This window comes from Ambystoma mexicanum, chromosome 3q (genome assembly GCF_040938575.1).
Source record: "Ambystoma mexicanum isolate Mex_15411 chromosome 3q, UKY_AmexF1_1, whole genome shotgun sequence".
Classification (NCBI taxonomy): Eukaryota; Metazoa; Chordata; class Amphibia; order Caudata; family Ambystomatidae; genus Ambystoma; species Ambystoma mexicanum.
The window spans coordinates 520,510,734-520,654,912 of NC_090926.1; positions in this window are offsets into that span (position 1 = coordinate 520,510,734).

Below are 144,179 nucleotides of genomic sequence, written 5' to 3' on the forward strand. Positions count from 1 at the left end.
TATTTGTAGGGTGAGCTATACATCCTGCGTTTCTTGTGCAGGGGCGCTTGGCATTTGTTCGCGAGCTGCCTGAGTTGCTTCTCTGGTGCAGTACACCTTCCTTGGGCGCAGGCCTCTTGTGACCCCGAATCTGCTGGTAGGCAGCTAGGTTTGAATATTGTAAGTCTTTGTTCTGTTTATGGTGGGAATTCGTTAATGTCTTTATCTCCTTCTACTCAGGTGCGAAGGTCTTGATGCTGGCGAACCGGATGTAGAGGCACGTTTCTATGTAAGAGAAAGCGCAAAGCGCAGCGCCTTCATTGTCTTTTAAACCTAACCTGTGTTTTCTTCTTCTTCTCCTCACAGGCCGCTGTGGTGCTGCGAGTGGATGAGAGCGCGATGAAAAACAGGCTCCTGTAATCCGTTAAGGTAAGTACATAGCTGTGCGGTTGTTTAATATTCAAAGCAAACCTGAATATGTCTCTTTTCCTTTGCAGATGTTGCTGTGGTGCTCCGGATGGAAGCGTGGGGTAGCGCAATGGAATTCAGGTAAGACTGATGGACTTTGATGTTTTGGAAGCACGCTTCTAATATTGTTTGTCCCTTTCTCGTTATTGCAGGTCGCAATGTTCAAACAGCAGCTGTGGTAGCGGTTCACCGGAAGTCCTTAAGCTAGTACTCACAGGTGAGTGATGTTTCTTCTTCTCTCGGTTTCAACAGATTGCAGCCCAGTTGAGATGCTGAGTGCTGGATGGTGTTTTCTCAGGTAAGACAGAATAATCTTGTTCTTGTTCTTGGAGTATTACAGGAAGATGCTGAAGACCAGGAGTTGGACACGGTGAGCGTCACGCTGCTGGTTGCAGAATAACATGAAGCATGTTCTGCAGTCAGGGTGTGGTTTATATAGCCCAGATAAAGTAGTATCAGGGAAAGTAGTTCCAGGCCTGCCACACCCAAAACACTCGACAGCATGACTTGGTTCTTAGAACTAGACTGTGTGGGTGCTTCCATGTTGGATGTAAAGGCCCATGTACATAAATGGGACCTAGTTTGAACAGCCCTTCCTTTCTAGATATGAGCCTGGTGCCAAAGGCAGGACTGGCTCCAGGAGCCCTTTAGCAGTGGTTTTAAGGCCATCAGGGTTCTTGTGGGAGCCTGCTTATGGCACAACTTGTGCCCCCTCAGAGTGGTCATGACAGTTATCTCCCTCCCCTTCACCTGTATTAACCACCTTTTTGCTCTGACTCTCTGACTCACTAGGGTTCAGCCATCCAGACAGCCTACAATTGTGCCTGACCCCAGTGAGCTACACCATAGGAACACCCTGCAGACTATTAATCCACAGGTTTGTCTTACAAGTGTCACCTCTGTTCAAATTTGTCTCATTTTCATCGATGCAGCCATCTGGGTAGAGTCTCCAGAAAGGAGTTTGCCTTTTCCAGGGTTTGAAGGAAGAGCACTCGGCCGTCATATTTCACTTGCAGTTTGGCCAGGAACAACATAGCATACTTCAAGTTCCTTTCTCAAAGTCTCCTCTTGACATCAATAAATGTCTTCTGTGATGATTGTAGTTTGTCGGTGCAATCCGGAAACAGGTGGATGGGGGAATTCTGGTATGAAAGGGGGGCCTTCTCCCTTGCCCTGTGTAGGGCCAGGTCCCTGTCTCCGTAGCTGAGCATGCAGGCTATTAGCAGGTGCGCTGTGGCATCAGCATAGGCTTCCTGATGCTTGTTATACGGTAGGTCCTCCCATTATGAACATAGCCGAGAACTCTTTGCCTCCAAGGATCTCTTTCAGGAGGTTTTCCACAATTTTTTCCATGTCTTTCTGGTCTGCTGATTCTGGAACTTCAATAATGCGTCAGTTGTCTCTCCTTGACCTAGATGTGTCCTTTTTCCCATCTAGTGACTGAATGCTTGCAAGTACCTGCCCCAGCCTTGTTTTGATGGCACCCAGCACTCCCTGGATCCACCATCCCAGAATGTGGGGTCTTTTTCCATGGAGTGCTCCCCTGCTGGAGTTGTCTTGGTTGGGTTTGGGGTTTCAAAGTGCAGTTATGACAGGTGTTTCTCTGTTTTTTGTGATTCAGTCATGTTGCTGTTTAGTGTCCCTGTCCCGCATTGGTCTGCATGTGGCCGCCCCGGGTATAAGCCACAGTTCAATGTGGTGTGTCAATTCCTGATTGCTTTTGTTGCCCATGTGGTAAAGGGCCCGCAAGTTGGCTGTTTTCAGGGTTCCAGCATTCTGTCCACTTCGGCCTGACTCTGCTGTTGAAGGCATAGGCAGGAGCAGTCTCCTTGGACGGTCAGTGCTGTGATGTGCACTCCGGTTTTTACTTTGCGGATCTCCCCATTCCCCTGCCACTTTTTTCACCAGCGGAGCTTCTCTCTCCCCTTTCACTTTCTTATTCTGGTCTCGGTGCCTCATGCTCCTGACCTGCCCCCTGCCTTTGGGTTCCTCTGTTGCTCTGTAGTGATGCCTGGGGCCTTCGGGGTCGAGGCCATCCCCCTGTGGGTGTTGTACAACAAGTCAGGTTTAAGGACGGAGGGGAGGGGAGAGTTGGAATCTGCACCAACCTTATACCTCAGTTCCGGGTGCACCGCTTCTCCGCCTCCCATCTCCTGCTGCTTCTTGCTACATGCGCATTGGTTTCCCCCACCCACCATTCCACGGGTCTCTGTCAGCTGGGCCTCCTCAGACCAATCACTCCCCAGTTCTTGGGGTTTGTGCCTGTTGTGGCCGTCAATTTGGTTCTCGGCTACGGCAGTTGGCATTGGGGTCCCCGCTCTCTTCCTGCTTGGCTTGCCAGATCTGCTCACCTCAGCTCCTCCCGCCGAGCTCCTGCAGGTCACGATATCTTGGGAATGAGAGCTCCTCCTTCCACTGGATTTTCCATGTGCCTCATGTGGGGTTACTTCAAAGATTTGCTACATAAACCAGGGTTGAGACTGCGTGAGGACTGCAGGATTCAACCTGGATGTATGTAGGCTGCTCTGGAGCTCAAGTGCCTGAGGCCATCTTTGATCGGGCTCTCTAGCACTCCCTAAATCACAATTATTTTTTACCCATAATTTTTATGCCTGTTTTGCTTTTTTAATGAACAAACTCTTGGAAAAAAGGCTACGAGTGACATCTGATCTAATGAGTTTGAGCTGATGATGCCAGGCATATTTACGATTGGCCATGTTTAGATCAAAGGAGTGAGGGAGGAAGGATGTGAGGGGAGGGGTTCCAACAAACCACTGTAAAGGGGTATAGGCTGATAAGTAAAGATGTTGAGTACTGGTGATGTAACTAGGGGAGGGAGTACTTCTATAAATCTCCCTTCACATCGGCCTCAAAGGTGCTTTAGTAGATAAGTGCATCGCAGTATATAAAGAAGACAGTTGTCCGCTGACGGTAAAGGTCAAGTATCTATTCTATAAGCTGTGATGCAGCAGGTGAAATCATCTGCCCAACTGAGATGGTCCTAGTATGGGAAGTAGTGGAAGAGTATGGTGATCTGGAAGAGGTCAATCTATGTCCTGATAAAGGCAATGCCTTTCTCAGAGCAGTCAGATGGGGAGTCCGCGTGTAGCAACACATGGAATTGCTGCCAAAGGAGTACTGCCCCTTCTGGCCACAACTGAGTGTGATACCATGGACAGCCAGAAACTGCAGCACTCCCCAATCGTGGCAAAAATTCTCCACACCCAGGATTCTCTGGGACAACTGACATAGAAGGTCCCCTCCCACTGCATCATCATCCTCCTTTTCCTCTTGCAGCTCATCTGCTACACTACCTCTGTTCCCTTCCCCAAGTTTTCCAGGTGGTTGTGGTTGCCCCTGAGGGGAAGGGATGGCCATGGCTGATGCCATTGTAAAATATTCACTAGCTCTCCCAATGTGTTCTACACTTCTGCTCTCCCAGATTAAGAGTGACAGTAAGAATGGGTGGGTGTCTTTGGAAGAAAGGCCTCCAGTTTTTTCTTCTATATGCAGAGTTCAGAGGGGATCAAAAGGCATAAGAATGTGTACAAAGTCAAGAGAACAACAAAGAATATTAGTAGCAGTTGTGTAAGCATAAAGTTTCAACTTGAGAGTGAGTTCAAAATGGATATCAAAATGTCTGCAAAGCCGAGACATCGACCAAGGACCCGTCATTACTCTGCTCATCTGCAACCACATCACAATGTAACGTGCCTTTGTTACATCACTCCATTGTGGTGTGATGACCGCAGACATGCCCGAACATTTGCAAACTAATGAAAAGGATGTCATGATGTCACAAACAAGATGGTTTGTTTGCAAACATCCACGCAGAAAGGTGACATCACTCTGGTGAGCTGTGAGGACCGTTGCGGTGCTCTGAAGCTTGCAAACTAATTATAAGTGTGTCACGGTGCCCTGAACATAGCGGTACATCACTCTGGTACGATGTTGCAAACACAAACATGCATATAGTACACAGATATCAAACAGTTGTGTTAACAAATATTTGTTTATGCATATTTGCATTATAATACATTTTGAAAAGGAGGGATAAGCACTGTGGGAAACAAAACTAGGGGAAATAGTTGGTGAAGTATGTACATGATTAAGAGAAGGAGGGATAGAAACCTCATCAAACCGTTGATCTGTAACGTCCTCTGGGAATGATTTGAGTGATTGATGAGGGAAAGACTCACATGTCCAAGCAGGACAATGAAAATCAACATTTGATATCAAATGATTTTTACGTATATACACATTTTTGCAGTTTTTTTTTTCTTCAAGGTTTTGATTGACTTGTTGTTCTAGATTGTAATGTATGAAAGACATGTGATACATTGCCTGGAATAGTTGATAAATAGGTAACATAATTGTACTATTTTATATCAAATGTAAAATAATTGCCATTAGTAGTTTCTTCTTCTTCAGTTATTTCTTATTCCGGGAAGTATCATCTTAACCATTCCAGAGAAATTGCTATTTCTAATAAAATATGCAATGTTTATGTTTAGTTATATAATATTTTCCCAGACTTATTATAATTATAAAAATGTTAATAAATGAAATGAAAAGGAAGTGTCAACTTACTGAAGTTTTGTAATTGTTTTACTCACTTCAACACATTGATTAATTGAGTGATTGATTTGTTATTTATTATGCTCCTATACACACGTGTTTCAAGGTGCAACACGGCAAGGGAGGGGGAACAAAGGGAGGACAAGACAACAACCTTAGTAGGCGTGTGTCATTGTGTCAATGTCATTGTCATTGTGCAAGTGTGCAACAAGAGGTGCAGGGGGGAGGGTACAGAGAGAAGTACACCCAGAGCAGCAGAGCCCTGGGTGCAGGGAAGTCTGGGACTACAGTGGCCAATCCCAGCCTGGTAGTGCAAGGTTAGCTTGGCGGCAGTGCAAGTTGTGCCAGGTGGCACGTGCAGGGGGATTGGTCAAGCAGGTGAGGGGTTTGGTGCGAGTGTCCTGAAAGACTCAGAGGACACCAAACAGCCAGACAGAAGATGGAGCAGGAGCAAGGGGATTTTAGCAGGGGAGTGGGAGTAAGAAACAAGAGGAGAAAAGGGAGCTATTGATGAGGTATTGATTAGATTCTCTGTTTGGAGAAGCGACTTACCCGGTGAGAGTTAGAAGTAAACGAGGTAAGGCTCTAGGAGGAACTTACTTAGGAAGAGAGAGTTGAATGTAGTGAGGGCCACAGGCCCAGGAAGCCTTGGAGAGGATCCATAGGGTCTTAAACGTGATCCTTGCATCTAATGGGAGGCAGTTGGGGGATTTCAGGTTCGGAGAGATGTGGTCCCTGGGCTTCAGGCCAAAGATAAGTCTTGTGGTCCTGTTCTGGATGAGCTGAAGAGGGTGAAGAGTAGATATAGGCAGACTGAGAAAGAGGCTGTTGCAGCAGTCCAGCCTAGAGAGAACTAGGGATCTGGAGACAGTGAGCTGCTGGGAAAGGTGAGAAATGGGAGAATACCTCGGACGAGGAACAGCTGGAAATGGGCCTTCTTAGCAAGGACTGTGATGTGTGAAGAGAAGGAGAGAGTGGAGTCGAAGATGATCTCCAGATGTTTTGCCTCACAAGAGGGTGAGGACAGAGGGCCCAAAGAGGGCGGACAGAGTGAGAGAGGAAAAGCGGTCTTACAGGCATTAAGGCAGAGATTGGAAGAGGCACGTCATGCATAAATAGTGGATATACTGTCAGGGATGAGTGAGGAGGAGGCCTAGGGTAACCTGAAAGAGAGCTGCATGTCTTCCACAGAAAAGTTAGCGATCAGGAGGGCCAAAAGGGCCAGATAGACATTGAAAAGCCAGGTGGAGAGGATAGACCCCTGGGGAACACCACATATGGAGAGAGAGGTGGTGGAGAGAAAGGACCTAAGCTGAGGGCCTGATCCATGATGCCAGGGGTCTCGCAGAAACGAGTTTTCAGGATGTTGTGATTGGCCATGTCAAATGCAGAGGAAAGGTCGAGGAGAATGAGGACAGATTTAGAGATATAGTCAAGATTAGAGAGCAGATCTTCACGAGTGTTCAGGAGTGCAGATTCTTTGCCTCTGGATGCTCTGAAGCTGGGAGATAGCCAACTTATCCAGGAGATTGCCCAGGAAAAGATTAATAGAGAGGGGGCAGCAGTTTTCCGGAATGCAGGGGTCAGCAGAAGTCGTGTTAGTAGGGAGTGCACAATGGAGTGCTTGAGAAGAGAGGGGAAAAATCCAGTGGCGAAGGAGACATTTCAGAAATTGGCCAAATTCGGAGCAAAAGAAGCAATGTTGTCCTTGATGGTTCTGGTGAAGCAGGGGGTCACCTATTTGGATGAGACTTTCATATACCTGACTTGGCTGGAAACATCTTCAGGTTTTACAGGAGAGAGGGTGGAGGATAGGAGAGGAGGGGGCGGCCATGGAGGGCCTTCGAGAGGTGAAGGGATAGAGAAAATAAGACAAAGAGAGTGCGCTCATGGGGTCCGGGGTTTTAGTGGTGAAATGAGAAGCCAGATCTGCAGAGGGCCTGGCTAGATGTAGAAAAGGTACATAATGCAGTAGGATTGGCCAGCTCCTTGCAGATTTTGAAAAGTTAGGCTGTGTTGAGGTTGCAGAGATACAGGGTTGAATATGGACCCTTTCCTTAGAGAAGATGGAGGGTCTGTATTGCCTTTTGATCAAACAATAGGCTAGTTTATCAGAGGGTGCACGCAAAGCTCCCCACTTCCATTCAGTTACTCTGCAATTGCCTTTCAGGGCGACCAGATCAGAGTCATACCAAGGATTGCACGATGTGGCAGGCTTCAGGCAGATCGTCATAACAGGGGCAAGGATATCCAGAGTGTTAGAGATGGAAAGGTGAAGGTTAGAAAGGGCTGTGTCATGATGGGTGTCAGGCGCAGGAGTAGGTGCATGAGAGAAAGTGGAGGCAAAAGTGGCCACTGACACCCGCTCCATAGGTCAAATGACGGTGATGGAAGGTGGCAGTGCTGGGTGGGCCTTTGTCAAGAGAACAGGAAGCTTCAAGTGAGAAGAAAGAAGAAAGTGATCACCTGTTCATAGGTACTTCCACTGACTTATAATATTGTCCAGAGAGTTGACACCTAATATATGGGGGCGGGAATGATTGTTACGTGCAAACTCTGTAAAGAAAACTTAAATTAGGTTGCTCATAAATTATGCTGCACTAATAAAAACCTATGAAATTCATTGAAAAAACGTTGTTAAATGGACATTATGGTTGCAAGGCAAAATTCAATAAACACAGAAAATGACCAGTTATGGTAAGCTATGCAACTATAACTCATACCACTGCAATACACTGCTCACACTAACACCCATGACATCAACAATAACATCACAAATGGCAAAACAAGCAATAATTTAAACACAATATCGGCGCAAAATGTCTTTTTGCACGCATATCTGCACAAATACATCCATAAAACAAAGGAATCTTACAGTTAATTGGTTTACCTGGTTGTGTGCACAAGCCTAGTGAAACCTCCAGGTCACCCTAATTATAAAGGCCATGGGCAGTCTCCTCGAAACACTGGCGCAGTACTTGGATAAGGCCATGCAACACTTATTCAAAACAGCCCGACTTACAAAGACACTATGGAATTTCTGAACAAATTGAACGAGGCTCAGTTTGTTATGGGTCAATCCATCATGTTTGCCATGGATGTCAAGTTATTATTTAACAATATAGTGCATGAAGCTGGATTAGAAGCTGTGGAATGGCTTTTTCCATCTACTGAGACGTGTAAACAGACATGATATTTCTCTTTATGACTCTTGAAAGTTGTACTTAAAAAAAAAAAATCAAATGTGCGTATACTTTCTATTTGCAATTGTCAGACACCAGCATGGGGGCGGCTATGGCACCGAGCTGCGCCAACACCTTCATGTTATACCTTGCAATGAGAATGTACTGAACTAACCAAGATGGATGCAACATCTGACCATGTACATGCGATATATTGATGACATCTTGGGTATATGGACAGGACAAGAGGTGATCTGCAGGCCACCTGGCCATTTTGAGACAATGGACAACATGAATGCCCATATCAATTTCACTACTGAATTCAGTAGATGTAGTATCCTTTTTTTGTATGTGGAAATGTATCAGGGTAGTACTGGGCTTAGCACCAGGATATTTACTAAGGAAACAGATAGTGTACCAGTGAGTCTGTTTCTAGGGTGGCATAGGAACATCATGAATACGAAGGAGCATCATAGACAAGCATTGGATTTTCAATTGAAGTTCAGTAAAAGGGAGTACGATCTGGAACTTGTTGAGGGTATAGCATAGCAAGTGTTGCACACATCCCCAGATAATCCTTGCTGATACCTAAGCAACCCAAATCCAATCTACATGACATGTGTGACCACTTACTCTACAAAGAGTATGCAGATCAAGAAAATATTTTTTTTTAAAAACATTGGGCTATGTTGGACATGGATCCAGCTTTAGAGAGATTGTTCCCAAATCCTCCCACATTTGCCTACAGAAGCAGAATGGTGAGAGCTAACTCTCAAGAGATCAAAAACTAAATTCACAGGAACACAACCATGCTGTAACTGCCAGCATTGTGATCATCTTATCAAGGAGGACACTGTAACACACCTATACTCAGGCAAAAAAATCAACTTAAAACACTCCTGCACATGTGACGCCTTAAAAGTAATGTATGCACTCAAATGCTTTGTGGATTTTTTTACGTAGAAATGACTACAAGAGAAGCTAAGGTACCTTGAACTGAACATAAGTCGAATATAAGAGCTAAGAACCTTCTTTGTGGCAGTGCGTTTTTTTAGTGGCTAGATACACCATAGCCCAGATGAAGTGTACAATACTGGAACAAGTGGTTTTACAAGGGAGGGTAGTGGGGGGTGACCTAACACAAAGATTGTTGCAACAAGAAATTGGGCCTCATTACGACCATGCCGGTCCCGTAACAATTGTTATCGAACTGGAATAGTACGACTCTGCGGGCGGGTGCTGTTATTAACGGTGCCGGTGCTTCCGTGGCCCCCAGTTCTATGGCACTCAAATGGGAAAGGATATTAACATTTACTGGCGCCGACTTGCCGGAATGCCGGGCTTGTAAACTGCCAGTTTTTCCTGCAAGCCAGGCACCGCTAAATATTGCAAGTCAGGTGGCAACCCACCGGTAGCACTGGCAGAGTTACTGACAGATTTATAATGAGGCCCATTGTATGATTGAACATTTGTATTCAATGACACCTAGGGGCATGAATTGTGATTTAGATTTTACATGTTACCTGCAAGATGTAGACCTAACCTTGATGGACACGAGGGTTACATTAGGCCTCATTACGACCCCGGCGCTAAACCATGGTGCTATTAGCACCATGGTCTGTTGGGTATTTTGTGTAGATTTGGGGCCTGGCGGTATTTTCTTACCGCCAAAAATAATTTAGCAACAATCACTCCTTGTATTCAGATTGGGTTATGCATAATAATATTACATTGTGATCACTTTCCCGGCCAACGCACCATAAATATGTTGGGTATTTTGTGTAGATTTGGGGCCTGGCGCCAAATTTCGGTATTTTCTTACCACCAAAAATAATTTAGCAACAATCACTCCTTGTATTCAGATTGGGTTATGCATAATAATATTACAGTGGATATGAATTATTTGAGTACACAGGTATGCGTTGTTGGTATGCATGGTTGGTATGCGTGGTTGGTGGTATTTTGGTGAGCATAATTCCCTTGTTTTATTTGTGGCCCCAATATCCAGAACCCCTTATTTTTGTTTAGATTTTTCGTGTAATCACCATAGAGACCTCAGGCTTGCATTTCAGGAACATCACATTTTCACTTTTAGTGTGCCACCATGGGCAATTTCTCGCTGTCTTATCTACGGCAGCGAGCTATCATGTGGTATTTTTCACTAACTTATATACGGTAGTGAACTATGTCCCGGGTCTCTATTTTTGCTGACTCATGTACCTTCAGCAAAAAAGACTATAACACACACAGTTATTTATAATTGCTCATACTGAATGACATTTGCTCATACTGAATGGCTGCAGCCAAATCTTATTTTTAGCTACCTTGAAAATGACAATTGCACTGTCTAAACATCTCCCCACATCATCAGCACTGTATTGGTAAATATAAAACACCACCCGTCTGCTTTTAGATATTTTTGTGTATTATAAAAGTTGCATTTAAACACGATCTCACTCTTTACAGAAATAAATGAAATAGCACAGTAACAGCATTATTTGTGATACACTGAAAAGAGAGTGGCGGAGACAAGAATTCAATTTGTAACATTAAACACGTGGGTAAAGCACAGGAATATCCTTTCCTACACTGACTGAATATTTTCGTACACACTCAGCCACCACACCTCAGCGAGATAATTACCAGGCTATTCAGTATGTAACTTCTTTGGCTGGTCGCCTTCTGGAGGGATTCACCCAGCAAGGACAAGCATCTGCTGTCACTCAAACTGGGACTTGTTGACTGGAAAAGCCAGTCTCTGCAACCAAGTTGAATCTGCTTTAGGAATCAGGTATCCCCAGCTGTCAACCCCGTCCTTCTTCGAGCTGTGTCAAGATCGTCTCTCCCTCGCTCCTTCCTCGAGATTAAACAAAAAAAAAACTCTGGATGCCTCCTACCAAAATTCTATCATGCCCTAACCACCCTCTGCACACAATGGGTTGGCTTATACAGTTGCAACTGTAACCAAACTGATTTCCTGTTTATTCGAAGTCTTTGCTTCCTGCAGTTACTGTAGACAGAGCACAGAAAGGCAAAAGAAAAAAAAAAACTTGAATGTGTGTTTAAAACTGATTTTCAGTTTAGGCCTCATTTTGCAGTGAAGACATATTTTTTTATTAATGAGTTCTAATTATTAGTCTTGTTAGTGAGATTAGTTTGTTAATTACCAAATGTGTCTCTTGCAGCATAGGCATTTCAGGTGAGAAATTGTGTGCATTTTGAAGGTACAGATGTGTGCTTCTAACTGTGAAAAATGTATTTGCATTTTATATGTAAAAATCGTTTTTGACTGAATAACCTGCCTTTACTTATATGTCCATGTTACACTGGCAACACATAGCTTGAAACAACTGCATCATAGCAATGCACCAAACCCATGCAGTGGCGCTGCACTTAAAAAAAACAAAACATGCTATACATTGATCCTGTGCAGTGGTGCTGTACTCTGTGCTCCAAAAACACGCTAAACAATCCTACAGGTCCATGCCGGGGTCCGCCATGGTGAATGGCGGAATTACCGCCCCATTCCAAGGTTGGCGGGGCGTTAATTCCCCATTCACCATGGGCCCATCCCCATTCACATTTTTGCCCCATAGGGCTCAATGGGAATGGGGAAGGCGCTAAGTACGGTGCCGCAAATTGCGGCACCGTACTTAGCACCAAGGTCCCTTTGCGGCACCCTACTTTAACGACTGGTGAAACCCCGCAAAGGGCCCTCGTAATCAGGCGATAAGGGTTTAACGGCGCCGACACCCGTTAAACCCTTAACGCCAGGGTCATAATGAGGCCCATTGTGTTGCTTATGGTTTATGTATAACATACAGGCGGGTATTCTCTGTTGCTATGAGTCATTCATGGGAGACACTAGACTTGGTATTTGGTGGCTAACTTGCTAGACTGTGAACAGGTTACCCTGCAGGTTGTTGACTGCTAGTCACCAGGATTGACACACTTCCTCATTCCACATGGCCATGGCTGTTTGTATCATTGTTAGAACTGTTATGGATTGGGATCCATACATTTGTTAGCTGTTTTTTCATACTCCACCAGCTAGCCCGCTCTAGACAGGGATTTGGGGTTTGTACTGCGTTACTCTCCATACATTCAGCATCTGGTTGTGGATACTTTACCAGTTAGCCCACTTTACATAAGGACTTGGGTGTATTCTTAGCCTCCCTCCTACAGCAATGTTATTGGGGATAGGTACCTTAAAGTGCAACACTGTTCCAACATCTATCAGTAACATCTATCATCTATCTTTTTTATAGACATGTGTCTTTCTTCACGTCATGCTTATTGTGATGTGGCAGCCGGTGTTATAGCGGATTGCACACATTTTTTGGATGTACCCTTGAGGACCCTTGAGGACGGTACAATAATTTTTTTCTGATACAAACTCGCTCCAGACATAGGGCCTCATTACGAGGAATGCAGTAGAGGGATAACGGCGCCAGTAGAGCTGCCGGCCCCGTTATCCCTCTACCGCCCCATTACGAGGTGTGCTGGCAGGTGCCGCTAAGGACGTCTGGTAAAACCAGGCGTCCTTAGCGGGACCCGGTAGCAAACCAGGATGCTAACAACAGGCCCGTCATTAATGGGCCCGTTGTTAGCATCCTCCCCATTCCCATTGAGCCTATGGGGGCTCAAATGGGAATGGGGATGTACCGGGTTACTGGAGTGGGGAAATACCGGGCCCTCCAAGGTCGGAATGGCCCAGTGTTTCATATTCCAACAACCCGAACGCAGTACATGGTATGTGGGGATACCATGCCGCTAAAAGTGGCATGGCTACCTCCATACTCTTAATGAGGCCCATAGACTGATTTTTCTTCCACTTTTTCCCATTTGTTATAAATTACTTATACATATTAAATGAGTGATTATTCTCTTTACACTGAAAAATGTGACATCACAAATAGAGACTGTCATGGACTTGTCCCACAGGAGTGCACTCAGGCTCACCGTTTGGTATCAACAGGATTGTGCTTAGTTTGTTCTTTCCGCATTCCGCATAGTGAGGGGACTTCACCTGTCTGCGCCTGAATATTGTTTATTGAGGTAACAAATGTTTTGAGTTGTTGGCTTACCTTTTACAATCAGCACCATAGTTGTACACCTCCCTCTTTTTGTGTTCACGAGTGCTCCACTGACACGAGCTCCATGCTTATCTATTTGTTAGTCATTCACGCACAAAGCATATACACTCAATTTGGACATAGCTGCTCTTTTAACAACCAGGCCTTAAGAGGACCACCGATCCCTAGTTAATGGGTGTTAAATCCATTAGTTAACAAACAAAGAATGTGCTTTACAATCATGAACCAGTCTGATGAAAGCCCTTGCCAAAACATAACCTAGAAAGACAGCGACATCTACAACAGGGAAGACATTTCGGTGTTCTCCTCTCTGAGAATCAGCTTTGCCCTCCTGCCTATACCATGCAAAGTGGCACTTTTGCTGGGGCAACATTTCTGTAATCAGGCCCCAGAAATGTATTTGGCACAACCCATGTCAAACCTTTACCTTAGATGTTACACTATGGGCCAAGTCTATGTGCACACTTTCATTTTGTGATTAGGCCCTAATGAAAAACCTGTTTTTCACACACTTCTTGTCTGAGAACAATGACTGGGTGAGTATTCATCAGTTTATTAAAAGACCTTTAATTAAAATGCTTAGGCGGATAAGTAATCCCACATGAAGCACTATATAAAACAACCAAATTGTGTTAATTATTATTAACATATACATAGTTAAACATATTACATGTTCAAACAATTAAATAGACGCCGGGAATCGAATATTGCACAGGATTCATATTAGTGGATATATAAAAATCAAATGCATTTGCCCCAGCACTAATACCATTGTGGATTTGCATGTCCTTAACTGTGGACGGTGCCCATATGGAAAGTGTATTGAGTTGCACATGATGTCATCATTCGGAGATCCACATGTGCGTGTGTGTGTGTGCTTTTGTCTACGGACATCTTACGGCATATATCACATGCTACGAGAAGATCCTATTGCACAAGCAGAAGTGTAAACATGTTTTTTTGCATATTTTCTAGTGTGTTTGCAGTGAAACTGTGCATTTGCAAACTTTGTGGATGGATGTTCTTTTGCAGTATTTTTCTGATTTGAAAAAAAAACGTCTTTGACAATCAGGCTCTTACTCTGTAATGGACAACACGTTGCATCACGTAGTCTGTGGCTAGATATGCATATATAGGGCAGGATTTACAAAATCAAATTCATTGAGGACAATCCCATTGAAACATGTTTTCTGAATCAGGCGAATAGTGAACATTGTACACATTTAAATAGCTGCTATGTTCTCTACCCAATTGTTTTTTCTTTAAGTTCTCGTTGGCTTTTGCAGACCTGGGCCATTTCCAAAGAGGGATGCTTATAGTTCTACTACAGTGAATGCCCCCCATCATCAAGAAGCTATTCTGGGCGGTTAACTGATGTCTCTCTGCAGAATGACTACCAATAATCAATTTGTCTACTATTAGCCTTGACAGACTTTCCAAGGACTGCCTCTTCCAGCGCAAAAACACTACAAATCTTACTGAGAGAAGACAGTAATTACCCCATAATAATGCTGATTTATCCAGGCACTGTAGAAGAAAACACTACTTGAAGTTAACAGATGGACTGAAAAAAACAAAACAAAGTAATAGGATCGATTCGCCCAAATGTTTCATTCCCTGCAAGAAGCTGGAAACAGCATTTCCTGCATCCTAGTCATTTAACCTCCTTAATCACGCACCATACAAGAGACCTGATTGTAAATCGCTTTAGGTAGAATGTGTTATTCTTTTTTCTCACATAAAATGTAGTCACAATAATCATGTTTTCACCCCTTTCCTTAAAAAGGAAATCATTGCATAGCACCTCTTCAGAAGCTATGCGTTATTGTACCATTAAGATTATGATGCATACAGTCAGTTGCAATCTACAGCCATATCCACATCTACATAATACTAGTGGTACCACCCAGTGTTGGCCGGCTCTGTATCTAACATGCACGTGGGGGTCTACTATAACTTTGTGTATGTTTTATTGTGTCATAACGTCCCATTTTTGAAAAATCGTAAAATCGTCAATCTCCAAAAATCGCCTATTCTGATAGCACAGGGCCAAACCCTGCTCCACCCCTTTGCAGGGTGAATGAGTGGGTTTGGATCACTTTCACTATCACCAGTACACCCCAGACTGGTATGCCAACCTGGTGTTCTACCTTCCTAGTTTGGGAAAATCTGCAAAATCATCAATCTCCCAAGACCACCTATACTGAAAGCACAGGGACGGACCCAGTCCACTGGAGGGTGAATGAGTGGGGTTGGTCAGATTTCGCTATCGTCAGTACACCCAATACTGGTATGCCGACCTCGAGACAACATTTCAGCCCATCCACTTTTATGGGGCTAGAACCACCCCGAACATACAAACACACTTTCACAAATCTATATACATAGATTAATGCACTTGCATCTATGTCAAGAGTCCAAAAGTTGAGTTTGCATTTATATAGTCAAAGGATGCTATGAATTCCAAAACAAGAACAGAAGGGAACATGGTCATGCTTCCAAAACAATGATTATTACACTGCTAGTTGCAACAGCAGTTATCCTTAAAGAATGCTCAATTGGCTGGGCATTTGCTAGCTTCGAAACAGCCATGATGATCCACTCAGTGTGTGCACTACTCAACATCGGGCTGTTATCATTATTTGCATAGGAGTGTGCCCCATGCAAATGAGGCACTCCTCATGAGGCACTCCGTCCTCCACCTCCTTTGCAAGCACAGCTATGTGCATGCCTGAAAAGAGCACAGTGGTGGAAGGGGAAACACCAGTCAAAATAGGACTATGTATTGTCTTGTATGATGTTTGATGATATTCAAATGGACCAAGAGTGGGACTCTTTGACGCCTTAAAGGGAGTTATGTGACATGTAGAGTGTGTGGTGCCCCCTAGTTTACATCTGTATTGATAAAACAACAAGTTAAATCACGAAAATGATGTCACATGGAGTGACATCATTAATTCTTGAAGGTATCTTGGAAAGTTAGATAACAAGAGATTGTGTTGAGTAAAACAAAACACACATAACGTGATGTGCAATATGTGTACTGTCACTGATATTATTGCTCATGGAACAATTCCATAAATGGGGATTTCTAATATTTGTTGTGTTTTAGCATACCGTCAAGTGGTCATCTGCCTCTACCAAACATCCTTTGGGGTAGAGTCATATTCATCCGAGAGAAAGCACAGACCTTGATGGATGATTGAAACATTATTTTTTTTCTGCCTGTGACAGATATGCTCTTTGCCTTGTATGGGAGTGATTGATAAAGTAATATAGCTACTGACCTTCGCTTTACTGTTAATGACAACAATTCATGCTTTAGGAATAGTGATTATAGTAGCATATTTTGAAAGAATGGCATGCTTAGAGTCGAGGACTTCATATTATTTTGTGTACAATCTGAAGAAAATGTGAAGTTAACGCAAGAAATACAACTTTTGTTTGTTTTTGGCAGACAAGCACATATATTGAAACCCAGCCAATCGAGTCGCAATCACTATGCCCAAATATTTGAGACCACTTATCACTTAACTAAGACTTGTGACCATGGTCAGCTAGCCCTTTCTTCTCCCTTTATAGATTAGCATCCTGATGCCCACGGGCAACCCTGTGCTTTATAACCACCCCTCACACCACCAAAGAGCAAACAAAATTAAGTTAGTTGTGGCCTCAGAACCTTACGTGGAGAGGACGTTCTCCTCCATTAAATGAAACCCTACTGCCATCCAATTTCACTGAAAAGTATACTTGATGTGACCTACTAATTAATTAGCCTGGAAGAAGTAAAGACTGCCCATTTGAGAGTTTTCCATTACCAAAAATGAAGTCGATCATGTCTGTTACCTCTCTGCCATAGCACCTTGAAACATCTTTTGTGCCAGATGGAATTACAAATAAAGATCATAGACCAAATAACCGGACAGACTCAAAGAATATGGCAAAACATTCCTTTATTCAAAGTAGCAAGACCAAACAAACATCGGCCTAATGCATGTACTCTCACAGAAGAGCAGCTTGATTACACAGAGGTCTTACTACCTGAATATGAGTCATATATGACCTCATTGTATGTGGCAAATCATGAAACAATTTAGGGAAGGGTTTGGTTAAGGGAACATATCTACTTATATAATATATAAGGATTAGTGCATCATTGGCTAACCCTTATGTGTAGGCTACGCCTTGACCAACCCCTAAATATACGCCATTCATTGTGGTACCAATGAGAAGATTGATGCAAACCAGCTGTCATCTGCAATATCTTCTATTTCATCTTCCATCTTGGTATGCAAGTTTGTCAGCAATGTTATGGCCTCTGTCAAGGTCCCATTCTCATCATCGTGAGCAGGTATGAATGTCCAACATGATTCTACGATTTTGACACAAACTCCTCCATCAATGGCTGTAATCATGTCCAGGATGCAACTCTTCTGGAGTGTCATCAGTCTTATGGCTCTCAGCTCTTCCTTGATAGCGTTGAATCCCTTTATGATTGTGTTCATTGTCTGCAGGAGCTGCCATCTGGTTATCCGTAACCAGTTGGCATTCGCCATTACCTGGATACTTGGCATGAAGATTGTCGTGAAATCGCTGAAGTCTGACTGAACAATCGGTGCTCATATGGAATGCATCAAAAGCCTCTATTGATTTAGCTGAGAAAAAATCTTTGTTCGATTAAAAAATCCAATTGATCTCTTCTTCCTCAGGTGAGCATCAGCTTTTGGGAAGTCTCCCATGTTCTAGTCACTTTTCGGAATCACTAATGCTAGAACGTGAATAATCACTATGGAACACAGTCATCCCCAATCCTTGGGTAGCTTCCTAGAAACTCTGGATCCACAAGCCCAGTAGTGGTCCATTATCCCGACTGTCCCATCGTTCATTCCTGGTACATCAAAGATTCGACCGCACTGCTGGTTCTCTCCAACTTTTCTTGTGCCATTGTTTCGGAAGCATAATCCTGCACTAGCCAGAGACACTATCTGCAACGGATCTCCTCTATCTTCAACGCATGTTAGTAGTTTTCCAAGATTCGTCCAGAGAAGTTTGCATCCCTTTTCCACATGATCTATAGTTGGCTTGTGATGTCATGTGCTGCCACCAGTCTGCATACAACTATGCCTTCTTCTCATCCATCTGGCGAAAGTACTGTTCCCCAGATTTGCATCTGACCTCTCTCCTTGTATCTTCGTATTTCTTCATCATTCTTTTCTTGGCAGTTGGGCTTTTAGTTTATCTCCCATCTGATTCCTCTTCCTTTCATTAAAGGCTGTTTGCATTTTATTGCATGATCTATGGTGTGTGGTCTAGCTCTTTTCCTCAAATCTGGAACATACTCATCTTCTTCTGGTGCTGACTGATCTATCACCCATAGCAAGGATGCTGTTTGACCCTGGAATTGTCTTCTTGTATGGCAGAGTGCAAGGTGTGTCAGGCAATGAGCTGTCTGGAAGTCTATTTGTATAGCTATGAATATCTTAGAATTCCAGAATGCATAGGGTAGGAGAGGACAAAAAAGAAATGTATCTGGCGAAACAAAATGTGTGCAACACGCGCATAGCAAATGCCACATCTAACATGAAATAACTGTTCACCATCCTCAAGGAACTAGAGTCCCCCATCCCCATCCCAGACATATGTTCCAAAGACAAAACTTGGTGCTCGAATATCCAACAAGCACTCTCCAACAAAATAATGACGCTCTGAAACAAAAAATCAAAGAAAAAGGACACCCTTAGCCAACCTTCCCAGTCTAGTAATGGCATTACCGCGCTACCTCCCAACGAACTGGATCCCATTGCTCGCTTCACGTTCTCCAAAACCACTACCCTTGAGGTTGAGAAAGTCATCCTCACCCTTAAGCCTTTCAATTGCCAGGGCAACCCTTGCTCTGCCCAGCTTATAAAATATGCCGCCAGAGATCTCTCCCCATTCATTTCAAAACTTGTCAATTCCTCTTTTGCGACAGGTATTGTTCGAACTAATTTAAAACAATCCTGGGTACTCCCTTTGCTCAAAAAGCAAACCTTAGACCCACTCAAATTGTCCAAGGCCGGAGGAACTAGCTTCAAGGTCCATGCAGCCCAACTCTGGAACTCATTACCACATACCTTACGTGAAGACCAGCCATTTCTGAAATTCAGATCTAAATATATTAATCTCCTGAAAGCCTTTGACATCTAGCTGATCAGCACCCACCCAGCTCCTTCTACTCCCTAGAGTAGACTTGCCACATTTCTGAGCAGTCATGCTAGACACCTCCCGGCCACCACTCTATCCCCTTGATCTGTTCTAGTCAGCCTGATAGTGCCTATTTAAGCTAGTCTCATTCTATCACTAATCAACCTCTCTGGTCTATGTATATTGAGCCTGGTTGTAGCCCGCAACTATTTCACCCTATTCTGCACTCCATTGTTCTAATGCCTAATTTTTACTTGTCAGCATATTACATGAAAAATCCGGTACCTACCCAAATGTCACCTGCATATTATTGTACATATATGCACGCCACTACACACTATTATTTGTAACCTGTACATTACTGTATATTTATGTTCTTCATTATATATTATCTGTAACCTAAGCTGTATTGGTGCGCCCGGTAACCTCCGGATCTGGTGCACATTACAAGTGATTAAAACAAACAAACAAACAAACAAACAAACAAACATAGCAACTCTCTCAGAGGTACTTGTTCCTACGTCTTTCATGTGCTGATACCAAATGTTATTCCCCAAATGTTCTGTACTGTCTAGATAATTATTTAACTCAAAATCATCTTCTCTTGCACTTCTCTTAGGTCTGTTTTTCTTAAAGATAGTGTCTATAAAATGCTCATGTTATATATCAGTGTACATTCTTCCTAGAGGGGAGCTTTAGGAGTACTGGTCATGGAACTTGGTGACTTTGCACTTGTCATTGGTGTAGGTATAATCACATATGATCTTGGCCTTCAGGTGACAAATATATCTGCAAGGGTCACTGATAAGGAAAGGATCAGGGGGACTGTTGCTTTCTTTGGACCAATAAACATTGTGTACCAAAAGAATCATGAAAACAATGATGAATGCTGTGCATTCGTTGTCCTGTATTGCGCAGAGACAAATGTGGCTGTGTTCTTCTTCATTTGGTCCACAAATGGAGAAAGCAAGGCAAAATGCTAATAAGCATGTCTGTGCCTTTTTGAGAGATCTTGGTATGTCCTCTTTTCATAATGAAAACATTATGTTTCATAGTACACACATTTTTCACAGAAATGGAGTACATCGTACTAATGCTGGCAATCAGATTTTTCTGCGAAATATACAAAATGCATTGCAACCTTTTTTGGAATTACAGCAGTCCGGTTTGCAGTAGGTGTTGACCATTTGAAATTTTTGAAACACAAACAAACTCCACAAAAAGGCTCTTTTCAGAGCCACCACTTCCTCCAAGAGAAAAGTGCAATTGACATCACATGTGAGTTTACTTTTCTTGAAAAGTCTGTACAAGGGATTCCTATTGTAAAGTTGATAAAAAAGAGGCAAGGATCATTGGAATAAATGTCATGAGGTATGTTGTGCATTAAGCAATGCATCAATACAAATAGTATTCTATTATGAAGTTCTTTCCAGTATACTAAGCTACTCATGTAGAAACATTGGCATTGTGTGCAGCCTACATGATGGAGGTGCAATATTCATAATCTTGCCATGTTAAATAGTACAATGATAAATGTTTTCTTATTAGAGTTTTGTGTACTATGAAACATTTAATAAGTAGCTAATAAAACCCACTTATTACATAATTGCATTATTGCAAACAAAACACAAACAGATAACAACACATACAAATATGAGCATATACAGGGAAAATTAAGTAAACAAAAAAACAGCAGTATTACCAAACAATCTTCATAACCTAACCTATCTTCATGCACATAAATGATTGTTCTTCCTCAAAGCTACTACTTCCCTATGTATAACTATCACATAATGTGACTAGACCCTAAGGAAAGTAGTGTGAGTGCAATGTATACAAATATGAGCATGTCCTGGGAAAGTACAGTAATAAAGAAAAACAGCAGAACTATAAAAAAGTGTTGATAACCTTACTAATCATCTTCATATATAGAAAGCATATGTATATGTGGCATATGCTGTGAGTGAACCCCAAGTGAATTGCTGTAAGAACATCTTTGACGTATAAGTCTATAAATATAGTACTTTTTGAATTTTTAGTTCCTGGCTGTTACTGGCCTAACTACGTCAGTAAAGGAAACAAGGGCGAGCCAGACATGTGATGTCATCAGTGATTTCATCAATGACAATTATGATGTCCTCCGAGTAAGTCTTAGCAGTGCACGGTGGTGGCGCAAGTTATGATTACTTAGATTGAAATAACTGGTAAATTTTATGGGTTTTTCAGTTTTACTTGGAACCATAACATCCCTTTAACAAAGTTTTTTTCACTGAATTTCATAGGTTTTTAGTAGCACAACTTAACCATAACATCCATTTAACAAAGTTTTTTTACTGAATATATATATATAATATATCATTGTATCAAGCTTCTATATGTTTCCTTTCTACCTTTCATTATTGCATATTTATTGATCAATAAGTAACTTCATCTTTTTTGTAGTTACAATTACTTTGGGTACATGTTTCTCTTAAATATTTTCATATCTTTTTAACATAAGTTCATATATCTTCTTCACAACATCAGTATGATCTCATCAGATTTCACTTAACGCTCCATGATGTCCATAGGTGCGTGTCAAATATACAAACACAACAGTTTACTCCCTACCAGTCGCACTCATATTTGTCCTAATAGTTTATGCTTTCAACCCTATTTTTTTAACAGAGACTTATTGTTAAAAAATATATATCAATGTATTCATCATAGTTATAAAGAAATATGTTTGATTTCGAGCATCACTTTCCATCAACATCAACTAGGGTGTAGGTTCGTGTTTTCAATTCAATTTTTATTTTTTTCCCTAGGTTTGTGAACCAATGTTACTAACATTGAAAGGTTTAACCATTTGTAAAAATAGTATTAAATGAGATCTGTGTTATGTTGAGGTACATGATACAAGAATAAGTAGCTTACAAAGTAGAAGAAATCCTTTTTCAATTTCTGCCCGCCGCCACAATCATCAATATTAAAGTTAGTGGTTTGCTCTTTAGTCAAAAACTGAATACACAGTTGTACAACAGATTCGGTCTACAGTCTGAAGTGGTTATATATTTTGTATTTTAGTGTGTCTGCTGTGCAAAAAGTGGGGGTACATTTTGCTGTTGAAATAGAAAGTATATCGTGCCTCCTATTGTAATAAATATATTAATATTGGCCTACGCCAAGCTGCTCGAAAGTCGCTTGCGAAAGAAATCTGTGTTGCAAGGTCCTGACCTTAAATCCATGTAAGCCGCCATTTTAGGTCAAACCGCCATTTTAGTATTTGTTGTGTAAACGTCACCCTGTGAGCTAAAATGGTGGACAATGTCATTCTAGAATACAACATGGCCATCTTGACCTCTGTAGATAGCTAATGTGTAATTTGCCTGCAGGCCACTTGTTGAGGTCATGAACTGAGACCTTGTCCTTCATTGACCTATGTGTAGAAGGATTACTTGTGCAATGAAACTAATCCACGAGCATATGTTGAGACAATGTATTCAAATACTGAACAAAGAACATCTGTTTAAACTACATTGTATTAATGTTTAAGAAGGCCTGCATGGAAAACTTTAGAATACACAGTTATTGCATATGCTTGTTGATACATGTATTAAATGCAAACCAGTTATATGGGGTAATTTGAGACTTGGCACGAACCCTAGATCGGTGATGAATTAAAAGGAATATTAACCTGAAGTGGGGCTGGACATTGCGCCCACTAAATGTATAAAAAGCAAATGCATTCTAATGTACAGCGTCTCTCACTGAACACACTGAACCACGCTGGAGTTCGTTGTGTTGTACTGAGGGCCGATAGCTATCTTATTTTGCTCTGTTTTTGTAACTGGATTCAGTATAAAATAAAGTACTCTGTATGTTCCTTTGTAACCCGTGTTCAGTGTATTTCCTTTTGGGGTACTCAGCCTCGATATTCTTTTTCTGTTTTCACACTGCTGTTTCTTACATCAAACAAGTCTCATCCTGAAGAAGGCCCAAAAAACAGCAGTCCAAGAACGTTTTGTGAAAAACATATTGTGACATAGAGGCTGAAACACCTTAACAATATTACGGCTCGAATCACCATCTGTCCTTTTTCGCTTTTTTTTAAAAAGAGGTGATGAACATTGTTTCAAGTTTGCTGCTTTAAATGAAACATGTCAAAACTGTGCAAAGAAAAATCATTAAGTGGCATGGCATACGTGTTCCAAGCCACTGCGTACTAATGCTCGGGTACAATATTTTGAGAGTGTCTGAATTGGTTGTGACTGAACTTTGAATAAATGTTGTCTTTATATATTTAGCACTTTCTGCATTTTCCTAACCCATCATTGGTCACCCGAAAAAAAAAAAAAAACAAAACTAGGAAGTACCCATCATTGATACATACGTGCATGCTGACATTGTTCCATGCAACATCCTGCTACTGGCTCAATGTGAGGCTGCAATCTGTACAGCTGTCTGAGTGCATAACGTTTCTCGTACACTCGATGTGGTATGGGAGAGACAAAGGGGGTCCCATTTACTGCTCTTCTCCTACTATGCTCATTTGTTTTATGTTGAATAGATGTAACTTTTTATCGATTCTCTAATATGTGTTAAAAGTACACAAAACACTTCTTTGCCTTTCTACTAGTCAGATATGTGTTTCCTGTACAGTCAAATATGATAATATATATCTTAATAACTGTTGTTAAATTGCCTCTCTCTAGGATTTTACTTTTTTCAATGAACTACCTCATTTCTCAATGTGACTCACCCTATAAAGGTAAGCTGCCCTTATTTGCTTTAGTTAGCATGTAAAAATTCAAGTTTTGGAACATAGCCTGGTTTTTGCTGTTGCTCTACCAGTTTCAGATTCCTCTTCTAAAGAGAAAATCAGAAGTTGCTGAGGTGTGGATGTCATGAGAGGGAGTCAGAAACTGAGATCTGACGAACACTGAACAGAACTCTCTACACATTTTAATCAGTAAATATGAAAACGTATTGCCTTGTGTCAAAAGAGTAAACGGTCAGAAAGGGTATAGGTATATTGTAATGGAATGGGCATACGATATTCACTTATTTGAAAAACTATTAAGCAAGTGCAATGGGTATTATTTAATCCCTTCCACAAGCAATTACTTCTAACGAAGGTATGATTTTGGTTGCATCGCGATGGTGTACTCTTAATTCATTTACTATAAAATCATCAGTGGGGTAGTGTGGTGACCATACCCTTTGGACCTAATGACACACTGTGGCACAAGCAGTTATAGTGATGGGGGAAGGATGCAAGTATTACTAATGTGCTACCTCTGTTCATATTGAAAAGAAGGACATATTCCAGACCCAAAACACCATTTCGCAAAAATACATTGGGAGAAAGTAAAGGGTAGTGACAAAGGCAAGCTGTGCCAACGTCTACTGAGAGGTCATAATGAAGGAAGAATCAGGGCAGATATGTGCAGGGTTTTATCCAAGAGAGGACATGACCCATTGCCTGGCGATTGACTGTTACAACGTGGATGGGATCTTGATTGATTTACACTTAGGGGTTGACAGGGGGTAACCATTGTTAAAATGTTGGGGGGGGGGCAATATTGCCTGAAATACATTTAGGATTGCAGAGTAGGAATGGTTTAGCAGCATTGGTTCACCAAATGACTGCTTAGTCACTGTTGCAAAGCACATCAGCTTTGTAAAGGGACAATAAAGCTGTAGCATGCAGGAAGGAACAAAGGACCTGTCACCTGACAGAAAGATGGTTTCAATGAGCTCTTTCTTACACTTAGAAATAATCTATTTTTAAGATTAGCTGTTACATGTGGAAATCACACGCTAAGGGGATTCATCAAGCCCCATGGACTGTCACCGGAAAGGTTGATGGACTCCATGAGTTTGACCATGGACAGTGAATTTTCACTTGCCCAAGTGACAAAAAACGACGTTCCAAATGTTAGATTCTGGAATTTCTCTCTCTCATAACAAGCAAGGGTAACACACATTTACCTATTGAAAAAATGGGTTCTGAGGAATCCCCTGGAGGATAGATGGCCTTGCACTATCATCGCGGGAAAGAGAATCTGTCCCCTGCGTGAAGGGTGGATACTGGGGATCTGTTCAGGGGCAAAAAAAAACAACCTTTGCATACTTACTAAAATGGGGATTCTGGGTATTCACACAAATACAAAGTGCCTACCAGCTATGGGAAGGAATAGTTTAGGAGAATTGCCCATGAACAAAGACACTGCTGCATGTAGAATGAATTAAAATGTGAAACTGCCTGTACGAGGAATGCAAACACATGTTTATTGTTTTGCTGGAAAAATAGGTTCTTGACTTTCACTTTCCGTTTCTGCTTGTCTCCCATGTTTACACTCTTGATTGCATTGCGTTTTGCACCCACTGCTAACATCTGATTCAGGATTAATTGCAAATCTATCTGTGTTTTTTCATTTAGCTTAATTTCAAATCTATCTGTGTTTTTGCATTTAGCTTCATTTCATATTTAGCTGTGTTTTTCAATGTATCTTAATTTCAAATCTAGTTGTGTTTTGCAAACTTGCTGTGCGCTTTGCTAGCATTATGTGTTTTTTTCTGTAACCTACTGGCCCAGTGACTCAACCATTTGACTCCTACTGGCCCCCTCCCCTCTCTTTCTACCACTCCCATGGGGCTTTCTGTTTTTCCTATCTTCTCCAACTGTTTCTCCATTGACTATCCTTCCATTCTCACTAAGTCTGGTAGGAAGAAGTTCAAAAAGGATATCTTGACCTCCAACCCTGGTCTCCCTATCACTGACACATACTCCAGTACTTCCTCCAGACAGATCCTCACTGACATTTCTCTGCCTTTCCTTCGCCAAATCTATGGACCCTTCATATGATCTCTGCGCTCTGTCCTATCTCCTCCTCTCCCATTAATAGTAGCACCCACTGGGAAGCCCTCATGGCCCGCTTCGACTCCCCTAATGTCATCATTAATATCTACCTAAATGGCACTGTCATGGTCCAAGACCCTGAGGCCAATCTCATACTCTTTCATAGGTGCTTCTCTCACCTCATCAATTTCCTCCTGCAGTCCCCTCTCTCTCCTCTCCTTCTTTCCTGTCTGCCCTCTGTTCCCCCCTTGGCTACCTTGCCCTCTATTCCCTCTCTTCCCTCCTCTTCTGCCCCCTCCAGGCTCTTTCACTTCTTTCCCCTCTGCATGGCGTACCTCTGATTTATAGCACTCCTGGGAAGGCCTTTCAGCCTGGTAACCTTCTTCATCTTGCCACTGTCAACTCTCACTCTGCTGTCAAACACTCCTCTGACACCTGCTGTCTCCTTGAAGCATTTCACCTCAATGTCCTCTGTCTCACTGATACTTGGTTCACGGCCAGCTCTGTCACAAGCTTTGACACTCACCTCCCTGATGGCTACAAGATCCTCTCTGCACCCAGATCCACCCAGTCTGGAGGGGGTGTAGGCCTGTTTTCACTGATTGGATTCATGTCTTTTACATTCCCATGCAGACCTACTGCTTTTGTGAATATCTTGATTGCATGGTTTCACTCTCTCCTGGCCCCTCTCTTACCATGGCTACTATCTATCGGCCTCCTGGTCAGATCACCTCTTTCCTCTCTGAGTGAGTGGACCTCTCCTCCTCCCTCCTGGACTCAATCACTCAACTCCTCCTCCTTGGTGACCTAAATATCCATTGAGATTCTCCCTGTTCCTCGTTTGTATTCTTTCGTGACCTCTGCGATTCCCTCTCCCTTTCTATCCTCCCCTCTGGCCTGACTAACTCTGCAGGGCACACTAGATGCTTTGATCACCTCCAACATCCCCCTCTCCATGCCACTGACCATCTGCTGTCTCCTTGAAGCATTTCACCTCAATGTCCTCTGTCTCACTGATACTTGGTTCACGGCCAGCTCTGTCACAAGCTTTGACACTCACCTCCCTGATGGCTACAAGATCCTCTCCGCACCCAGATCCACCCGGTCTGGAGGGGGTGTAGGCCTGTTTTCCCTGATTGGATTCATGTCTCTTACATTCCCATGCAGACCTACTGCTTTTGTGAATATCTTGATTGCATGGTTTCACTCTCTCCTGGCCCCTCTCTTACCATGGCTACTATCTATCGGCCTCCTGGTCAGATCACCTCTTTCTTCTCTGAGTGAGTGGACCTCTCCTCCTCCCTCCTGACTCAATCACTCAACTCCTCCTCCTTGGTGACCTAAATATCTATTGAGATTCTCCCTGTTCCTCGTTTGTACTCTTTCGTGACCTCTGCGATTCCCTCTCCCTTTCTATCCTCCCCTCTGGCCCGACTAACTCTGCAGGGCACACTAGATGCTTTGATCTCCTCGAACATCCCCCTCTCCATGCTTCTGACCACTCCTCTCTCCTGGAGCAATCACTCCCTCCTCTTCTCCTATCTCACCCTCTCTACTCCCAGGCCATGCCAACCCCAGCATTGCCACTTACCTTCTTGTAAATCCAGCCCAGTCAGTTGAGGCTTTTGTAGCCACCTCCCCCCTCCTCTGCCAGCTAACTCACAACCTTACACAACCCTTTCCGTCAAACTCTTCTCTTTCTGACAATCTTGATGCTATTGCCCCTGTCATGAGGATCTGTGTGAATTCCAAAAGCGTAAGTGCAATTCTTGGTATGACTCTGACCTACCTACCCTTAAATGTAAGTACAGGGTGGCTGAGAGGAATTGGAGGACATCTTGTTCATCCTCTGACAAACTGGCCTACCGCCTGCTCCAAAGGCAATACCGACTCTCTGTCCATACTATGAAGAGAGCCCACATCCAAGCCCATGTCTCTGTGTCATCTAACAACTCGTCGAACTCTTCAAAATCTGCAATGAGCTGGCCAACCCTGCTGCAGTCTCTATTTCTCCTGTCACCTCCCAGGCCCTTTGCACAGCCCTTACCCCTCTCTTCATCTCTTAAACCACGGACATCCTGTCCACCCTCTCGTCCTCTCCCGCTCTTCTCCCTTTTCCATCTGAAAACTCTGGCTCTCCTGCAGCGGCCCCACCCTCTTTCTCTTCCTTTTCTCGTTACTCCCCAGACAAGGTTGCTAGACAAGTCCAATCTATGACAGTCTTGTCAAAGCAGGTTCTTCCCTTTTCCCCCAAAACCATCATGAACCACATTGACACCCTTGCTCCTGCCCTGGCTTATTTCTGCAACCCCTCCTTCACCTTGGGAGCCTTGCCCTCCCCTCTGAAGCACTCTCTTGCGCACCCTCTTCTCAAGAAAGCCACAGCTGACCCTTTTTGCCCGGCAAACTATCACCCGATCTCCATCACACCTTTTCTGGGCAAGCTCTTGGAAAAGCTGGCCATATCGCAGCATAACCTCCACTCTGATTCTGTTGTTTGTCTCAATGACCACCAATCTGGCTTTATAGCTGCCAGAAGTGCAGAAACTGCTCTCCTGAACATCTGTGGAAACCTACTCTCCTCTTACGCTCACCTGGTATCCAGAGGGGCACCACACAATACTGGATGGAGGTCTTAGCGCTATCCCGGATGCCTCTCTGCTTGGTTATGTGCCAGACATGGGTAGCGCCTATAACAGGAGAATGGAGGGTTAAGACACTGGTTCTGTGATGGGTGGACTCCTACCTCCCTCTGCTCCAAATCCCCTCCCTTGGGGTTATTGCTCACCTTTTGTGCATTGAACTCTCCATCCTGCGTCTCTGTGCAGAGGCGCATGGTTGGTGCGGGCGTTCTGTGGACCTAGTTGCTTCACTGGTCCGTGTGCCCTTATGTCAGGTCCAGACCGGCTGTGACTCCGACTCTGCTTGCTGTCTTTCAGGTGAGTTAAAATGTCTTTTCCGTCTTTTTTCTGTCTTTTTCTTCCCCTCCATTTTCTCTGTCTTCTTGGCGTCTTGCTCCACTGCACTGTTCCCTACCAATATCTCTTTTGTTTTCACAGGGATGGTTGCAATCTCGGAGTTGCCGCACCGATAGCGAAGACCACAGTGAGTTATTGATGCGTGGAGCGCTGCACTGTTTATTGGTGTTAATTGCTAACCTGTGTTCTCTTCTCTTCTTTGTACAGGTTGCGGTGATGTTCCAGAGTGATGAGTGATCGAAGCGCTGCTTGCCCAGGTAAGTGCTTTGTTAATGCTGACCTTGTTCCTTCTCCCTTGCAGGTTCGGTGAAACCCAGAGATGGGCGAGGTAAGAGAAGTGTAGGTGCTGCCAGGACTCGCTGCTTGCCCAGGTAAGAATTGTTATTAATGCTGTCCTTGTTTCTTTACCTTTGCAGGTTGCATCGAAATGGATATGGGCGAGGTAAGCAAAGCGCAGGATGGATTCACGGCTGGTTACTTCACAGGTAAGTGTTCTTGCTCACTAATGCTGTTCTTGTTCTTCCAGGTTATTAATGGAATCCGGATCTAGGGCTTCAGGATCGGGCCGCCAGAGAAGCAGATGAGCAGGAGCAGGACACGGTGAGCGTTGCGCTGCAGGAGTGCAGAATAACATGAAGCGTGTTCTGCTGTTTGGATGTGGTTTAAATAGCCCAGGTAAAGTATTTCCAGGCCAAGTAGTTCCAGCCCTGCCACACCCAAAACACTAGACCGCATGGCTTGGTTCTAAAGAACTGAGCTGTGTAATAGGCCTCCATGTTGGATTAAGGTCCAAAACTGGTATTACTTTATCCCTGATAATGAGCTGACGCCAAAGGTGCCAGGACTGACTCCCATGTATGTTTCTGAAGGAGTTTTAAGGTCCTTGGGGCCAGTGTGAAGGGCTTTAGCCCCACTTCTGCCAGGGGGCTGTTATACCTGAGGGGGTCAGGGGCATGGATCGTGACAACACTCCCACCTAAGGCCCCTATCAAGGTATTTCCTCCGTCTGGCCCTGGTTTGGTCAGATGATTCTGATGAAATCGTTTTACCAGGCGTGACGCATGGACGTGCTTGCTAGGCTCCCATGTCCTGTCCTGAGGGCCGTATCCCTTCCAGTCCACTAAGTAATGTAACTTGGACCTGCTGAGTTTAGAATTTAGGGTGTCCTTGACTTCAAATTTGGGTCCTCCATTAACCAATACCAGATTTGGTGGTGTTTTGACCTGAGTTCCACGCTGAACAGGTTTTAAGAGTGACACGTGGAATACGGGATGGACCTGCATATTTGGTGGTAAAGCTAGTTTTGTTGCCATTGGATTTTAAATAGCCTTGATGGTATAGGGCCCTAGATATCTGGGACAAAATGTTCAAGTTCCTCTTATGGGCACGTGCCAAGACGCCAACCAGACTTCATCTCCGACTTGGTAGTCTGGGGCTTTATTTCGGTGTTCATCAGAGAATCTTTTCTCTCTTTCTTTGGCTTGGATCAAGTGTTCTGCTGCATTTTTGAAGGCTTGAGTGATGGTCGCATATAAAGTCTTCAAGGCGGATATTTCCAAGGCCATGGGGGTCTCTAATTCGGAAGTACATGTGTGCCTTCCATATATGGTATAGAATGGACTCTGTCCGGTACTGGTGTGTAGTGAGTTGTTGTAGGCATATTCAGATATCCACAGCACATCCTTCCAGCTTTCTTCCACCTGATGTAACATGCACCGTAGGTATTGCTCTAGTGTTTGATTCGTCCGCTCCGTCTGGCCATCAGTTTGGGGATGGTGAATAGTGGACAGACGAATATTGATTTGGCAATTGCACAACTCTCCCGTAATGTCCTTTTGCCAGGTCGGCCACCAATAATTTCTTTTCACCTTGGTTAGGGTCTTGGCAATTCCTAGATGTCCTTCTATCAGGGGGTCATGATAACCAGAAATTACTTGTTCTTGTAGTGCCTTATTCAGTAGATATAAATGTCCTCTGAAATACAGGAGTTGGTTCTTTGTTGTGTAATGTTCACCTTGAGTGGTGCAGACTTGTTCATTAGGAGCCTAATTTCCTTTTGGAGTTCGTCCAGAGATAACGTTGTTGTAAGTCCTAGTAGTTTGTCACCTGGAATAATGGCCACGGGTCTGGGGTTGAATGTGAGATCTCATCTATACCCATACGGGACAGGGGGTGTCAGCTTTTCCGTTCTGGACTCCAGGTCGGTACGTGATTATGTAATCATATTCTGCGAAGAATAAAGCCCATCGAAGTTGACCGGATGATTGAGGCTTTGCTGTCTCGAGGTATTGTAGGTTGCAATGGTCAGTGATTACTGTGATGGTATGTCTGGCGCCTAGGAGGTAATGCAGCCAAGCCTTCAATCTGAGGGTACATTTGATATGGTTGTCTGAGTGCATAATGTCTTTCATATCTTCAATGCAGTATTGGGCTAATACCTGTTGTCATGCACTGTGCTTTCTTGTTGTTCTTCCAATATGATAAAAGTGAGGTTGTGGAGACTAGATATGACATATATATCTTCTTCTCAACAATAGCGCTTTGAAACTGAAAGTATTCTGCTAGCATGTTTGCACTTAATAAATATTTTACTATGCCTAATACTAGTTCCTACACCTATTAAAGCCATAACGTAAATTGTTATGTTTGTAACAACACACCCAATACCTCAGTCCTCAGAGTATGGGGATGCTAATAACAAGATTGTGCATTTCAGTCACCTCATTCAATATGCTCATGGTGAGAATATGTAAAATGATCACTTGTTGCTGTTGTCTTCAGTTATAAAATCATTGTTTTATGTTTGTTTCATTATAAATGTAAAACAATTGGTTACATGTTTAATTGTTAATGTTTTTAACTTTTATAAGAATACTTCTTTTAGCTTTGTGTTCATTACAAATGTGAGACAGTGTAGCTATTATCCCTAGTGACATTATTATTTTCATATGCCGATTCAACATTATGGGGCCGATTCATGGAACAAACGTGCGCCGAAAATCTTCGCGCAAGCATGCGCAAGCATGTGCAAGCGGAAAAAAACAGGCGCACGCGCACGCGTGCGATTCATGGAAGTCCCTGCGCGTGTTCACCGCGGGATGTGCGCCAAACCCGTGCATGGCGCACAAGTCACTGCAACATCGCGAAAGGCGTGCGCGACGCGCACAGTGAAAGCGCACAACCTCAGCGCACACACCAGAAAGTGGGCGGGACATGGGGCGTAACGCGCGGAATGGGGAACAACACGCGAAAATAAGGGCGTAACTGGGGATGTACTGCAGGGAAGCAGACGGAACGCCCACACGCACTCGAACCACACGTATTCATGGAATCGAATAGGGCAAAGACACGCACAGCCAAAGACACGCACAAGCTGAAACACGGCCGCCACACGAAGGCAGGCGGTAGAGTCCCAGCGCATCAAAAAAGTGGCGCGCGGGAAGTTAAATACACGATTGAGCAGGTTACGTGGATTTCAGGGGTGCGCGAGAAATTCTACACGCAATTGGCCTGGGTACGTGTATTACAGGGGTGCGCGAGAAAATCTACACGCGATTGGCCTGGGTACATGGATTTCAGGGGTGCGCGAGAAATGCTACATGCGATTGGCCTGGGTACGTGTATTACAGGGGTGCGCGAGAAAATCTACACGCGATTGGCCTGGGTACGTGGATTTCAGGGGTGCGCGAGAAAATCTACACGCGATTGGCTGGGTGGCTGGGTACGTGGATTTCAGGGGTGCGCGAGAAATGCTACACGCGATTGGCCTGGGTACGTGTATTCCGGGGGTGCGCGAGAAATTCTACACGCGATTGGCCTGGGTACGTGTATTACAGGGGTGCGCGAGAAATCCTACACGCGATTGGGCCTGTGCGAGTGGGGCAGTGTATTACGTGGGTGTGCGGGAAGTTGAAGAGGTGAATTGCCAGTGTGGGTCCTCCCAGGTCTCCCCTCTACCCCCGTCCACGACCTCTGCAGGCAGCCCACACCACAGGGGACTACCCTGCACCCCTGGTCATGTCCCGCAGGCAGCCCATCCACCATGGGCATGCCCCCCAGCCAAGCCACATGTCCCCTTGCACCCCCACCCCCCAGCACCGTGGGGCACCTGCCAGCAGGCCCCCAACCATGTCCCACTCATGTCCCCTTGCACCCCCACCCCCCAGCACTGTGGGGCACCTGCCAGCAGGCCCCCAACCATGTCCCCTTGCACCCCCACCCCCAGAAGGCCCCCACTCATGTCCCCCTGCACCCCCACCCCCCAGCACTGTGGGGCACCTGCCAGCAGGCCCCCAACCATGTCCCCTTGCACCCCCACCCCCCAGCAGGCCCCCACTCATGTCCCCCTGCACCCCCACCCCCCAGCACTGTGGGGCACCTGCCAGCAGGCCCCCAACCATGTCTCCCACCACCCCCACCCCTCCAGTCACCAGGGGCAGCCTCCACAAGGCCCCCACCCATGTCTCCCACCACCCCCACCCCCCAGTCACCAGGGGCAGCCTCCACAAGGCCCCCACCCATGTCTCCCACCACCCCCACCCCCCAGTCACCAGGGGCAGCCTTCACAAGGCCCCCACCCATGTCTCCCACCACCCCCACCCCTCCAGTCACCAGGGGCAGCCTCCACCAGGCCCCCAACCATGTCTCCCACCACCCCCACCCCCCAGCAGGCCCCCACTCATGTCCCCTTGCACCCCCAGCCCCCAGCACTGTGGGGCACCTGCCAGCAGGCCCCCAACCATGTCCCCTTGCACCCCCACCCCCCAGCACTGTGGGGCACCTGCCAGCAGGCCCCCAACCATGTCCCCTTGCAGCCCCATCCCCCAGCAGGCCCCCACTCATGTCCTCCTGCACCCCCACCCCACAGCACTGTGGGGCACCTACCAGCAGGCCCCCAACCATGTCCCACTCATGTCCCCCTGCACCCCCACCCCCCAGCACTGTGGGGCACCTGCCAGCAGGCCCCCAACCATGTCCCCTTGCACCCCCACCCCCCAGCAGGCCCCCACTCATGTCCCCCTGCACCCCCACCCCCCAGCACTGTGGGGCACCTGCCAGCAGGCCCCCAACCATGTCTCCCACCACCCCCACCCCTCCAGTCACCAGGGGCAGCCTCCACAAGGCCCCCACCCATGTCTCCCACCACCCCCACCCCCCAGTCACCAGGGGCAGCCTCCACAAGGCCCCCACCCATGTCTCCCACCACCCCCACCCCCCAGTCACCAGGGGCAGCCTCCACAAGGCCCCCACCCATGTCTCCCACCACCCCCACCCCCCAGTCACCAGGGGAAGCCTCCACAAGGCCCCCACCCATGTCTCCCACCACCCCCACCCCTCCAGTCACCAGGGGCAGCCTCCACCAGGCCCCCAACCATGTCTCCCACCACCCCCACCCCCCAGCAGGCCCCCACTCATGTCCCCTTGCACCCCCACCCCCCAGCACTGTGGGGCACCTGCCAGCAGGCCCCCAACCATGTCCCCTTGCACCCCCACCCCCCAGCACTGTGGGGCACCTGCCAGCAGGCCCCCAACCATGTCCCCTTGCAGCCCCACCCCCCAGCAGGCCCCCACTCATGTCCCCCTGCACCCCCACCCCCCAACACTGTGGGGCACCTGCCAGCAGGCCCCCAACCATGTCCCACTCATGTCCCCTTGCACCCCCACCCCCCAGCAGGCCCCCACTCATGTCCCCTTGCACCCCCACCCCCCAGCACTGTGGGGCACCTGCCAGCAGGCCCCCAACCATGTCCCCTTGCACCCCCACCCCCCAGCAGGCCCCCACTCATGTCCCCCTGCACCCCCATCCCCCAGTCACCAGGGGCAGCCTCCACAAGGCCCCCACCCATGTCTCACACCACCCCCACCCCCCAGTCACCAGGGGCAGCCTCCACAAGGCCCCCACCCATGTCTCCCACCACCCCCACCCCCCAGTCACCAGGGGCAGCCTCCACAAGGCCCCCACCCATGTCTCCCACCACCCCCACCCCTCCAGTCACCAGGGGCAGCCTCCACCAGGCCCCCAACCATGTCTCCCACCACCCCCACCCCCCAGCAGGCCCTCACTCATGTCCCCTTGCACCCCCACCCCCCAGCACTGTGGGGCACCTGCCAGCAGGCCCCCAACCATGTCCCCTTGCACCCCCACCCCCCAGCAGGCCCCCACTCATGTCCCCCTGCACCCCCACCCCCCAGCACTGTGGGGCACCTGCCAGCAGGCCCCCAACCATGTCCCACTCATGTCCCCTTGCACCCCCACCCCCCAGCAGGCCCCGACTCATGTCCCCTTGCACCCCCACCCCCCAGCACTGTGGGGCACCTGCCAGCAGGCCCCCAACCATGTCCTCTTGCACCCCCACCCCCAAGCAGGCCCCCACTCATGTCCCCCTGCACCCCCACCCCCCCAGCACTGTGGGGCACCTGCCAGCAGGCCCCCAACCATGTCCCCTTGCACCCCCACCCCCCAGCAGGCCCCCACTCATGTCCCCCTGCACCCCCACCCCCCAGCACCGTGGGGCACCTGCCAGCAGGCCCCCAACCATGTCCCACTCATGTCCCCTTGCACCCCCACCAGGCCCCCACTCATGTCCCCTTGCACCCCCACCCCCCAGCACTGTGGGGCACCTGCCAGCAGGCCCCCAACCATGTCCCCTTGCACCCCCACCCCCCAGCAGGCCCCCACTCATGTCCCCCTGCACCACCACCCCCCAGTCACCAGGGGCAGCCTCCACAAGGCCCCCACCCATGTCTCCCACCACCCCCACCCCCCAGTCACCAGTGGCAGCCTCCACCAGGCCCCCAACCATGTCTCCCACCACCCCCACCCCCCAGCAGGCCCCCACTCATGTCCCCTTGCACCCCCACCCCCCAGCACTGTGGGGCACCTGCCAGCAGGCCCCCAACCATGTCCCCTTGCACCCCCACCCCCCAGCAGGCCCCCACTCATGTCCCCCTGCACCCCCACCCCCCAGCACTGTGGGGCACCTGCCAGCAGGCCCCCAACCATGTCCCACTCATGTCCCCTTGCACCCCCACCCCCCAGCAGGCCCCCACTCATGTCCCCTTGCACCCCCACCCCCCTGCAGGCCCCCACTCATGTCCCCCTGCCCCCAGGTCCTGACGAAACGCAATCATGGCAGTAATGGGCAGCATACCCAGCACAAACACCCAGCCAAGGATTGCATCCACCCACATAGTAGATGCAATTACATGATACAACCCCAATGGCAAGTATGTAAATGAACACATGTCCGTCACACACACATACACAATGGGTGCAAGTGAATGTCAAAACCCATATCATGACATGCATGAAACCAATGAGAAAATACCACAAATGTAAGTAATAAATATATGTATTAAAGATGAAAATGAAGTAAAGAAATAAAACACACAACAATGGGGATGACAAAACAAATGGTCCATGTCCGAGAACTAATAGAAAAAATCAAAAAACAAAGGAATCCAAAAACTAATGTAGTCAAAAGCAAAATAATGGGGGAAAAAATAAGGAAAAACCATTGCCTCATGGTGAACACAAATATAAATCCAACAAATGTTTTCCAAACATCAAACTATGTACAAGAATATCCCAGGGTCCATGAGCCCAACACCATAAATGAAACCTACTACTACTAACTAATAATAAAAATATATACAGAAAAGTGGCCATTGTCCGAGCGGTCCAAAAAAAACTTAAAAAATAAAGGAAACCTAACACTAACTAACTAAAGAACTATATACAATGGCAGCGGGCAAGTCCTGCGGCTCACTCTGTGATGTTGCCGGCCAGGGCATCATCGAACTCCATGTCGATGTCCCGGAGGCGGGACTATGTCCTGGCCCCGAGGTTTCGCAGGGACAACCCTGTGTCCACCTCAAACTCCCTGCGAGCTTCCTCGAGGCACTCAGCCCACCTCAACGCCCGACGCATGGAGAACTCCGCCCTGACCATGGTGAGCCGCTCCTCTTCCGCCCGCTGCCGCTCCGCACCTATCCGCTGGACCAACTGCTCCCACACGGAAGACACTGCCATCCCAGGGTTCTCCTGCCCTCCGGCCGATGCCTGCCCCTCTGATCTTGATGGCCCCAAGCCATGATGCCTCCCACGTCGAGCCTGCTGCTGCCTCCGACGCCACTGCCTCTGCCAGCACGACGGCATCCAGGCTGATGGAATCCACCGATGCCGTCGTGCACGTGCCCTGCCAGATGATGCCGGCACATCCTCCATCTGCAGGGGGACAGTTGCTGGTGTGTCCACCCCTGTTGGACCTTCGACTCCCGACTGTGGCAGGGATGGGGTCCCCACCGAGCTGACTGCGTTGGTCGGGGCAGGTCCACAGGGGGCCCTGGTGGCATCTGAGCCGGAAGACGGCATGGAGCACGACTGGCGCATAGCCTCCACAGAGGAGGAGAGGGTCGCCAGAAGGCCACACACATGTAGGAAACCCCCGACCATGGCGGCTCCCAAATGGTTCACGTACGCACGGTGCTCTTCGGGATGATGTGCATGCTCCTCCCGGGAAGCATGCACCTCATCACGAATGCCAGCCGTGCGCAACGCAACACCAATCAGGACCCTCTCCACACGGCCAGGGGTCCCCTCGTCCGCAGGTAGAGGAGTGTCAGATGACATGGACATCTCCCTACCTGCGGACGGGCCTGGGATGGGGCATCCCTGCTGGTGCATGGTGGTGCAGTCACAGTGTCAGGGACAGTGACATGCACAGGCACCTCCACGGCGACCTGTGCTGCCTCCTGCCCCTGGCCCTGGACTGCACCACTTGCACCAGCGGGGATGCCCCCACCAGGCCCCATGTGTGGCTCAGTAGCGGCCTCCTCCCCCTCTGTGGAAACCACCAACCTGGATGTCTCCACGCCGTCTTCCGCCGGTGCAAGCCCCTGTGGGGGCTCAACCACCCCTTCCGCTGCAGCCGTGGTGGCATCCCCGCCGCTCTGCTCCACAGCGCCTTCTCCGCCCTCTTCTTCACTTGCCACTGTGTAGAGGGAGACATAGAACACAAGCATCAGGGTACTGTACAATGGTCCCCTAGACAGGAAGCAACAGCAGATGAGTGGCACTGTCATACATCACTTCCATCATGTCCCTCCACAACACATGGGTCAGTGCAGGCAAAACACATACAGTAACAGGCATGGCGCATGCCATGGACATTGGCATACATGACCAAGGGACTCATGATTCATACAATGTTGGTTTTAAACTCACATGCATCATGGGTCTTGCCATCACATGCACACACCTCACCGTAGTTCCATCCATCTGGCCTCGTACACCACAGACGCAGTGGATACAAGGATGACTAGGCTGCATCAGTGAATCTGAACATTTTCACAGACATGTGTCATGCATCCATGGCAGTTACAAGTCACAGACACGCAGGTCAGACACACACACATGGACACCATACGTGTACATGGGAACAGCACCCATCCCTCACCCCCACCCATGTCCAGGAACAGAGACTGCCATGCTTCCATGTGTCCATTCCGCACAGAGCCCCCCATGTTGCAATAGAACACATGCACCAACCATGTGGTTCACACATCACTGTACTCACATGCCTGACCATGATGTCCCTGCACACACACATACGTACATGGCCTATGTCACACATACAGGCAGGTATCAGACAACCAGCACACTGCAACATGCCCAGTCTCACACAGTAATGCTTGGCCACTTACCGGCCAACTCCAGATGGGTCTGCCTCCGAAGGATCTGGGCGTGGAGCGCTGGGTCTATGCGTTCCAGGACCCTCATCTGAATGTCACTCAGGCATGGCCGGCCCCCTCCGCGAGGCGCCGGGCCTTATTGAGGGTCCTGGACCTCAAGTCCTCCCAGCGCTTCTTGATGTGCTTGATGTCGCGGGTTGCCACCCCCTCCGCATTGATGGCAACCACTACATCGTCCCAGATCCTCTCCCGTCCTTCCTTGTTGGCGCGTGGTCTTCCGAAGAGGGCAACATAATGCCCCAGGACATGCTCCACCAGGACACCAACTTCCTTCTCACTGAAGCTGGTGGCCCTCTGCCTCGCTGGCTGGGGGTCGCCACTGGTCTCAGATGGTGCTTGCCCCGACATGGCGACCCCCGAGGCAGGCGTGGGTGGGCAACTGGGTCCTGGGGCTGGGCTGTGGAGCGATGGTATCCCAGTCGGGAGTCTACTGTTCCAGCAGGGGTGGACACAGCAACTGGACCCCTGCAGATGGCTGATGTGCAGGCACCAAATGGCAGGGCACGGTGGCAGCAGGCAGGCAGGCAGGCAGGCAGGCAGCAGCAGATGGCACGTGGGAGCCTGCTCGGGGCACTGGGGGGCAGTGATTCGGCCTTCTGGGCAGGAGCGTGGTCTTCCGTGTGTATTTGCGTGGCCAGCTTGATACGGAGTGATTTGGCACGTGAAAAATCTGCACGTCAGCGTGTAATTCGAGGAAAGGCCCTTAGCGCGTAAGCGCGTCTGTGACGTGTCGCGCGAGGGTGTATCCCTCATTGCACGTGATGACAGAACACACATGGATTTCAACCAATCGCGTGTGAAAGTTCACGGCACCCCGGAACACACGTACCCAGGCTAATCGCGTGTGGAACTACCCGCGCACCCGGAAACACACGTACCCAGGCTAATCGCGTGTGGAACTACCCGCACACCCGGAAAAACACGTACCCAGGCTAATCGCGTGTGGAACTACCCGCGCACCCGGAAACACACGTACCCAGGCTAATCGCGTGTGGAAATACCCGCGCACCTGGAAACACACGTACCCAGGCTAATCGCGTGTGGAAAACTGCACGTCCGCGTGTAATGCGCGTAATCGCACATGAAAAACTGCACGTCCGCATGTAATGCGCGTAATCGCGCGTGGAAAACTGCACGTCCGCATGTGACGTGACGCGCGCGTGCGTTTCCCTCAGCACGGGTTAAAGGTGAGCGGGCCCAGCAGTTCGCTGTACGTGCCTTCCGTGGAGACCGACGTGTGTTGCTGCTTCCAGTTGTTTCGCGCGCCATCTACTTCACAGCTCTCAAGGACGTATCTCTTCTTTTGGCGGGGGTATTGGCTACGCGTGTTTTTCTGCATCGCGCTAGTCAGACGGTGAGTCACAAACGCTCCTTTTCCCACTGCGGGTGCCCCTGTGTATTGCACCCATTTTCGATGTCATCGTAGCCTGCGTGTCCCACGCGTACGCGTTATTCGTGTTACTGGGTGCCACCGCGTACTGCGGGAGGTCAAATCCACGCACGTAGGCTGCAGGGTTGCGTGCACGGTTTTACTGCAGTTTTGGGGTGCCTGAGCATTGCGTGACCCGTCACCACATCACCGGGGTCACATACAGCCTTGCAGGTGCAGGGGGGCTGTTAACATCTTGCTTCCCACCCCCTTCACCCCAATTGCCCAGGTCAATTGTGGTGTACACCTCCCATTGGCACCACTCCATCTGTGCCAGCACTATTACATCTGTGCCATGGTTGGGAGGCCACCAAAGGTGAGGGGCGCCTCAGCTGGGCGTATTCCTCGTGGCGGGCGTGGTCGGGGACGTGGCCGTGGTGACCAGGGAGTAGGGGGACTCCAGGGTGTCCAGGGCAGCCACAGAGGGGGAAGAGGCAGGGGTGCACCACTTGAGCACAATGTTGTGCCATGTGTTGGTGCAGCCATGCCACCACCCCCTGTGGTTCCGGGGGATGCAGCTCCTGCATCTGACACTGGCACCCGTATGACCCAGCAGTCCGTTCCATCGACTGCCACGGGCCCAAGGGTAGCGGTAGCTGCAGCTGCAGCTGTGGACACCGCCACCCAGGCTCAGGGTCTGCCAGCGCAGGCTGTGTTGGCACTTGAAGAGCCCTTGGTAGATCTCCAACAGGCCAGGGGGGAAACCATAGGGGCACGCCGGGCTGCTCAGACCAAGACACGTGTCCCTGGGGCAGTCATGTCATCTGCTGCCCCGAACAGCCGGGTGTTGGCAAGTGCAGGGGCAGATGCACCCAACAGCACCCCGGTTGTGAGTCTGCCAACCAGGACCGTTGAGGTCAATGACCATGCCACAGCTGATGTTGCTGCGCAGGGTCCATTAGTGGGCACCCAGCTGCCACTGACACAAGTCAGGCCTTTGGTCATTCCTCCACCTGCCACTCCCTCGGCTCAATCCACCGAACCCACTGGCCATACTGGTCAGGGCGGCATTAGCCAGCCAGGGTCTGCGCCACAGTCCAAGAGGAGGAAGGTTGCACCTGAAGCACAGGCTGGGACCCCACACACAGCCACGACCTCCTGCACGTCGAGGAAGAAGCCTTTCTGTAAGCAGGAACTGGACTTCCTCGTGGACTACGTGCGGGGACACAGCCGTGACATGCTAGTGGGTGCCAATAGTCAGACTACGGCTGCCCAACGTGACATCCACTGGAAGCATGTTGCGGAACATGTCAGTTCATTCGGCCATGAGGTGCGCACGGCGCAGGAGTGCAAAAAGCGCTGGAATGACATCAAGCGCAGCACTAAGGCTAAGCGTGCCTCAAATTACAACTTGACTCTGGTGACTGACGGTGGGCCTGCACCAGAGGAGGAAGAACTCACTCCGCATGAGGCTGTCGTTGCGGAGTTCATACCACCAGAATTGGTCGAAGGTGTGGGAGAGATGCTGGACTTTGATGCCCAGTCCAGTGAGTGTTGATGCGTAGTTGTTGAGGACGTGTGTGTTTCACTTGTGGGATGTGTTGTGCATGATTGCTGCTACATGTGACGTGTACATGGTTCTGATGTGTAAGTAATGCAATGCTACCGTCATGCATGTCTCCTCTGCCTGCATGCGGGACTCCATGTGGGCATGCTCCCTTGCCCCTCCTCAGCCACTCTGCACCCTAGTTCCACCTTTGCACTGGTCTGCTACATTCTTGCCAATGTGTAGTTTCTTGTTCATGTGTCCTGTGTAGATGCAAACTTCCAGCTTAGAAACTGCCAGACATATGCCGTGTGGTACAGCCTTAGTACTCGATGCAGGGTATCCCACTTGTACTGTGCATGGGTCAGATGTCCCGCAGGGACATGAGTGCCCATTCATGCTCCATGTGCATTGCACGCATGCCCCTATGTGTCCTTGACTGGATGATCACTGTAATATGAGTCCTTGGTTACATACATTGCCTGCCATATTATCGGCCTCCCCATGTCAACTGTGGCTCAGTCCTGCGTTGCACACATGTTTAGGCTCTGACAATCTGTGTGGCTCACAGGCCTCAGCCTGTTCAATGGCCAATGACTCTGTCCAACTCTTGTCGTGTCTTCTTCACACGTGGCTGGCCTCCGGATCTTCCATCATGTGTCCTGCCCACTGTCCCAGCATCATTTGCAGTGTTGTAATTTGAATCACATTAAGCTGTTGATGCCAGTCAACACTGCTTGTCAATACACAGGTGTATGGGCAGCCTTTTGATACCATGCTAGGCATCCCTGCTTTGGTACTGGGGTGGAGGGGTGCTTGGCTGCTAGACATGGTACACATTGAATACACAATGCACGTGATGTCTGAATTTGACATTGCACTGCCTTCACATTTCCTGGCACACACCATGGAGTGCTTGTACATGTAGGTAGTGAGTGGCGTACACATTTTCAGCACTGCATAGACCCACTTCCATGCAAACTGCCACCTTTCAACAGGTCTGATCACAGTGGCTATTCAAAGTAGACCCAGCATGCATGCCAGGTCATATGTTGTGTGTCACATGTCTGCCGGATGCCTTTGTTGTCGGTGTGTGTGTGTGTTGTGTGCTTCTGACATGTGTAGTGACCTTTTCCTCTCTATTTTGCAGGTGATGACGCAATGGATGCAGAGGATGGTGTTGTCATGCCAGACACAGGGTTGGTAAGACCACATCAACCCGGCACTAGTGGGGGTCGTGGGGTGGTAGGCCACGAAAACCCCCAAGTGCTGCAGTCCATCCTGTCTCTGGCTGCCTATGAGTCCAGCCTTGATGACGACTCTGACGTCCATGTTGAGTTGGATGAGCATCAAGTCCATGTGTCAGGGGTGAGTGATTCTGATGTGGACACTCCTCTGTCTGCGACACCTGCACTGAGGGATCAGACAGTCTTGGTTCCTCCGCCCGTGGTGGATCGGGACGCAGGGTCACCCTCCACACCAGTCACTGATGTGCCTGGGACATCACGTCGACGGGGGCATGTAGTCGTGCAGCCGCAGGCGGTGCCAACACAGCGAGGACCTCCGGTCCTTGGGTCCCGCAGGGGTCAAGCCCGGCAACGCGGTCGCCGCGCGCAACCGCTGTATACTGAGTGGGAGCAAGACATGACTGCCAATTCCGAACGGCAGGGGGCAGCAATGGAGAACATCGCTGACAGCATGGAGCGTGTGGCCCGATCTGTGCTCCCCCGTGCTAGGCAGGTGCTTCTCCAGCAGCAGGCGGCACGGTCCACGGCCCGCTCGCTCAGGCTGGGCATGGCGGCCTCAGACAGGGCACACCAGGCTGAAATGTCGTCTCTGCGTCAAGCAATTGCTGCTCACGCAGAGGCGCACATGGATGCCCTGAGGGAGGAGTATGCCTCCCTCAGATCCACTCTGGGTGTCCTTATGATGTCCCAGAGGCAGCAGGCAGAGGAGAGGTTTGCACAGCTTGAGCGCACCATCTCGGCTGAGCTACAGGCTTGCCGGGAGGTGCAGCGGTTGTCCAGCCAGGCCTTGCAGGAGGAACTCCGTGTTACACGTGCTACCTTGCAAGAGGAAGCACGTGTATCACGTGAGGTTCTGCATGCAGACCTATGTAACATCGCCACACAGAACCAGGCTCACCTGTCCGGCAGACTTGCTGCTGACAAGGGGCAAGCTGCGGCTAGGCGTGGCCAGGCTACTGTGCCACGTCCTCCTTTCCAGGATGAGCCAGACTCGGACGACCATCTATCTCCCACATAGGTCGTGCTCTGCAGGCGTTGAGCCCATGGAGGTATTTTTTTTTGGCTCAGCATCATCGCATGTGGATGTTGAGCAGCACCCTGTACCTCCCCCCTCCTGGGTGCCTCCCCTCCCCCCCGGGTCGTATGTGGCCATTTTTGATTTTTCTTTTAGTTTAGTTAGTTAAGTTTCTGTTTGATAGTTAGTTTAAATAGGTAATGTAGGTTTTCCATAGTTAGTGTAATTAGTTAATAGTTGAGTTAGTTTAAAATTTGTAGTCTATTGTGCTTTCATGTGACAGTGCGGTGCCTTGTGGTTTTTGAAGGCATCCACTGTCTGTTCCAGCTGGGCCCTTCATGGTTGTCTTGTGTATGTGTTTGCTGCTTGGGTTCCTTGACTCACATATGCCACTCCTGCCTCCCTTATCCATGGGCTTGCAAGGATGGTTCGGTGTTACAGAATTTTACACAAGGGCTTTGGACTGTCATATCTGTGGCATGTCTGGTGCTTTGTGACTTGTGTTGACACCCCTAGTGGGGATGATTTAGGTGTAATTGTCCACTGTTCAGCTTTTGCTAGATGGGGTGTGTCATGATTAATGTGGACATTGATTGCTATGCATTGTGTATTATGTCTCATATCTTTCCTGTACACATGCCTGTTGCAATTCATGCTGTAGATAGTGTTCCACACGTTGGAAGTCAAAGACGGACTGATGGTGTGATTTGTGATGTGACTCTCTGACATGGTCAAGTAATGAGATGCCTGATGAGACACACACAGATCACTTTGATGCATTAATCATTTGTTTCATGCACTTTCTGCAGGGGGATGAGGCACCAGAGCACCTTTGCCAGCAGACATGGCCCATTGGACGACGGATTTCCTGACCCGTTTGTTGGTGCCCACATGCACATGTGTGCACGAGCAGAGCCACAGTGATTGCAGACCCACATCCTAGAACTGCTGACATGTTCCAAGGAACTCCAGGCAAGGTGAGCATCACAGGGGGGCCACGACACAGCAAAGCTTGCACCAGGCGAGTTGCACATGCAGGCTTAGTCACAGCACTGAGGGTGAGCTTAGACGAATATTGGTGTTGAAGCACACAATGCAGCTCAGATGTGTTTGTGGACTGATGGCTGTTGATAGTCGGGTTGTCTGGGACACATGCAGGGGCAGTGGCACATACCCTGCGGTACACCAAGGTTCATTGAGGCACTTGTATCAACCATGTAGCCTTCCGAGACATGGAAAGGGGCAGCTCACAGGGACATACAGCAAGGGACATACTTGGGTGCAGTGCATGTCTATTCCACGTACTTCATGATAAATGCACTGCCAACTTTGTTTTGGTCATGGTGGTACGCAACTTGCTCTGTAGTCATGGCTTGCCATATGGGTCTGTCTGCTTACCCAGGGAACATTGCATGTTGTGTGAATTGTGACACATTGGTGTTCCATTTGCCACACACCCACCAGCGCCTGACTTACTGCATTGACTGTGTATGACCCGTCACAGGGGTGATGTTATATATGGGTACGAAGCATCGAGCACTGATTGTCTGTTTGTAGAGTAGTTTGTTGCTATGGGGCATGTTTTGTGTTGTGTTTTCGTGTAATTGGCACATACAGGTTGTTGACTGTGTCTCTCTTTGCAGCATTGCAGTGCTCCTGTAACCGGCCCTGAGAGTGCGCAGGCAGGAGGCCAGCACTCAAAACCAGAGCTAAGTGTCTTGTTGTTTTCTTTACAAACTGCCCTGCATAGGCTTGCTGGGGAGTGTATTGATGCATGGATGTATGTGTGGTCCTATTTGGTATGTTTTTTTCCCTAATCACCCGTGATCCTATGCAATTATGAAACCTGTACCCTCTACCCGGTGTTCCTGCTTCCCGTGCCTATCCAAGCAACGTTCCCTGACCCTCTTTCCCCACTGGGGTTGCGGATGCCTGTGTAAGCCCCGAACTTGCAGGTGCCAAAACCCTAGAGGGGGTGGCTGGTTCGTACCACTCCTGAGCCTGGACTACAGAAGGCCATGACAATGATGTCCAAGTTTGTTTGGATTGTGTATGTGTTCATGCAGGTAGTACATTTTCGTGCATTCCCTAGTTTCATGTGTCATTCCTCCTCCCCTCACCTGCCACTCATTCCAGTCATCCAGTGTGTCTACACCTGTCCCGACTGCATATCCCTGAACCTCATTCCCCACCATGATCTCAGGGGCCTGTGTGAGTTTGACCTTGCAGGCACCCGGGACATGGTGTGGGTGGTTGTTTCATGAGACTCCCGCGCCTGTACAGGGGACCTGTGACAGTACACATCCATTCATGGTGCATCATCCTATGTCATGTACCACACATGTCTCACATCCTGTCGTGACATTGTTCTGCTGTGCTACCTTGGTTGTTGCATCATTGTGGTAGTACTTGGCGTTTGTGAGGTACTGCTACGTCAAGTCATCTACTGGAGGGTGTTTGGGTTCGTTTTCATGCCTTGGATTTTGTGATTTTGGAAATGAGTGTGGATTCTGAGGGTTCAGGCATCTTTTTACACACAAGGTGGGAGATGGACACGAAGGGTAAAGGTGATCCTGTGGCCAGGTGGAAATGAGGGTTGGAGGCTCCATGACCCAGGTGCAGTTGTTCAGTGGGTCATGGTCATTTGCGCGGGAGGGGGGGGTTGTTGTTGATAGTTGCATTGCCCTGCAGTGTGATGGGAACTCTGACATTGTAATGTTGTTGTCCTATGTACATGTTGTGTTCTGCTGATCAATGCCTGTTCATGTGTTGTGTTTTCCTTTCAGGTGCGAGGGGATAGTTGTGGTTTGACATGCTGGGGTGTACACATGGTGGATGTTCACATGTGATGTGTAGGGAACACTGATGGTCACTTGAGTGCACATGCATATGTGGAGTGCATGTCCCTGCAGAACCACACACTTGCACTCGGATGCACTCCATGTACTCCCACCCTTGCATATCCACGTGTACACTGTTTGCCTTCTGGTGCCCACTGTGTCCCGGCAGCACATGTTCTGTGACCGATTATGGTTCCAGTACATGCCTAATTTGATGTTTGATGTAGTCTGTCACTTAGATGTGATGCTCAGGGTGTGCATCACACGCAATGGCTGTTCACTGTGCTGTGCGCTGAGCAGTGTGATGCAGGAGTGGGACACTGCACACATGAGCTGCAGTGTTGATTTTGCAATGCATAATGTGCATATAGACATGCATTCATTGTGATGTTACGTCTACGACTGTTGCAATGCATTTGGAAACGACTTATTTTGTGTGGGACATTTTGTTGGTCTGTCATTTCATCTGATTCCGGGTCAGGCATCATTGTCCGATGCCACTGTACATTTAGGACATGGCAATGTGTACCTTATTGTTACTGCGTCAGTGTATGGGTATTGCTTGCCATGTCATGTTGATGTTTGGGAGGGTTTGACTGACATGACAGTGATGGCCATGGCCTGTTTTGCAGGTGTGTGTGATGCACACCTTGCATGTCCAGGTCATCCGCTTCTCAGAGCAACTAGCTGGGGGTAGGTTTCTCTCCGCAGCAGGGCCCTCCCCCTGGAACAGACTTCCTGCCTGACTTGAACTTGAGGGGAACCATCTCCAGTTCTGGAAGCACCTCAAGACCTTCCTCTTTGCTTCTGCTTACTCTCTGCCTCTCCCTTGCAGAATTCTTCACTGGAACTGCACAGGAGCTGCTACTGGGACACTCTCACCAACCTCGGTCCCTGGCCCAGCCACTGTCCACTTGCACTGCCACCCTGGCAACCCCTGCACTGCAGTACTGTCTCTCTATCCCTACAGCCCTCCCTTCCCAGCACTTGTCTGCACTTACCTTTGCAGTTGCCACCAGGCGACCTATGTATTATTTTTTTGGCCTACTTCCCCTGTACTGGACTCCCCCCCACCCTTCCCCTTGCACTTTTCCCTTCCCCCTACCCCTGCACTTGCACAATCTCAATGACACCTGGCCTAGTAGTACCATTCTCTGTGTTCCCTTGTTCCCCCCCCTGCCTCATTGCGCCTTGGAATACTTGTGTATGGCCCATGTCATGTCACATGTCATATGTGTGCATTTTTGTTGCACAGGATAGCTTGTGTTTAAGTAGCTAGGGATGCAGACGATGTGGCACTTCCACGGCAACTATCTCAGGGTGGTAGGGTTGTGACAGTTGACTGTCACTTTGTCATCATCGATTGTCACCTGGTATGTGCCAGGCCTGTGTGCACTCCGCAGGGGTGGGAGTTTAGGTGAAAAATGTGGCCACAAGCTGGGTCCGGGCTTCCTCGCCACGTGCCCTGTCCCCTCGCATACCACCTGTACATTGATGGAATGCCAGTGCTTGCGGTTTCGGTAGATGTGCTCAGTGGCCCTAGGTGGACGTAGGGCCACATGGGTGCAATCTATGGCACCGAGCACTTTGGGGAAGTGTGCCACCCTGAAAAAATCCAGGACAACGGCCTGCCTTTCTGCGGGTGTTCTGGGCATGTATATGTGCCTGCGGACTGAGGGGCGCGCTGTCATGATTGCCAGTACCTGGTGTAGGCAGCGTGACTGCGTGGCCTGTGAGACCCCCCCCACTATGGCAGTGGTCCGCTGAAACGACCCAGTGGCCAAAAAATGCAAGACATTGAGCAGCTTCTCCAAGGGGCTCAATGCTTGGGAGCAAAGGGTGGGGGATGTGAGGTCATCTTCCCACTCCCTGACCAGGTCTAGGATGATATGGGGTGGAAACCTATACCTGCCGTAGACCTGGTCGTCAGGCATCCCAAAAAGGCTTGTCTGTGGTGCAAAAATGCGTGCCCTGGCTATTCTCCTCCTCCTGAGGTGTCCCACGATCAGTGCAGCAACAAATGGGGCATTCATCGTCGCTGTATATACGCGTTTGTTGTTTGCGCGCACTTTTATGCTGTCCGCGGGACGCCTCCGTGTGGGCGGACTTGTTGACGCCTATGCACGTCTTTTGCCGTGCATGTGTTTCCCGTATTCGGGTGTCGTCGCGTGTGATCGGAGGGGAGCGAGCGTACACGCGATTGGCCTGGGTACGTGTGTTTCCGGGTGCGCGGGTAGTTCCACACGCAATTAGCCTGGGTACGTGTGTTTCCGGGTGCGCGGGTAGTTCCACACGCGATTAGCCTGGGTACGTGTGTTTCCGGGTGCGCGGGTAGTTCCACACGCGATTAGCCTGGGTACGTGTTTTTCCGGGTGTGCGGGTAGTTCCACACGCGATTAGCCTGGGTACGTGTGTTTCCGGGTGCGCGGGTAGTTCCACACGCGATTAGCCTGGGTACGTGTGTTCCGGGGTGCCGTGAACTTTCACTGGCGATTGGTTGAAATCCACGTGTGTTCTGTCATCACGTGCAATGAGGGATACACCCTCGCACGACACGTCATAGACGCGCTCACGCGCTGAGGGCCTTTGGTCCAATGAAAATGCGTATGCGTGCAGACGCGCTTACACGCTAAGGGCCTTTCCTCGAATTACACGCTGACGTGCAGATTTTTCACGTGCCAAATCACTCCGTATGAAGCTGGCCACGCGAATACACACGGAAGACCACGCTCCTGCCCAGAAGGCCGAATCACTGCCCCCCAGTGCCCCGAGCAGCCTCCCACGTGCCATCTGCTGCTGCCTGCCTGCCTGCCTGCCTGCCTGCTGCCACCGTGCCCTGCCATTTGGTGCCTGAACATCAGCCATCTGCAGGGGTCCAGTTGCTGTGTCCACCCCTGCTGGAACAGTAGACTCCCGACTGGGATACCATCGCTCCACAGCCCAGCCCCAGGACCCAGTTGCCCACCCACGCCTGCCTCGGGGGTCGCCATGTCGGGGCAAGCACCATATGAGACCAGTGGCGACCCCCAGCCAGAGAGGCAGAGGGCCACCAGCTTCAGTGAGAAGGAAGTTGGTGTCCTGGTGGAGCATGTCCTGGGGCATTATGATGCCCTCTTCGGAAGACCACGCGCCAACAAGGAAGGACGGGAGAGGATCTGGGACGATGTAGTGGTTGCCATCAATGCGGAGGGGGTGGCAACCCGCGACATCAAGCACATCAAGAAGCGCTGGGAGGACTTGAGGTCCAGGACCCTCAATAAGGCCCGGCGCCTCGCGGAGGGGGGCCGGGCACGCCTGAGTGACATCCAGATGAGGGTCCTGGAACGCGTAGACCCAGCGCTCCACGCCCAGATCCTTCGGAGGCAGACCCATCTGGAGTTGGCCGGTAAGTGGCCAAGCATTACTGTGTGAGAAAGGGCATGTTGCAGTGTGCTGGTTGTCTGATACCTGCCTGTATGTGTGACATAGGCCATGTACATATGTGTGTGTGCAGGGACATCATGGTCAGGCATGTGAGTACAGTGATGTGTGAACCACATGGTTGGTGCATGTGTTCTATTGCAACATGGGGGGCTCTGTGCGGAATGGACACATGGAAGCATGGCAGTCTCTGTTCCTGGACATGGGTGGGGGTGAGGGATGGGTGCTGGTCCCATGTACACGTATGGTGTCCATGTGTGTGTGTCTGACCTGCGTGTCTGTGACTTGTAACTGCCATGGATGCATGACACATGTCTGTGACAATGTTCAGATTCACTGATGCAGCCTAGTCATCCTTGTATCCACTGCGTCTGTGGTGTACGAGGCCAGATGGATGGAACTACGTTGAGGTGTGTGCATGTGATGGCAAGACCCATGATGCATGTGAGTTTAAAACCAACATTGTATGAATCATGAGTCCCTTGGTCATGTATGCCAATGTCCATGGCATGCGCCATGCCTGTTACTGTATGTGTTTTGCCTGCACTGACCCATGTGTTGTGGAGGGACATGATGGAAGTGATGTATGACAGTGCCACTCATCTGCTGTTGCTTCCTGTCTAGGGGACCATTGTACAGTACCCTGATGCTTGTGTTCTATGTCTCCCTCTACACAGTGGCAAGTGAAGAAGAGGGCGGAGAAGGCGCTGTGGAGCAAAGCGGCGGGGATGCCACCACGGCTGCAGCGGAAGGGGTGGGTGAGCCCCCACAGGGGCTTGCACGGCGGAAGACGGCGTGGAGACATCCAGGTTGGTGGTTTCCACAGAGGGGGTGGAGGCCGCTACTGAGCCACACATGGGGCCTGGTGGGGGCATCCCCGCTGGTGCAAGTGGTGCAGTCCAGGGCCAGGGGCAGGAGGCAGCACAGGTCGCCGTGGAGGTGCCTGTGCATGTCACTGTCCCTGACACTGTGACTGCACCACCATGCACCAGCAGGGATTCCCCATCCCAGGCCCGTCCGCAGGTAGGGGAGATGTCCATGTCATCTGACACTCCTCTACCTGCGGACGAGGGGACCCCTGGCCGTGTGGAGAGGGTCCTGATTGGTGTCGCGTTGCGCACGGCTGGCATTCGTGATGAGGTGCATGCTTCCCGGGAGGAGCATGCACATCATCACGAAGAGCACCGTGCGTACGTGAACCATTTGGGAGCTGCCATGGTCGGGGGTTACCTACATGTGTGTGGCCTTCTGGCGACCCTCTCCTCCTCTGTGGAGGCTATGCGCCAGTCGTGCTCCATGCCGTCTTCCGGCCCAGATGCCACCAGGGCCCCCTGTGGACCTGCCCCGACCAACGCAGCCAGCTCGGTGGGGACCCCATCCCTGCCACAGTCGGGAGTCGAAGGTCCAGCAGGGGTGGACACACCAGCAACTGTCCCCCTGCAGATGGAGGATGTGCCGGCATCATCTGGCAGGGCACGTGCACGACGGCATCGGTGGATTCCATCAGCCTGGATGCCGTCGTGCTGGCAGAGGCAGTGGCGTCGGAGGCAGCAGCAGGCTCGACGTGGGAGGCATCATGGCTCGGGGCCATCAAGATCAGAGGGGCAGGCATCGGCCGGAGGGCAGGAGAACCCTGGGATGGCAGTGTCTTCCGTGTGGGAGCAGTTGGTCCAGCGGATAGGTGCGGAGCGGCAGCGGGCGGAAGAGGAGCGGCTCACCATGGTCAGGGCGGAGTTCTCCATGCGTCGGGCGTTGAGGCGGGCTGAGTGCCTCGAGGAAGCTCGCAGGGAGTTTGAGGTGGACACGGGGTTGTCCCTGCGAGACCTCGGGGCCAGGACAGAGTCCCGCCTCCGGGACATCGACATGGAGTTCGATGATGCCCTGGCCGGCAACCTCACAGAGTGAGCCGCAGGACTTGCCCGCTGCCATTGTATATAGTTCTTTAGTTAGTTAGTGTTAGGTTTCCTTTATTTTTTAAGTTTTTTTTTGGACCGCTCGGACAATGGCCACTTTTCTGTATATATTTTTATTATTAGTTAGTAGTAGTAGGTTTCATTTATGGTGTTGGGCTCATGGACCCTGGGATATTCTTGTACATAGTTTGATGTTTGGAAAACATTTGTTGGATTTATATTTGTGTTCACCATGAGGCAATGGTTTTTCCTTATTTTTTCCCCCATTATTTTGCTTTGGACTACATTAGTTTTTGGATTCCTTTGTTTTTTGATTTTTTCTATTAGTTCTCGGACATGGAGCATTTGTTTTGTCATCCCCATTGTTGTGTGTTTTATTTCTTTACTTCATTTTCATCTTTAATACATATATGTATTACTTACATTTGTGGTATTTTCTCATTGGTTTCATGCATGTCATGATATGGGTTTTGACATTCACTTGCACCCATTGTGTATGTGTGTGTGACGGACATGTGTTCATTTACATACTTGCCATTGGGGTTGTATCATGTAATTGCATCTACTATGTGGGTGGATGCAATCCTTGGCTGGGTGTTTGTGCTGGGTATGCTGCCCATTACTGCCATGATTGCGTTTCGTCAGGACCTGGGGGCAGGGGGACATGAGTGGGGGCCTGCAGGGGGGTGGGGGTGCAAGGGGACATGAGTGGGGGCCTGCTGGGGGTGGGGGTGCAAGGGGACATGAGTGGGACATGGTTGGGGGCCTGCTGGCAGGTGCCCCACAGTGCTGGGGGGTGGGAGTGCAGGGGGACATGAGTGGGGGCCTGCTGGGGGGTGGGGGTGCAAGGGGACATGGTTGGGGGCCTGCTGGCAGGTGCCCCACAGTGCTGGGGGGTGGGGGTGCAAGGGGACATGAGTGGGGGCCTGCTGGGGGGTGGGGGTGGTGGGAGACATGGTTGGGGGCCTGGTGGAGGCTGCCCCTGGTGACTGGGGGGTGGGGGTGGTGTGAGACATGGGTGGGGGCCTTGTGGAGGCTGCCCCTGGTGACTGGGGGGTGGGGGTGCAGGGGGACATGAGTGGGGGCCTGCTGGGGGGTGGGGGTGCACGGGGACATGGTTGGGGGCCTGCTGGCAGGTGCCCCACAGTGCTGGGGGGTGGGGGTGCAAGGGGACATGAGTGGGGGCCTGGTGGGGGTGCAAGGGGACATGAGTGGGACATGGTTGGGGGCCTGCTGGCAGGTGCCCCACAGTGCTGGGGGGTGGGGGTGCAGGGGGACATGAGTGGGGGCCTGCTGGGGGGTGGGGGTGCAAGGGGACATGGTTGGGGGCCTGCTGGCAGGTGCCCCACAGTGCTGGGGGGTGGGGGTGCAAGGGGACATGAGTGGGGGCCTGCTGGGGGGTGGGGGTGGTGGGAGACATGGTTGGGAGCCTTGTGGAGGCTGCCCCTGGTGACTGGGGGGTGGGGGTGGTTGGAGACATGGGTGGGGGCCTTGTGGAGGCTGCCCCTGGTGACTGGGGGGTGGGGGTGGTGGGAGACATGGGTGGGGGCCTTGTGGAGGCTGCCCCTGGTGACTGGGGGGTGGGGGTGGTGGGAGACATGGTTGGGGGCCTGGTGGAGGCTGCCCCTGGTGACTGGAGGGGTGGGGGTGGTGGGAGACATGGGTGGAGGCCTGGTGGAGGCTGCCCCTGGTGACTGGGGGGTGGGGGTGGTGGGAGACATGGGTGGGGGCCTTGTGGAGGCTGCCCCTGGTGACTGGGGGGTGGCGGTGGTGGGAGACATGGGTGGGGGCCTTGTGGAGGCTGCCCCTGGTGACTGGGGGGTGGGGGTGGTGGGAGACATGGGTGGGGGCCTTGTGGAGGCTGCCCCTGGTGACTGGGGGGTGGGGGTGGTGTGAGACATGGGTGGGGGCCTTGTGGAGGCTGCCCCTGGTGACTGGGGGGTGGGGGTGGTGGGAGACATGGGTGGGGGCCTTGTGGAGGCTGCCCCTGGTGACTGGGGGGTGGGGGTGGTGGGAGACATGGGTGGGGGCCTTGTGGAGGCTGCCCCTGGTGACTGGAGGGGTGGGGGTGGTGGGAGACATGGGTGGGGGCCTGGTGGAGGCTGCCCCTGGTGACTGGGGGGTGGGGGTGGTGTGAGACATGGGTGGGGGCCTTGTGGAGGCTGCCCCTGGTGACTAGGGGGTGGGGGTGGTGGGAGACATGGGGGCGGGGCTTGTGGAGGCTGCCCCTGGTGACTGGGGGGTGGGGGTGGTGGGAGACATGGGTGGGGGCCTTGTGGAGGCTGCCCCTGGTGACTGGAGGAGTGGGGGTGGTGGGAGACATGGGTGGGGGCCTGGTGGAGGCTGCCCCTGGTGACTGGGGGTGGGGGTGCTGGGAGACATGGTTGGGGGCCTGCTGGCAGGTGCCCCACAGTGCTGGGGGGTGGGGGTGGTGGGAGACATGGGTGGGGGCCTTGTGGAGGCTGCCCCTGGTGACTGGAGGGGTGGGGGTGGTGGGAGACATGGGTGGGGGCCTGGTGGAGGCTGCCCCTGGTGACTGGAGGGGTGGGGGTGCAAGGGGACATGAGTGGGACATGGTTGGGGGCCTGCTGGCAGGTGCCCCACAGTGCTGGGGGGTGGGGGTGCAAGGGGACATGAGTGGGGGCCTGCTGGGGGGTGGGGGTGCAAGGGGACATGAGTGGGACATGGTTGGGGGCCTGCTGGCAGATGCCCCACGGTGCTGGGGGGTGGGGGTGCAAGGGGACATGTGGCTTGGCTGGGGGGCATGCCCATGGTGGATGGGCTGCCTGCGGGACATGACCAGGGGTGCAGGGTAGTCCCCTGTGGTGTGGGCTGCCTGCAGAGGTCGTGGAGGGGGTAGAGGGGAGACCTGGGAGGACCCACACTGGCAATTCACCTCTTCAACTTCCCGCACACCTAAGTAATACACTGCCCCACTCGCTCAGGCCCAATCACGTGTAGGATTTCTCGCGCACCCCTGAAATCCACGTACCCAGGCCAATCGCGTGTAGAATTTCTCGCGCACCCCTGAAATCCACGTACCCAGGCCAATCACGTGTAGAATTTCTCGCGCACCCCTGAAATCCACGTACCCAGCCCAATCGCGTGTAGATTTTCTCGCGCACCCCTGAAATCCACGTACCCAGGCCAATCGCGTGTAGAATTTCTCGCGCACCCCTGAAATCCACGTACCCAGCCCAATCGCGTGTAGATTTTCTCGCGCACCCCTGTAATACACGTACCCAGGCCAATCGCGTGTAGAATTTCTTGCGCACCCTTGAAATCCACATACCCAGGCCAATCGCGTGTAGAATTTCTCGCGCACCATTGAAATCCACATACCCAGGCCAATCGCGTGTAGATTTTCTCGCGCACCCCTGAAATCCACGTACCCAGGCCAATCGCGTGTAGAATTTCTCGCGCACCCCTGAAATCCACGTACCCAGGCCAATCACGTGTAGAATTTCTCGCGCACCCCTGAAATCCACTTACCCAGCCCAATCGCGTGTAGATTTTCTCGCGCACCCCTGAAATCCACGTACCCAGGCCAATCGCGTGTAGAATTTCTCGCGCACCCCTGAAATCCACGTACCCAGCCCAATCGCGTGTAGATTTTCTCGCGCACCCCTGAAATCCACGTACCCAGGCCAATCGCGTGTAGAATTTCTCGCGCACCCCTGAAATCCACGTACCCAGGCCAATCACGTGTAGAATTTCTCGCGCACCCCTGAAATCCACGTACCCAGCCCAATCGCGTGTAGAATTTCTCGCGCACCCCTGTAATCCACATACCCAGGCCAATCGCGTGTAGAATTTCTCGCGCACCCCTGAAATCCACATACCCAGGCCAATCGCGTGTAGATTTTCTCGCGCACCCCTGAAATCCACGTACCCAGGCCAATCGCGTGTAGAATTTCTCGCGCACCCCTGAAATCCACGTACCCAGCCCAATCGCGTGTAGATTTTCTCGCGCACCCCTGAAATCCACGTACCCAGGCCAATCGCGTGTAGAATTTCTCGCGCACCCCTGAAATCCACGTACCCAGGCCAATCACGTGTAGAATTTCTCGCGCACCCCTGAAATCCACGTACCCAGCCCAATCGCGTGTAGATTTTCTCGCGCACCCCTGAAATCCACGTACCCAGGCCAATCGCGTGTAGAATTTCTCGCGCACCCCTGAAATCCACGTACCCAGCCCAATCGCGTGTAGATTTTCTCGCGCACCCCTGTAATACACGTACCCAGGCCAATCGCGTGTAGAATTTCTTGCGCACCCTTGAAATCCACATACCCAGGCCAATCGCGTGTAGAATTTCTCGCGCACCCCTGAAATCCACATACCCAGGCCAATCGCGTGTAGATTTTCTCGCGCACCCCTGAAATCCACGTACCCAGGCCAATCGCGTGTAGAATTTCTCGCGCACCCCTGAAATCCACGTACCCAGGCCAATCACGTGTAGAATTTCTCGCGCACCCCTGAAATCCACGTACCCAGCCCAATCGCGTGTAGATTTTCTCGTGCACCCCTGAAATCCACGTACCCAGGCCAATCGCGTGTAGAATTTCTCGCGCACCCCTGAAATCCACGTACCCAGCCCAATCGCGTGTAGATTTTCTCGCGCACCCCTGAAATCCACGTACCCAGGCCAATCGCGTGTAGAATTTCTCGCGCACCCCTGAAATCCACGTACCCAGGCCAATCACGTGTAGAATTTCTCGCGCACCCCTGAAATCCACGTACCCAGCCCAATCGCGTGTAGAATTTCTCGCGCACCCCTGTAATCCACATACCCAGGCCAATCGCGTGTAGAATTTCTCGCGCACCCCTGAAATCCACATACCCAGGCCAATCGCGTGTAGATTTTCTCGCGCACCCCTGTAATACACGTACCCAGGCCTATCGCGTGTGGGGACACCCGCACACCCCTGAAATACACGCTCCCCGCTCTGCGTTTGCTGATGCCCTTTGCGCTGGATTGGGGATTTTGATGGCTTTTCCCTGCGCTAGGGGCGTTCTTGGGGGCGTAACTGACGCTGCTGCAGGGTCGCTGCGCCACTCTGCGCCACGGCTGGTTGTGGATGTTGGAATCCATGAATACGCTGTGCGCCTGAATGTGTTTCGGCGCACGCGGCTGGCGCAGACTACCGCACGCGCACACTGTGCGCCAGCCGCGTGCGCCACTTGTGCGCCGAATTCTATGAATTGGCCCATATATCTCTGCCAGCCACACCAAGATTTAAACAAAAAAAAAAAAAAACTATGTTCTCCAATGGGAGACCCAGCATCTTGTAGATAAATGCATGGGATTATCAAGAGCAAAATTATCATGCACCAGCCCCTCATTGGCTTCAAAGTATTCATACAGGTGTTTTCAGCTGGTCATGTGGAGAAAAGACGTCAACATCGTTGTTTGTAGTTCATTTTACATTTATAAAAACATTGTTTTATCTTTATTTTCATTACATATGACCCGCCGAGAGAGAGAGAGACAGCTATGTTTAACTAACTGGCATTACAACTTCCCTTATGCACCTTCATCCGTTTCACCTTTGACTGCCCTGTCATAATGAAAACAATCTGTGCTATAAAAAAGTAGGCCCCTTAGTTCAGTGGTTAAAACATGGGTTAATCAATAGCTAAGTTGTAAGTCTGAGACCCTCATTAGCAAAAACATACCAAAAAGGGTAGGTTGAGCTGTGCATTGGAAGGAAATGGATCACAATTTGATTTATTAATGCTGTTTTCTGGAATGAAAACATTATTTTATCTTTATTGTCATTACAAATACAAATGGCTCAGAGAAAGAGCAGCATATATACTAATTGGCATTGTTAGTTCCAATATGCAATTTCATCTGTCACATGACACAAGCTGTGCTTTCTGAAGGGAGAGAAATAATTTATTGGTTAGAGCACGGGTTTGCCAATTGCAAGATGGCTGGTTCTATTCCCACACTGATTTTAAAATACTGGTATGCCCACAGTCCAATGCGCAAAATATGTATCATATTTAGTTTCTGCTTTTTTACTTTTATAAACAACTACACTAATTTAGATTTATTTTCATTACAGATGACTCAGAGAGATAAAGTGCAGCTATGTGTATCTCATGTGACATTGCTTGTTTACGCAAGTAGTTGGCAAGACAATACTCTAACTGCAAGGTTACACTCACTGTTGGGAGGAAGAAGACAAATATTTCATGTTAAAGCTTTTTTACTTTTAGAGAACATTTTGCTACAAGCTTGTTTTCATTACAAATGAATCATCATGAGCAGCAGAACCTTCCATTTTTTTACACATCCTAAGAGCTTTTAGGGGGATGCATCTATTTTCTATTTTATGAATAGCTTTTGACATGAACTCAGACTAATTTAAGACAGTTTTTCATATCTGATTCGGTCTGTAGCCATGAAAGGTGTTCTTTAAACAATACACCACACTTTAACATAGAATTTCATGGTACATATATCGTACACTTCAGGAACAAGTTTTACTTCATCACTTTGCAAAAACCCATCTAATGCAGTTTCACACAGGAGTTCTACCTCGAATGAAAGAAGTAATACGCTAGCTCCCTCAATGTTCCAAACAAGCAGATATGACGAACCCACACGTTAGGGCTGGCATTTTGCCCTTGGTTTACTTGGTAGATATATAGCCCAGCACAAGGATGGAAGAGGAAGTGAAAGCAGGTAGCCCTGCAGACTTGCCAGTCCATTCAAGCTGGAGGGGCTGGGGGCAGCAGCTGCATAGGAGCGAGACAGCCAGTCACAGCAAAGCAGAACTTGTCAACCCCAGAAGGAAATGTTTCATTTGAAGCACAAAGCACTCTAAACATGAGTGACAAATGGAAGATTGCAGTGTGCATGGAGACTGAAGGCATATAGTGTAGAGTAGCTTAGAGAGATCTATAAGCTACCCAAGCTTTTAAACACCAACTGTTCTATTATTTACCCATTCAAACATGCTCCCTGCCTACATGGCAATCTTGTTCGTTGGTGTGATGTTATGTCATGTTATATATACTTTTTCTTTACCTTGTTTAATGAGAATAAGAACCCTCAGAAGATAGGGGGTCGTATTAAATGCATTAGCATGATAGTGTTAAGTGTATAATTCAGAGTAATCCGTCATAATGGTATCTCTTTGAGTCTAAGAACTTTACAGTTCCTCACTGTATATGTTTAATGATGTTGATGAGCACATGAACCTAGGCATGCCTGTCTTTTAGCGTTGAGACACAGACTAGGGTGACTTTTGACATGAATGATTGATGGCCAGGGGTCTGTTTAACAGCCTCAAACAAGGTAGAGATAAGAGGCTCGTGGTCATGCCTAATCATAGGCAATCAAGACACTTTACTACTTGTCCGCTCAGCATGCTGAACTCACTACCGTCAGAGTAAATTGAAATTTGAAAATCCTTACTTCAGCAGTGCAAATTGGCTATGCTGTTTCTCTTCTTAAGTATAGAACATAGCACCCTGTTAAAACAAGCTTAGCCTCTGCAGTAGCCTTAGACAACACTGTTGTAAATGTGTGTTTGTGTGTGAGGGGTGTGTGTGCATGTGTGTGTATGTGTGTGTGTGTGTGTGCACACATTGATGTTCATATTTACATGACTGAAGTGCATGTTCCTATTATTTTAAAAGACAGAGAAAGGGTTGCTGGGGCACACATTTGACAATTGTGAGCAAATACCTAATAGAGTTGCCTTATTTCTAATAAGACAGCACCCGCAACTCTCAGGAGGATTCAGGACATAACCATGTTATGTGCCTGCTAGGTGCATTTAGCAGGATGCTGTCTAGGTATGTGGAAAATGTCACCAGGGTCAGGTCACGAGTTGTAGCTGTGGATTAGTGTGGACAGTTTAAACACAGTGAATATTTTTTTAAAGGCAACCAGATGCAGACCTTCAAGATATGCAAACAAACAGACAATTTGTAACCAGATTGCAGAAGAAAACATTATGCTTCTGTCATTATGCTCCTGACAGGGGTTTTGGAATGTATTGCTTTTGTGGTTTCATTACAGATCCTGTTTCTTTTTTCGATTATGTAAGCAGGTTGGCTATACTTGGAATCGTACCATAACAGCAGTCCTCAGCATGGCTACAGTACATACATTTGGAGACTTATGCACATTTCAGAAGAATAATTATATTGTAGGGCAGTTCTAAAGAAAGCAAACAAGGCACTGGTATGTTTAGCAGTCCAGAAATGTAGCAACTGTAGGCTATGCATTTGAACTGAGGCTATTTTTTATATGCATGTATGCATTTATTATTTCAAGTGTATAGTGCACTAAACCCGGAGACATCGATGCACTGGTTACAGGAATTACAGCAATATGTTAAACAGTTAACACCACTGTCCAAGAGGATGGGTGGCCCAGTGACATGTTCTTAGGAAATTAGTAATATGGTCATTCCCTTCAATAGTTGCAGAGCAGGCTAAACAAATGCTGGTTATAGTATTGCCAAGAATAATGCCAGTTGTTATGATTGATTCAAAATCCTTCCACCCTCAACCTTCTATTTTTCTTCTTTCTGTGCTGTACCACAAGACATTAAACTGTCCATAGGACAGCAACATACTTTAAAGCATATCTCTTCTAACTTTATTGTAACAGACGTGGCACCTGTTTGTATGTTTTCTGTTCTATTAGATGTAAAAAATAAATAAAAAACTACCAGTGTGTGGCCTTTGTGTCTCGTTGTGGATTCATATCCAAAGTGTTTGCACATTAAACAAACCAAGTGAAATTCTTGTCCAAAGTGTAAAACACACACCAATGGTGAAATGTAAGCTCACAGTTTCTGAACACACAGCCAAGGATTGAGAAATGCTTCTAAGCACAGAACCCGTATTTGAACCTGTGCTGCTCTGCACTTGTCTTTCTTCTAATACAAACATGGTGCCCCTGAGAAACCATCAATCTTACCAACAGTGATCCAGACTTTGTTCTGATATCTGATCTTTTTCTACGCCTGCTGGAAGCTCACCTGTTTCTTCTGGAAAAGAGTGTGCCTGGGCCTGAAAGATTTCCAATAACGGTTGGATGTGGGCATGAGCTGAGTCCATCTCAAACGTAAGCGTGGCTATGGTCTGAACCAGGGCTGCCAGAGGATCTGTGGAAACTTCCATTCCAGCTGGGTAAACACAATGCCTCGACAATACTGTCAGAACTAGATAACATGCTAGTGAGGGATACCGATAGAATAGGGGAACACTATCACACACTCACCACTCTATCCCAAGAAGCAGGGGAATTTACTTTCAAGGGGTTGGCAACCAACTGTTCAGGTAGGAGGATGGGAGAAATCTCACCAAATGGCATACATATGCAAAGGAAAAGGGATTGCAGGCTGCTCCCTGGTGGCATAAGGAAACACACAATTCTGTAGTCAGGAGTCCTACACCAGCAGGCACAGGTAGGTACCAGAAAAGGCGAGTAGAGCTGGGGAAATAATCTGACTTCAAGTCCAAGCGCCAAAGAGCAGGGAGAAGTAACAATAAACAATACATGTCAATACAGGTCATGCAGTCAATGAGAACAATAGGCAATGTCAGGAGAGCTGCTAGTTGAGTATCAAGATCAAGGGTAATCCAGTGAAAATATAAGGAGGCAGGCTGACTTGAAATATTGCAGGTCAAAGCAAAGCCAAGGTGTAAGAACCAAGGGTTAGCTAAAGACAAGGCCAGGATGCAGGCCAGATCAATCATGTGCAACTCACTAGAGGTTTCTTGAGTGCTGTCCACTCTTATTTCTTTGGGCTTCCAGCATCTGGGAGATGTCATGCTATTTGCCACCATTCTGCGCAGCCCACTAAGCATTCTGGAGCTCAGAGTCTGAAGCACCAAAGCACTCACAACTGCCATATTGACCACAGCTCGGTGACACAGAAAACCAGTGGTTGCAGCTGGACTTCCTGATAGTTATGCTCACATCCAATAAGTAATAGTATGATCAAGAACTAGAAGCAGTTCTCATGTGCAAGTGTGATTTTCCCAGATAACAGACAAGCACAAAATAGGTGAGACTATGTTTCCAGGTTTCTAACTAATGCAAAACATATAATATAGTGTTAAATGTGAGACTGATATGCAGTGAGAGGCCCTACACTTTGATATCCGAGAGTCACAACAGACTGAGACAATTAGATTCAAACTGCACTGTTCTGACAGTGCTCTGTTATTTGAGACAATTATGCTTGAATCTTCCATTACTCCTCACACCCTGCTTCACCCTAGCCACCTGAGGTAAGTTACCCACCTGAGCCATCTATCACCATCTGCAATCTGGAAATTATTTTCCATTAAATACTTACAGTTCACATCCATATAAAACACATCATCAAATCATTTATCTTGTCCCTCAATTTAGTTTGGATTATCATGTCAGCCATCTCTTCTACCTTCTGAAAATCTCTCAGGAGAGCCATCAGTATCCCAAGAATTGACTATGCTAATTCACTTTCCATTTATTCTGTCTCTCTGAGTCCTCCATTTCTCAACACCAGACATTGTGGTAGATCCATCTTTAACTAGAAACCACATACACACACTTCACAATCTCTGTCACAATATCACAGGCACCCTGTGTTCTTCTACTTCAAGTTCTATTACTTATTTATGAGCAAAATCATAAATTGCCAGCCCCAAAGTACCATATGATCATGGGAAGCTTTCTTTCCCTTTTTCCAACAATCTCCATTTTTTTTTTGTGAGGTTGAACATTTTCAGTTAAAGGTTTCTCCATTGAAACTGATTACCCCTTCACCTTTAGCAGGGAGACACTTGCTGAGGTTTTCAGGGATGTCATAAGACTAATGTTTTACACTTCCTAGAATTACCTTCTCCAACCCATCCCACCCTTGAATTATATCCTACCTCCAACCATTTGTATTTATGTAACAAATGTACTATTACTATTGAAGCAGCAGTGTTGTGAGTCACTCCATTATATTTAGCATTTGTGGATCTGACAAAAGCATTGATCGTGCAACTAGGGTAAGACTCTGGGCAAAACTATTTTCTTATGGCTGCCCAGTTTTGATTAGTATATCCTAAGTCATCTGCATATAGATACAGCAATAAAAATACACTTAGATGTAAGGGGCAATTTGTCCAACACACTTCCCACATTTTGAAGCCTTTCGACAGTGTTGCATGCTCGCGTCCTCACTCTTCAATCTATACATAGAAGATTAAGGTACTGTGCTTGCTGGCTGTAACTCAAGATAATGTATCATCTAATACGTCATCTAGTCTATGCTGATGACATTATATTATTTGATATCACCATGATTGGTCTCCAGAGATTGCTGAACCCACTTTTTGACTATATGAGTTCCCTAGACCCAGAAATCAATCTAAATGAATGCTTTCATTTGTAATTCAAATTTAGATGGTACATTAACATGTCTCATCTAGATATAGATAAGAGTTGGAAATACTTAGTGGTTACTATTGTGTGCATAATCTCTTCCATTATAAAGGGACCTCTATTATAGGTCTAAGGCTTTAACCTTCCAAAAGGAAACATACTTAACATTTGGTTGCTTTTCTAATTTGCCTCTAATTAGGTTTTGTAAGGGTAACATTGTACGTATTTAACATATCGGTGTGAAACTCATCTAATCAAGGTTGAATGGGATAAGACGGAAACAATCTCTGGAGATGGGGTTTAAATCTTTCTAGGGGAGTACCAAGTTCTGTAAGGAGAATGTTACTGGGTCTGAAATATTTACAAGCGTGTTTCAACTGGAAGGTCCTACTTCTTTGTAATAAGATTTTAAATCCCCACTTCATTCTGTTTTCTCGCTGTTGTCTGAATTAAGGGAGTCCCAGACGTATACTGTTTTAAATAGGTGGGTTAACAACATGAAAATGCTATTAACCACATTAAATAATTTATTTTTGACATTGAGGGTTACTTTGTGTGCAAATACTTGATTAACCCTCTTAACTCTTTTATGATTAAACCATGGTTCCCTTCACATTTGGTAATTTTATTTAAAAGCCTTCAAAACACATTTTTCATCTTAAATCCCTAACGTAGATTTACCTCAAGTATGATATCAAAAATATACTTTTTATTTTTATTTTTATTTGATTTAACTGTTTTACCAGTTTTTACATGGTCAACCTGAGCTTGTTTGTTTATCCTACTTTAATCTTAAATTTAATTTATTTCCTATGATGCCCCCTTCCTTCTTATTTTATTTCTTCTCTTCTTTCTTTTTCCTTTTGGCCATCTAGATCGAGGTTCTGAATGGAATTTCCAACTGCTATGATGGCTTTCCTGTTGGCCCCATTCATTAAGTGTGCCCACCAATGGTCCTCGTTCATGCTAAAGTAGTCTGTGAAGAGGTGACCAAGATGGATCTTTTGTTATTTCGATAGGGGGCTACATTCAAGAAGTAGGTGTCTCACGGTTTCACATGTGTTCGTCTGGTAGCAGAATCTGCACCCAGATGCTTTAGTTCTGTCTCTGGTTGAGATGACTTTTTTTGTTTTTAGAGTATTCAATCGGGCACACATATAAGCTGAACGCAGTACTTTATTTGGAAATTTCCACAGGTAACTAGCTGGTTCATTGAATTTTTGGATGTTGACTGGTAAATGGCTTGTAGATTTGTAGTTCACGCTCGGTCCTGTGTGTTACACCAGTCCTTTAATCTTTTCGATGTTTTCCTAGGATTGTTGATTAATTCTGCTAGTGAGCTTCCAATCTCTTCTAGGAGTGTCGAATTTCTTAGTGACCAGTTAGTTAGCATTTTGTTTGTCCCCTTTGTTAGTTCTAATGAATGATCTTGTAGATTCTATCTTTTGCACGTTGGACCTTTCTGAAGAGCATTAGGTTGTTAAGATTGATTGTGGCTTCCAGTGAAGTTAGGTACCAGTTCCCTCCTGATCAATGTTACTGGTGTAGATGGTGGAAGACCCAACACTGCCCTCCAGAATGAACCTTCAAGCTTTCCCCAGTTCGTTGGTATCGCTGACATGGCTTCTGCTCCATAAGTAATTGCGGGAATAGCTTTCGCTTTGTAGAAATTCAGAGCTGCTTGGATGGAAAAGCGACCAAATTTCTTGTTGAGAATTCTCATCTGGTTGATCAAGTTTTTGGTTTTATTGCGCATGAAGTCTTGCATTGGCTGTTCAAGTTTGTTTTTGCTAAACATAAACCCAAGGTAACAGAATGCTTGGATTATTTCAAGAGGAGTTCCTCCCAAGCGCCATGTCTTTGTGTCCCTCCTTTTGGCTGATTTTTCCAGGGTCATCACTTTGGTTTTGTTGATGTTAATCTCAAGGTCATTGGTTTGCAAATAAACAATGAGGTTGTTTAGTTTTCTTTGGATTCCCACTGCCATTTGGTCTATCAATATGATGTCATCAGCATATAAAAGTCTGCTTATTTTTTCTTTCCCCATGTTGGGGAGAAGGCTCTAATTGTCTTTTCAGCCTCTTGATAGTCTCCCATATATGCATTGTACAGCTGCAGGGCCAGTGGGCAACCTTGTTTAACTCCTCGATATGTAGTGATGTTCTCTGAAGGATGCCCACACCACTGAGTAGAACTTTCATAGATGTTTTTAAATATAGTTCTCTGATGGGAGCTAGAATAGAACTTGGACACTTCCAGGTCGAGAGTCTTTCCCACAGTTTTTCCCTGTTGACTCTGTCGAAAGCTTGGGAATGATCAATGAAGGCGAGCAAGCTATTTGGGGCGCCTTCGACCACTTTGGCCTTTAATATGCTGAGCATAATGATGTTTGCTGTGGTTCCTAGGTTTTTTGTGAAGGCCGTTTGAAAGTGATCGAAGCCGGCTGAGGATGTCACCAAAAGTTTGAATCTGTCTAGAAGGAGTGAACCGAAGATTTTCCCAATACTGTCCAGTAGGGCTATTGGCCGATAGTTGCAAGGATCCTCTTTGTCTCCCTTTTTAAATATGGGAACAATGTACGCTGTCTTCAGTGACAGAGAGACAGTACGGGAGATAGAGCAGGTTTTAAAGATTTCCGCTATTAAGAGGGCCTAAGCTTCATTGTTTTTCTTGAGATTGGCATTTGAGAGCCCGTCTGGACCCGGAGCTCGGGATGATTTTAGTTTATCGATTTTTCTGCAATTGTGGTTACGTCTTGTTCAATGGACCATCTGCCTGCAGTGATTTTGTCTCTCTTAGATGTTATGACCAAATAGACTTGAGAACTGGGTGTTAGGCAGAATTATATTAAGACTACAATTGACAGTACAAATTCACCCTTGGTACAAGCCTGTACTACACAGTAAAAGTGGTAGCGATGGCTGAACAGCCAGACTTATCTCAAGAGCAAGTGAGCAGTATCAATAGTTACACAAAGGACAGCAATTACTATGATTCAAACAAACACTGACTCAAGTTTTCTGAGTAAAAGAATATACATTTATTTACACATCAGTTGTATAACATCTCACTAAAGTAAAGCAGTTGATAAATCAAACTCTTAATACACCAAACCACTCCCAATAGATTTCGGACAGGTTAAGCTCAAAATGAAGAACAAGCAAAATGGCACTCCAATAATTTAAAAAGGGAGGGAAGACAAAGTTAGGTAAACATTGAGCATCACCAGCAGGGAAGTAAGCAGGGCAATCTAGAAAGAGGAACTACAGTGCTGGAATCAAATTAAAAAGGTTTAGTGCCAAAGTCAATAGGACAAAAGTCTTTTCTCAAGATCACACAGTTCAGGGTAGTTCGCAGTTAAGTCTTTGCTAAGAGTTCCAGACGAAGTTGGTCGGCAGAAAAGTTAGTTTAAAGAGTAGAGAAGGACAAGCCCTCAGATTGGCGAAAGGTTTTACACACCTTCACCGAGGCTGGATGAAAGGAACAACCGGATTTGCACAGTAACTTTCAATGGAGAAGAAGATGTAGCTGAAGCTGACGTTCCTGGCAGGTCATGCAGGGTCATGGTTCCTGAAGTAAGTGTCGGACTGACATGAAGTAGGAAGACTGGAGGGTCCTGCACTGCCCAGGGAAGAAACCAGCAGCAGAGCAAAGCAAAAAATAAAAGGTGCAATCCTTAAATCCCAAGCAGGGTCCAACCTTCCTGGCTATCTTTTTCACTTTAGCTCGGTACAGCAAATTTCGACCAGAGGAGGGAGTCCTGGCTTGCAGTTTGGGCAAACTGGTTGATCCCACCAGCTCAGGGGAAGAACATTCCTGGTAGATCTTCTCTGTTGTTAGAGTTTGAAGATTCGGACTGCAGCAGGGCTTCACTGGGTGGTTCAGTCATGGTAGGGGTCCTCCTCTGTCAGCTCCTCATCAGTTCTTTTGTTCCAGTGGCGACTCTGCCTTTCCAGACCCAGAGACCTGCTTTTTATGCAGTTTTCCCCCATTCACACAGCCTGGCTGTCAATCACACAGTAGGGTGGCTGTACCTCCCGGACAGTCACCTAAAACCCCTCCCTCACATCCTGCCTACCCAGACTTTCAGGCACCTAAGGAGGGCTTCTACGTAGAAGCCCGCAAAGAGACAGTGAACAAAGGAACCAAACCTAGTTTGGCGCGCGGAGTAAAACACAAGAAAGACATTTTCAAAAAGAAATGGCGAATAAACCCAGCCAGAACTGTATAAAAACGTATATGGTCTAACGGGTTTAAGTTCAAGGCTACCACGATAGCCTAAAACAATACCAAGGTTATTTAAGATAACCACGGTAGGAAAAATAGGGTAGTTAACACTGCCACCAGCCAAGTCTTGATGAAAAGGGAGAAAAACAATGCTCCAAGAGAAACAGACAAAAGGATAAGTATTAACCCTTTCCAGTACTCTATGTAAGATAATTTGTGCTGGGTCTGTGGATTTAAGAGAGACTAATAAAGTCAATGTCAACTTTGCATGTTCTGGGAGACAGTAGTCAGTCCCATAAAATGGATTCTGAGTTGGGAAGTCTAAACGACAACCCTGTATCACTGCACTGAAGGTGCTGTGCAACACACATTAAAAAAGATGATGCCTGTGCAGTAGGTGAGGCTCCACAGTCTATGAACACAACAATGTTAAACACACACAGCAAAATGCATGTAAGAGTGGGAACAAAGGCTCACACTCTTACCAGGTGAAAAAAAACCCTAGAAATCCAGCAAAGCTGCTGAGGGACTCAGTAGGTAAGGGAAATTAGCCATTCTGGAGAATTATCCCTAACAGTGTGTTAATCATAACTTCTCATTCACGTTGCTTAAGAGGGAGAGTTGAAATCGTCGGCCACTCCTTGTTATTAATGACCAAGATGCTTTTGATTGTTTTCTGCTGAGTGATCATACCATGGAATTCGAGTCTTCTTGGTAAAGAATTATTTTGTAACCTTGCAGACAGTTTTTCTACGCTTTTTTTGCTTTAAGAGCTTCTTCAATGTTCCACCTCTTTTTAAGGTTGTTGGCTTTCCTCACTTGCTTGCGAAGTAATCTTCTTTGTGTTTTCAAGATTTCGTTATTGGAATGTTGATGACAGTTGTTCCTTTCTCCCTCCTTCGCTGGGTGATTGTAGGGCATTAGAAGAGGGCAATAGTCAATGTTGGCCATCCCTATGGAATCGTTGATCTTTGTTCTGGCCTGGAGGTATTCTTTTGTGATGGTGTTGACTGACCCCGTCTTTAGACATAGACAAGTTCTTCCTGTAAATATACTCCTTCCTTGCATGCAGAAATCTAGAAAAAACATGTCTGACAACTATTTACTTATTAACAATTGAAAACGTACCAAAGACAATGATTAATCCAAATGTAATGCTGATATCAATTGCCAACATTTTTGAGACAGACGAAGACTCCAATCAGGACCAATCATTATAACCGTGATAATGATTGTCTTCATATTTAAATTCAAAGAAAGACTCAGATAGAAAAGAGTGCAGATCGCAAAGAGAAGGTGATTGAAGACTAGTAACATGATTGAGTATCCAACAAATATGCAGAGATTGAGTGTTGAGGATGAATAAGAAACGTGAGGATGTGTGCCTTTTGTAAAAGCCTATGAGGAACTTGAAAAAAACACAACAGGTAGAAGAGACTAGTTGTGCTACGCCTAAATCAAATATTTCCCAGACAGCAACATGCTCTCTGCTAGGAGAGCTATTAGACAAACTGCATGATCAAATATTCCTCCAGTTCCCCTGTGGGTAAGTCTGTCCAAATATTACATGACAGGCTTGAGGACGTTTTCCCATGGTCATAATCATGTTGCCATGCTCTATTTGTGAAACTGGAAGAATGATGGTTAAGTACAGGTGCATATGGATGTTTGGAAATTGAAGACATCCCGACAGGCATTTAGTAGGTTCTTATAGGGCTGTGAAGAATTAGTAACATATCCATAATGTCTTCTTATTTTGACCTCTTATAAGAGCAAGCTTGTTGTGAAAAAGCTCCATTACACTCTAGACCAGTCTGCTTCAATGAAAAACTTGTGAAAGAGAGCACTCTCAAATGAGGTTATTTATATTTAGAGAGCCCATTCCATGCTGACGGTGTGGGGTGGAACATTGAGGAGTGAGACATATATATAAAAAATAGGGTCTTACAACCCTAGTGTAGTGGGGACTAGAAGATAAAAGGATACACAAACTGAAATATCCTGCCTTCTTAGAGTATGTAGGCAGATTCAATCACTTGTTAAACTTTGCAACATTGAACCTTCAGCAACCCTGTGTGAGTAAAGTTCCTGTTCCGAAGCAACTCTCCAACTGTGGGGAACAGTGCTGAAGGGTATTGGGATTGTCAGACGTTTTAACTGTGCTGTGATTGGGCAGTGTTTTGCCTCGTTGAGGACTAATTAATTTTGGATTGATCAAAGTAGAAATGATCAATGGGGAAATTATTGATAAGGCAGCTTTTTCATATGAATAATATTGCATATAAAAAATGAATCAAACTATGAAGCATGCAGGGAACATCAAACCTTGAATCCTCCAAATGTATTCACAAACTGTTTCAAAGGATGAGCCATCACTCCCCCACCAGGAAGGACCAAAATGTTCCTTTCTCTGACCAACAGAGATAACACATCTTAATGGCGAAATGGCACCCATCAATGAAAAGAAACAGCAACTACCCCCAGGGTATAGTGAAGGAAGCATATGATGGGTGCACTCCCTTCAATTGGATGACCCAGGACCAAGTACTATAAAAGCAGCCATTTCTGTCTGCAAATCAGTCAACCCCAAGAGAAGCAAAATACTTAAACCAAGAAACTGTGAGTCTAGAGCAGAGTGTGTGTCTGTTTCTGGAAATTACATGTTTTGCTTTATTCAAAAAGGGAAGGGGAGTCCCTCTAGCGAGAATGAATGTGGTCAAATAAACTTTTCTATGGAAGGTTCCCCCTCGGAACGGTCTACAACCATGCAGAGGAGAAATATCCATTTCCATATCAGTCTGGTCCTATCCACTTAGGCAGTCCGGCACAGAAATGATGGGCCATTCTCCTCTGAATAAGAGTGCACACAAAAACTCCAGACATGTGTTTCGGCCTAGTCGGGCCTCATCAGTGAGGTAAATCTGTGCCTCTCTAAGCACAGTAAGCAAGGGGTCCACATCTAGATTAACCTGTGTAACTTAGGGGGAAACTCCAAGTTCCTAAAACTTCAAAAAAGTTCTGGGAGCCCCTCTACTGAGAACAAACACAGCCAAATAACCTATTCTATGGGAAGACACCCACATGGGAGGATCAACAACCACACTTTAGCTCACTGTAATTTCCGCAGAGGAGAAATAGCCATTTGCATATCAGTCTGGTCCCATCCACTTAGGCATTTAGGCACAGTAATGCTAGTCAATTTTCCTCTAAACAAGAGTAATACCAGCAACACAAGACACTTGTTTTGGTCTAGTCAGATCTCATCAGTGAGGTGAAGCTGTGCCTCTCTAACAAAGAGTTGAAATAAAGGAGGTGTTTGATTTTCCTAATATTTAAGAGGATGATTCGAGCTGCTGTTGCAGTTTTGGATATGAAAGTAGAGAAGATGTGAGAAGGATGATCACAGATCATGTCAAGGTTTCTAGCTGAAGAAGGGTGTGGGAGAGTGTCAGGAGGGAACTGGGTAAGCAGGGGAAGAAAGGAGAGAGAGTATATGGCAGGAAAGAACAGCACCTCGGTTTTGGTAGAGTTTAACATCAACAAGTGCAAAACCAGACAATATTTAATGGCAGAGAGACATTTTGGAAATGTTGCTAGAGAGAGGAGTGTTCAAGAAAAGTGGTCAATATTTGGGATTCATCTGCATAGAGTTGGTACAAGAACCCAAAGGAAGAGATTAGTGCCCCAAGAGATGTACAGTCTGAAGAGGAGAGTACCCAAGACAGAGCCTTATGGAACACCTACAGTTAGAGGAGTGAGATGAGAGACATTGTTGTTCCAGGCAACTGCAGAAAATTGGTGAATTGCCAAGTACGATTCAATCCAGGCAAGGGCTTGATCACAAAGCCCAATTGGAGAGAGAATATGAATTAGATTAGAGTGATTGGCAGTGTCAAAAGGAGCAGGCAGGTCAAAGGTCCTCATCACAATTCTGGCGGTAACGCTTAAAAGTGGCATTAATGGAAAAGGAGCCTCCAATACCGCTTTGCCCGATCATGATCAGGCGCAAATACCGCCAACTGTAAAATCAGATGGCAATATTACAGCTGGTCCAATTACAGGCAGTGCTTTTACATCCGTGCTATTATAGCCAGCCACACAAGGTGCAAACACTGCTGCATCACAAGTCCTTGTTCGGCGGTATTAGCAGAGAACATTCCTTGGAACTGGCACCTTCTGGCACTCTGTGCCCATAATGCACGGCAGGGCACAGTTCACAATCTGTGCTGTGCAGGCCATGGTGCTTGAAGACCTCCTCGGCAAGTGCAATGCCACATCTGACGGCCTACCATCCCAGCCCAGGTCAACACCATAAAGGCACAGTCCTATGCCATTGCCCTAATACCAAATGTGATTGCTGCCCTGGACTGTACCCATGTTGCACTTGTGGCACCTCAGGCCCACGAAGCAGTGTAGCAAAACTACAAGCACTACTACTCCATGAATGTGCAGGAGACCTGTGACCCCAACCTCATCATCACCCACTGATGTGCCCACTAACCTGGTTCCATCCGCGATCCCATGGTCCTATGGAACAGCATACTGCCAGGATACATGGAGATGCACAGAGGACAACGGACCTGAATAGTGGGTGAGTAGAAAAGCTAGCACACATGCACTGCGGGTCAAATTCCCAAATGGTGGGGGGTGACCACAAAGGATTGCATGACAAGCAAATGCAAATTAAGCACTTGACCACCTCCCACACCAATGTCACAGTACAGACCAGGGAGAATGCACATGTTGGGCTTACCTGCATGGAGAAGCAGTAGTACCCATACAGTATCAAGCAAACCCAACAACATGACTACAGGTACCACAATGCAACATGCACCCACCACAGCAATGCAGAAAAGAGGGCAAATTGACACACAGAACAGCAACCCAGCCAGTGCCACGGCCATGCACCCATAAGCGGCCAGCCCACAAGGCCCACCCGTTGTCACCAGAAGCCCAGAGAGGCTTTATTGGGAACCCAGCATGCCACATGCACAGTGTAAATACACAGCCACATGACAGCCACAATGTCTGCGGCACATGTCACCAACAGACACCTTAAAAAACATATGCAGCAAGGGAACATGGTGCATACAAAGCACACACAATAAGTGACATGAGTGCTACTGCATGCGCAGACATAGAATAGACACATGCTATGAAATTCATCCAATATGCATGCACAAGTAGTCAATTGACCTGATATTGCGTAGGTCCACCCCACACCTTACCCTGTGACTAATGCCTGTGCCTCCACCCATGCAGCTTACTCCGGATACCCACAGCTGCCCTAGCTAATGACCCCTGTGCATGATCCACAAACACCACAAGAGAATGACTACAGAGCTGGATGGTGGCTGATGTAATTTTGCCCTGTTGGCTTGCCCAGCTTCTGGGTCTTCTGACCTGTGTCCCTTTGTCCATGCATTTGTGTTGGGGTGTTGGCTCACCTCCTGCCTCCTGGATGTTGGCACCCACCACTACACTGCCAACTCCCTGTACCCCTTTAAGGTCCAGGGACTCCTGGCGGTGTTGGGACAGCACTCTAACCTTTTACCATTTGCAGCAGTCCTATCCGTCATGAGGTATGCTGAATACTGCTGTGACTTTCTGGGAGATGGAAGTCCAGTTCACTGGCCTGAGCTGCCCAGTGGTCTTGCCTTGTAACTGCCATAGAGTTCCTCAAAGTGTGAGATTGTCTCATACGATATGACATGATTGGTTATTTCTAACGCACTTACTACCCAGAGGTTTCTAAGATTGAACCTGTGTTGCTCCATGTCATCTTGCTTCCAAGGCGAGCACGTTGCCCCTGAGCCATCCTCCCAAGACAGGAGGATCACCAGCTCCCGCTTGCTAAATTTTAGTTTTTGAAAGCGATTTTCATCCACCCTTGCCTCTTACCCTCGCCTGAGCAGTGGTCGAAGTGGGCGGGAGCGGTGGGGAGTGGTGCTCCTCTACTTCTTTTAGTTACGTTTTACCGTTCCTATACTTTTATTTTAAAAGGAAACCGTTCCGTAACAGTTTCATTTTAAAATAAATGTGGAGGAAGAAGTTTAAACTTTCAGTTCACTGCACTGGATGTGTCCTTAAACAGCAGGTGCATCTATTTAGGGTTTTGTATTGTGCATGTGAGGGGGCATGGTGATGGAGTTTGTGGGGAGCTGTGCAGGTCAATAGGGAACATAGTTCCACTACTTCTTTTCCTACACTTCAACCACTGCTCCTGAAACATGTTTGATGCTTTCATGGACCAGATAGCTGCAGGAAGTAGATATATTAATGGATTGTGTTTTTCAAAATCATTGCAGCAATGCTTCCCATTCTAGCAGTGATGCAATTTTCACCAGCTTTCTTGACGGTAGTCCTTATTTCGGCACAGATACCCCTGGGCGCTAATAGTGTTACCGCAGTAGTTGGGGGGGGGGTTGGAGGTGTTCATGCTAGGTTGTGGTTTGTGATGTAGCGCTAATTCTACTGCACAACCCAGATGTAACGCTAATAGTGCCCAGCGGTAATTGCGCTGGATTGACACCAGACTTGTGTTGAGGCCCAAAGAGATTTTGAAGTAGGAGACATTCATAAGCGCTGTTTCCATGGACTGACAGGAGCACAAACCTGATTGTAGGGGGTCTCAAAGGTTGATATCTAAGAAATGTATAAGACACTTGAACACAACAGTTTCAAGCACTTTAAAGTAGTGCGGAAGGAGATACACAGGCAAATGTTAGCCGGTAGGTACGGGTGAGCCCATTGCCTTTTAGGAGAGGGATGACCGTGGACATTTTGATAATACAGGAAAATCAACCAAAGTTGAAAGAGAGGTTACAGAGTTTAGCTAGGTGAGAGACCACTAAAGGGGACTATAGGCTTGACTAAACTGAGGAGAAAGAAGGTCTGGTGAGGCACAAGAAGGGTTGGCCTTCATCAGTAGAGATGGAACCTCTTTGGTATTAGTGTGACTAAAGTGAGAGATAAAGGCAGGGAATGATGGTAGAGCAGGCCCAATATAGACTATAAGAGTAGAATGAGTGAGAGAGGTCATAGGAGAATCTCTATTAATGGAATTTACATTTTTCAGTGAATTATTCCAGTAGATCATCTGCTGTGAGAGTGGAGTTAAAAGTCATAGGGTTAGGAGGAGTGAGGAGTGAGTTTAGGGTTTCTGGTAGCCAATGAGGATGTTTGGAGTGAGAGTCAATGAGGGTGAGGTAGTATTCCATTTTCGATCTATCAAGAGAGGACTGGAGACATTTCAGGGCAGAGAGATAGAGTTGCAGGTCCTCATGCAATTGGTTATGCCTCTATGTGCATGGCATCTGACACATTTCTGTGTGGAGAGAGCATATGAATGGGGTGACCCATGCTTGAGGATGCTGAAACTTAAGGGATGAAGTACGGAGTGGTAAGTGAGAGGGGAATGAGAGATATATAGAAGGGTGTTGAGGCGGATAAGTCATTGCTCATGGATGAGGTTTCCAGTGTGAAGGAGGAGAGTGGGAACTGTAGGTCTGAGAGGAATTGCAGAAGGTTTAAAATTCATTTTAGTAATGGCTGAGGGAATTGGTGAGGAGAAGTCAGAGGATGGAAAGGAGATGCTTGTGGAAACAATGAAGTGATTATATAGGGATGGTGTGACAGTAGTATTAGTGGTTGAGAGAGAGATAGAGATGAATCAGAGATCCAAAGAGTTACCCATGGTGTGGGTCTCTAGGTTGTTTATATAGTGAAGGGTGTGGTCACTAAGAAAACAATGATGTTCCGATTTCTAAAAAGTGGTTGGAGAGGGAAGGTAATTGAGAATGAGATGATGCTTAGTGGTAAGAAAATGAAGTAGTTTCACATGTTCCTCAAAGAATTGTCTAGTGGGACCAGGAGGGTGATAGATGACGATGATGTGAACTGAGAGAGCAGAGCTATAGTAAAGATGGTGAATTCAAAAGAGGTAGTAGCGGATGTGGCATTGACAATTTCTGATTCATTGAGGTGGCATTAGATTGTTGTTCTTTTGTCTTTCCCCAAGGTAGTTTCAAACATTTGAGTTCTCAGGGTGTGTTTCATTACTCACTGTTCAGTCTTTTGTGGTTCTTCCATGGCAGACGCTGATACTGAGCAGGAAGGGAAAGAAGATGGGGTAGAATAGAGGAGCAGGATGTGCATTTACTCGCACATTGTTACGATGGATTTCTAAACTCTGTCCTGGAGGGGCAGAGGTTCAGAAGGCCAGCCTATTTTCTTGGAACAGGGTAAACTCTGGACAAGCCAGACCAATCAGGGTAGCGATGGCGGCGGTCAAGACTAGGTCTCAAGAGGGGTGAGGGTGACTGAAAGCCCGCAATGAGCACACAAAGCAAGGACGCTTACAAATTACTCCAGAAAGGTGTTATTTTAGAAATATAGACACATTTATTACAAGGCCTTTGTAACATCGACCATAGTAAAGAATCACGGTAAAACTCCAATAAACCAACACATCACAAGCAATACAATATATATACAAGACCAAGGGGTCTAAACAGTTAAAAGCACAAAATATGCAGACCACCTAGATGGGGAGGAAAACAGGCAGTGCAAGTAATCGTTAGACCCAGTTTGACATCAGAGGCCACCTAACTAGAAGGAAGTCCGAGCCCTACGAAGAGTGGAGTCTTGTGCTCAAAAGTACCTGCACACGCAGGTGCCAACGGGCAAAGGAGAGTCTCTTCAGGGAAATCAGGCAGTTCAGAGAGGTGAACAAAACGATGAAAAACAGTTCCCCTCTACTCAAGCGCAGCCTCCACTTGTTGGCAGAAGCGGGGTGCGAGTGCGGAAAAGGGTTGCTGTTTACAACAGCGATGGAAAGCCACATGCTCCTGCGGGAGGGCGACCGGTTAGGGTATTGACTACTCACCGGTCCCTGATGCAGGCAGACCCAGGCTTCTCCGGTTCTGTTTCGGTATTGGCAGGTTCAGATGCGATCAGCAGGATGTCTCGACGCCGTGTAGATTCCGTGACAGCAGTAGTCAGGGTCAAGGGTGTCCCAAATGCAGTGAACACGCACAGGTTTGTTACTACAGCAGGGCAACTCGGCAACCGCAGGTATTCCGGTCCCAAAGCACACGTCTCACTTCAGACCTGGGAATGCCAAGTGTACGAATCGTGTGAGAGTGCTGAGGACATGGGATTATCAGTACGCCAGACGGCGGTGACAGAGCAAGGTTCCTGTGTAGGCTGGTCAGTCCACTGGATAGCCCAGGGACGAATCAGAAGGTTTATGTACAGGATTTGGTGAAGATGCCGAGAATAGTTGTTCCCACTATTCTAAAGGGTCGAAGCGCCAGTACAGGCCTTCTCGTTCGATCAGAGGCAGCCAGCGGGTCTCACAGGACGACCGCAGGGCAGGGTGCCAAACCATCAGCGGGTCACTAGCGATTCCTCGACTCGGCTTCTTAGTTGCAGGATACTTGGCTCCTTATCCTTTGTTCGTGAGAACTCAGGAGATCGACATGGTGGTGGTCTTTCCAGCCTCCTCTTATGCAGAGTTCCCTTCGCGCCAAAACAGAGAGGACCCAATCGGAGATCTGCTCACAAAACACTCACACCATACGTGGACCTATCACGGACCACGGTGGTCCCAGGCATTCAAGACACTCTAGACTCTCTGGCACCCAGGATGTGTATTGGGAACAGACATCCCAGCCCACATCCTGGAGGCACACACAAGGCATGCAGAAGCCCGCGAAAGCGTTGTGTTTCGCGGGAAAGTGCAAGACCAAATAAGGACTGCCCCGGGTCGGCTCAACCTGGGGGAAGATGAAGGGGCAAGACGGTCAGCGGACAGGACAAAGAACCTCGTGGCATGTCCATTTTGGAAGCCAGGCCACCCATTTGGGCCAAACGCGGGAAGCGCAGTTAACATGGCAAAAAGGGGTTCAAAACACAAAGAAACGATAGCTGCCACCAGTCCCATCCGTGACACACTTGCACATTTCATGATAAGTCCAGCGAGAGTTTCTAGGGCCTTGGGAATGACTAGAGACACCAAGAGCACGATAATGTAAGTTACGGTGCACTCTTGTTTCATGTTGCTTAAAAGCTGCAACATGAGGAAAGGACTACGGGAAACGAAGTCTCCCGGTACTGACTGTCGTAAGGGCATGTCAGTTTCCCCACAAGAATAGAGCGAAAGCCAAGAGGAGTGCGGCGAAAGGCTGCACTTCTCCGCCAAAGTCTAGATCAGGGTGTAAAACAACAGCAAAAAGTTTGGGGGTTGCCACATGGAAGGAAAATTACCTATAATTATGAAATCTTTCCTAACACACAGGTGGGGAAGAACTCCTCTTCGATAGATGAAAATGGGAGCATGGATCTGGTTTCTGGCTCCAGCTCATGTGCCTGTGCCAAACACATCACCAATCAATCAATTGGTCAATCAATCAATCCAACTTTGTATCGGACAGATTCTTCTGATTTACTGAGGGAGCCGGAACTACTGCGGACAGCCGTGGGAGAAGGAAAGGAGAAACGGCATAGTTAATAGAGATGGCCTTTCTACAGCACAGAGGCAGAGGCACAGGTTCAATGGAGGAGCAGAAAATGTGTGAGGAGTGGTTGGCCACAAGTACACTGGAGGAGAAATATTGAACGGATTCACTCTGAGTGGGGTGCCTTGAGGAAGACATGGCGTGTTGAGGTAGAACAGTAGATGTGAACAGAGAGTAGAAGATGTTGATAGTGGCATAGACTCCTTCCTTGCCTGGTATTGCAGAAGGGGCAAGCTAGGCACAGGCAGTTGTGAAATCTACCTGAACTCATAGCACACAAAGTTATGTTAGATATGATAGACAAAATCATTTGATTGATTGAGGTAAATCTGATGATAGGCCTACAAGTTCTTAGATTGCCACTACAATTAACATTGCAACATAGAAAATATGTTCATTATACATGGAACATGGAACTTAGTTGTTTAACTTCAAGAGATCTGTTTGTGTAGACGGCAGCTCTTTTCTGCACCAGGAATGCCCAGATCATTTTTTCATCACTTTGATCCATGCTTGGAAAATATTATGTGCCCATAATGTGTGCACAAGAACCTGTTTCCAAATAAAAAAAAGAAACTTCTAAATTTGATTTTCATATTGGGGATTCCAGCCAAACATATGGACTTGTATTGTTAAGCTTTCTTCAAAGTATGTAAAAGCAATTACCTAGATCAGGTCACCGACTCATGAACTGGCAGCACTTCCGGCTCTATGAAGAATATGTCTGTTGCATTAAACTGCCTACTAAAATGGTCCTTTTCTTCAACAGAATGTCTTTCTCAGCAAATGGATTCTGCTGAAAAAATGAGTCAATCGACCCAGGTATGCAGTTCAAGATGTATCTCAAAATTTGCACTGATAAAAATGCACTTAAAAGTGACCATGAAACTTATATGTTTAATTTTAATTTCAGAACTAATTGTCAACATGTATATAAAAAGTATGCATTAAAATGCATTCATTATACAAAGGTCACAGTATTTGTATATATCGCCATCATGCATGCGCTAACAAAAACATTAATGCTATTTCAAGATTCAGAATACTCTGAATACTCTGAATATATAGTTCTCAACAATATTGCATATCCAGCCAGAAAATTATATGAAAACTGAATATGCCAGTGACTTTAATTTTGCATTACTGAGTGAAGGTCTAACACTTACTCTCATGAAACCACAAAATACATAGGGCCGATAGAAGCTTGGAAGAGGGCCCTAGTTGGTGTGAGAAAAATAAAAGAGAATATTGCAGACTCTGTCCATTTCAACATTGCTGCATAAAATGATACTGCATGGGTGGAGTTTGCTAGGTGTTTAAACCTAGCACAAACGAAGAAAAGGGAGCTTTGGGAAGGAAGAAAAAACAAGACAGCCTATTTGGTTTCAAACTGACAGTATAGCTCTTTAAATTGCAGTTTTCAGATAAGATGGAATATAGGGGCATTTCTCAAAACAGACCCAGATCACTGGAGATGGATTTGTGGAGGAGGAGGGCAAACCGAAAGGAAGCACTTATCTGGTGGTGCTGCCTGAAGTCAGTTGTTGTCTTTACCTGGTGTGTACCTTTAAAGACAAATCAGAATAGAGTTCCATGATACCGAATTAGTTAGGAAATGGCCCAATAATTAAGCCTGGCAATTAATAGAAACTAAACGTATTACGGGTAACCCTGTTTACCACCAGAGACGTTAACACGGGCAATATATTACCAGGTATATGTGCCTGGCATGTATAATGAAAATTGAAAATATAAGTAGTGCCATCATGATAAGGAGCTTATCCTTCAATTTTAGAACTCTGGAGGACTTGTACAACCCACATTGAAATTTGGAATGCAAAGTCCTTAATTGTAATTTCAACTCTTATTGTAACTGTCGTTTAGATATCACCTTTTACCATTACTATAGTAATTGTGGTGGGAATGCCCTCGGGACCACAGTCCATAGTATGGGAAATATTCATAGATGTTTATAATGCCTGTGTGCATATGGCCAAGATTAGGGATTGGTTGGGTGTGCAAGGCTCCGTTAAACAACCCAAGAGATCAGGCATATGTGTGAGTGCTGATGGAGGTCATGATTGTGCACAAGTGCAAGAGACTTGTTATGCCTCCAGCTAAACCAGAATTTAGCCGTAGGTTATCACTGTATTCCAATGGCACAGGTGTTGAGGAAAGTCTGGGGTGGGTATGATTAAAAACATTAAGTGTCCAGCTAGACCGAGTTTTGTCTTTAGTGGTAGCTGCATTCTAATTTGTGGGGATGGATATCTATGTCTGTGTCAGATGTCCATTGAATTGGTGAGTTTCATACGTGCCTGGAGCTCCAATGGAGCTCATCTTTGATGTTGCTGTATCATTAGATAATCAGTGGAGACAAAAGGCCAGCTACCATTTGTAGACTCCTCTAGGCACTATTTGTACGGTGCCCTCAAATATTGGGAGTGCAAGCAAGCTACTGTGAGATCAAGGGTAGAGGATTCAGAAATTCTTCGACCAGCTACCTTGAAAGACTTACTGAAAGTATGTTTCCATTTCATAGCGCTACTCACAGCCATCGTCTAACTGCAGGGTCAGGATACCAATATTGATTTAGGATCTACAGGTGCAATGAAGGTTACCGGCATAGTCCTTGAGCTTAATGGCTTACATGCTGTCTTACTCGTCTCTTCTAAGTGCCAAACATGTGTAAGACTTAGATATTGAAGTGCTGTGCATGTTGTAACTCACAAAATTCGGTCTAGGTGCAACTCACATGTTTTCCTACAGGTGCAGATTTTAAATGCAATATCATTTCCTTTACCACAAAAACCATCTCAGTGCAACAACGATTCCCACTGCAAGTTCCATCCATGTGCAATACAGATACCATTCCCCAACTATCCATCCAGGTGTGACACATTTCCTGTCCCTCATGAAACCTTCTAAGTGTAGTACATTACCAACCCAGAGCAATGCATATAAGTATAATACATTCCCTATCCCTTGAAAACCATCCAATGGTAACACGTTTCCTACTCACAAAGGTCAATCTAATACCTTTCCTATCCCTCACGAACCAGTGCACTACATTGCCTACCCCCCACAATTCATCAGAGTGTGACCCGTGTCCTATCCCCAGCAATTCATCTAAGTGTAAGATCTTTATTATCCATCACAAACATCTAGGTATAACACATATCCTACCCTCACCAGTCCATTTAATTCTAACATGTTTCCTCTTCATCACAACCCATCTAAGTGCAATACATTTCCTACCCCCAGCAATCCAACTGACACATTTCATACCTATACCAGTTAAGTATTAGCAGCAATGGCAACAGTCTTCAATGGCCATAGTCAGAAGAAGATTGAGTAGTGTAGATGGTCATTTGTGGTTACCAATTTGATAGGCATGCTGCAGTGATAACAGCCGCACTGCCTGGGGTTAATGGTTTGCAAGATGGGCTGCTGCGACAATGGGTGGTACCACCTGGGGTGTTAGGTTGTGTCCCTGAAGAGTTTTCACAGTTAAAGATGGCAGATGACTAGTCTGTGTTATGCTACACTTTGCAAAGCGGACTAGTATGGACAAAAACATGGCTGTAGCTGGAAGAATGATTATGTTGTCATGGAGATGGGTGAGGGAGTCCCTTCCACTACATGCTTCTGGACGCAACTGTTAGTCCCCTCCCCCTCTCTGTTTGCTCAAAGGGAATCAAGTGGCAGTAGTCCTGGCTCACAGTTCTCACAGGAGAGAGCGTGTTCGCGCCAGGCAATCCGAGCTATCTCCGGAGTTTGGATGTACGCAGGATAGGTAACCGGTAGTCTCTGCCATCTGTCTGGAGCCAGCTCAACATTTCATAAATCCAGCATCCAGGGACATTGATAAAAAGCTGTCTTTAGCACGGCAAGCAGTTAGTTCAGTCATTCACCGGTTGCCATTGCTGATTCGACTGAGTGGTCGTCAAAGGCAACTCCCTGTCGGGCAGACAGGGCTTCCATATGTTACCACAGCTCTCCCTCACTCCTGGCAGGTAGTGGGGAACTGTCCACTTCCAGCCTTTCGGTACCTTCGCCCCAGATAGAGGAGTCTGTTAATGTTAACCTCGCTTCTGTACTAGAGCCCGTTGAGGGCCCTGAAATTGACTTCATCCCCAGTTCCTGGAGTCTCTGGGAGAATACACTCATTAAAGAACTGAAAATGTGCCATTCCTTGCAGGACTTCGATGTATGTTTAGTGTCCATGGATATCTCAGCTGAGAGCTACCATGCTCTTATTGTTGAGAAAAATTGGCAAGCGGCTTATATCTGGCCTGTAAATCACCAGCTAACTTGCAAATTGTAAGGATATTTGGCGTGTTACAGTACACAGTACAGCAATACTGCACAAGTAGCACAATTTTTTTTTTGCAGCACCACCACTTTGCAGCACCACCACCACAAGGGTGCGGTGCATTGCTATATGGGTTAGCAGATTAACAAGGAAAGACAGGCTATTCAGTCAAAAAACGATTTTAACATATAAGATGCAAAGCTATTTTTACAGTTAAAAGCACACGTGTTCATTTAAAAATGCACACTATTTTTCACCTGAAATGCCTATATTGCTAGAGACACATTTGAAAATTAACAGCTAACCTATTAACAATTAACCTGACTAATAAAACCTTATTTTAATATAACCCACTAATAAAATGTGTTCTCTACTGCAGAATTAGGCATACTTTGAAAACCAGTTAAATGAGTGTGCAGATTTTTTTTCCTCTCTTCTCTGCCTGATTATCCGTGTTGTTGTGCACAGTAACTGCAGGAGGAAGGAAGTCAGATTTGCAACAATTGCAAATGTATAAGCGAAGCTATTGTTGAAGAGTAGGAGGATGAGAGATGATGGATTTCATTGGAACACGTCATAAAGAGGGCTGAGAGGAAAGTTTTAGTGGGCAGTAGCAGGGAAAAAGACAGGCAGACATCTTTCTGCACTACTGGGGAGAAGACCTGGCTGTGGGGGTGTCCTGCTGCAGTCGAGACTGGGGAAAGCTGAAAGAATTACCTTTCCACTGGCAGAGGCAGTCCTATCTGAAAAAGCTGAGAATTCCAGGCAATGACCCCGGCTTGAGAAGGCAAGCGTTCATTTTTGCTGGAGTTAAGCCAAGAGAGCCACATTCACAGAGAGAAGCCTCTGAACAGATAAGGTAATTACCTAACTGGGGGAGCTGTGTGTGTGCACGAAAGCATGCAGTCAGTGTAGAAAAATGAAAGTCCCGTGCGTGTCTTAATCAAGTGATAATGTTGCAATTTAAGTTCTGTTCCCCGCCACTATAATTGCAGTGTGTCATAGAAAATGCTTTGATTGTTCCATTTTATTGCTGTAAAGAATGAGATCATGTCTAAATGCAACTTTTATAATACAGAAAATATTTGAAAACAGACGGGTGGTTTATTTTCTATTTACCATTACAATGCCAATGATGTGGGGAGATTTTTAAACAGCGCAATGGTCATTTTAAGACAGATGTGTGTATGTCAGAATCAGTATGAATAATTGTGAGTGACTGTAGTATAACTTGTTGGAGGTACATGAGCCAACGGGAAGAGAGACTCTCTGAACATAGCTCCCTACCGTATATAAGGTAGTGGAAATTACCACAAGACTACCACATATAGCTCTCTGTCGTAAATAAGTCAGTGAGTTTGCCCATGGTGGCGCACCAACACTATCACTGGAAATTGTGGTATCTCTAGAATGCAGGTCTGAGGTCTCTCTAGTGATCACACGAAAAATCTAAGCGAAGATAAGGGATTCTGGACATTGGGGCCACAAATAAAACAAGGGAATTATGCTCACCAAAATACCACCAACCACGTATACCAAATATGCAGGTCTGGGTGCTGAAATAATGCATGTCCATTGTATTATTGTTGCACATGGCCAAATCTGAATACAAAGAGTGATTATTGCTAAGTTATGTTTCGGCGGTAATAAAATACCGTCAGGCCCCAAATCTCCACAAAATACCCTACATATTTATGGTGCGTTGCAGGCCGGGAAAGTGATCATAGAGTACCTACTGGGCGTGGCAAGCGTGTCTCACACTGCCATTTGCACATTAAAGGGAACCCATTTTATAATAGCAGTGTGCCACTAAAAACGAATTTCAGAATGTCACAAAGGGAAACCACATTCTCAGATCTAGTGCAATATTTAGAGGCAAAGTTATTTGCACATGGGAATTGGTCTTCGAACAGTACCTTAGAATGGAGTAACCGCATTCAGGGTGAGGTGCAGAAAGAAAAACTAGACAATATTTTTGCAGAAGGCAGCATAATTCAGGTCTGCCTTACAAGATTATTGAATGCAGCCGATAAAAGTGCAGAGAAAGACTGTTTAATACGGCTATGCGGCAAAATATGGTTTATTTTAAACAAGTCCCTGCGAATGCAAGAGAATGATACTCAGCTAATTAACAGGTTAAAGACTGAATTAGATGGGGCAAGTAAAAATCAGGAAATGTTGAGAGCAGAATTGGATGTATGCCAAAAAGACATGCAATTAAAATGCAGAGACTTTGATACTCAGTTATCCAAAAGCAAGAAACAATTTGAAGATAGTGAGCAAGAATTGACACACTTAAAAGCCTTAGTGGATCACATTAGGCAGGATAAAGATGAGGTTGTTTCAGAAATGCAGATTTTACAAAAAGAACATTGCGAAAAAGAAGGTGATCTCCAGAGTGTAGAACAAGAAATGATTAAAATGATCCAAGAAAGAGACAAGAGAAGTAAAGAGTTCAATGAATGCCAAATGCAAATGTGCGATATGCAGGAGGCAATTAATAAAATGAGTGATGAAAATAATTATTTGCATGATGAAGCCAACAGACTCCTTAAAAAGTGTAAGGACTTAGAACAGCAAATGTGCATTCCCAGGTCCCAGGAGAGGCGGCAGGGTACCACATTCAATGGAGTGGAGGTGAATTCTAGCTCTGCCCAAAGAGCTAGTGCCCCAGTGACAGGACCGGTGACTGAACTTGGTTGCAGCGCCCTTGGGGGATTTGATACTCCCATTGGGGGCAGCCAACAATCTCATACACCTGAAAACAGGATTGAATCACAAAATAGTGCAATTCCATGCATTGCAACAAGTAGCCCCATAAAAATAATGAAATCCATTAAAGCCCTGATCAAACCATTTAAAAAGGGAGGTGAATGCTGCATTGAGGATCACTTAGAAGCGGTGCATGACATTTTTAAAGCGCTCCAGATACCTAAGGAACAGTACAGACAATATTTTCATTTAACTTTAGATGCCCCGACGGCCAGCATCATAAGGGGATTAAATGAACAGCAGAATATGACATGGCTGGAGTTTGAAAAAGAAATTAGGCGTCATTTTTCTCCTTTTCAGTCATTGCAGGAGGCGAAGAAAGTCGCGTACACTATTACTGCTGGACCTAATACATCACCTCGCCAATTTTTACAAGACTTAAAAAGAGCATTCTCTCGCTTTGATGTATCTTTTGACTCAAATTCCAATGAGTTTAAAACCGCATACTTCTATGGGCTACAGAAAGACATCATATCCCAATTGGTCCGTGAATTTGACCGTGACAAGTCCCTTGAATGGATTGTACATCAAAGCACCAAGCTATATGAGGTACTCTATTGTCAGGGTAGAGAAAGTGATAAAATGAAAGATACTAGGCCTAAATCTAAAGAACCCTCAGCCACAGTAATGGAAATCAGGTCAGCCAAAATGTCCCTTGAGTCTGCTCAAAGCCAAGGTAAAAATAATGTGACACCTGAACAAAGGGGTAATCAACAAAGATCGCCATTTCCTGTACCAATGTTCCAATCACATGATCCTAGTAATAGAGAGAGCTACATCAGCCCTAGATATTTAGGAGATAGACCCCGGGTAAGATACCGGTCTGATATGGCAGGTATGAACAATAACCAGAGACAAAATCAAGATCAAAGAAATGATGGTCCCTACCAGTCATTGGGGACACAGAGCAGATTTGATCCCAGCACCATGATATATGGTAATCAGGATAGGCCCCGATATGTGGATCGATTTACTGATAATGGAAATCAATATAGGGGCCAGTACCCACAATCTGAGAGACAGGACATGAGGCAAAACGTGAACTACAGTCCACGCCAGTACAATGATTCCCCACCAGGGGACTATAATCAAAGGATGGGTGCAACCCGCTCCCCTCCACAAATGAATCAAGAGTTCAGAAACCATCCCAACCGGTATCAATCACCTGAGAGGTATCAGAATAGATCCAATCAGGGGGAAAACAACCAATATCGACCTAGGCCACAGAAAGAGGATCCTAGAGAGGTGGAAAGGTTCCAATGCCTTGAGGCCCAAGTGAAAATGTTAGCTGAGCAAATAGGAAAGCTCTATACAGCGCAAAAACAACCTTCCAAAGAGGGGGCTGATGGCCATAGCAATGACCGGGGGGCTTCCGAAAAGTGACTAAGTACTCATGATAACTGCAGTGCCAAAATGACAGATTGCTCTGATATAACTTTGCATAACGACTCTGAGATGACTAATGGATTAAAAATGAAAGTACCAGTAAATGAAATTGTGATAGAAAGTGCAAATACTTCTAAAAAAGAGGTACGGTTTAACTTAGAGCTAAATAAAACAGTAAAGATTTGCACAAATGAAAAAGAAACATTAGGAATTCCAAAAGAACAAAGGGACAGATTTAAGAAAAATGACTCATGCATGGGGAATACCAGTGAACAGGGAGTAAGTGGGGATGCCATAGCTCCTTCCCTGGGCAAGCAAAACAATGACCAAACACAGACAGAAAAAGGAAATACTCACAAGGAGGGTACAAGTCAATCACCTGAAAAATTCATTGAGCCACATATTTTTGAAGAGGCTGAAAGGGCTGGTATTACACTAAATGATCACAAATGCACAGAATTAAAAAATGACAAATTGCTGAATGATGTTGTGACACATGTTCAGTTGGAAGGTTGTAATGTGGTCTCTGATGTTACCCAGATGGATGGGCGAACGGTGGCCACACTCCAAAAAACCTCTGAACATGGAGAAATGAATAAAATACCTCGCACAGAAATGGGTAAAAAGGAGGGAAAAATGTCTTTTCATTTACCAATGTGCTTAGCCAAAAGTGAAAAAGACCTGAGAAAGGTGAGCCCTGAAATCAGTAAGAATTCACATTTCTTATGTGTATTAGAGGAAGTTGAGGACAGATATTATGCACCCATCACTGTAGAAGAAAAATGCCACACCTTTGCTATGATTGACACTGGCGCACAGGCCACAATTATGTCAGAGGAGCTGGTAAAGAGTATCAATGAAGGGAGGCCTCCACAGAGTCAGATCACAGTGAAGGCAAATCAAGGCCCCGTGCATAACTTTAATGGGGAGGAGGTGCCCATCATAGGTGTAACTGAGGTTGACATAAAAATAGGAAAGCACAGAATGAAACAAGAGGTATTGATCACATCTATTTGTGAAATTCCATTTCTGATGGGGACAGATTGCCTGAAAAGATTGTCTCCTCTCATAGATGGGGTGAATGGAGTGCTGTGGTCCTTAACCAAAAAACCATTGAGGCCTAAGAAACTAAAATCACAAAACAGCAATATAAAAGAATGTCACACCGTTGCCAAAACAAATGATGCTGTGGAGGTATATCTCCAGAATAGCTGCATACCTAGTGTCACTGTTATATTAATGTGTCAAGACAAAGATCAGAGCGACAATGAAAAACTACCTGTACAAATATACTTGGACCCAAGGAAAGATTGGCAGACTGCCATAGACGAACACACATTACGTTTCTATTTAAAAGAGAATACATGCAAACAGAATATTGTTCCTAAAACAGATTCAGAAAAACACATTACCACTCTGGCAGAGATACACATGGAAGATGAGCAACCATGGGTTCACGCTGGTATAAATGATTATCTTAAAACAATAAAAGCCACTTTAGCGCTTGAACATGAAAGGAGTTTCATTAATGAGAAATTGTTGCAAAAAATTATGGAGAGGGAAGAAATCCCGAAATTTAGGATTAAAAACCAATATGTTTCTGGGTTGGACAGTCCAGACTTTGAAAACCGAATTACAGGCAGATGCATGCTTAAAATTAGCATTGGGCAGAAAACAATTTACCATAATGTATGGATAGTGAATGGAGCACAAAATGAATTTTACATGGGCAATGACATCATGCACAGAATGTGTATGGTGTTAGATTTCCTTAATCAAAAAATATGGTCACGCCTAGGTGGTCCGGCACCTGAATTTGAAGACAAAAGAAGGGCTTATCATTGTGCACAACTAGTTCCTTATGCAGTCGAATTACAAATGAGGAAAAATACTATTGTTCCTGCATTTACAAAACAGTTTGCAATAACACTGAAATGCAAAAATGGACAGCAGATGAAAGGCTCTGATGCATTTGTATGCCTGAATGAATCCATAAAACAGCAAGGCCTGGATTATGAATACATTCCATTGGTAGACATTGGTGAGGGATCTGTAAAAATCATGGTAAATAATAAAGGTTGTCAGGATATTCATTTAGAGGAAAACTCCCCATTAGGAATGGCCATACAAAAATCACATTATACGGCAGATTTAAATAACATGGTGATTGGGAATATTCCTGAAAAATATGTAGATGCCAAGGGCGAGTTGCCAGAACACCTGGACTCTCAGCCCAAAGGAATATTTAAAATTCACTCTGTGTATCCTTATGATTCAAATGAGACAGTGTGCTGCCATCAAGAGGATTGCATAATATTTAATTTAAATGAAAATGAAACAGGAAATCAGCCCATTGATGTGGAAGCTGATATGCCAAAATATTTGAAAGTGGCAGCTCTACAAAAAGACACAGCCACACAGTTAGAGGAAAGCGCTGAGATTCCTTTACCAGAAGAGTTTCCAGAATTTTCCAGAATGGTAGAAGAGCAGATCTCCTTAGCGGATGCATGTAACAGCGATGAGGATCGACGCAATCTGAGGGAAATATTTATGGAGTTTAAGGATGTATTTGCAAAAGATGCTTATGATTGTGGTTTAACTGATTTACATGTGGCCACACTACCAGAAGGTTGTAGCAGAAATCCAGTGTTTGTACGCCAGTATAGACTACCGCTGGCATGTTTAGAATCATTGGCAGAGATTATTAAAAATTTGGAATCACGGGGAATAATTAGGCCCATTCATAGCACATCCAATACGCCTATTTTAGGTGTGTTAAAGCCAAATGGTCAATGGCGGCTGTGTGCAGACTTAAGAGAGTTAAATAAAAGAGTACCAGTATCTAGATGGCCACTACCATTCATTGATCAGGGCCTAGCTCAGATACATGGTTCAAATGTATTTACCACGTTAGATCTCACATCTGGATATTGGTGTGTGCCATTGGCAGAGGAGATACAACAACACCTATTTTCCTTTACATTTGACAGGACTCAATATGCCTGGCTTAGAGCTCCGTTCGGGTACATCAATAGTGGGAGTGAATTTGGCATATTTTTGAGAAAGGCCATGCCGGATGCAGCGGAAAGAGGGACAATAGTTTATGTGGATGATGTCTTGATAAAAAATGAAAACCTTAAAAGCCATTTTGATGAAATAAGACATGTGCTTGGCCAATTGCAGAAAGCAGGCGCCAAAGTATCTTTGCAAAAAGCACAATGGTGCAAGAAAAAAGTGAACTTTCTAGGGCATGAAGTGACTGAACATGGGCTAAATCCACAAAGGAAGAAAATAGAGGCCATACAAAGATTAAAAGATCCTAAAAATGTGAAAGGAGTAAAAAGTTTATTAGGGATGACAGGCTATAACAGAAAGTTCATTGAGAATTATGCAGAAATCACTCAACCATTGACTAAACTGCTTAAACTAAATACTCCCTGGAGATGGGAAAGAGAGCAGTCTGATGCAGTGGCTAGATTGAAGGAATGTCTTGTAAAGGCACCATGTTTAGCATACCCCATAAAGGACAGGGATTTCTTTATAGAAATAGGCTTTTCTGAACATTGTATGTCAGCAGTGTTATCACAAAAACACGATTTGAATCACAAAACCATTGCATATGCAAGTAAGGCATTTTCCCAAGTTGAAATGAAATTTAATGAATGCGAAAAGGCCCTATTAACCACTGTGTGGGCGCTACAACATTTCCGCCCCATTGTTCAGGGAGAGAAGGTGATTATTGAAACAAATCATCAACCTTTGCAATTTTTAGAGAGTAAAAGAATTAGATCAGGCAATCTAGCGCAATCCAGAATCACTTCATGGACGCTGGCATTACAAGGTTTTCCCGTAGAAGTAAGATATGGACAAAATAAAAAGAGCCCAATTGCTCAAGGGTTAGCTGACTTACATGACTGTGCAGATGGACAAATAACAAATGAAATGGATGTGGAAGCTAGTTTACAGGAATTTGAACAATCACCACACAAAGCTTTTGATGAAAAAACATGCAAGGATCTGCCAACTGTATATGTGGATGGTTGTGCTTTTCACATTGAAAATGACAGTAATAAACAATTAGTGGCAGGAATAGGAAATGTCTGGTTGAAATGTGAAGGCGTTCCTAGTATAGGGATGAGGATTGGAGATAGGAGCAGTCAGGTGGCGGAATTGGCAGCCATCTATAAAGCAATTGCTACTGCAGTTGATAAAAAGTTCAGTGAAATTGTCCTGGTGACTGATTCTGACTATGCACGGAATAGCTTTGTGGAATATTTGCCTGGTTGGAAAGCAAGAGGCATGGTTACATACAACAAAAAGCCACTTAAACATGGAAAAATGATACAAGCCATAGACAAATTGGTGTCAGAAAATAATTTAACAATATACTGGAGAAAAATTCGTGGGCATTTAAAAACACCAGGAGAGGATAAGGAGGGAAATGATAAGGCAGACCATCTGGCTAAGATTGGGGCTGTGATGGGAGAATTGCTACCTATTGATTATTTAATGGGTGAAATACAAATTGATGCAGTCACACGTTCTAAAGCACCAAAGGAGGTAGATCAACCGGTGGTGCAGTGGAGTCATGACACGCCAGACCAAGATTTGATTGAGGCACAAAAGAATGATCAAATTTTAGGAATCTATTATAATCATTTGATAGATCCTGAACAAAATCCTTTAACAGAAAATGATTGTATGGGAAAAGAAGAGTTGAGGGTGTTATTAAAGAACAAAACACGAATTAGATTACAGGATGGACTCATGATTAGAGAGTCCATAACAGGGCAAATACAGTGGGTAGTACCCCTTTCATTCAGAGGACTAATGCTACACCATGCACACGATGCCATAACTGCAGGCCATAGAGGTTCACAAAAGACATTAGAAATACTAAAAGATTATGCTTACTGGCCACATATGTCCCAAGATGTGGAATTATATACTAGAGGATGTCTAGTATGCGCCCAATTTAAACCTGCTTCACCAATGCATAGAGCACCATTGATGAAAAGAGGCCTAACTCTCCCATGGTCAGATTTGCAAATAGACTATGTAGGTCCTTTAAAAAGGTCGAGCAGGGGACACCGCTATATTTTGAGTGTGGTATGTTTGATGTCAAAGTGGATTGAGTGCATTCCCGCACCAGATTGTAGTGCGCAAACAGCAGCCACATTGCTGGTGAACCATGTGTTCTCAAGGTTTGGGTTGCCACAAAGAATTGAGTCAGACAGAGGAAGTCATTTCACGAGTACTCTAATGAGTAAGGTATGGCAAATACTAGGTGTGAAAAGGAAACTACATATCGCATATCGGGCGGCGTCTTCAGGTACAGTTGAAAGAAGCAATAGGTCTGTTGTGGACATTTTAAAGAAATTTGTGGCAGAAGCAGGTTCCAGCTCGGATTTGCGTTTACCATTGGTTTTGATGGCAATCAGGTCGACTCCTGCCAAAGCGACAGGTGTTAGCCCCCATGAGGTCTTAACAGGTAGGAAAATGGTGTTACCACAACACCTACTATACAGAACACATGAGCAAACTCTAGTGAGTGCATCCACAGTTCATGAATATATTGATGAACTGAGGAGGCATTTGCAACATGCATTTGCTTTTGTGCAGAGAAATCTGGAAAGAGCTGCTGACAGTGCTAAGTCATATTATGACAAAAAGACATCAGTAAAGGAATACAATGTAGGGGATCAGGTGTACAAGTTTCATTTTGGAAAAAGTAAACAGAAAAATTCTAAATTTCTGGCAGCCTGGCAGGGGCCATTTCGAATTATAGATAAAGTCTCTCCTGTAGTGTATAAAATTTTGAAAAATGAAGGTGAAACAGCAATAGAGCAGTTTGTCCATGTAAATCAAATCAAACCATGCCATCCCAGACATGAGATCAGGCAGCTTGAGCATGTGGAAACGGATAGAGTCCCTTGAGAAAATAAATGGGTGTGATCAGGAGGCAGTGACAAAGAAGTTAAAAAAAAGTTGATTGTTAGGATGGCACATAAACACTGTAATATATGTGAAAATATATAATATAAATAAATAAATAAATAAATAAATAAATAAATGCACATATAACAGAAGCTCGTGGTTGGTGTGCAGAGAGAAAGTGTATTAAATATTGAATGCTGTTTTATATGTGTTTGTTTTCTTTTAACTTGTGTTTAATTTCAGAAAAAAAGAAAAAAAAAAACGAAGTATTTTTACCAAGCATGTTTTATTTTTGGCAAAAGGTGGAAATGAGTATTGTGCTATGTACTTAATCTGTTTATTTTCTATTTTGATTTAGACAATTAACATTATTTGATCGGAGGTTCCGGGATCAGAGGCCACGGGAGACGATGGAGTCCTGGAGTCCCCTGGATGAAGACCAAAAGATGCCTGCCTCCAGGTGGAGGTGAAGACAAAATAACCGGAATGCCAAAAGAGATGACTACTGTGGATTCAAGATTGCCAAGATGAAAGAGTACTCGAATGAACCGAATAACATCGCTGGCCGGGATATACCAAAAGAGACAAAGCAAAAGTTCCGGCATATGAAGTTCCACGTATTTATTATTTTAATTATTTATTTTAACTTGTTATATTACTTATTTGTTTTAGTTAGTTGTTTTATTTCATTGTTTTTAATTGACTTGGAAAATTTAAACTTAAAGTAATGCCACTTCCACTGAGAAGGCAAATGTGGAACATTTTATGAACTGATGGACTCAGATGAAATGTTGATTGCAAATTTTCATTGATGCACATGAATATTCATTTTGTTGGATTGCTATATTGTAAAAAAAAATAGAACAAGTTGTTTTTAGGAATTGGCTTGGATTATAGCCAAGTTCTAAAAACAAAAGGAGGGTATATGTAAGGATATTTGGCGTGTTACAGTACACAGTACAGCAATACTGCACAAGTAGCACAATTTTTTTTTTGCAGCACCACCACTTTGCAGCACCACCACCACAAGGGTGCGGTGCATTGCTATATGGGTTAGCAGATTAACAAGGAAAGACAGGCTATTCAGTCAAAAAACGATTTTAACATATAAGATGCAAAGCTATTTTTACAGTTAAAAGCACACGTGTTCATTTAAAAATGCACACTATTTTTCACCTGAAATGCCTATATTGCTAGAGACACATTTGAAAATTAACAGCTAACCTATTAACAATTAACCTGACTAATAAAACCTTATTTTAATATAACCCACTAATAAAATGTGTTCTCTACTGCAGAATTAGGCATACTTTGAAAACCAGTTAAATGAGTGTGCAGATTTTTTTTCCTCTCTTCTCTGCCTGATTATCCGTGTTGTTGTGCACAGTAACTGCAGGAGGAAGGAAGTCAGATTTGCAACAATTGCAAATGTATAAGCGAAGCTATTGTTGAAGAGTAGGAGGATGAGAGATGATGGATTTCATTGGAACACGTCATAAAGAGGGCTGAGAGGAAAGTTTTAGTGGGCAGTAGCAGGGAAAAAGACAGGCAGACATCTTTCTGCACTACTGGGGAGAAGACCTGGCTGTGGGGGTGTCCTGCTGCAGTCGAGACTGGGGAAAGCTGAAAGAATTACCTTTCCACTGGCAGAGGCAGTCCTATCTGAAAAAGCTGAGAATTCCAGGCAATGACCCCGGCTTGAGAAGGCAAGCGTTCATTTTTGCTGGAGTTAAGCCAAGAGAGCCACATTCACAGAGAGAAGCCTCTGAACAGATAAGGTAATTACCTAACTGGGGGAGCTGTGTGTGTGCACGAAAGCATGCAGTCAGTGTAGAAAAATGAAAGTCCCGTGCGTGTCTTAATCAAGTGATAATGTTGCAATTTAAGTTCTGTTCTCCGCCACTATAATTGCAGTGTGTCATAGAAAATGCTTTGATTGTTCCATTTTATTGCTGTAAAGAATGAGATCATGTCTAAATGCAACTTTTATAATACAGAAAATATTTGAAAACAGACGGGTGGTTTATTTTCTATTTACCATTACAATGCCAATGATGTGGGGAGATTTTTAAACAGTGCAATGGTCATTTTAAGACAGATGTGTGTATGTCAGAATCAGTATGAATAATTGTGAGTGACTGTAGTATAACTTGTTGGAGGTACATGAGCCAACGGGAAGAGAGACTCTCTGAACATAGCTCCCTACCGTATATAAGGTAGTGGAAATTACCACAAGACTACCACATATAGCTCTCTGTCGTAAATAAGTCAGTGAGTTTGCCCATGGTGGCGCACCAACACTATCACTGGAAATTGTGGTATCTCTAGAATGCAGGTCTGAGGTCTCTCTAGTGATCACACGAAAAATCTAAGCGAAGATAAGGGATTCTGGACATTGGGGCCACAAATAAAACAAGGGAATTATGCTCACCAAAATACCACCAACCACGTATACCAAATATGCAGGTCTGGGTGCTGAAATAATGCATGTCCATTGTATTATTGTTGCACATGGCCAAATCTGAATACAAAGAGTGATTATTGCTAAGTTATGTTTCGGCGGTAATAAAATACCGTCAGGCCCCAAATCTCCACAAAATACCCTACAAAATGGAACCTTTACTCACAAACAGCTTTGCCCGGAATAGGCGTTGTTCCTTTGGATAATCCCCTAGGCGTAATGAACTGTCAGCCATACTGTAAAGTGAACCGTGCCTCACAAACAGACTTGCCCTTAATTGATACTGCTACCCACCTCAGGGCTCTCTTTAGACGGTCATGGATCAGGGCTATTCCTCCGAGGGATGAAGCACCATCATCATTCTCTCCATCCTTAGGAGGCATACAATGACTGAACCATGACCCCACCCTGCCAGGGTGCACTACTGTGCCTGTGGAAGGATGCACAGTGGCCCTCCTAAATCCTCTAAGCCCAGACCGGCTAACTTGAAGGGTCTGCATTTAACAAAAATCCAATACCTATGCCTAAAGATGCTATCAACAGATACCCTGGTCATGGAAACAGAAAAGTTATCATTACCAATGTCACAATCTCCCTTCAGAAGGAACCTAGAGAGGCAATTCATAACAGAATTCTCGCCTGGCTACGCGCAAGATCTGGGACTGGGGTTATGTGTTGCGCTGATCTGAAGTTTCTGCCTAGAATTGAACTGGACGATTGGTGTGCCCAGGGCAATAGGGAATGCATTGTGGTAGGGTGCGGTGCCAGTACCCTTCCCTCTTTCTGAGACTATGCAAATATCTGCCTATGGGCTCTCCAGACTTTGGACTAGTGGTTTAACTTTTTGCTATTTCTCAATGTTTTTATTTTTATTTTCCCCTCCCATTGTTCTTTTTTTTTTGTATGTACCGTTTTGTATGTATTGTTTTTCTTTTGTCGTTTGCTAGCACTTTGAGGCCTTTGGGCATGAGGCACTTCATACGAATTCTAAATACATAAATAAATAAACTGGAAAAGAAAACATGTTTTTAGGTCCTTCCTGAAGGAGAGGTAGTGTTCGTTGTGGTGGATGTGTAGTGGAAGGGAGGGGGCTTGGAGAGAGAAAGTGGATCCACCCAATCTGGTGGAGTTGTGGGGTGATTATGAGAGGGAGTTCGGAGGCTGAAAGTAGAGATCTGGTTGGATGGTAGCGAGTGATTTTGTCCTAGAGGAACTCTTCTCCAGTGTGGTGGTGGCCACATCCTTTGAATGGGGCCCATTTTCTGATAGGGAGCCAGTGTAGTGTTCTGAGGGTGCAGCTAATATGTTCTCTAGGTGTTTGTCTTTCCTGAGCTGATGTGCTGGGATGCCTATATAGAGGGATTTGGTATAATCTAAAAGTGATAGAATAATGCCAAATATTGCAGAGAGTCTATGAGGGAAGAATGGGTCTGGGAAACCTTGTCTAAGGTTGTGTAAGTAGAAGTTTCATGTTCTGGGCAAGGAGTCAATGTATTGAGAGAGGGATAGCTCTGAGTCCATTTGGCATCCCAGATTTATTACAGGGGTGGAAACTTCTGGTGAGGCTCTTGGGCCATGTGGTCAGGGTATTGGTTAGATGATGAGGGCAGTATTTCTGCATAGTAATATTTCAGTTTTGCCAGGGTTGAAGAGAAGGTAGTTGGCTGTCATCAAATGATCGACTGCAGAGAGGCAAGAGGAGAGGTGGGGTCTGGAGGAGGTAGATATTTTGGGGATCTTGAAAATGATCTGGGAGTCATCTGCATACTTGTAGCATGAACGGTTGTGAGAGCGGATAAGTGCCGGCGGTAGGCTATGGTACAGATTGAAGAGAAGGGTGGACACCGAGGCTCCCTGGGGGACTCCTACTTGGACAGGACATAGGATAGAAATTAAAGGGGGAAGGAGCATGATTTGCCTTTGATTAGAGAGGAATGGTGAGATTCATTTTCTGTGCAGAGTCTCTGATGCCTAGTGTGTGAAGCCTGTCCATGAGAAGTGTATGGTCAATGGTGTCAAAAGTGGCAGAAAGATTGTGCATGATGAGTGCAGAACGTCCCTCTGTGTCAGGTATTACCAGATGGACACAAGGGCAGATTCAGTTTGACAAAGGAATCTAAAATCAGATTGGACTGGGTCGAGGAGCAAGTTGGCTTCAGAGAAATGGCAGAGTTGCTTGCTAGCCACGCGGTCAAGGAGTTTAGCAATAAAGCAGGTGTTGGAAACAGGTCTGTAGTTTGAAGGATGGAAGGGGTTGAGACAGGGTTTTTTGTGAATGGTTTAGACTTAAGAGGATTTGAATGCTTCTTCGAAGATACCAGAAGAGAGAGAGTTGTTAACAATTACCCGAGCAGCATTGCAATCACATGGTGTAGTTAGGATTTGTTTAGAAGTATAGCGGGACAGGGATCTCTAGGGGAGCCAGAGGGCTGGCTTAGTGCTAGAGGTTTGAGGAACTACGGTTGGGAGACTGGTGAGAATGAGGGGAGGACTGGCCGAGTGGGCGAAGGAGGTATAGGACAGAAGGAACGGGCATGGCACAGCTAGTTTTGAGTGGATGAGGCAATGTTTTTCCATAGCAATGTTGTGAAAGTGGCCAGAGAGTGTGTCACAGAAAACCTTTGGAGTGGGATGAGGCAGGGGATGAGCAGCTATGGGTCTGACAGTCAGTGATGATGTTGTGTAGTTCTCTCCTCGAGTTTTTGGAGTTAGAAATCTGGTTTCCATAAAACATTTTTAGGCTTTTACTATTTCAGTATAGTGTTCCCTATTTAGTTGTGTACAAGCAATTTTGCTTTGCAAAGTGGGGATTAGCCCTCCAAGTTTGGCTTAGGTGATGCTTTATGGTTTTGAGGGATTTGAGGGAGGGTGTGGTATTGGTGAGCCAAGGATCGAAATATTTGATGTATGGGTATCCATCCTGCGACGGGAGAACTGGAAGAATGCTTACTAGTGAATTGGTCAGATCAGGGTTTATAACTTTATTCCAGCGGGGTAATGTGGGCCGGGGTATAGAAAGAGGCTTGGCCGGGCGGAAGGGTGAGAGTAAGGTGCACGTGGGAGAACAATATACATTGCGATTTGTCGATGATAATGGGCAAGGCAGGATGATGTAGAGTTGGTCTGATGTGCTAAAAACGGCATCAAGGGTGTGCCCTGCAGTGTGAGTTGGGAGGGAGATCAGCTGAGTCAAGCTGAGAGCTTCTAAGTTTTCAGTTAGCAAATGGGTCATTGGGTTGGCTGGGATGTCAAACCAGATGTTGAAATCTCCTAAATTAGTGAGGTATGGATTTAGGATTAGAGTGGCTGATAGGGAGTAACTGGGGGAGTCGGGGAAGTTCCTGCTATAGCCTGTAGGCCTATATATGAGTAGGAAGCTGTGGGTTAGGTTGGTGAGGAGACAGACATTTACTAGTAATGATTCAGAATCAGAGTAACAGTTTAGATACTCAGTTGATTTGATTAAGAGGTGGTGTTTGTGGAGGATGGCTAGTCCTCCTGCTCTGCTGGGCATATTTTGAACAATCAGGGAATAGCTCAGGGGGAAGCCTCATGTGTGGTGGGTCCATAGGACAAGGTACAACAGGTGTGCAGGCAGAGGAAAAAAACAAAAACCAGCAAAACAATTGAAAAATGAGGTTGCTGGGCTTGGGCAGGCAACTTACCCCAAAACACAAGGTGGCAATTGATTGAGGGTCTGAGCCAGCAGGCATAGACCCTCGCTGGTGTTTAGGAAAGGCTCCCAGGCAATCAGTGGTCGGTGGCCAGGAAGGGAGGTGGAAGGCTTGGAGGAGGAAGGGGAGTGGGCCAGGAGGGAGTGGGCAAGGGGAAAACAGGTGCGCAGGCATGTAGAAAAAATGAAAAACAGCAAAACAAAATGAAAAAGAGGTAGCTGGTCACGGGAAAGTAATTTACTGCAAACCAAAAGGTGGCAATTGGTTGAGGGTCTGAGCAGGCATAGACCCTCGCTGTTGTTTAGGAAAGGCTCAGCAGCCAATCAGTGGTTGGTTGGTAGGAGTGGAGGCAAGAGGAAGGGAAGTGGGCCAGGAGGGAATGGGAAAGGTAAAACAGGTGTGCAGGCAGAGGGAAAAAATAAAAACAGCAAAATAAAACAAAAATGAGGTTGCTGGTCCTAACAAGCAACTTACCTCAAAACACAAGGTGGCAACTGGCTGAGGGTCTGAGCCGGCAGGCCTAGACACTCGCTGGTGTTTAGGAAAATCTCATGGGCCAATTAGTGGTTGTTGAGCGGTAGGGGAGGCGGAAGGTAAATGCCACAGTGACTACAGCAACTGAGGTCTGTAACTATAAGAACAGATGCCACTCGGGTGTTGTGAGGGTGAACCCGATTCCTAGAGAATAGTAAGAGAGTTAGGTGCTGCTGTCCAAAAATAAGCAGAATTACTGAATCAATTATTTTTAATATGTTGCGAACCAATAAAACACTGGAAACACAAGTCTTTCAAATTGTTTGCAGCCAATTCAAAACCACAATCCAGGATTCAACCGTTTCTCACAGATATTATCTAATATTTTAGGTTTGAATTAATTCAATAATCAAAGAACCATATTTTAGGGCAAACCTATGATGCCAATACTTGTCAAAGGTTTAGGGTAAACTAAATTAATTGGTTTGTTTCAAACTATATTTTCTGAACTATTTTGAATACATCAAATGATGTCAATCCGATTGTCTCTATTGAGAGTATTATTTTCTGTTGCCTAGACAGTCATTCATCTGTGTTTTTCTACGAATGAATGTTTGCGTTAATGGCAAATAAAACACTAGCGATGCAACAGTAGGCAGATTGTGTTTCACTTTCTGTAAACATGCATTGATATTTGATATTTAATGTTGTGGGTGGCTTCTCAAGCATTCTAAGTTAGAAAACCTCATTTAATTCCATGATTTATTATTTTAAATAAAATTACATATTTAGATTAAAAATAGACTGCTTCTTGTCCAGATTGTGGGGTGAGATTGTTGCAGTGGGGATAATTATATAAGGGTCATTTCTCAATAACAAATTAATTATTAGAAAACATAAATATATTGCATGGATAGATGTCATTACAAACCTGAGAACATTTGTCGGTGGCTGTGCACTGTCAGAGAACCTGAGCACTTTAGTGGGTGGGTGCACTCTGTGAGAGAACTTGAGAACTTTAGCAGTTGGGTGTGCACTGTGTGAGCATATGAGAACGTTAGTGAATGGATGCACTACGTAGAGAACACAAGAATATTTGACAACTTGTGCCTGTGAACATGAGGTGGTACTCTGTTTCAATGTTCTTTAGACAATAGAATGTTTAAGTCAGCAACTTTTCAGAACCTCTTAGTCACATAGATATCCGATCTCCACTTTGAGTGTTGCAGTCATTTGCGATGGCATTTCACTTCTCACGTAGCCTGTCCAACATCTACAAAGTATAGTTACAATTTGTCGCCACTGAAGTACCTGCCTTTTTGTACTGGTTTGGCATTGGAATGCCAGCTGAAATGTGACCTGATATTCTGGGACACATCAACCATTTGATTCACAGGGTGATAATGCATCTGACCACAATATGAAGTATATGAGCAGAGCAGACAACTTCCTTTTCTTGCCAATTCATTAGTCAGCAAGGACATTTCATTCATTGCAACATCCACATGCATATTACAAGTCCATAACCACCGTGCCACAACCTTTGCTGGCTTCTGTCCTGAATCCCTTACATGCACAATATGTCCTGGTGTCAAACTGCATACAGCTGTTTTCCCTGCCCCGTCTTAATTTGTATATGTAGGAAAGGAGCGTTGTTGTGAAGGCCTTGTAGTAAGTGTCCTAACCACTAGCCAATTGTCCATGTTGAAGCAGATTTCTTGTCCTAAGGTCTTCTGTAATGCCCCCACTCTGTAGCCATAAACTTATCATACCATTCTGGTAGTGCCTTGCAACGGATTCAATGGCGGCCAGGATGCACCCAGCAGTAATCAAAATTACCCATAAGCTATGAGGATCCAGGGTGTTCCACAAAAGATTTGGGAAAATGGCCTGTTGTCAATATTATAGTCAGGTTACCATCAAGCAGGCACTGTCTGTCATGTAACTTGTGATATGTTTGGACAAGTTTAAATATTTCCATAACACTGTCCAGTCACAATGGGTGATCGCTGCTGCTTATTACTGCTTGAGGTATAACTTGGTAGCCCAATCCCATGCACAGTTTAATTATTTTCATGGGCAATTGTGCGTGCTTGTGGTAGTATACTGTTTGCCTGATGATATTTGAAGGGATGAACTTCAGATCTTTCGTTTTCTTTGCATGTCTATGCATGATGCACGCTGCATATGGGACGACATAGATCTGGTACCCCCGATCTTTCCTTGATACACCCCTTTCCAACGTAGTGTGAACGTGATCAGGTTCAGTTGCTGTTTATTTTGTGTATTACTGCAACATGTTTTATTTTTGTGTGAAATAACAACACATATTTTGGGGTGTGATGCTGCTGGCAGTGTGGTGTTGGTGTTATGGATACTATGTTGTGATGTAATGCGGTTTGTGACATAAAGGCGGTTTTTGATAGATGTTGTACACATTTGTCGGAGAACTTACATAACTACTGCACCCTCTTAATCTGTAATGTCATGTTTTAATCCTTCTCAGTTTCACTGATTTCCTTGCAGCAGTGCACTGTCCTGTTTAGACACTGATGGATCTTAATCTATGCCTTGGTCATTATTCCTTGTCATGATGATGATGATCATCATCATCATGTTCTGATCTATCCAGATGGTGACGACAGAGACCTTGTGTTTTCAATGTACTTCCCTTGATCAACTGCCCTATGTCATGTTCTTCTATAATGCACAGTATATACATTGTGCACCCATTTCCTTTCTGCCGTTGATATGGTGGAATGAAATGAAAGTGTAACCTCTTCTGCTGATGCTGGTGGATGTACAGCATCATGGTGGAATACCCCAGCACGTAATTGTACTTGTTCCCGTAAAGTAAAAAATGACTTTTGATGTGGGAAATTGAATCTGAATTGGATAGTACCTTGAATTGATCATGTGCACCCATGGCTTCTCCGGTGTGCAAAGCAAGTGTCTCTGCACATAAGAAAATACTTTGAACAGCACATTTCCTCTTCACTCTGGCATGTTTAGGTGATGATGAAATGTTGCACTAAGTTTTGCTTCACTCATCGACTGGTTTATCTTCATCCTTGCAGAATTGCTTTGCTGTCCTACCACACAAATGACATGCCTGTGACTCTCTCACAAAGACCCCTCAGGGATACCTTGCGGCTTCTGCTCCATCTCCAAAGGTGTCATCTGATGACATGTTTCTCGTCCACTCACTTTATAAATAAATACACTTTTTGGAGAATCATCTGCCTCCCTGAATATCTTCTGCCTCTTCCCACCAAAATCATGTTATCATGACTCTCCCAGGGGTAGTAGTTACACATTCAAAACACCTCCTGCTTGTCCACAAATATTTCACCAATGGCATGTGTATCTCCACTCACCTCAGGGGATGGTTACTGACTGGCCTGATACCCACAATGCCAATCCAATGCTTGTCCTCCTACTGAAAGCTGGCGAGTGTGACTCTCCCAGCAAGCTGCCCACAGGAAATAAAGTCATGTGCAAGTGTTTCTTGCAGTCATCCTAGCTGCACTCATCCACATGGATTAGCCCCAAACTCACACTAGAGGGTAACTGTGTATTCATGCACTTACAACTATTGAATGTGTTACACTGCTCTGCATAAGCATAACTTACACCAAATAGAAACCTCTGCCTATTCAGCCACTCTCTCAATCTCCCTACACTTCTTTCTAATCCACTACTTTAAAGTGACTCAAGTGCAGTTACTCATTATCAACATTTCCTAAGCTTGTCTTCAGAAACACCCTCCTGTGTCTTCAAATGACTGAAAAGGAGTTAGGGACATGTATCCCCCAGTTGCCCATGTGGTCAAATTTTCAAAACGTTTGTTTGGATTTCAATCTCGTCAAATCACTTGGAATTCAGGCGATTTAAGCTTCTATGGTAAAAGGTCATCCAGACATCTTACTGATAAATACAATGGAACACTATGGCATTATAAAGAATAGACTACTCAACTATCCTCTACCTTGGAATGCTAGAAGGCCTCACAAAAAAACGACAACACATCCAAAATACTGTAGCAAGATTTCTCCTGAGACTAAATAATAGAGGCCACATGACACTTGCCCTGATAAATCTACACTGGCTACCAGTAAAGATAGTCATTCACTTAAAAGCGCTCTGCATTGCCCATACATCACTACAAGGACAAGGAGCCAAACTCCTCTTAGCTAAAACCACCTGTTACCAACCAGGAAGAGACTTATGAAGGAGCAAAGACATCCAAATAGAAACAAGACACTATGAGAAAAGTAAATTCGGGTGAACCACCTTCTCCTATCCGATAGCCTAACTATGGAATTCGATACCGAAGGAAATAAGAACGATGGAAGACCACCTAACATTCAGGAAACAACTAAAAACCTAGCTGTTCAACTCACTAAGATAAACATAGATGTGTGTCTCTACAAACCACAAACCTGGACCAAAGCAAACAAAGGACAATACAGCATGAAGAACTGACAAAAAACAAATCAACACCCAGAGTTCACCAGAAACCAACTAACAACCCCCTTCTATTTTCCACATCTGCACATCTCCCACATCCCACACATGCTCAAAGAGCTAGTGAAACAATCTGCAAACCACACGCCCCTCTCTAATCATACTACAAAGCCAATACCTGCAGACAACAAACAACTCAGACACTGTATGCCACCCTTGTGGACACAAAAAGTTGTGGCACGACAGAAGAAAGACACAGACTCTAGGGCATGATCCACAAATCGCTATTAAAACAAAGGTTAATGCCTAACTTTGTCTATCCCTATGGGTGGTCCCTGCCTATAATTCTAACAAAGGTGCTTATCATTCAGTTGTGCATGCCAAAATAGAAATAGTCTATCATTCAACAACTCTCCTAACTGACCCTGCCACTATAATAACTAACATATATCCAAAGAATGTCTCCTTCTCCTTGAGGGTATTTTAATACCAATCTGTAGACTTGCTCAGTCTCTTGTTGCTTCTTTTGTTAGTCTGTGTAACTCTTCTATTATGTTCAATATTTTACGTGTCTCCTTGAGATCCCCTTTTGGGCTTCTTTTCCAAGGTGTATATTCTTTGTTCCTAGTTCCGGAGTATCCAAGAGGGATACTATTGGTCAGTTGGCCTTTCACTTTGGGTGAATTAGAACTCCACTTGCTTTGTCCTATTTGCTTATTTATCTTTCTCTCTCATACATTCTCTAATTCACAATGTCCTTTCCTTTTGACATCCTCTTCTTCTGATATTCCATTTCTTATAGGTTTACCCTGCTAGCAGGGTATTGTTATTCTTTGTTTTAATACTTTAACAATTTAGATTCTCAGTGCCTCTAGTCCCAGTTTCCTGAAAATGTATGTTCAGGAATTTCAGAGTTAGTTGGTTGTGTCTCTTTGTCTTCTTTCTGAAAATGTAGGGTCAGTTGGTTAAAGGACAAGTCTCCCTCACAATTTCTACTGGGGCAAGTGATATGCATGATATAAGGATCTCTCTTAGGTTCACTGTTCTCTGATAACCTTCTTTTACATAGGGGAATGTCTTCAGGAGACTTGTTCCTTGGCGACTCCCTCACAATCCTCAGACGCGGTTTGCTTTGCCTTCTCTGTGGTTACTGAAGTTCCCTTTCAGATTTGGTGCCTCAGTTTCTCGTCTCTTGCTCTTGCCCTGTGGTTTTCCCGTGTCAGGGCTGTGCCGTGACATTGGTGTATCAGCCTCTCATATCAGGCTCGTGCCATGGTGCTCTCTTGTGTCAGGGCTGCACATTGACTTAGTGCCCCTGCCATGTTGCTCTCTAGTGCCAGGGTTGTGCCGTGACAATAGCGTTCCTGCTTCTTGTCTGAAGCCAGTTTCAAACTGTTGGTTATCCTCTCTGGTGCACTCTATGCCTCTTCCCAATTGTACTAAGTGTGGGACCCTCTCTAGGGTACATATGCATTACTCTCTCTCTCTCTCTGCTCTCCATACATTTACCATTATTTTACGTCCGATATTTTACGTCCTTGTCTCAGTGAGTTGTATAGTTTGATTTAAAGGGACATTTTTGTTTCTTATAGGATAAGGGTATCTCTGTGGAATTTCTTCATGCCTGTCTTTATCTTTACATGATTCTGATGTTGTAGAGCATGTCATGTAGGCTATAGTGTGTACAATTGTAGGGGCCTCCTAACTGGACGGGGAGTTTTGTCCCCTCAGGAGGTGTATCTTTCCTACTGAGGTCCTGCTTGCCTCAACCCTTTGGGAGTGTGTTGCGCAACGGCCTCAAATACTAGTACACATAATCAAAGCCCTTCTAGAAAGCTCACATGCATAGACACCAGTTTCTCCTGGTTGTGCATGCAACAACAGATGAGCACAACCTCAATCCTATCCCTTTCTCCCTTACTAACCAACCCTACCCGTTTTTCTTACATGGTCACGTGAGTGCCTGGAGGCCATGAAAATGGTAGTGCTGCATGGTGTAAATGAACATAACATTGTATTGCTAACAGCTGATTTTTAAATGGCGTTGAAAACCTTTAATATCATAGCAATGACTGCTGCTATGATGCAATTGAAGAGGGGCCACAGTTTAATCTGATATGACATGGCATCAGTGGCTCAACAAACACACATCAACAGGTCAATTAGCCATGTCTAGCAATTATGGAAAAGTAAATAGAGAAAACAGATTTAAGATCTTGCTGGCTTTACCACCACACAGAACTGTACATTTGAGATGTCGAGGCCTCGTTGTTACAGACATAGTAATTAAAAACTGCACTGGTTGACCAATATCCAGTATCCATTTATTTCAGATGTGGTGCTAAATCAGAAAGAATAATTGTGGACTCCCCTGTATTTTAGGAAATTATTCAAAAAGACAGAGAATAAAGGACCAAATGGGAGATTTGGCCGAATTTCAGCTGTTCAAACGGCCGAAAAGTTCGACCAAAATCCACATTTGGTGGTGGGGACTGCCGGGGTGTCCCCCACACCATTGCTCACTATATTGTGATTGGTAGTTGTGGGGGTGTCCCTGGCAGCCGGACACGAAAAAAAATTAGGAAAGGACCCTGCAGCACCGGTTCCCGAAGTAAAAGCGAATAGGCGTTGGAGGGGCACAGCGAGTCGGCGGCACACACCGAAGTGTGCCGCAGCAAGGTAAGTAGAGGGGTTGGGGTGTGAGTGGGGGGTGTGATTGAGGGCGGGGGCCAAGTTGGAGATGTTCAGAGAAGAAAAGACTGAAGGTCATTTCAGAAAAATAATCTTGTCTTTTCTCCCTCGAACATTTCCATCACAGGCTTTCAACCCCGTATTTTAGCAGGTCTTGCTGGGCTGCTCCAATTGGCTTGGAATCAAGCCTTATGTGCCTATGGTTTTCCATAAAGGTAAAGGAACAGCAGCCTGAATATAAATACATGTGATGGATGCGCTGTGTAATGTCAGCAGACTTTTCATTTAGCACCTTTCCATTTTATAAATATTGTGCACAGCCAAAGGTTTGTTGCCTCTGTTTTTCCTGTGTTCCTGTGCATACCCTAACATAGTCGCTAACCAATGTATGTTGGACATGTAAGAACATTAAGGGAACGTGCCACTAGCAATACATTGTGTGTACATGGCAATGTACTCAACTTGTTGCACAACCAAAAGGCTGTGAACCATGTTTGGCACATTGAAGGATTCACATATTGCATAACTGCCTGCCGTGCAATTTGTGTACAGGCACTACATCGGATTAACAGCTAGGGGCTGTCGCTTTGATATATCTCATTCATACAGTGCACAGAAACAGGTCATACAGGGCATTCATATGCAGATGCACCAAACAATGTTTGGTGCATCCGTGGGCAATGTTTAATGTATGCGAGTGATAGTGTTATGCATAGTCCTTAAGCTGGTGATCATTCATTATGTGTTTCATTAAACACAGTCCACATTCAGCTCCCCAGTGCATAGTTCTTGACACACACAAATCACTAACAACACAGCAGAGCAGATCAGCATTGCTAACACGAATGACATCAAACAAGCATAAAAGCATACAAACACGCACACACACAGAGCAGGAACACATGGAAATCCTCAATATGTTTCCACCACTCTCAATAACTGATTAAGCAAATATAGATGTGTGCCTTGAATGAAGGCTACAGTGAAACGCTGTCTACTGTTCCCTTTAAAGCATTGAAAGGTCCTCGTAATAGTGCAGAAGGACATCGGGCCTCATTAGGACTTCGGCGCTAAACCATGGTGCTATTAGCACCATTGTCGATGCCGGAGTCCGCCATGGCGGAATGGGGAATTACCACCCCATTCGAGGTTGGTGGGGCAGTAATTCCCCATGCTGCCATGGCCCTTCCCCATTCCCATTTTTGCCCCATAGGGCACAATGGGAATGGGGAAGATGCTAATTACAGTACTACAAATTGCAGTACTGTAATTAGCACCAAGGTCCCTTTGCTGGTCCCTACTTTAACGGCTGGTAAAACCTCGTAATTAGGCGCTAGGTGTTTAGCGGTGCCGCAGCTTTTTACAGCGCCATTAAACACTTAGCGCCTGGGTCATAATGAGGCCCATCGTCTACAAGTGTTCAAATTGTATTTTAAAAGTGATTTAATTATCTAAATATGACAAAAATAAAACAAGTGTTTGAGATAGAAATTATCACTACTTGTTTCAGGATATTCTAACATCCATTGTAAATATGGTATATATAGAATGGGTGCTTGTTTACTTCCTGCAAGACAAGTTTAACCAACCAGATATCATGATTTTTAGCAACATTTCCTTATTCTGCTGAATTGTTAATCTTTTCTCTCGATCATTATTTCAACTTTTGAATATTTCCCATTCAACCTGAAGTTAAATTTCGATGCCAAATGCATCTCACTAGTATGCCAAGTGGTGACCTGGTGCTAAGAAAAGGCAAACATTTCAGAACGAATTATTCACTGAAATCTATATTTACTGGCATTGCAGTTACTTTCAAAATGTCAAGCATTCAACAAGAGGAGGATTAAAGTTGACCTTGAACGTCAGGTTAGACGCTTGTGGCCATAATGAGCCAAGATCTATTGTCATGAGAGTTTTCCCTTGATGTTATCTATGCGAAAAGTGACTGATAAATCGGCCGCCTTGTTATCATTGGAGCTGGGGCGCAGCCAATGGGAATTTCTTTTATCCCCATCAAATGATCAGAAGATTGTGCCTGCCAAAACATCTCACTGATCAGAAAGAAAGGGAACATTTCTTATCATGGATCCGAGATCCTATCAGTGCTAAGTGAAATGTAATATAGTTAGCTGTAACATTGCAGAATTATCTCGCAGCAGAAAACGGGATTAAGAGAATATTTTGAATCACGGGTTTCTAAAGAGAGGACGTGTTTCAAAGAAATATGAAACAAAAACTGGCAGACTTGAACGCTCAGGTTGCACTTAAGCATTTTTATATGGAGAACTACAAAACGGAATTGCATTTGAAGCACTACAAAAACGTGCCTTCATCTTCGCACATTGACTAGCACAGTGGTTTTCATTTCACGTGATATATGTTATGTTGTTCCGATTTATCATATATTGCTCTATTTTGTTTGAAGCTGTGTCTGTCATTTATGCCAAAATCTTTATTTTGTTGTTGTTGATTTTGATTTCCCATCTGGTTTCGGAAAGTTTGGCATGGCTAGAGTGAGTGAAATCAGCCCTCCAAACCTTTACAATTTTCCATCACAATGGAGAGCACTGTTATAATACCTGATGGGCGGGAAATTCAATGACCATGTGTTTTTTTTTGTTTTTTCTGTGACCCATAGTCAATTGTTATGAGATACGTCTGCATCCTTTAGAGAAGGTCTAATAAGACCCACACTGATAAATTGCACATCGCTTATCATCATAGTGCAAAGAAGCTAAATGAACAATAAATATATATTGCTCAGTCCTGAAGCATAAACACAGATATTGCACACACCTTGTAATTCGCTTTCCAATATGCACACATGTTAAACAGATTTGTAATTGATTTAAATGGTGAGATTGAGAAATATAGTCACTGACAGATTATTAGAAACAGAGATTCCTGTTGCCCTACACCAATAACAAAAGTCAGCAAAATCATGTTGCTCACATTCTGATTCACCTGGATTGTCCAGTGACAAACCTGTCAATTTCCAGGGAGGTGATGTGTAGGTATACGTGTCACTGGTCATGGCCCCGGTAGGCAGAGGGAGTAAAAACTAACCAGATTGGCTATCCCAAAGCAAGACAATATGGATGTTTGTGGTGGGGGACATTCTTAAAGACATGTTGAGGCTGGCATGAAATATACCTAATAGTGGCCCTGGGCCACACCCAGCACGAATCAAGGTTGTGAAGAAAGAGTTGGGCAATATGCTCCCCAAACAAATTACATACGGATTTTTGGCAGAAGGCCCTGAGGGCCACTGATGATCCACTGACCAGCTTGGGGATCACAATGCACCCAGAAGCAAACATTGGCTGTTTTTAATATAGGTGATCACATGCCACCAGCAGGTATGTAGGCTTCAGCTCTATCTCTGACCTGGCACAAAGTAACAATGTGGGTAATCGTAATGGGGGTAACACTACATGAGAGGCCTCTTGCCATTTTGGGAGGCTTGCCAGAACAGGGTGTGTGGCTAAAGCCCATTTCCTGGCACGGATAGTACTGGCACGTTAAAGGGCAATGTGGCTGGAGAGGGCCTGGGGCAGAAACATTTTTCGCCCTCTGCGTTGGTCATGGTGAGTGACCAAATCAAGGGTCTTGGTGAAGGACGAAAAACCATGCTTTGCTATTAATTCAGAAGTAGATTCATGTCCATGAATTATACATATGTATTATATCAAACCAGTTTCCATATTTTCAAAGGCTTTCTGTCTTTCCAGAAGCAGCATCATCAACAATCTCTTTTTTGGGTTACCACTGATTTCGTAAAATCAAAGTTCCCTTCAAAAAGTCAAGGAAATGTAAGGTAGGGCCAAAACCCGAAACAAGCAAAATCTATCCACGGAGCAAAAATTAGTACACAAATTGCAACTAAAACAAAGTTTGCTACATGTAATCTCGGCCGGGAAAAACGACAAGCTTCATTCAATGGCGGTATATATTTATTTTTATTTATTTGTATTTTAAAAACGTTCACACAGCCCGGGGACATCAAGGCGCTTTTAAAGGAATATGTCTCTTAGCTGCGTATTTATAATGCGCTTAATACCCAGAGGTTTCTAAGCACAGAACTGGAGATCGAACCTGTGTTGCTTCGTGTCATCTTGTTTCCAAGGGGAGCACGTTGCAGTTGCGCTATCCTCCCGGGATGTATAGGAGCGAGTCATGTAAGAAGAGTTTACATTGTTTCAGGACAAATGAAAAATCATTGCAATCTTGTTGTTTGATGCTAATAATCCCCTGCAGAAAACCATACATGTGTTGGCCCTATTGACTCAAACCTTCCCTCGCGACCAGTCCAGTAACATCCCTCTAATAGTTTCCCTTTCTGCAGTAGCCATGCACAAAGACAGAATCGGCGGCCCTACAAACCTTACTGTAGGAACATCCTTAACCAGTATTTTCTCTTGCATTTGGGGCATTGGACTTGCACCCCAACATTCCGAAAATGTGCTTTAATGCTTATTATTGAAAATATGCATTTCCTTACAGACTTCCAAAACGCATGATCAGCGGGACAGAAGAATACAATATATGACAGAATGCTGTGGTGTGCATAAGAAAAACAGCAGATGTCAATAGCCTTATGTCTCACATTGTAGCGATGTTCAGGGGTTGATAGGATTCTGTTTCACACCCACTATATGCAATAAATTACAGCTCCAAAGACTCATGTACAGCCATCTGCCCCAAACAATGTCCCATACTGCTTGGTTGAACAACAGCTCGCAATATATGTCCCTAGCTAGTTCTATGTTTTACTTTATTTAATAATTATATTTCCTAAGGAGTTTGTACCATTCTGACAGATGCATTGGTACACTTGCACACTTTTCACTCCCTATACTACATAGAAGTTACACCTCTGATTTTCAAAATCAAAACACTCTAAGACTATTTCAGCACTGCGAATGATTAAAATTAAATGTATGACAAATATATAGAAACCATAACCTGATTTGGTTCCATAATATCTTTACCGGGGACCATTGAACTTGTCCACCTTTATTTTTAAACATATAGGGCCTGATTCATGGAAAAGTGCACATTTAGCCGTAAGGGCAGCACAATGAGAATGACATTGCTCAAGCCTTCGCTCAGATGTAAATCTGCGCCTTCCGCATATTCATGGATCCAAATGCACATTTCAAGCAGACACGCAAAGGGAATCGAGCTGCGTGAGGAATGCCCACAACACGCCCCCGCACAAACCAAAAACATAGCCAAAGATCAACCTTACCACAAACCTCTGTGACCACCTCCGATACAACATCCAGCACTCAAGCTACTCTGTGTGAGGTTCTATGTAAGTAACGGCTGCACCGCAGATACTCTGCGTGAGGTTGCACGTAAGTAACAGCTGCACCCCAGCTACTCTCCGTGAGGTCCCATATAAGTAATGGCTGCACGCCAGCTACTCTGCATGAGGTTCCACGTAAACAATGGCTGCACCCAAGCCACTCTGCTTGGGGTCCCACGTAACTAATGACTGGATCCCTGTGAACCAACCCCCTACTCCCACTGTACACAAAGTGCTGGCACATACCCCGGCTGCACATCAGCCCCCACAGGTGCAGAAACCACACACCAGCCCCCCCTCACCTCTTCCACTATGGCAGGCAGCCCCCTCAAGTCCTGAAACCACCCATCAGCCTCCCTCACCTTCACCACTACCCCAAGCAGCCCTCACAACACTCACCAGTCCTCCTCATCTCTGCTACTACCCCAGGAAGCCCTGCCACCACCCATCAGCCCCCTTAACCTTCACCACTACCCCAGGCAGCTGCATCCAGTCCTAATATCACCCACAAGCCCCCCTCACCTTTTCCACTACCCCAGGCAGCCCACACACCACCCACCAGCCCCCCCAACTTCATCACTACCCCAGGCAGCCCCCTCAAGTCTTGCCACCTCCCACCAGCCCCCTTCACCTCCGCCATTACCCCAGGCAGCCCTCACACCACCCAGCAGCCCCCCTCACTTCTGCCACTACCCCAGGCAGCCCTCACACCACCCACCTGCCCCCCTCATCTTTGTCACTGCCCCAGGCAGCCTGCTCAAGTCCTGACACCACCCACCAGCCCTCCTCACCCCTGCCACTACCCTAGGCAGACCTTACACCACCCACCAGCGCTCCTCAATCGGCCACTATCCAAGGCAGACCTCACACCACTCACCGGCCCCCTCACCTCCACCACTACCCCACTCAGCCCTAATGCTACCCATCAGCCCCCTCACCTCTGCCACTACCCCAGGCAGCCCCCTCAAGTCCTGACACCACCCGCCAGCCCCCTCACCTCTGCCACTACCCAAGGCAGCCCTCACCCCACCCACCAGCCCCCTCACCTCTGCCACTACCCCAGACAGCCCCCTCAAGTCCTGACACCACCCAGTACCCACCCTCACATACACCAGTACCCTAAGAATCCCTGACACAACCCAACAGCCCTCCTAAACTCGGACACAAACCCAGCCTGGCCCTGGCACATCACACCCCTAACAGTGCAATATCGCACCACAAATGAATTCAGTGCTACTGGCCTGCCACAAACATGAAGCACAATGGCCACATACCTACCCATACACCCAACAACTGGGTGCACTGATGCAGAATGAAGGTCCCTTAGCTCATCACAGGACTTCTGGTACATCACAACCAGTGTCACTACAACAGTACAGCTGAATTTAGCAGCAGCTACACAGTGAACCCCCATGTACATGTCACACAGTAACGCAATGTGATGCAATGTGTCTTCTCATTGTGCACATGTGTCATTATAATTGCTTCAATTGACACAATTGAATGCTGTAGGTGAATGAACTAGGAGGACACTATTACAAGACATCACTGACAGGGTCACATGTGATGTCAGCGCTTAGTAGCAAACAACATGCAATGAATGAAGGGACTGAGGTCGGAAAGCACCACATTTTAAGTCCATGCAACTAACATAATTTGAACAGGCATGTTTTGGGGTGATGCAAAGGAATCCTGAGAGTGTGTGTGCCAAGCATATGTATGATGCGTACAGCCACATTTAAACAAACTCACATGTGATGAAGAAGCAATACAGTGGCAGAGGTGCTGCATGACATAAGACCACACACTGTTTGTTAACTGATGTGTGTTGGCGGGTTTTCATGCATTGTGTCCCCCCTCCAATCCAACCCCATACCTAATTGTTGAGTTTATGCCACCCCTCCAAAGTTTGGCCCCCAACCCACGTGAGAGTCCTACAACAAATGCATTGCAAAATAAAACGAAAAACACATGAACACAGAGACAACAAAAACTGTGTGATGAACAATGAGAAACGCTATTAACAATATACAGTGTCAAAAATCTCTATGTGGAAAGGGGGAAATGTCCAAGGTAAAAAATGAACCTAAACAATAAACCACAAAATCAACTATTTGAATGGGCAGCAGGCTCAATACTGTGCCATTATGTCCTCCAGGGCAGAGTCACATTCCTCATTGTCATGGATGGCTTCCAAGTGGTCCCTCAACCTCCTCTCCACCTCCTCCCCATCCCTGCATGCCTCCTCCACAATCTCAACCCTCCTCAGTGTCCTTCTTTCCACCACCTCTGCCCTGGCCCTGGCAACCCATGCCACCCTAGCTTGCTGCCTCTCTGTCATCAGCTGCATTCTCAAATCCATCCAGATGCACACCATATGCCTGAACTGGTGGCACTCCTCCTGCCAGTTGTCCAAACCTTGCTGTGCAGCTGGCATATCTGATGCTGTTGGGTCCTGTGTTGCTTGCCCCTAGACATTCCTATCATGCTGCTGTCTGGCCAAGCATACTTTGCACATGTACCCCCTGCCATCTTGATGTTGCATGATAGGGGGGCACAGTACCAGCACTGTCCTGATGTGCCAGCGGCCCCACTGATGCCTGTTCCTGTGCGTATGCCTGGGCAGGCATGGCGACCACCTCTGCTGTACTTTCTTTTACTTCCACCTTAGGCAAGGATGTGCCGACCACCAGTTTGGCCGGTGTGGGTAGGACAGGAGGAGAGGGGGCTGTGATGGGAATTAGCAAGGAAGGACTCCCAGAGGACGACTTGGGCACAGAGGAGGCAGTGGAGGAGGGGGCAGATGAATGTGCCAGCGCAAAGGGACCACCTAAGAGCAGCGCACGTGACAGCTGGGACATTGGGATGAATGTGCCAGCGCAAAGGGACCACCTGAGAGGTGACAAATCTTTCTCACACCATCACAAGTCCCACCCACATGCCTCGCAATCCCAGCCAGCAGAGCATGCCACATCTCAGGGGTGATCTCTGTGGCCCCAAAGGCAGGCCAGACTGTGTGTAGGTAACCAGGTCAGTGGTCACAGATGCATCAGATGGAGCATGGGTCAGGAGGTTGGTCAGAACCCTCCAGGGTGCACTGCACATCCTCCTGTCTCTGGCCAAGGGGTGCAACCATAATGCCCTCCTGGATGTCCCGACCCGACTCCAGGTCCTGGCCTTCATCTTCCTCCTCCTCCACCAGCACCTCCATCTCCCAGGAGGACTCCAGATAGCCTTCCTCTGTGGATGGCCCCTTAATCCCTTCACCCTGGCCCACAGCCACTGAGGAGTCCCCCTCTACAACAACCTTATGGGATGTACCTCGAGCAGCTGCACCCTCTGGAACTATCGCTCCCTCAGCCAACTCGCCCTCGGATGATGTAGCCTCCAGTAGGGAAGGCCAGGGTGGCTTTTTTCCTGCATTTCCACTCCACAATGATGTCTCGGCCCTCATGACAAACTGCAGTAACTGTAGAAAATACAAAAAAAAGATTGACATCATTAATCGTTATCAATGGATGTATTGCATACACCAAATTAACAAGAGGAATCATGCATCATGTCACAACATACAATATATCTTCCTTTTCTCGATCGAGATTCTACAAAACTTTGTCTCTGCTCTATCCCTCTCTTCCTCCTTTTCTGTGCAGTCTTCTGACTGGCCACCTGATGTACCTCAGAGTCTCACAGGTCCCCAGCACCCTCTTCTGTCCTCTCACACTGGCGTCCGGGCCTGCACTTGCCTCATCATTACTGCCAATGGTCAATGACCGTTGAGCGTGGCATCTCTCAGCATTTACCTCAGCTTCTGACTGACTGGGCCCACTTTGTCTCCCCCATTCCCACCACCCCTAGAGTTGTTCCCCATCACCCTCTCGACCTCTCCTGCACCTGCCTGCACACTTGCTCTATCTGACTGCACCATGCCTTGAAGATCGTCTATCTGTTTTTCCCTTGTCTCCCCTCCTTTCATGCTGGCACCTTAAAGCACTTTGAAAAAACTGCACAATCATCATCAGACATATGTGCTCTCATCTTTACTGTTAATTGTATTATATGCACTTGGTCTGTGCACCCACTCTGCCTGTGCAGACTTGTATCGCTCAGAAATTCAAGGGCTCTGAATGACTATTGTTTTTTTCACCTTGTTCCTCCCTCCTTGATTGCTTTGAAAAACTTGCTTTGTGTATAGGCGCTTTACAAGTAAAGAATACCATACCATACCAACCATGAACTGACACACACAAAGCACACAAACGTTTGTGGCCTGACAAACTACACTGACAATGAGGTATGATTGTGGTGCGAAGGCTCAATCACAGTCATGACCCATGTGCATGTGAGCAACACACATTGTACAATACCCACCAACACATTCCCTACAGCAGGAAACACCACCATACCAATCAGCAACCAACACAAAACCAACCTGTATCCATGGTCATGGAAACAGAAACAAGGCACAAACACAGTCACCAATGTCCACATGCCACACTATGATGTGGAAACGGGCAACATGTACTACAAGCCATGTCTGACATCAATATGCACCTGTCAGTTAGCCAACCATACTATTATTGCATGTACACACATACACCCGTGTTACAAATTCAGTAGGATATTTCACATCCCAGTCCTAGAGGTGTCAATGTATGAACCCCACACACACAGGCATCAAAGCACATGTGTAACTATCATCAGATGTGCCTTCATGGATGCACTGTTAGTTATGCCACAAATAGACTCTGACATTATGCATATCACTCACATGCCCACAACATAGCATGTCTACACCGGGCATGTCCATGCACTTGAGCCATGTGCACACACTGCATGTGCACAACAACAAGCCAGGAATGCACAATCCGGCAATCCTCATGCAAATGGCAGCATACAATGTCTGATGCCACAAATGCTTGCATTGGAATGAGTCAGCAGTCAACTGCATCTCACAACACATACAAGCCACAATCAGGATGTGGCATCTTCTAATATGCATGCACCCTGGAGCATTTTCCCACATAGGTACTCACCAGTGGCATCCAGACAGCTTTTTCAAGCAAAGATCTGGGAGTGGAGGTCTGGATAGAATTTCCCAAGTACCTGCAGCACTATCAGACTGAATTGGTGGCAGCCAGCATGGTACACCTCCATGGTGGGTTCCATGGAGAGGGCTGCCATCACCTTGCGGCAGGCCTTGAGCTCATCTCAACATTTCTATACCATCTTCCAGGGCCGACTGCCAACGTCTCTGTGTTGATGGCAGCCACTATGTCATCCCAGATCCTTTGCCTTGTGTTGGTGATCAGTGGTGTAGCTGGGTTGAAGAAGGCATCATAGGCACCCATGACCTGATACACCAGAATACCAAGTTCAGTGTTGGTAAAGTTGGCCACTCTGTGCCTCAACTTTGGTGTTCTGCCCTCCCCAGATGACATGGATTGGGCAGACATGGCACTCCTGTAGCGGGTATGGGATTCTTGGGTCCTGGGTAGGTATTGTGGAGCTATGGTTGTGTTGGCAGAGGTGGAAGTCCCGGAAGGAACAGAGGAGTTGGTTTCAGGGCCAACACAGGTGTTCAGGCAAAAGTGGGGCAGCTGGCTCACCAAGAAAGTGCAGGTTGTAGTCAGGCACTCACTCCCGAGCAGGCAGCAGCACTATAGAACTGAATGAGGCAAAGCAGGGCCACAGGAGGCAAAATCAGCAGCAGTTTAGGCAGGAGAAACAGTGGTGTGTGTCACGCATATGTATCAGAGTAAAGGCCATTCACACATAAGTTATGTCCTGTGTGCGGTGAAGCTGCACACCTACGGGCCATGCCTACGCAGCTCATGGCAATGACACCATAACATAAGTCAAGCGACTTGCATCACTAGTTGTGTATGTGAAGGTTACAATCCGGATGACCTACAAAGTCGTATGTGTTTTTGCTACAAAATCATTACCTTCAGATATTGCATACTCATTTTTCCTTGGTGGGGCGTGTTTGCCTCTGCGCATATGACATGTATTTGTGTACTTTCTGAGGCATACAGTGTGTTGTGTATACAATGATTGTATATCTAGGTGACTCCTTGTATGCGTACTACTCTTTTTACTTGACGGAAGCTTTCCGGGTACCGCATATGCATTTTTTGTGTTTGGGGATGCCACTACGTATCGCATACAACTTTTTCAGTTATCAGAAGCTTTCTGGCTACCGCTAATGCATTTGTTTTTCTAGGGTGCCACTGCATATCGCATACCGTTTATTTCCCTTTTGGGGTACATTAGGGCCTTGCTTGACCGCACATCTACATTGTACATCAATTAGACTGTTCCCTGATTAGTATTGCTAGGACAATAACTCCTGTGACATGAGTGGAAAGGCCCCAAGAGGGAAAGGGGGCAGAAGTGGTCAGGGCGGGGGTTGTGGTGGTGAAACATGTGCCCCAGCCCATGTTCCCCAGACCATGCTAATATGTATATTCCTTAGGGCATATTAGATTTTTAAATGTATTAAACGTGCAAATGCACTGAGCATACACTCACCCACATACAGAGTAGTACTTTGTGGCAAGAACACCTGCTGGCCGATGTCTTACAGCCTTAGTAGAGTGCGTACATCATCAATGACATTCAAACTTAGAACTACCTACGGAAAATGTAAAAGAAACCTAATCATAGATTCAACCTACTTATGGTTCAAAGCACCATACACTGAGTTTCCACCACCTGCTCCTTTCCCGTTTTCAGGTTATGTGGACATTGTATCACCTTATTAATGAGACCTAAGTACATATACTGTACACCGACCCATGGCGTGTTTGTAAATAAATGTCAAACCAATTTCATATGGGACCAATTTGGCAGTTCATTATATGGCATTGGAATGACTATGAAACGGTAATGGTGAATCATGATACACTTGATATGTTTGCATTGTTAATGCACTGGATACAATTATCAAATGGTCCCTGCATAAGGTTCAATTATCACATGGTCCCTGCTCGATGGCCATTTCGTTAGCACAATCTCTGTTCTGTAAATAGTATAATGCTATTTCCTTCTCTCTTCACGTGTCTGGTGCCCACTTAATATACTCATGGCAATCTCTTCGATATCACATAGATTTGGCGGTCAGAATATCTCTTTAGAATCACTCACCAGAGTTTGCTTTTAATCGCTTTTGTCTAAGAGTTTGTGTCGCCATGCAATGCCCAGCCGTTCTCCAAGACGCTGTTTCTCTCGTCCCACAAAAATAAACAAAGAACTTTGTTGATGTTCACGAATCCGTGTTAGAAACAAAAGATGGACTTTGCTTCTATTCGTGTCGGGTCCATCAGCGTAGCCACATCACACTGTCTCACCGGACCGATTACTGGCACACTATTTCACTCGTAGTGTTGAAACAGAAACATAAATTGATATGTATTCAAATGGGGAGAATGTTTAATAGTCCATAGTTGAAACTAGAGGCAACCCTCACTACCAATCGTGTCAGATCCACAACATGGATGAGGGGCAACGTTCACCCTTCCCACTATTCGGACTCACAAGGAATTTACTCAACTCCATGAACATAAGACCAGGGTATTAGTATCCCGTTTCTTTTGTGGCATTTACAACAGAAACGAGAAAGTGTGGTTATTCCTATTGTGGCTGTACTACACACACAAATGATGAAAAATGACCCTGATTTGAATACATATCAGGTCCGTAATAGACAATTGAAATAGACATCGATCATTTATCTTTTTTCTTTTTTCTTTTTTCTTTTTTTTCGTTTTTTTTTCTTTTTTTTCTTTCTTCTTTTCTCTGTTGGGCCATATCAGTAATCAGGCCCAGGACCCAGATGGACACCACTGAAAATATCACTCTCAGATGATATATATAAAAATCACCTGTTTCATTAATTATGAGATTGCACAATTAACGTGATGGGGTGTTAAAAATACTCCATAGATTAGTTATAATCATATGTAAGGATGATAGATATTAGTTCTCTCCCTGCTTAATTCGATTATTTAGAATAGTCCATTCCCTAAAGATGGGTATACAAAGGCCATATGTAGGCATTCAATTTCTTGGAATGAGGGCGTTCCATTCCACTGAAACATTGAGCCCATTCCGGACCGTGTCCAGGGTATGGATCCATCGTTGTTCTATACGATGCAATGCTGTTACTATATCACCCCCTCTTGTGTTGTTCTTGATGTGTTGAAGAACAACAAACCACTTTAAATCAGTGTCCTTATGTTGCAGTCTCATGAATTGCTCAACAAGCGGCTTATCTGCCACTTTATTTCTTATGCAGCTCCTGTGTTCAGATATACGCTGTCTCACCTCTGGTGTTGTTTTCCCAATGTAGAGGTGTTTACAGGGAAAACTGATAACGTAGATCTTTGGCCGGCTACAATACCAAAAACCTGATGGGAGACAAATCAACCCATTTATCAAGCCCAACGCGTGTGACACTGTCGGCCCTCACACATAACATCTTGCCATACAGCCTGACGCACACCCACTTGCGACATCACAGGACTCATCGCATGATATGAAGGGAGCTACAACATATTTGCAGATAAAGGATGATGGTCTCTGTCACCACAGTCCATGCAGCATGCTGAGGTGACTCAGTTTAAGAGGACTATCGTCCATTTTGGCATCTGTCTCCAAGAACAAGCTGTCTGAAGGGGTGTCTCACCTTTCCTGTTTCATCTTGATTACACTGGATTGCACATAGTCACACTCCTTATCTATCCCCTTTTCTGTTTCCTTCTTCAGTATTGGACAAAGTCACCCATGACATAATACCATCCTTTCATGTTACCAGTCCCATTTGCTTTCTAGTTTTGCTAATTATAACTTTTCCATTTCCGTACATTGCTCACCCAGATCTTCATCTGTTCCGCAGCTTCACTCACTCAATCCATCTAATCTTATTTATCCTTCTCTTTCTTCTTCTCCCCTGTCTTCTTTTTACGTTGGACTCTGGAATGCCTGCTCAATTTGTAATACATTTCACTCTGTTCTTGACCTCTTTTTTTGCTTCAACGTTTGTTTTCTCTGTATCACTATAACCTGACTATCTCCCTGTACTACTGGCCTTCCTGGTAGTCTGTGCTCCTATAATAATGAGTTTGCCCAAAGCTCTTGGCAATCATTAGGAGTTACCTCATGTGGAAATAAAATTGGGGTTATTTTACCGCAGCAGAAATAACCGCAATGGAAATGACTGGATGAGGAATGTACGTAATGAAAAATTGTTGGGACATTTCCCATTCGGTCATTCAAGGTAAAGCAACCCCAAATCTAAAGAAACCCTAACTCCCTCTCACCCCCCCAGACCTGCCCACACCTACACACCCACACCCCGACCCTACTACTTTCCTTTCCTTCAGTCTCGCTGGTCCCTGTGATGCTAGTTCCCTTTCACTTCCGTCACCCTTTTTCTGGGTCAGTTGGAGGGGTGTCCCTTGCAACTCCCGCTCACTATACTCTATAGTATAGTAAGTGGGGTGTTGAAGGGGACCCCCCCCCCGCAGCCCCCACAGCCTTTTTTCTTTTGAGTCAGCTCTGGCAGTGTCCCCTGCAACCCCCCACTCATTATTCTATATATTGTATAGTATAGTGAATGGGGGTTGCGGGGGACACCCCTGCAGCCCCTGCACCCTTTGTTTTTTCTTTTCTTTTGTTACCTACCCCTCCAAAAGACCCAGACCTAATATACATACCACAGAAAGGTTGAACTTTTGGCAGTTTGAACTTTTTGTGGTATGTATATCAGGCCTTTTGGTGGGGTAGGTAAATTGGATTCGGTCTTTTTGGCCATATCCGTGGAATTAGCATGCCAGTATTAATGTTTATCGGCATGTTTTTGCACCGGCCAACTATCATTTTGCTGGTGAGGTGCCTGAATTACCTCCAGCTCCAGGCACCTTACTGGCAATAAATAGCGAGTATTACCGGCTAATCCCCCTATGAGTCCAATGGGACAGCATGGACAGGGGATTTACCACCATCACTGGCAGTCATAATCCACCATTTGCCGGTATCCTGGCAGAATTACCACCAGGATACCAGCAAATTCATAATGAGGGCCCTACTTATATTACAATCTGGATTATCTTCTTACATCTATATTTCTTCTATACTTTCCCTTAATTTTCCTTGGTGATTTTAGCCTACATTTTACTACAAACCATTCATCCTCTTCTTTTCTCCCTCTCATTGAATCCTACCATCTGTATTATGTTCCCCTCCTTCATCCCATATGTAGAATCATCTCTTCAGTTCATTTTCTCATGTTTTCTACCTAATGTGACATCATACCCTATTTACCCCTTTGGTCATCTATTTCTTACATTCTGCCGCACCATAACTTCTTCTACTAATCCTACTCCTGTTTCTGCTTCTTTTTCAATGCCATCCTTGCTTCTTTATTTCTTTCTTCACTTACCTCGTCTTTACCACAACTCCATCTGATCCAAGATGATCTTAATCTTCATTCTAACATTGAGTCAACTTGACACATATTACTCATCCTTACCCTTTAGTCCATCTAGTAAATCCTGTATGATTCCAGAATAATAGCAAATTAAATCTTGACAGGGTGTAAGTTGTAAATTAAGTCTTTAACAAACCCTTTGGACAGCCCATGAATGACCATAATCCTATGAGAGGCATATGTTGTTTCCTAGGAATGACCTCACTAGACTAAGATATTCATCTGATTGATCTTTCAATGAAAGCTGAGATGGTTTCACAATCACAATATGTGTAGAATAAGTGTAGAATTATTTGTGTTAAACCAACAACTTTAGAAGTTGGAGTCAGTAGACTATATAAGGATAAACAAAGAGGATTTTAGGAAGAGAACCAACTAAAATCTAATAGTCAATTGGATTGATTGCAGACAGCTCTGATGTGGGAGAGAGCATATTCGATTGAATCACAGACCTTATCTTAGGGCACTGATTGCAGAAAGGATCACAGAGCTGGACAGAGTTGCCTGACTGAAAAGGACTTTCGACACATATCCCAAAACCAGTGCCAAAAGAGGGGACATCTGTGTCCCAGCTCTGTGTCCCTGACTGCCTTGGTTTGAGATAGATGGAACCAATGTTAGTACAGATGCTCATAGAATTGCACTTATTTTTCAGAGAATTGAAACAGATCATATAGCCCTATTATATTTAAAAGTGTATCTTGGAAAACCCTGTTTGAATGATAGATCACTGTGAATGTGACTATAACAAAAAGTGTACGTGCCTCTGTGAATTAAATTAAAGTTGATCCCTCTGGTGTAAATTCTGTTGAGGGTCTGGAGTTTGTGAATAGGAATCCACAGCAGTCATTGATTTGTATCGATACATTTAAATGCCAGAATGTGTATAATAAAAAATCATTTTGACTGAAATGTTATTCTGAAAACAGACTAACCTGTAAATAAGTGGCGAGTGTTTGCTCAGGACAATAGAAGACTGGCAAGATATTGGAAATTGAATGCATTTTTATGAAAACATGGTGATTATTTATCTGCTTAAAGATGCTTTGTTCTGGCTTTACATCCTCTTCTGCATTATGCATTATGATATTTGCTAGTATAAAGGATTAGCCACAATTGTGTTGTGTTGTGCTAAGGATTAATTGATTTGTGACTCAGTATGCTCTCTTGTAAATCTTCCTATTAAAATACTTGATACTGCAAAGAAGTTTGCTTCGTGTTTAATATTCCTTGTTGGGCTTTTTAATAAGTATTTCCCAGCTCAGGTATGGAAAATAAAGCTAGAATGACCATTTCAGGTCTTGTTTCGGGTGGCTTGGTGAATTGCCTACAACCACCTGATTGATTTAATTAAATTCAAATGATATTCAACAGCAATTAAATGGTTGCAATCTATCTGAATCCTCCATCTTCCATAAATACATTCTGCTTAAGGGCACAGAAACTAAACATCATGTTCAGTAGGCTGTGGTCGATCAAGCTCAAACCTTGAAAATTGTTCTAAAAATGTGGCGCATGTTAATCTTTGAATTTGTAGGTGATCTTAAATGTGATCAGTATAATTTTAACTTACTCAAACCAAACCATTTACAGGCCGATTCATGGAATAATTAGCGCGGCGCAAGTGGCCAAAAACGTGCGATTCGCAGTGGAATAGCGAAAATCGCAGTGGAATAGCGAAAATCGCACAAAAAGCAGCACACATCGATTCATGGAAGGCCGTGCGCGAGAAAACCATCGGACGTGCGATAAGAAAGAGCGCGGCGCACGTTGGCGCACAGGCCATCTAACGGCATGCGCCAGGTCACAGCGAAAATCGCACAGTCCACAGCGAAAATCGCACATAGCGCGGCGCACGCAACAAAAGTAGGTGGAACACGGGGCGTAACACTCGGAATGGGGAACAACTTGCCAAAATGTGGGCGTCACGGGGGAAGCACAGGGTAAAAGTGCGCAGAACGCCCACACGCTCGCCTACAACACGTATTCATGGAATAGAATAGGTCAAAAAAGCGCACGCTCAAACCAGCGCACAGGCACAAACACGACCACCACAAGAAAGCAGGCGGTAGCGTCTCAGCGGCTGTAAGAAATGTGCGCCAAAAGGTGCGCCAACAAATAGCACCCATATACTGCCATGATGAATGTCCTATACTGTGGCCCTCCAGGACAAATGACGTGCAAAGGGGTACCCACAAACACGGACACGCTGAAAAAAAATACGTGTGCGCGGGAAGTCTCACATGCGATTTGGCCGTGTACGTGGATTTCAGGGGTGCGCGGGAAGGTCCACACGCGATTACAGCAGGGTACGTGCATTTCAGGGGTGCGCGGGAATTTCCACACGCGAATAGCCTGGCCGCGTGTATTTCAGGGGTGCGCGGGAAGTCCCACACGCGATTACAGCAGGGTACGTGTATTTCAGGGGTGCGCGGGAAGTTCCACACGCGAATAGCCTGGCCGCGTGTATTTCAGGGGTGCGTGGGAAGTCCCACACACGATTACAGCAGGGTACGTGTATTTCAGGGGTGCGCGGGAAGTTCCACACGCGAATAGCCTGGCCGCGTGTATTTCAGGGGTGCGCGGGAAGTTCCACACGCGAATAGCCTGGACGCGTGTATTTCAGGGGTGCGCGGGAATTTCCACACGCGAATAGGCTGGGCGCGTGTATTACAGGGGTGCGCGGGAAGTCCCACACGCGATTACAGCAGGGTACGTGTATTTCAGGGGTGCGCGGGAATTTCCACACGCGAATAGCCTGGGCGCGTGTATTTCAGGGGTGCGCGGGAATTATCACACGCGATTTGGCTTGGTACGTGTATTACAGGGGTGCGCGCGAAGTTCCACACGCGAATAGCCTGGCCGCGTGTATTTCAGGGGTGCGCGGGAAGACCCACACGCGATTACAGCAGGGTACGTGTATTTCAGGGGTGCGCGGGAAGTTCCACACGCGAATAGCCTGGCCGCGTGTATTTCAGGGGTGCGCGGGAAGTTCCACACGCGAATAGGCTGGGCGCGTGTATTTCAGGGGTGCGCGGGAAGTTCCACACGCGAATAGCCTGGGCGCGTGTATTTCAGGGGTGCGCAGGAATTTCCACATGCGAATAGGCTGGGCGCGTGTATTACAGGGGTGCGCGGGAAGTCCCACACGCGATTACAGCAGGGTACGTGTATTTCAGGGGTGCGCGGGAATTTCCACACGCGAATAGCCTGTGCGCGTGTATTTCAGGGGTGCGCGGGAATTATCACACGCGATTTGGCTTGGTACGTGTATTACAGGGGTGCGTGCGAAGTTACACACGCGATTAGGCTGGTTGGGTCCTGTCACCCTCGACGGCCCCTGCAGGCAGCCCACAAAACAGGGGACTACCCTGCACACCTGCTCATGTCTCCCACCACCCCCACCCCCCCAGTCACCAGGGGTACCCTCCACCAGGCCCCCACTCATGTCTCCCACCACCCCCACCCCCCCAGTCACCAGGGGCACCCTCCACCAGGCCCCCAACCATGTCTCCCACCACCCCCACCCCCCACCATCCAGGGGCACCCTCCACCAGGCCCCCAACCATGTCTCCCACCACCCCCACCCCCCACCATCCAGGGGCACCCTCCACCAGGCCCCCACTCATGTCACCCACCACCCCCACCCCCCAGCAGTGCAGGGGCAGCCTCCACCAGGCCCCCACCCATGCCTCCCACCACCCCCACCCCCCCGCCACCAGGGGCACCCTCCACCAGGCCCCCACTCATGTCACCCACCACCCCCACCCCCCGCCACCAGGGGCACCCTCCACCAGGCCCCCACTCATGTCACCCACCACCCCCACCCCCCCAGTCACCAGGGGCAGCCTCCACCAGGCCCCCACTCATGTCCCCTATCACCCCCACCCCCCCGCCACCAGGGGCACCCTCCACCAGGCCCCCACTCATGTCACCCACCACCCCCACCCCCCCGCCATCAGGGGCACCCTCCACCAGGCCCCCACTCATGTCACCCACCAGCCTCACCACCCCAAGTCACCAGGGGCAGCATTCCAACAGGCCCCCACCCATGCCTCCCACCACCCCCACCCCCCCGCCACCAGGGGCACCCTCCACCAGGCCCCCACTCATGTCACCCACCACCCCCACACCCCACCATCCAGGGGCAGCCTCCACCAGGCCCCCACTCATGTCCCCTATCACCCCCACCCCCCCGCCACCAGGGGCACCCTCCACCAGGCCCCCACTCATGTCTCCCACCACCCCCACCCCCCAGCAGTGCAGGGGCAGCCTCCACCAGGCCCCCACCCATGCCTCCCACCACCCCCACCCCCCCACCACCAGGGGCACCCTCCACCAGGCCCCCACTCATGTCACCCACCACCCCCACCCCCCAGTCACCAGGGGCACCCTCCACCAGGCCCCCAACCATGTCTCCCACCACCCCCACCCCCCACCATCCAGGGGCACACTCCACCAGGCTCCCAACCATGTCTCCCACCACCCCCACCCCCCACCATCCAGGGGCACCCTCCACCAGGCCCCCACTCATGTCACCCACCACCCCCACCCCCCCCGCCATCAGGGGCACCCTCCACCAGGCCCCCACTCATGTCACACACCACCCCCACCCCCCCAGTCACCAGGGGCACCCTCCACCAGGCCCCCAACCATGTCTCCCACCACCCCCACCCCCACCATCCAGGGGCACCCTCCACCAGGCCCCCACTCATGTCACCCACCACCCCCACCCCCCCGCCATCAGGGGCACCCTCCACCAGGCCCCCACTCATGTCACCCACCACCCCCACCCCCCAGCAGTGCAGGGGCAGCCTCCACCAGGCCCCCACCCATGCCTCCCACCACCCCCACCCCCCCGCCACCAGGGGCACCCTCCACCAGGCCCCCACTCATGTCACCCACCACCCCCACCCCCCCAGTCACCAGGGGCAGCCTCCACCAGGCCCCCACTCATGTCACCCACCACTCCCACCCCCCCGCCATCAGGGGCACCCTCCACCAGGCCCCCACTCATGTCACCCACCACCCCCACCCCCCCAGTCACCAGGGGCACCCTCCACCAGGCCCCCACTCATGTCACCCACCACCCCCACCCCCGCAGTCACCAGGGGCACCCTCCACCAGGCCCCCACTCATGTCTCCCACCACCCCCACCCCCCAGCAGTGCAGGGGCAGCCTCCACCAGGCCCCCACCCATGTCTCCCACCACCCCCACCCCCCAGCACTGTGGTGAACCTGCCAGCAGGCCCCCACACATGTCCCCCTGGCCCCAGGTCCTGACGATACACAATCATGGCAGTAATGGCCAGCATACCCAGCACAAACACCCAGGCAAGGATTGCATCCACCCACATAGTGAATGCAATCACATGACACAACCCCAATGCCAAGTATGCAAAAGAACACATGTCCGTCACACACACATACACAATGGGTGCAAGTGAATGTCAAAACCCATATCATGACATGTAACAAACCAATGAGAAAATAACACAAGTGTAAGAAAATATAAAAAATGTATTAAATACCAAAAATAAGTGAACTTTTCAAACATACAACAATGTGGCTAAGTAAATAAATGGTCCATGTCCGAGAACAAAAGTGATAAACAAAAAAACAAAGGAATAAAAAATTAAAAAGAATTTGTCCAAAGCAATATCATGTCATAGGAAATTAATGAAAAACCATTACGTCATGGTGAAAACAATAAGAAATTAAAAAAATGTATCTCCCAAAAAAACAAACTATATACAGGAATGTTCCAGGGTCCATGAGCCCAACACCAAAAATGAAACCTACCACTAACTAATGAAAAATATATGTACAAAAAAGTGGCCATCGTCCGAGCGGTCCAAAATAATAAAAATAAATAAAGGAAACCTAGCACTAACTAACTAAATAACTATATACAAAGGCAGCGGGCAAGTCCTGCGGCTCACTTGGTGATGTTGCTGGCCAGGGCATCATCGAACTCCATGTCGATGTCCTGGAGGCGGGACTCTGTCCTGGCCCCGAGGTCTCGCAGGGACAACCCCATGTCCACCTCAAACTCCCTGCGAGCTTCCTCGAGGCACTCAGCCCGCCTCAATGCCCGACGCATGGAGAACTCCGCCCTGACCATGGCGAGCCGCTCCTCTTCCGCCCGCTGCCGCTCCGCACCTATCCGCTGGCCAAACTCCTCCCACACGGAACACACCACCATCCCAGGGTTGCCCTGCCCTCCGGCCGATGCCTGCCCCTCTGATCTTGATGGCCCCGAGCCATGATGCCTCCCACGTCGAGCCCGCTGCTGCCTCCGACGCCACTGCCTCTGCCAGCACGACGGCATCCAGGCTGATGGAAACCACCGACGCCGTCGTGCACGTGCCCTGCCCGATGATGCCGTCACATCTTCCATCTGCTGGGGTCCACTTGCTGTGTTGTCCACCCCTGCTGGACCTCCGACTCCCAACTGTGGCAGGGATGGGATCCCCACCGAGCTGGCTGCATTGGTCGGGGCAGGTCCACAGGGGGCCCTGGTGGCATCTGGGCCGGAAGACGGCAAGGAGAACGACCGGTGGATAGCCTGCACAGAGGAGGAGAAGGCCGTCAGATTGGCCAACACATGCAGGAAACCCCCGAACATGGCCGATCCCAATTGGGCCACGTCGGCACGGTGCACTTTGTGATGACGTGCATGCTCCTCCCGGGAAGCACGCACGTCATCACGAATCACAGCCGTGCGCATCGCGACCCCAATCAGGACCTTCTCCACGCGGCCAGGGGTTACCACGTCCGCAGGTGGAGGGGAGTCAGGTGACATGGACATCCCCTCTACCTGCGGACGGGCCTGGGACGGGGCATCCCTGCTGGTGCATGGTGGTGCACTCACAGGGTCAGGGACAGTGACATGCACAGGCCCCTCCACGGTGACCTGTGCTGCCTCCTGCCCCTGGCCCTAGACTGCACCACTTGCACCAGCAGGGATGCTCCCACCAGGCCCCATGTGTGCACCAGTGTCGGCCTCCTCCTCCTCTGTGCAAACCACCAACCTGGATGGCTCCTCACCGTCTCCCGCCGTAGCAGGCCCCTGTGGGGGCTCACCCACCCCTTCCGCTGCAGCCGTGGGGGCATCCCCGCCGCCTTGCTCCACAGCGCCGTCTCCGCCCTCTTCTTCACCAGCCGCTGCGTAGAGGGAGACAAAGGACACAAGCATCAGGCTACTGTACAATGGTCCCCTAGACAGGAAGCAATAGCAGATGAGCACCACTGTCAAAGTACACTTCCATCATGTCCCTCCACAACACATGGGTCAGTCCAGGCAAAACACACACAGTAACAGGCACGGTGCATGCCATGGACATTTCCATGCATGTCCAATGGACTCTAGAAACATTCAATGATATGTAACTCACATGCATCATGGCTCATGCATATCACATGCACACACTTCACCTCAGTCACATCCATCTTGCCCCAAACACACCGAACACAGGCGAAACAAGGGTAAGTTGGGTGCGTCACTGAATCTGTGCATTGTCACACACATGTGTCATGCATCCATGGCATGCACAAGTCACAGACACGCAGGTCAGGCACACAGACATGGCTACCATATATGTACCTGGCATCAGCACCCATCCTTCACCCCCATCCATGTCCAGGTACAGAGACTGGCATGCTCTCATGTCCAAAATCTGCATAGGGCTCCCCATGCCGCATTTCAACACATGCAACAACCATGTGGGTCACACATCACTGGTCGCACATGCATTACCATGATGTCCCTGCACACATACATGCAAACATGGCCCATGGCACACATACAGGCAAGTATCATAGAACCAGCACACCGCAACATGCCCTGTCTCACACAGTAATGCTTGGACACATACCGCTCAACTCCAGACGGGCCTCCCTCTCAAGGACCTGGGCGTGGAGCGCTGGGCGTACGCGTTCCAGGACCCTCTTCTGGATGGAACTCATGCGGCCCCGGCCCCCCTCCACAAGGCGCCGGGCCTTCACAAGGGTCCTGGACCTCAAGTCCTCCCAGCGCTTCTTGATCTTCTGGACGTTGCGGGTTGCCACCCCCTCCGCGTTGATGGCAACCACACAGTCGGCCCAGATCCTCTCCCGTCCTTCCTTGCTGGCGCGGGACGATCCAAAGAGGGCATCATACTGCCCCAGGACATGCTCCACCAGGACACCAACTTCGGTGGCAGTGAAGCTGGTGCCCCTCTGCCCCTCTGGCCTGGGGTTGCCACTGGTGCCAGATGTGGAAGTGCCCGACATGGCAACCCCAGAGGCAGGTGTGGGTGGGCAACTGGGTCCTGGGGCTGGGCTGTGGAGCGATGTAATCCCAGTTGGGAGTCTTCAGTTCCAGCAGGGGTGGACACAGCAACTGGACCCCTGCAGATGGCTGATGTGCAGGCACCAAATGGCAGGGCACGGTGGCAGCAGGCAGGCAGGCAGGCAGGCAGCAGCAGATAGCACGTGGGAGGCTGCTCGGGGCACTGGGGGGCAGTAACTCGGCCTTCTGGGCAGGAGCGTGGTGTTCCGTGTGTTTTCGGGTGGCCAGCTTGATACGCAGTGATTTGGCACGTGAAAATCCTGCACGTCAGCGTGAAATCCGAGGAAAGGCCCTTAGCGCGTAAGCGCATCAGCACGCATACGCGATTCTATTGGACCAGAGTCCCTCAGCGCGTAAGCGCGTCTGACGTGACCCGCACGGGCGTTCCCCACTCAGCACGTGATGACGGAACACACGTGGAAATACTGCACGTCAGAGTGTCATCGCGCGATTGTGTATCCCGTGTATTTAATGGGTGCGCGGCCACTTACACACGCAAGTACGTCAGCGAACCTGTATCCCGTGGTGCGTGTGAATTTCCACACGCTATTGGACTGGGAACTGGATTCCAGGGGTGCGCGGGTCACACTCTGTATCCCGTGGTGCGTGTGAATTTCCACACGCTATTGGACTGGGAACTGGATTCCGGGGGTGCGCGGGTCACACGCTGTATCCCGTGGTGCGTGTGAATTTCCACACGCTATTGGACTGGGAACTGGATTCCAGGGGTGCGCTGGTCACACGCTCGCCTAGAACACGCGCAAAGCATAAAATTGCGGACTTTAACAATAACAAGCTCAGACACCAGGATGAACATACCGTTCCTAGCAGCAGTGGCAGTGGGCTACCAAAGGAGGAGGAGGAGGATAGTCAGGGCCAGAATATTCACACCCAGAACCAGCCTTTTCGGGATGCCTGATGACCAGGTGTATGGGAGGTACAGGTTTCCACCACACATCATACTGGACCTGGTGAGTGAGTGGGAGGATGACCTCACATCACCCACCCTGTGCTCCCAAGCACTCAGCCCCCTGGAGAAGGTCGTCAATGTACTGCACTTCTTAGCCACTGGATCATTTCAGCGGACAAGTGCCATAGTGGGTGGGGTGTCACAGGCCACCCAGTCACGCTGCCTACACCAGGTCTTGAACATCATGACTGCACGCCCATCAGTCCGCAGGCACATATACCTGCCCAGAACACCTGCAGAAAGGCATGCTGCCGCCCTGGATTTTTACGGAGTGGCACGATTTCCCAAAGTGCTAGGTGCCATCGACTGCACCCATGTGGCTCTACGTCCCCCCAGGGCATCAGAGCACATCTATAGGAACCGCAAGCACTGGCATTCCATCAACGTGCAGGTAGTATGTAATGCCAAGGGAATCATCACCTCAGTATATGCCAACTATCCCGGGTCCACCCACGACAGCTTCATTTACCGAATGTCCACCCTATGCCGGGACATAGATGCTGGGCGGCATGGCGATACATGGCTGCTTGGTGAGTATGTATGCCACTGCACATGCATGCATGTTGGATACTGAGCAAGGTCACAACCCCACCAATGATACCAATCACCACCTCCACAGGGGACAGTGCCTACCCTCTCAGCCCCCACATGATGACGCCAATTCGGAACCCCACCACGCCATCCCAGGTAAGATATAACACAGCCCACATTACAACCAGGGGCATAGTGGAGCGCACATTCGGAGTGCTAAAGTCACGCTTTCGCTCCCTTGACCGTTCTGGCGGGCAGCTGTTATACGCTCCCCCAGTAGTGTGCAGGATCATAGTGGCAGCATGTGTCCTGCACAATGTTGCACCACGCCGGGGCCTGGCCGTGGACATGGTGGTGGCCCCACATCCCCAACCACATGCACAGCCGCTGCGCATGGGAGGGGAAAGGGCACGGGGGGAGGCAGCCCGTACACAGCTAGTGGCTAATTACTTCACATAGAAATCACACCCCTGTGGAGTGCACACTGCCCTGGCACATTCCATCTGACAATCAATGATGACTCAACCTGACACTGATCCTGAATGTCTGGAGAATGAACCGGGAATACCATGTCAGCCTGAGATTGTTCACCTGGAAGTGTCACAATGTGTGCATCCCTACCCACACAGACACCACCAATGCAGTTTTGTGAAGTTACACATTGAAGCAGCTAAAATGAATACCCACTTGCAAAATGCAACAAGAGGACAGTGCCATGTCAGCCAACCCAACCCCAGCACCGCCACACGACACACCGTGCCATGTCATGCTAATTGCAGGTAAACAAAGTAATCCCCACAACATGACATCAGTCTCACTATGTACAGTGGCACTATTAGAAACCTGCAACACCTGAAATGCTCACAGCAATGCCGGACCAACAACATACTTGAGCACGTAGTACCATTAACATTACATCACAAATGTTACATATTAGTAGTCTCACCACCTGGAAATGCCTGCACTCCCACCACTACCAACTGTGCAGTGTTGTCGCCATGTAGAGTTGTAGGTGCACTGCTGCCAACATGGTCCCCATCTCCAGACTAGAGGTCCTTGTGTGGACATGAGGAAGGGACCTGCAAATTGGGAGGTAGACACAGAAGAAGAGTTACACATCAATGCAACATGCAGTGTACAACACAACAGCAATATGCACTATGAATGTATACACAGTATTGACTACAGACTGGCCACACAGCTCATGGGAGTCCAACGTCACTGTGTAATTCACTGTCACTTGGGCACACCCTTTGCAAGCCCATGGAAACGGGAAGCAGGAGGGGTGTGTGTGACTCAAACCCAAGCATCTGAACCAAATACATTACAAGCCTGCATGTGCCCAGCCACAATGCAGCGTATGCCCACAGGAACCACGGAAGCCAACAGATCGAAGCCAAAAGATCGAAGCCAACAGATCGTCCCAAAAAAATTGGGAATAAAAGAAATCAAAATAAAAATAAAAATAAGAAACAATCAAAAATGGCCATTGATGGGCCCGGGGGGGTTGGGGAGGCCACCCAGGAGGTCCGAGGACAGGATGCACACCAGAACCCACCTGCGTGGATCCTGGGAAGATAAAACACCTCCATGGGCTCATGGCCCACACGGCTACCCTATTGTGGGAGTATCACTGCTGTCGCTATTATCACCCTGTGCAGCTGCATCCGGAGGTGGTTGCACTATGGGAGGCAGCCCACGCAAGGCCCTAGTCTGCTCCTCCATGGCTGCAAGCATGCGGGTGTGGTAGGTCTGGTTCTGGAGGATGAGTGTGCGGAGGTCCCCATGCAACAACTCACGGGATGCCCGGACCTCCACCCTCGTTGCCTGCATCTCAGCTGAGAGCGTACGGGTGAGACGCTCCAGCTGCTGTTCTGTCCTTTGGTGTGTTGAAGCCTCAAGCTCAACAAGAGTCGTCCTGAGGTGTAGGAGCTCCTGCCTCAGGGCTTCCCTGTGGCCCTGGGACTCAATGGAGATGGCCTCCTGCAGAGTCGCCAGTGCCGCCCGCCTGTCCCTGTTGGACCCCAACATGTCCTCCCTGTGTGACTGGCAGATGGAGTCGGTTGCCTGCTCTAGTCGCTCCATCAGCCTTTCTGGGGGGACAATGGAAGTGGCCACCCTATCCATGGCCTGAGCCATCATCTCGGATGATGCAGCCTGTTGGGTAGCCATACCGTAAATGGATTGCTCCCATGCGGTATTGCCGGGTGGCGTACGGCCACCACGTCGGCGGGCACCACACCTGTCTGGGGCAAGGCGAACTGCGCCTTGCTGTGCCGGCACTGCCTGAGGCTGCAGGACTGCATTCCCCCTCTGATCTGCTGGCCCAGGAACAGGATCAGATGTCACGGAGTGTGACCCTGCATCCGTAACCACCGAAGGCGTAGCTGCCAACACTGACATCCCCATGGAGGGTACTGACCCTGGTGCAGGTGGGTGAGACAGAACAGAATCCCTCCCTGGAACACTCACCTGCGACGGCACGTAGGTCTCATCCAAATCAACACCTGAGTACAGCTCGGGGGAGGTGCAGCCAGAGACACCCCTTGAGAGCACGACCTGCAGCACTTGTGGGTTCTCCCCCACCACCACACCACGTCCCTCACTGGTGGTTGGTCGGCCCTGGGACACCTCCTGGGTCTGCACCATCTCCACAACCCCAGCAGTATCAGGTGCGTCTTCCCCTGCAAAGACATGTAAACAAAGAAATGGAAACAGGCATTAGCACCATGGCACACATTGAGGGCTGAGAAGCAAGAGAACCAGTACTTGATTGACACATGTCCCACATGACTAAAACCCTCCCATGCATGCACCCTCACTGCGTCTGAAGTGCAGGCAAATGGCACACACTGATGACACCAAGATGGAAGATGAACACATTTTCTGCATGCTGCCTGGCAGTGGCATCACACATTGGCCTGTGATTGGCAGGTGAAACACACATGCCATCACACAGATGGCATGTACCATTGCTATTGAGTGAAGATGGAGAGGAGGGCAGCACCAATTCATTCAGTCCAGTTCCCGCATGTAATAGCTTTTCTAATTCTAACAGGTCAGATTTTTCACCTGGAGCTGCCAGTCTGAAATGGTCAAATTGCACAGGGACATGTGTGTACAAATGATATCCAGGTAACAAAGTCACTCCACTTTACCATACCCATGTCAGACATGTGACTAGTGGACAGCGACATGCCTAGTGAAAGTGGTGGAATGCAAACAAACTGACTGAATGAACAGTGAAAAAGAAGCAAATATGTTGTGTCAAGGTGACACTTCAAGGGCAACTGGCGTGCAGTTGTGCTAGATGTCTACTGTTGGCAGAAGGGATACTGCTATGGCCAAATGCAGCTGCGCAGGAAGGATTGCATGAAGCACATGGCTGACCCATACGACTCAGGCGCACACACTCTCACCTGGCACCCGAACAGAAGCCCTCACACACACACCATGCACATGGATGACACACACATGCATGTGCACTCACCGGACAATGCCTCGTAATCAGCCAGATCTCCCACGCCTTGGATCTGTTCCTCCGTGACGTAGGTCCCAGCGACTGACTCATGTGGAGTGAGTTCCATGTCTACTACTGGAGACCCACCTCCAGTCACTAGAGTTGCGGCATGACTTGAGGCCAGCTTACTCTTTGCCCTGCGCTTTAGGTCATTCCAGCGCTTATAGCAATCATTGGCTGTGCGCCTCACGATTCCAAGGGCACTTACGATGTCCGCAACGGTCTGCCAGTGTGCCTGGCGTTGTGCAGGTGTGGTCTTGGATCCTGCAACAATGACCATCTCGTTGTCATGCCCGGACACATACTCGACAAGTGCATTCAGTTCGTCATCCGTGAAGCTGGGCTTCCTGGACGGGCCGGACTGTGTAGCCGTGTCTGGGGCATCAGCCTGTGCCGGACGAGCACTCTTCCTCTTCCGCTTGGAAGGTGGTGGTGATCCTGAGTGTCCTGCGCCGCTCTGGACACTAGGGGCAGGAGCCCTGGTGGACTCTGTATCAGGAGTGTGGGATTGCACACTCAGCATGGGAGTTGGTGCAGGCATTGGCTCTAGTGTGATGGTGTCAGGGGGAATGTCAGCAGCATGGACTAGGACCGACACTGTCCTGGCTGGGTGTGTGAGGGCTGGGGTGGATGGAGCCGCAGCTGCCCCTGCAGCCTCTCCGCCCTGCCTCCTTGGTGCAGCAGATGACCTTGCTGCCCCAGATCCACGTGGCATGATGGCATCAACGTGCACCAGCGCACGTGTCGTAGCCCTGCTGACCTGGAAGTCAGCCATGGAGTCAGCCAGGTCTGGTGCCACAATGGGCTGGTCCAACAAGGGCTGAGCATGGATGGTGTCAGCCACTTCAGCCTCAACGGGAGGGGGGGAGGGGGAGGAGGGAGGGGGGGATGATGGGTGCCCTTGACTGGTCCTCCACACATGGGGGGACAGGCTCACCCTGCAAGTTACGACCACGTCCCCTACCGGATCCACCACGGCCACCACTTGTGGCTCTTCCACCTTTGCCACCCTTACGGAATCCTCGCCTCCCAGCCATGGCACTGATATTAATGTGCGTATGGGAGTGGCTGTAGACAATTGTCCTGGGCAATTGGGGGTCAAAGGGGTTGGGTACCAGATGGTAATTGTACCCTAGTGCTCTAGCACGGCTGATTGTAACCCCTGGGGAAAGATGACGGGTCACGCAACGCACAGGAGGCCCAAAAAAGGGAGATGACGTGCACGCAACCCCTCCTAGACCACGTGTGCAGAAAGAAAAACCTGCACTACGCTGTGGCACCCAGTAACACAAGAATGAACGTATGCGTGTCACACGCAGCCTAGAATGACCTCTGAAGGGGTAGGCTACACACGGGGCAAGCACAGAAGTTGGATACGTGCGTGACTCACCGTCTGCCAGGTAAAAGAGCGTGAAAAATGAGCGCGTTTGGCTGGCTAAACCCCCGCCAAAAGAAGATGTGTACGCTGTCTGAGAAGACAGGACAACAGTAGAAGGGGACACTGTTTGAGGGAACAGGCCCAGGTAAACCAGTAAAAGAGAAAAAAGAGAAAAAGCTGTCAGAGGTAACAGGGAATACGAACTGGAAACGCCGTGAAGTAAATCGCGTGTGAAACGACAAGAAGTACAGAATTCACCCACTCGCTCTCCACGAAAAGCACGTACAAGGAAATGGTGTTCTACATGTACCTTATATACTGGCCCACACGTACAGCGTCACTTACGCGGCGTGTACGTTCACCAATCACACGCTTTGTCACTCCTGCGTGTAGATCCATTTTCACCAATCACATGCTTTGTCACTTCTGCGTGTAGATCCATTTTCACCAATAACACGCTTTGTCACTTCTGCGTGTAGATCCATTTTCACCAATCACACGCTTTGTCACTTCTGCGTGTAGATCCTTTTTCACCAATCACACGCTTTGACACTGGGACGTGTCACGCAACAATTTCCTGCACGTGCAGGTGACTATAGGCGCGCATATGCTGTTGACGGGTTTACGCGCTAAGGGCCTTTGCTGACGTGTGGGATTTCACTCCCTATCAGGCTGTCCACGCGTTCACACACGAGAGACCACGCTCCTGGCCAGGAGGCCAAATTACTGCCCCCCAGAGCCCTGAGCACGCTCCCACCTGCTGCTGCCTGACTGCCTGCTGGCCACGTGCCCCACAGTGCTGGTGGGTGGGGGTGTTGGGAGACATGGGTGGGGGCCTGGTGGAGGGTGCCCCTGGATGGTGGGGGTGGTGGGAGACATGAGTGGGGGCCTGGTGGAGGCTGCCCCTGGTGGCGGGGGGGGGGTGGGGGTGGTGGGAGACATGGGTGGGGGCCTAGTGGAGGGTGCCCCTGGTGGCGGGGGGGTGGGGGTGGTGCAGACATGGGTGGGGGCCTGGTGGAGGCTGCCCCTGCACTGCTGGGGGTTAGGGGTGGTGGGAGGCATGGGTGGGGGCCTGGTGGAGGCTGCCCCTGCACTGCTGGGGGGTGGGGGTGCAGGGGGACATGAGCAGGTGTGCAGGGTAGTCCCCTGTTTTGTAGGCTGCCTGCAGGGGCCGTGGAGGGTGTACAGGGAACACCTGTGAGGACCCACCCAGCCTAATCGCGTGTGACTTCCCACGCACCCCTGTAATACACATACCCAGCCAAATCGCGTGTGATGATTCCCACGCACCCCTGTAATACACGTACCCAGCCAAATCGCGTGTGATAATTCCTGCGCACCCCTGTAATACACGTACCTGGCCAAATAGCATCCCTGTAATACACGTACCCAGCCGAATCGCGTGTAAAACTTCCCGTGTACCCCTGTAATACACGTACACAGCCAAATCCCATGTGATAATTCCCGCGTACCCCTGTGATACACGTGCCCTGGCTAATCGCGTGTGAAACTTCCCGCCTACCCCTGTAATACACGTACCCTGGGCAATCTCGTGTTCAACTTCCCGCGTACCCCTGTAATACACGTACCCTGGCTAATCGCATGTAAAACTTCCTGCATACCCCTGTAATACACGTACCCTGGCCAATCGCGTGTTAAACTTCCCGCGTACCCCTGTAATACACGTACCCTGGCTAATCGCGTGTTAAACTTCCCGCGTACCCCTGTAATACACGTACCCTGGCTAATCGCATGTTAAACTTCCCGCATACCCCTGTAATACACGTACCCTGGCCAATCGCGTGTTAAACTTCCCGCGTACCCCTGTAATACACGTACCCTGGCTAATCGCGTGTATAACTTCACGCGTACCCCTGATATGCACGTTACCCGCTTTGCGTTCCTTGTTTGGCAGCCCTGTAAACTGGTCCAGGGTTAGCGCAGCCCTTTGCGATGATTTTGCGATTTTGATGGCGTTTCCTTGCGCGAGGGCGTTCTTGGGGGCGTTACTGGCGCTGCTGCAGGGTCGCTGCGATACTCTGCGCCACGGCTGGTTTGGGAGCCTAAAATCCATGAATACGCTGTGCGCGGAAATCGGTTTTAGCGCACGTGCCTGGCGCAGTCAATCGCACGCGGACACTCTGCGCCAGCCGCTTGCGACACTTTTCTGCGAAATTCTATGAATTACCCTGTTAGTCTTTTAATGAAGATGACAGGACAATATATTTCCCATATGCCTATTAGAGGTAACAATTCAATTTTAAACTGGGATTTTATAATTTGCTGGGTCATGACATTCACCTATAATTAATGTGTTGTGCGTCTGTTGCTGCCAAAATTAATTGATATCATGCATAATTTTACATGCATAAGGAACACTTCAACCTTAAAGGTAATTAAAATGAAACTGTGATTTTTTAAAAGACCACTTCTTTCCTAAATGCAATTAAAATTAAGCTGTGTTTTTTTCAAATATGCACATCACTTGACATATTTTTGTGTGTGTCGGGAGCAGAAATTGCTGTTAAGCACATTTCTTTTTAATCAACATCATATTTAATTAATGTACACGTTCCCACACTTGTACAATGCCAATGGTATTATTTGATTATGAGATCACCAATGGATGGCCAGTTCACATGCTGGCTGGGATAATTCAATCTGCCCTGATAAATTAAAATAATGTTTGACAGTGTATTATGCAGTTGTGTGTAGCCAGTTCAGTATGGTTTGGGCATATACCTGAGCCACTATGAGTTGTAAGTCAAACAAAAAGTTGCTTTCCAGTCCTCAGGTTATGTGCCACCCACAATATTTGAAATACTTTACTCCTTTCAAAGGAACACATATGCTAACAGCTTGGTGGAGGTATACTGGTGATTGAAGAACGCAAAACAGACAGAGAACCGCACGTATAGAGGGAGAGTAGATAGAGACAGGGAGACACATGGAGAATAGAGGGTTGTCTGTGCTCCACTGATTAGTCTTGTGAGTGCCTAAGGGGTGGCTTGGCTGTCCCGAATCAGGTCCCAGACCGCGTGTTACTGAAAGTGAATATAACTGAAATTATATAGTGTACATTAATTTTAAAAAAACTGAGAGTTGCCAGATAATTTCGTTTTTCATGCCACATTTCTTTCTGTGGTTCACAAAAAGCCTTAGGATGAAGGGACCTTGAAGAATGTGGCAGTTTCAATGCACTTAGCTAATAAGTGTAACAGATATTTTGTTATTTATTATTATTGTTTTATTTAATTTCGCTTAGTTAACAACACTTTTCGCATCATATCAAATAATACCTTGCACACATAAAATCCCCACACATTTAATGTACATCATATATACATCGTCAAATTTACACCAAATGTACACTGATATTCTAAAAAAAATCCTGAAACGTTAATATAAAATCTCTATCCATATGAGCATTATCAATAGCAGCCTTACAAATTAGTAGCGTTACAAATTAGATACCGTCCAATCCACCCTGAGAACTCATCATGGTTTGCATTGACTCCACACAGCGCTGTATTATTTTCCATGCAACATTTTCTTCAAAATGTCTTAGTTTTTATAGTATCTGGGTCTTGCATAACAACCCCAAATAGCACATATACACAGCATCCACAGCTTTACACATTATCATTTTATGTCCGTTTCCATATTATGCATATATGTGCACAGCTTTCACTATCTGTCTTCCTCTGAGAACCCCATTTTAGGGCATGTAGAACTTAATGTAGGGAGTTGATTAAGCCACATCAGAAGTATGAAGTGACGTAACACGGGCGAATGATATGATTCTACATATTTTTGAGTGAGAAAGAAAATATGTGGTTTGCATTCCCGCACATCCTTTATGAGTTTTTACATTTGCCAATTGTACATGATTATCACACCACTTCCACACATTTAATTTAGTGGTATATTATTTTGTTAGATATGAAAGGCCCTTGTCCCAATTGAGTTCCCATTCAATCTTCTTAAATAGACCTTAATTTAATGTGTACAAAATCACTTGTAAGGGTTAATATGTGGGTCTTCATATTATTTCTCAATAATGCAAGCAACGGGCATTTAGGATATTGTATTGCTTTTATATATGAGACTGCGTGTCAAATGTAGATAGCCATTTAGAGATGTTATCGCCAGTTCCAGGCATATGGATTCTATGCCTCCATATTTGACCTCAAATTATTTTAACCAGTTTTGCTTTTTCATACATGTGCTTTCCAGCCCGTATATTAATGCTGGTATAATGCTTTGTTTATATTTTAGAATCAGTAGTTCAGAAAGGAAACCGGGGGAGTAAAGTCAAGACCAAGAGAGTCAAGTAAATTGTGTAACCTGTGGATAATTGTTAAAGCTAAACTCTGGTGTGTATATATATTAAAAAGAACAAAAAGAAAACACTTATAGAGAATTCACACGACTTGAACTCAACTTGTTCAAATTATTTCACCATGACCTCAAGTCATTACTCATTAAAAACTGCCTCCACTTAAACAAGTAATTGAAACGGCTCTAGTTAGCAAACCGTTGCAAAAAAAAAAAATGATAGTAACGGCAACAGATGAAATACTCTCCCTGTAATCATACCGCCGCACTATGTCAAAGGGAAATCATACATACCTATAGTAATGTTGGCGGCTTTCCAAATGTACATGCAAGCGTGAATACTAACTCAAGCAGTTCCCATAATCCACTTGGGCCTCATTACAAGTTTGTTGGTAGCCATGCTGGTAAAACCGGCAGTCTGCCGCCAAACTTTTTCCGACAGCCAGGAATGGGCAATTATCAGGGTATTACGACCCCAGTGGACCCATTAATTGCCCATTCCTGGGCATCAGAAAAATATTCTTGCTCAAATGGGAATTTGGAAGCCGGATGCACCAGCACCATGCATGAATGGTGCCGGTGCATCCGACATGCTCTGCTCGCGGGTAGTTTACCAGAACCGTTACCACCAGACCGGCAAACCTGTAATGAGGCCCATTGACAAATTAAATTCTCTAAAAGAACATGCACCTGTGGTCACAACTTCAATAGCTATTGGAACAGGAATATCATACACAACAATTGAGGCAGCTCAATTATATTGTGACTCCTTTCCTAATGATGGGGATGCAGCGGATTTGAGTCACAGAAATAAGAGACCAGAACCCTGTTCTGTAGCTGCACAACATAAATTACGAGAAGAGTACAGTGCTCTGACGATATATGGTCAGGTTGATGACGAGCACGAGAGTTCATGAACTCCAATAACAGTATGCGTGTGGACGCTGAAGAGGTAGTGTTTGTCCATTCGAACATGGGTGACCTAATACAATTGCATGATGAAATTGGTAATGACCCATCGCCAAGTTGGGGAATCCCGGAAATAGCACCATCACTGCAACTGATTCGGTCAAGTCTCGTGCCCATCAGATCAGGTTCTCATTCCCTACCGCATTCTCCTGATATATTTAGTAATTCTGTACATCAGTCATCCTCCCACTAGCTGTAATTTATTGCTCCTACTCCCTGTTGGATAAACCTCACCTCAAGATCAATTAGTGCCAAACACATAACTGAAGACCACTGCATTTCCCATGCTCCACAAAGTGATCCACTTGCAATGAACACCACACTTGCTGCAATGAATATGGCTTTATTGGCCATATCACTATTATATGAAGCTTTGGATCAAAAAGTCAACCATCAAACAATTATCCTCTCACAACTGGTCACTAATAAAGAGTATGGTACAGTTGCTGATAACACAAAGGACCCTGGCAAATCGTAAAAAATGTTTAGAAATTGCAGCCAAATTACTATAAGCACCCAAACTGAACGTGATATACAAGATGTCATGGCACAAAATAATGATTTGAATCACATAAAGAAAGTCGGAATGTCGCTTAGTCGTTTAAAGCAAAATCAAACTGAAATACATCACTCCCTTTTTAGTAATCTGGTAACCGCTACTGTAGCCATGCTGAAATCCATGAGTGATGAGATAGACAGCAAACTTCTCTTAATTTCCATGCAAAACGAATGAACAGGAAAAGATACCCGTGCAATCTGCATTCAACATGTTCGGCAAAAGGAAATCTGCTTTGGAGGAGAAAAAAAAATCTTGAAAACAAAAGAAACACCAGGAAAGCCCAAAAGCTAACAAAAATGAAAACAAAGACAAACTGGTTCAAGAGGTAGAACGTGCTGTTCAGCAGAAATTGAGTTTCATTATATGCAGTCTGAATATATAATTTTTCTTAGGATGTGCGTTGGGAATGGGGCATGTTCACAGCCATCCATACATACCCTGAGAACTGTTTAAAATGATATGTAGGGAACGGAAACATCTCCCTGGACTGCAATCCTAGCCATTCGATTCTCACATTCAAATTCTTCAGTTGTCCAAATGAATATACATAGTTCAACGTTGCAAACAATTTCATGTTAGGATGAGTCTTCCAAAAAAGAGCCAGTTCACTGTAATTATGTTTTTTCCTTTAATAGCTGCTTTTGCAAAACACACAGCCACTCCCTCCCAATATATCTGCTTTTTTTCACTGATAAAAAACCCTCTCCTGGCAACTTAGTTCTCACCCAGAAAGAAGTACACATAGAGACAAGAGTGACTCTGAAACAGAAATAGTGGGAACAAGACAACGTTGCAGGGAGAGAAAGACAGTGAAAATAAAATGGATGGATACAATGGTGACAGTTAGTACAACCTTATTTGTCATCACTTTGCAAATATAAACAATATTGTACTTGACAAAAATGTTTAAAACACACCGAACTAAGACAAATAAAGTTTAACGTTGTGATGTCTACTGGGTGCTTGACAAAATGACTGAATTAATCCCTGGCTACTCTATGGTCCCTATTACTAATGTCTCTCTCACCTCCTAATGGTGTTTAATTC